This window comes from Acanthopagrus latus, chromosome 21 (assembly GCF_904848185.1).
Source record: "Acanthopagrus latus isolate v.2019 chromosome 21, fAcaLat1.1, whole genome shotgun sequence".
Taxonomy (NCBI): domain Eukaryota; kingdom Metazoa; phylum Chordata; class Actinopteri; order Spariformes; family Sparidae; genus Acanthopagrus; species Acanthopagrus latus.
Genome location: NC_051059.1, coordinates 16,612,463 through 16,722,099, shown reverse-complemented (window position 1 = coordinate 16,722,099; position 109,637 = coordinate 16,612,463). Strand labels below are relative to the sequence as shown.

Below are 109,637 nucleotides of genomic sequence, written 5' to 3'. Positions count from 1 at the left end.
CTGCACCAAAGATCTTTGGAGCATCAAATTCAGGGAAAAGGATGGTTGTAAAAAGTTTGTACTTTCCAGCAGTTAAAATATGATACAATAGATTTAAACTGTGACGAATTACTGAAAAGATTTGACTACAGTCAGTTTGACACATGCTGAAGTAGGTTTGCGCTTGAAAAGTTTACACCCCATTAAAGGAGGTTAAATCGGCGCCAAAACAGCATATCCTCCCCAGATGTCACATCTAAACAGAATGTTTGCCTGTGAGGAGCAACTGAAGCACAGAGCAGAAATTACATTCTGCTTCCTTTTCTCCCCGTAGAGAACTAAAACATTTCAACTGTAGCATCACTACAAGGAAATGACAATATCCACAAAAATCATAATGTTCATTATTTAGGTTCGGTGTTCAGTTTCTTCAACCCTGCACTTGTGACAAAACACGGAAATTCTGTGTTGTGATATATATAAATAAAAGTTTAAATATATAAAACAAAAAAGAAAACCACAGTTAATTCTCATTAAAGCAAAGTTTAATTCTTTCTTCTCTTACATTGTAATTTATAATTCTGTACAGGATAAGCGAAAAACAGTGTTATGAAATGTCCATTTCACTAAGATACTGTACAGTAGTGTGGTTTGTTGATCCAGTTGGTCCGCTTACACATTTACATACAGTTTACCATAAAACTAGTTTCTGAATTTACATTACCTGTTTAAAATAAATTATCTGTTCAGGCAAGACTTCCCTATGAATTTCATTACTCTTGGCAGTCTCACTGTAGAGCTACAGTAAACAACTTTTGGTGCGTGTTCATTTCTGCCCCTCAGCTCTTTGCCTGCGGATCAGATCAGAATAAAGTCCTCCTTTGCTCAGCAGCTCCAAGTGACTCCCAGCCTTAAGAGAAAAGAGGGGAGGTGTTAGATAACATCACAACTTTTATCACGCCTTCAGTACACTGAGATGGAAGCAACCAATATACCTGTGGGAACCTTTTGTCAGTACCTCTTTGAACTTGTAAGTCAAATCAAAGAAAACCGAGAGGAGATAAGAGTGCCTTCCATCTCTCCGAATACCTCACCTCCACAATGCGGCCGTTGCTCATGACACAAATGAGGTCGGCCCCTTGGATGGTGCTCAGCCGGTGGGCGATGATAAGCACAGTACGACCCCTCGTGGCCCTGTCCAGGGCCTCCTGCACAACGCGCTCTGATTCTGCATCCAGGGCGCTCGTGGCCTCGTCCAGCACCAGGATGCTGGGGTTCTTGATCAGGGCGCGGGCGATGGCGATGCGCTGTTTCTGGCCACCTGATAGCGTTGCACCTCGCTCACCTGGGTCGGAACTCTACAGCTTAGTACTTTAATGGAACACAAATTTTTAATGTCTTGTAAATACCTAAACAAGGACACATACCAACAATGGTGTTATAGCCGTCTGGGAAAGCTGTAATGAAGCGGTGAGCATTGGCTTGCTTGGCTGCGTTAATGACCTCAGCATCTGTGGCCCCAGGCTTCCCAAAGCGGATGTTCTCCATGACGGACGATCCAAACAAAACCGGCTCCTGCAGAGACACGGGGTTTGTGATACTGTGAGACTGTAAGTCTGGATGTGTCAAAATGCTTCTAAATAATATTTTCCTTAAATTGACAAATTATTCATGTCCTTGTTTTAAAAACTGAGATTAATTAATAATCAACATAAAACCCAACATATCTTCAACCATCACTTTGTGGACTACCACTTTGAAGTCCCAAGTTTTTGCATCATGGCTGTAGCCATCTTTGTCTCTCGGAGCCAGAAGAGACCATGTTTTAATGTGAGGATGGAGCTGGAGATGATATCCTGATTGGACATGATGGAGACCCCATGTGCAGGTAGCAACTTAATACCCTGTTTTATCCTCAGTTTTACTCTAAATGGGATCATAATTTACAAAATGAACATCATGCTGCATTGAAGAAGACTTGCAACGGGCGATGGAGAACTCGCCCCCTGCTGGCGAATAGAGATAAATGTAGGCTTAAAGCATCTCCGCATTGCTTTCGAATTTCAGATCCAAAATCTCTGTCAATACTTTATAGAGTTGACGTGATGAGCGGTCTTTACCTGATTGATAAATCCAATGACCTGCCCCCTCATCCAGGACAAATCAAGGGTTCGAATGTCAAGTCCGTCCAGCATGATAACGCCGCTGGTTGGGTCGTAGAAACGCTCGAGCAAGGACGCCACTGTGGACTTCCCTAAAATGTATCAAATGAATCATTACAGGCTCACGGTCATATTGTTTCCAAGCCACACGTTTGCAATCAGAATCATTACCTCCTCCAGATTCTCCAACAATTGCAACGGTTTTAGACGGTGGCAGTGTCAAGTTGAACCTCGACAGGATCTGATGGCCAGGTCTTGTTGGATAGCTACAAGTATATATATAAAAATTAAAATAATTTGATATTCATGTTTAGTAAGTGTCACTAGATGTATTGAAATTGACTTTTGTTTTGTATTCACCTGAATGAAATGTCCATGAAATCCACTCTTCCTGTCAGAGAATGGTACGGGATGCGTCCTCCTCCGGACAGTGGAATAGTCGGCTTCAGAGACAGGTATTCAAAAACCCGAGCACCAGAGCTTATTCCTCTCACCATCTGTAACAAATGGTAAGAGACTGATTTCTGCCTGAATAATATTTCAGATTTCTACAAATATGTGTCATTTCCGTAAGTCACACTCAACACATGTATATCATTTTTACTTACCTGTCCAAAAAGGATGGAGATACTGGCCAGTGACCTGAGCACAATGAGAATACAGGAGTTATAGCATAAACATCAGCTACATTTAACCGAATAACATTGACTGTAAATGTTCATGAGCAGTGATTGTCAAACAGGTTGTGTCTCGTACCTCTGAACAGTCTGGGAGGCAACCAGGAAAGACATGAGGTCTCCAGGGGACATTTCACTGCTCGCAATTAAAGTCCCTCCAGCAAAAATGGTTCCAAGGACAATGCCTGTATTAACGGCACACAACCCAAAATCATGACTATACAGAGTATCATGAGATGTATTTATCTGCTTTCATCATAAAATATACTCACAGTTCAGGGTGATGTTTGACAGTCCTTGGAAAACTGCTATTCCAGCACCAAGATTTTCATTCAAGTCACATGATTTGTCAACCTCATATGCATATAACCTGCAGGAAAAAGATTTTGGAAATTGAGTCCACACATACATTTTCAGAAACAAGGTTTGACTTCTGTCCTGATGAGTGTTTTAGCAGCGTTTCAGAAATAATCTCTGTCCATAATGACACCCATGAAAACGCATATCACGTGGCCATTCATGTACACTCGGCATGCCTGTGATGTTGTTAACAGGAAGCAGAGTCTATACTCTGATTAATGCTGTTGCTTAGTTCCAGAAACTTTCATTGACATCTGTAAATGTCAAAACAAAAATTCCCCAGTATCCCCCAGTATCATAACAACTGTCTGGACATAAAAACTGAAAATGGATTTGGACTGTTTCCAAGAGATCTTTTTTTCAATGACCTTAAGCATTCTTTAAGTGTTTGAAATAGCTTTGTTTTAAGAAATACCCATGTACAATTGGTCTATGAGTTCATCAAAACATGGTCTCACTCACTGGAGCTCCCGCTCCTCCATCGCAAAAGCTTTCACTGTCCGCACATTGCCAAGTGCCTCATCTGCCACTCCGGTTGCTTTTGCCACCTTAAGTTAAGCAAAGTTAAGTCAAGACATATCAAACCTTGTCTGTCCTAAAGATATACACGCTGTAAGTACAGACACTGAAGATGAATAGCTTGGTTTGTTGTGTAATAAAAAACAGCCAGAACTCTGAAGGCAGAGACTGCTGAAGGTTTACTACTTTTACTTATTTGGACTTACAATGATATGTCTCACAATACAAGCATTAACATAGACACATCTTTCTGTTTGTGTGTCAGCCCACACAAGGTAGGTGTCAAGAAGAAGTTGTAAATAAACTTTTTTATAGTTGAAGGCAGAAGTGAGAACAGCATACAATGACCACTTTCGTAAAGACATTTTTTTCTTGCTTATATCTCCGGCATTTTGAGTTACAGCTGTTCTGATTTTGCAGCCCCTCGTGAATACCAACATTTCTGAATGAAACGATAGTACTACATCACCTGTTCTTGAGCCAGACGCGACAGTTTGCGGAGGAATGAGCCAAAGAGTGCCCCTGCTCCCACAAGACAAGGGAGGACAACTACTGTCAAGCCTGTCAGTTGGGGGGAGATGAGATAAAGAGAAACGAAACATCCAACTGTCTGCGTGATACTCCGCAGGCCCTGCAGATATGCAAGAAACAAACCAAAACGTAGATATTAGGAGCTTAAAACAATATAGCACAGTACTTATTAGTTTACATCACAAATGCAACACTTCATACCTGAGAGATGACAAGTTTAAAGGATGACTTGAACTCCTGAATGTCAGCAGTCAAGCGATTCACCAGCTGTCCAGTTTTATTGGCATCATAGAAAGCCACATCTTGCCTGAGACAAAAAGAAATAAAACAATGACTGCAGACGTAGTCCATCCATGAGCTTAATAACGGACCATTAACATATAAATGACAGCATCCTCGCTGGCAACCAGTGCTTTTACTGTACCATGCATTCTTTTGCTCTAACACTGATGGATTTTTGTACCTCAGTAAAGATGCAAAAAGGGTTTTTCTCATGTCTGCTGCCACTCTCTCCCCCACCCTGGAAAGCAGGATGATGTAGCCACTTGTCAGCAGGCCCTGCACAAAGGAGGTGATTAATGACCAGTGCAGCTGAATATTTTTCCCCCCCAAAAAACAGCTGTGACATTTATAGGTTTTCTGGCAGAACAGAACGCGCAGACATGCAAGAGTAATAAGCATCACAGCCATAACATCCATCCGTAAGCTATTACTGAGCAGAATGACTGAAGGAAAATGTAATCATATGAAACAGCACACTAACTACAGCCTGGTGTCATAGAGATACACTTGTCTTCTTCATTAATGCTTCTCTGACATAGTTTCGGTAAAAAATATGGCGCAATTAAAAGCTTCATAAAGTGGTCGTTATTTCGGAGCTGTTATATTGTCCAGGTGTTATTTTTACGGCGTCCAACCCCTACATTTCTTCACAGGTAATTAACAGAGACATAAATGTCTAGTTATCATCCTCTATATCAGTACTGATTCCCAAACAGGGGTACTTGCGCCCCAGGGGGGAGACTTCTGCTGCTGCTAGGTTGGAAAGATGGAGAGATTGTAAAGGTAGCTCAACTACAATTTCAAAAATTTTAATTAACTTGATTAAAAAATACATCCATGTATCGAGTCAGCTATAAACTATTAATTTAGGTGGTGAACTCATTTGGCTGTGGGGGGATAGGTCGTACAGAAAGGTTGGGAACCACTGACCTATATTACAAGTACAAGCACAAGACGCTGTGTGCAAATAAATGACTGGGCAATGACAGTTATATTAGACATAGAAGGCGTAAGGTGTGAAATTCCTTGGCAGAATGACAATTTTATTTACTTACTTGGAGACCATACATTGCAAGTAATTTTAGCGCTGGACCTCTTATCTCCTGGACATAATTCCTTGTATGTTCTCTCAGGTAGCCTGCCACAACATTCACCAGGTCGCCAAGCATCAAGGGGATTTTTATATTCAAGATAGCTGCGCCAAAGGCAAGCTGGAACGAAGAGTACTAAAATGAGTTTCTTTAATCTGAAGACATTATTTATTTTATTTTATACACACTGAAAGTATGTTTGGGTGAATTGATTTTTAAGCTTACCACAACAGCACCAAGGAGAGCAAACAACTGAGGCTTTACAAACTCCCACAGGATATGCCATTTGAACTCAGGCACAGGGTTTTTGGCTACAACCTCCACAGGGATGTTGTTATTCTCATCTGCCTCGCAGTAAGCTACGTGGCAAAACAGTCGTGCGGAGACAGTGAGCGCCGCCGGTCCCAGGATGAATTTCAGAGCCACTCCTGGGGTCTTGGATGTTCGGGTGGTGGAGCAGCGGACAGCTCTCTGAGTGAGGCTCCAAAAACGGCTGACGGCATTTCCAGGCTGCTGAGAGGAGCTGTGAGCTTTCGATCCTGGAGATGTGTACCACCTGGATATAAGAAAGAATATTAAAGTGACATTATGTAACTTTTTCACCTTAAATGAAAATCATTTGGTACAGTGACTTGTTATAGGGTGAGTGGTGTCTCAGCCACTGTAGCAAGGCTGTAGGAATTCAGACAGATATATAAAAAAAGGAAGCAACTAGTATAAATCTGATGAATTTTTTTAAATGAATCATTAATCTTATCACAATCTCAGTTTTGTCAGTTTTACATTGTAGACCTGAGGACACTTTTTCTTTTCTAAAAAGTCAAATCAAATTAAGCACAAATATGTTGTTTATTAACTTTTTACTTGCCATTTAATTACCGTCTGTTTGGGATAACAGACTTATTTACTGTGGAGTCCAAAGTCTGAGAAGATGCTGAAATAAGTGGAAAGTTTGAGGACTCAAGGAAATAGTCTGAAGTCAAATTGTTATTCTGAGCAAAGTGGGACTAAAGCTTTCTTTCTTGTATCCAAAGCCCAATCAGGCAGACCCAAAGTGCCAACACACCATCATGTGATCAATACATCTAGCTTGGCTCACTGAGAGATGAAATCGCTGATACAGACTTTGTTCAATAAACAAGACAAGATGCCAAGCAACAAAAGTACTGTCAAAAGATGCTGTCTTGTAGTGGTCTCAAAGGCCAGGTAGTAGTTTCTAAATCAGTTCTCAGGAGGGGAGACGAAGCCAAACGCTTGAGGTGGTTTTAAAAAATACCAGATTTTCACAGTAGATGACCGGAAAAAATGTCTTATTTGCTGATGAATCCAAGTTAAAGGATTATGGCAGATACAAGAGGATTTATGCAAGGAGACAACAAGAGACACACAGTAAAACTTAATTTATTATTATATATTATACTATTAATATACTAATATATTAGGAAACAAATAGTATTACATTTCTTAAGGACATACTGCACCTAAGTACACCCCTCTCTATATCTTTCCATGAACACTAACCTCATATGTTACGATGTACTTTTCAGAAAAACAAAGTAGGCTAAGCTTATCAGTGTTGATTAACTAACACATGGCTCACATAGCAGCTACAGGTCGGCTGTCACAAGCTAAACTAGTTACCGGGTCACTTTACCCTACCGTGCAAGTCTCCATATCTCTGCTGTCTTACTGGTTCGCGGGTATAACGACAGTGACCGCACCGGAGCAGTAATGTTTGCTCTACAACAGAGTAGCTGGAACATAATTCACGCTTAATTTTCTATTTAAAAAACACTCATTAGATCAAATGAATCGTTAAGCCGTACAGTAATCCACAGGCAACCTGCAGGCTGCCATCTTGGCTCTGACCCAGAGTGCATTTCTGTAGCTCGCGACGAGGTCGTCTTTACTGTAAATGTCGGTTTGTGGCGGCAAAAGGCAGGTTTGGTCATAACAGGCAACGAATTGGCGAATATTAAACGATTTGTGCAACGTTGCTGAGAAGCGACAGGACAGAAATCTGACTTTCTTTGGGGAAAACCCGAAAAAACTACAACCCAGACCCGGAAGTGACGGCGGGTAAACTCGGACGTGACGCCAATGACGTTTTGTTGACATTTATTTGTGAAAGACAAAAACAGTGGACACACAGAGGATGGTGTATTTTTGGAAGCCAACCAGCGGACCTCGGGACAAAGTGAAGTGACTACCGTATGGTGATTTAAACGTAGCTACGGTCACTGATTGGACGCTCAAAAGCGAAGGCGAAAGCAGATCTGGATCAGCAGATGGACGGAGCAAGTCGGGAACAAAACAAACCGTGTCACCGTGACTACATGAGGGGCTGAATCATTCACAGGCTAACCAGACAGCAGACTCTTGAGTTAGGTTTTAACGTTACTTTATGACAGTTAACACCCAGTAGTCAATCTGTGGGGAATTCGAGCCCTTATATTTTATCTGCTACCAAGTGTATTACATGTTACCATGGCGGTGTAGACTTACACAAGCGTTGTCCGCTAGACTAGCAAGTTAGCACGCTAATGCTAGCCGTGGCTAACGTTCCCCTTATTTGAACTGCTTGCGCTGCTGAGAGGCTAGCTTACACAATGTACTGAGGGCTCCAAGACTGCATTCACCTCCATACAGCGTTTACTACGAGTAGCTCATCAGTCGGGAGCGACCAGAAGAATGTAAAGGCACAATGGCTAACTTTGAAGCTTACCAGGAGTATCAGAGAATTGAGGACTTCGAGGAGGACTCACCACCAGGGGAGGAGGATTTAATAGTGCATGTGCCAGAAGGCCTAAAAGGTAAACATGTCATGAGACTGAAGCATCTTTAGTATAACGGACTGACAGGCTGATGAGAATGTTTATTCTGTAGGGGTTTCTTTCTGTCTAATGCTTTTGTTTTTATTGCAGACTCATGGCACCATATCAAGAACCTGGATAACTTCTTCACAAGGATATCCTTTTAAATTACAGTGTAGATAAATAGCAGGTCTCCCAACACTTAAGTGGCATCATGCCATGCTGTCACACACACTTATTTAGATGTGTGTCAGCACTCATATATAGAATCTGTTGAATCCACAGTGTTTACTTCTTGACAGCCACTTACTTTTACAGTGCTTCTAGAGCAGGGGTCACTAGGAATGTTAATTTTCTTGTAAGCCTTGAGTTTTAAGATCTTTATTGTGCTTTTTCTTAACCGGCCTGTCCACATCTATCATTTCCATCAAAAGAATGGCTTTGCTTGTATGATGCTGTCCGAGTTCTTTGAACTTGTGTAAGTATCATGCTGATTCCTGGAAAACATCATCTGGTTTTTGACAGGAAACTGATTTTCTGTAAAAACCTGGGTCTTCCTTTTCATGTTGTTTATGACAGTTAAGCATGCCTCAGGCTTCAGCATGAACAAGTTCAGCCAGATGATTTCAACACCAGCTGTACTTGAGTCTCGTGTGAATCAGCCCTTTCTCACTAAACAGTAAAATTATGACTATTGCTTTATTTACTGTTTGCTCTATTACTAGTTATATAGCCTTGTAATATTACTGTTGTTACTTATTTACCAGGACCGGCCAGCACAAGTGGCTGGTTGATGAACCTCAGACACAAATACCCAAAAAACACTGTGATCTATTGTTTGGCTGGTAAAATTTTAACGCTTAGTCGTCAGTAGACAAAAAAGTTAATTTTGCACCCTGACTTATTCAGTATTTCAGTATTTAGTGTAATATGTCAGCTATAATCACGACATGTGTGATTGCAATGTATTGTTTAATCACGATCCTCCCATGTGAGATGATTGGGCCCTGGTCTGTTGTTTGTCTGAATCTCACTGTGGTTGTCTTATTAATGTGGGGCCCCTTTAACCATAATCTGAACCAAATGTGTCCTGAGCCCAAATGACCTCTGCCTGTCAACTGCAACGGCAACGATTAGTTGATCATAAGAAAATGAATCGGCTACTATTTTGATAATGAGTCAATCGTTTAGGCGAAAATGTCAGTGTGCTGGTTCCAGCTTTGTGTTTCTATGGATTTGTTGCTTTTCTTTAAAATGTATTATGGTAAATGAAGACTCTTTGGGTTTTGAACACATTTTTCACACAGAGACCGAACAAATAATTGTAAAACAAAAAATAATAAGAATCTGCAGATGAATCAATAATGAAATGTTGCTGCTCATCTCTGAACATATTAAATAAGCAGCACTCAATTGATCTGCACTGTTAAACATTAATCACTCCTCTGTATATGCTGAGTTCACTGTCTGTCGCTTCATGGTGAGAAATGAAATACATTCACTTATGGCAATACTATATGCCAGTATTAATCTCTTTTGTCATTGTTGTTATTTTCTTGTATGAAACCTAATCTCTTTTTTCTTCTTTTCATCTCTTCCTAACAGTCAGCTGTTGTTTGTTGTCATATTCACAACGTTCCTGGTCAACTGTGTGGAGTATGACGTCCTGTTTGCCAACCGAGCGGTTAACCACACCGGCCCAGGCCACAATCCGCTCGACAGGAACAAGGTCACTCTTCCAGATGCCATCCTACCCAGTGACCAGTGCACTCAGAGGTAATCATCTTTAACACACTATTGAGGAGGGCTTTAGTGTGTTTTCCTCAATGGGGCAAAATGAGTGTAAAGTCGGGGCGAATTAATCAAAAAGGGCCGTACACTTGCATAAAGTGATGTTCTCTCATTCCAGCCAGTTTGATTAGGTGCTTTGTTCTAAAGCAGACATGGTCTTGGATATTATTAGAGCCCCTTAGAGATGGGCCTTTAGAAGGATTTAATTTGTCTGGCTTAATACAGTTGCAATCAGACTTTCACACTTACTTTTTTATTGGGTTGTGCAGGATGGGGTTTCAGACCTCAAGAGTTGGTCGCATGAACTGTGAAGGAAAATGGAACAGTAGCCTATTGAGATCTACGCCGGGGGTTTCCTTATTTACCATGGAAAATCATGAGAATCTTCTTGTATTTATAATGTAGGACAACGACTCATCTGAACATCTGTGGCCTTTTTTATTTTGAACCTAAAAGGAACGACTTTAGCCCACGTTCCAAATATGTCAACTTGACACACATTTCACTTTATTTATTGTGTTATTGTTGTGAAGATATTTGCAAGATATCAGTAATTTATGTTAAAAGTGCCAGTGCTAATAGCAAATTACAAGCTAGCATTAAATGTTTGATTTGTTCAGATAACAGTTCTGCCCAAGAGAGTTTTTAGGATATATTTCTAAAGATCTTTACATTCATTGTACACTCACTGTAGCAGCCATTACTCGAAAATACAAACACATAAGAAATATGATTTGTAAGTGACAACTCTTTCCAGGAAATGTACTTCTTTCTCAGTTTTGTTGTTTATTTCAACCTGAGATTGGTAGCTTCGAATTGCAACATTCCTCATGGTGACTTGGAGGGAGGTATTTGTGTACTGTGGTCAGATTTGCTTCAGGGAACATGGCAATGCATGTAACTGATAGCTTTGACGAGGTAAAACTGTCCTGGCAAAATACTGACAAGTCAACTGGGCCAGCGGGCTGACAACCACATGACACCTCACTAGCTGGCAGCAAGGGACAGACCCTCCCACTCCACTCCACCACACTCTTTCCCCAGCCCCATGCTGTCAGATATTTTTTTCTTATTTCCAAGATCCAAGATGTAACATAGCCTCTACTTGTTTTTCTCCAGCTAGGCCTGTCATCAATTTGTTCCCATTTGGACAGTGGCTCAATAGTCATTTATATCAAAGTCAATGACGTTCAAACATTTGGAATTCTAATCTGGGAACAGCTTGTCCCACAGTTTGGATCCTCTCTGTCCTCTTCATACCCGGTTCTCTAATTTCCCATGTAAAGCCAGATCCATGTCCTGAAAACTAATATATTGTTTATTATGTCGCAAAGTGACCTAATTCATTAAACCTTTATATTGACCCAGATGTGTAGTTTGCTTCTGGGGTTTAAAGGAGCAGAAACATTTGTTCTGATATTGGCTAAGGCATGTTTACAGGTATTGTTAACTAATGCACACTGTGCTTTGACATGTTTACTTTAAAATGTTACAACATACGCTGAAAGCAACAGTTGCTCATTTTCTCATCTGTTTATTGTGTCATAAGTTAAATGCTATTTAAAGGGTCAATTTACATTGTCTTAAGAATAGGTGGGGTGTCATACCTATGCGTCCAATTGGATGTTGTTCAGCTGATGTAAGCTCTCCTGGTTACCTGTTTAGTAAATCCTCAGAATCTTTCCTTATGTCTTTCTCATAGCCAATTGGTTAAACTAGTGAACTGGCTGTGAGAAAGACCTCGCTTGAAATGTTGGACTAATTCTGAGTTAAACAGACTTAAATTAGAGTTATCCAAAGACTACTAACACTTCTAGTTTTATGTTTTGTTCTGATTGGCCCATACTGAGGGAAGCATATTTAGATTGTAATTCATGTACAACAACTTCCTTATTTAGTATGATTAAGCAGTTAGGAGGTTATTGAGGTAAAGCTCTTAGTTGATGGCTTTTTACTTATAGAATATGGTTACACAGGACAAGCCACTGATAAGTGTTTTAAATTGTTCATAAAGAGCCAGTGTGCTACTAATTTGCATGCTTATAGCAACTAATGGTTAATGGTTAATGTGTATTTCCTAAACTAAAGTGTTCCCATACTTCCATTCCATTCCAAATGTTGCATGAGCATTGTAATGGTGGAAGTTGATGTCTTTAAATGTTTGATTACAGCTGTAGTTAACATTTACATAGTTGCCTATGTCTGAATGGCAAAAAGCCATTTCTAACAAGGAAACATGAAGTAAGCCATGTCTAAAAAGAGTTTCTTTCTTTCCAGCATTCAAGAGAACAGCTGGATTATTTTCCTCCTCATCATGGCAGCCATCTTCTGGATCTATCGACTTGTCAAAGTCTTCTGCAATGTTCTGAGCTACTGGGAGATCAGGCAGTTCTACATCAAAGCGCTGAAGATCAGAATGGTAGGTGCTGCACCTGGAGACCTTATCATTGCATACAGGAAAATGTCAGTCAAATCAATGTTGTGACAAATGTCTTGGGCTTCTTTGAAGATGACATGAAGATAACGATACCTAAAATGATGTTTGTCATGCAGCATCAGTCTGTCAGTTTACTTTGTATTCCTTGCCTCCTCGTCCCAGGATGAACTATGCAACGTCACATGGCAGGAAGTCCAGGACCGGCTCATCAGCCTGCAACGAGAGCAGCAAATGTGCATACATAAGAAAGAGCTGACGGAGCTCGACATCTATCACCGCATACTGCGATTCAAGAACTACATGGTGGCGATGATAAACAAATCACTGCTGCCAGTGCAGCTGCAGCTCCCCCTGCTGGGCAACGTGGTGTTCCTCACCCAGGGCCTCAAGTACAACTTTGAGCTCATCCTCTTCTGGGGTCCTGGCTCCCTGTTTCAGAATAAGTGGAACCTGCACCCCAAGTATAAGCGGAGTGGAAACCGGCTAGAGCTCGCACAGCAGCTCAGTAGAGTCATCCTGCTGATGGGTTTGGCCAACCTACTGCTATGTCCCTTCATCCTGGTGTGGCAGGTGCTCTACGCGTTCTTCAGCTACACCGAAATAATCCGCAGAGAACCCGGAAGCCTGGGAGCACGACGCTGGTCCCTGTACGGCCGCTTGTACCTGCGGCACTTCAACGAGCTGAACCACGAGCTGCACGGACGCTTAGGCCGTGGCTACAAACCCACTTCCAAATACATGAACTCCTTTACATCACCACTGCTGACTGTGCTGGCGAAGAACGTTGCCTTCTTCTCAGGCTCAGTGTTGGCTGTGCTTATTGCGCTGACGGTCTATGATGAGGACGTTCTGACAGTGCAGCACATTCTGACCGCTATCACTGTGCTGGGGGTGGTTATCACCATCACCAGGTGAGCTTTCCAAGCCAGCTTTACTTGAAGCTTTTCCAGGATTGCGATCACTTTTTTAGATGTTAATGATTTGCAGAAAAGTATATTCTGTAATGGATTATGATTTGCAGTGTATTTATAATATTTATCAAATTTGTGTAATTAATTCATTTAGGTAGTATTTAATGGCATGCAGAAGCTTGTCTCAAATTAGGGGAGTACTTTAATTTTCTAAGATTTTCAGTCATAGAAATCTAACTTTGTCCAATTCATCCCACATGTACAGCAGTTCTGTTGAAAAATGTCCATATTTTGTACCTGTCCTACACCAGGTCCTTCATCCCAGATGAGCATATGGTGTGGTGCCCAGAACAGCTGCTGCAGTGCATGCTGGCACACATTCACTACATGCCAGACCACTGGAGGGGCAATGCTAACAAGAGCGAGACCCGTGACGAGGTGGCGCAGCTGTTCCAGTACAAAGCGGTAAGGGACGGGGAAACTCGGTGGATGGGAACACATTTGTCTCAGTCGGCATATATTTATGGATGATTTTTTTTTGTTGTTGTTGTGATTGATGAGATTGTTAATGTGGCTGCTGAGTCTGAGATGCAGTCTGGATTTATCAATGAATTCTTGCGAACATTGATCTGCATTTGACTATGTACATTTGAGGATGTATATTTGGTGCTTTTTTTTCTGTCCAAATCAGGTGTTCATCTTGGAGGAGCTTCTCAGTCCAATCGTCACACCCTTCATTCTCATCTTCCTCCTGAGAAATAAGTCTCTAGAGATCATCGACTTCTTCAGGAACTTCACTGTGGAGGTGGTTGGTGTCGGAGACATCTGCTCGTTTGCGCAGATGGACATCAGGCGTCACGGAAATCCAACAGTACGATCTGTTCCTTCCGTTACACCAAATCCAAAGCACTCAATTCTCAAGATTTATTTAATTAGACTGGAGAGAATGTGACTCTCAACAAGCAAAGGTCTTATAATATTTAATTGAATGTTATAATGTTGAATTGATATACATCTTTTTTTTTTTGCAGTGGATGTCAGAGGGCCAGACGGAGGCGTCCATATACCAACAGGCTGAAAACGGCAAGACAGAGCTGTCCCTCATGCATTTCACCATTAAGAACCCGCGCTGGCAGCCGCCTCAGGAGAGCTCAGTGTTTATCAGTCATCTGAAGGACAAGGTGCAGCACGATGCACAGAGCGGCCCCTCCACCCAGCTGCTGCTCTCTGAGGCTCCCCTCTGCACCTCGCTGCAGTCCAATGAGTCTGCCACTGGGGTAAGAAACCCAGAGGACACAAACAGCGTGCACCACATGTGAACGAAAGACAGTGGTTATGATCGAATTGCATTGTCTATCATTTTTTGACAGTCAGCTAATACATTTTAACAAGAACAAAAATAACTACAATTAATAGATATTACCACTGGATATTTTTTAACCAGGTATTTTCCATGAAGAATTTTAGTGTCAATGTTATTCTTTTCTATTCCACTGTAATTTTTTGTACTTATTGGCTCTGTATTTGATGTTTGCTGTTTCCAGCCCGATAATCTGTTGGCGAGTGTCCTGGCCCACCCCATTCTAACTGCGTCAGGACTACAAGGCCGAGACCATCGCTTCATCCCACCGAGCACTGCTGCTTCCGCTGCTGCCAGCGTCCTGGCCTCCCTGTCCTCCTCTCAGCTCGCACATCCCGGCCGCAGCCGCACACACAGCCTCCTGCCCACATCCGTCCACCCCGAGAGCACCATGTACCGCAGCGATCGCACCATCATTGACAGGTACTTAACGCACGTCACATATTTCTGCAACATTATTTATATACTGTAGCTTTTAGAATTAAGTAAACAGCTGTGTTTCTTTTTCAGCATGACTAACAGTGACTCTCGCATCCGGAGCAACACACTGCAGTCAGAGTTTGCCTCAGCAGAGATGAGTCTTCACGCCATCTACCTGCATGAGGTAATTTCCTGAGCTGCCGCCCCCAGGCACTGCAGTTCACATTCATTAATATATACATCCGTCTTGTCTCTTGAGTTTTAAAGTGATTCTCCCCAGACATATCCTGACATAGTGTTATACACGGCATACACTGCTTGAAAGTGCTTGAAACGTTGGTATCACTCAAAAGATAGATTTAGTTCAATGTGACACTTTTTCAGTATCTCTTGTACATTAGTACTCTGCTCTGTCGTACACTGACAACTGCTTATCTCCAGCTCCACCAGCAGAGCTCCCATCCACAGAGAACTTCAGGGCAGTGGCAGAGTCCAGTGCCAATGAGAGATCTGCACACAAACGCTGGTAAGTATTGGAAAAAAAAAGCTTGAAGCCTCAGTTAAGCTACGAAACAATGCATAAGTTACTTTCAGTGTTGGCTCTGTTTGTTAAGCTTTATTTTAAACTTTGACGTCTTTGAATTTCGGCGTTAATATTAAATGTAATGACTCTGCGTAATGGGAAAAAGATCGCTTGTAGTGCTGAATTCATGGCTATGACCTAAATCTGCTCCACTTAATTACACGCTCCAGTCAGATCAAAAACCACAAATTGAGCAGAGGCTTCAGATTAAATTAGAATAGATTTTAGAGGCAATTATGTCCACTTTGATATTTGTCTCACTTCCGTTTTACTACATGGTAGTGCACCGCGGAAACCAAACCTGCACTGACAACTTGGCACAGTAACATTACTGCAGATATGAAGCTCACTGGGGCGTATTACAAGTGTCAAGTCTCTGTTGAGCTGATTTTATAACTCAAGTGAAATGGCTGGCAGGAACGTGAAGAAACACAATATAAAAGCATTTAACATTGCAGCATACATTGAAAACATTTTAATATATGTTTATGATGTAAACAGGCTAAAATACATTTATACAATCATTATACAATACATTATATGATATATTATAAGCATTAACATAATACTAAAATAATCACACTGATCATAAAATCTTTAGTGCTTCACGACTACATTGAGAACTTTGGGGTCTTGATCACTCTGTTGGCATTTGGAGGTCTAATTAGGTCTGTCAGCCAACAGTGTAACTCCTTTATTATTACACATTAACTGTGTCTCATTGGCATCAAAAATCTTGGTAGTGGCCCGTTTGTGGAAAGAATGTAAATGACCGGTTTCTACAGTATGCACCCAGCATACCGTACTGCTGTCATGTTAGCTAGCTAGCGTTAGTGACGTTAGCATTAGCAACATTAGCGTTAACAAATTGGCATCCACTCAAGGGGGCAGAGGGTTCTAACAACAGCAGTGCTGCGATGTGAATGCAATGGTAAGGGTAAAATGGCCCACATTTAGTGGCTGAGTGTTATCAATAACATCTTTTTACTAGCAGCAGGTGGTTGTTTGGCTACTTTCTCTAGCGCACTGTAGTCTGTAGATTTTAAACCCCAAACTCTAATCCATTTTATATTCATATTTTACAAACTGTTTGGTCCACAAATTTAAGACACAATCCCGAAAACAAAAGCTCATAGTCTTATATTGACCTTTGACTCATACAGCAGGTGTAGCCTGCTAAAACATACATTCTGATGCACATTTGCTCCGCAGCGGTCCAAGTACATTAGGTGTTCAATGTACTGTGGCCACAGTGCAAGAAAGACTGACCGTATATCAATATTCTTCTCAGGTTTCCAGGCACAGAGTGGCCTTGGCACTAGCATTTCCATGCCCACCCCTGTCCACCTTGGACGCTGGCAGGAGGAGGAGGAGGAAGAGGAGGATGAAGACGATCAGGAGATAAACAGTGGATCTACTCCAAAGCAGGGCACTGGGAGTAGTTGTTAAAGTGCCTTATGTCATAAGGTACATGATCTCTTTTAAACACATATCTAAGATGTATGCTTTTTGGTTCTGTATCCTGTGACACTTGTTTGTTGAAACTAACAATAGGCCTTTTATCCTACAAGGGAGACATCGCCATGATAATTTCTCCTCTCTCTCTCTCTCTCTTTTTATAGAGTGTTTACATTTTATTTTCTTCTATGAACATTGTGGCCTTAGATGATCTTCATGGAGAATATAGCATGGACCTTTAAAAACTTCATTCAGCTTTTGTTGTAGGAGAGGCTCATTGAATAACCACTGTCTCCGCACCTCCACGCCTCATCCTGTCACATCAGGCAGACTATGGCATCAGGGAAACCATACGTCTTCCGTCCGTTTCGTCCCGATTTTGTCACTAACTTGTACGGACAAAGGGCGTGAAAAGTGACAGAGAGACAATATAGTGTATTCATTGGATCACTGTGTGATGGTGGGTGCGGCCAATTTTTATTGTGGAATACAAAAGGCTCATAGTGGCTTCTGCTGAGCCTGCGTGTGCACAATTCTTGTATTTGTGCATCACAAAGTTTTACAGCACGAGTCTAATTGAAGTTTCGCACAGAGTGGTGTCTTGATCTGTGTTACAAAGACTGCAAACTGTATTGTAGCTGCCTGAACAATTTTTGATCACCTGAAAAAAAAAAGAAAAGAAGTCAATAATTCACATTGTGCTGTTTGACCCTGGTGATGTGTAAATACACTTTTGCGTCTTACTTATCCTTTTAAAAGTCCTCATTTTTACTACCAGATCTAATCCTTGAAAATGATACCAAGTATTGACTGTACAGTAGCCGTACTTCTAAAACACCATGTGTACATGGCAGAGAGCCCTATTGGGTTTGACAGAACATGTCTATACACATGCTTTGATGCTGCTGTCTGTGTTTAGTGGTCCTAAATACAGATTTTATTCAGTATTAAGAGTTCTGAAGCTGATGTAACAAGACATTACTGTTCCTTTAAAAACACAACACAAATCATCGGGCCCAAATACACTTGGCGTCAAAATCTGATGCAGATATGAGATGTCTTTTTAAGTCTATTCAAGCTGAACCGTCAGCTTTATGCCTTAACACCGAAATAAGACATATGTATTTAAATCCTGTATGACCTCAGTGGTGAAGAAAAACTAATACTCCAACCAATACCTCTGCAGTGTATTTACTTTTATGTAAATATATATATATATATATATATATATATATATATATATATATATATATATATACACACACACACATTCACATGTATATATATGTATATACATACAGTACATAAAAGAGTATTTGTAGCGTACAGATGCATCTTTTAACTGCATTTTGATTTTAATGGCAGGTGTAAATGGAATCTGTTTATTTTCTGATCTTATTTCTTGCCCAGAAGATGTTTTGTGTAAAGCATCCATATCCCAGTTTTAAAGAACAAACAGGGTGGTATTGCTTTTACAAATCTTTTATTATGCACATGAACATGTAGTTTGTGTCCCTTTGTCCAAATTGCTCACATGAAAATGGAGCCTCGTCATAAAGGGCTGATTTTAGTTTAGACTTTCCACAGTGAGCATAAAATCTTAGCTGTAGGTTTATTTATTTGCTGTCCTCCCCCCAGATATTTAATTGATATATGAGTATAATTTATTTGAAAAGAAATTATTTAGATTCTTTTGCCAAATCATTTTCTACCACAAAAGAGTATAATCTTCTTAAAGGAGATATAGATATAGGAGATGTTGCATGTACGCCCCCACTGAAAGAAGGTTTTGATTTTGAAATTCTGAAAAAAAGGATTTATAAATGCAAAGAAAACAAGGCCAGCAGCATGATGTTGAATGTGATTTACACTTAATCTCGGACTAAATCTGCTTGTCGATGCAGTGTTCAAAATATCTTTCTACTCTTTTCTTTATTGCATTCTACATAGATCATAGTAATATAGATCTCATCCTCCAACACTTCAGAGGGTGCAAATGTGTTGTTCCACCTCGCGTGTGCTTCGAAACTATTACACTTTTTCGTTTGTGTGTGTGTGTGTCCGTGGAAGGAATGCGTTTTGACACCTGCGTAATTATGCTAACATGAACTCAGAATTTTTGCACTGACAGAAAATAAACATTTTTTTTAAGATGTGTGCATATATATACAGTACTTGCAAAAGTTGATTTTTTTTTTTAGAAAGGGCAGGTCTCAAAAAGGGACGCTGAGTCAGTCTCCATCCTCCTCTCGTTGTTTGTATATAAGCAAAGCATCAGCATGTGTTGTCACTGTCCACAGCAGACCACCTGGAACCACTGTGGCCAGATCACATAGGGTCGTTCTTCTTACCTCTGGTCAGTTAAAAAAAAAAAGAAAGAAAGTGTGTTTCTGTCACACCATTAAATATGCTTACATGCGTATTGTGGTCACTGTCCATTTGTGCAGTGAGTTTATCGTTGTAGAGACACTGGAGCTCAGCTTTGTGCGCAGAGTTGATTCCTTTTGACGGTCTCCACAGTCACACCTCACTGCTATGTTTGTCGTTTTGTTTTAAGCAGTGCCTTAGTGTTAAGGTTTAGTGTTTTGCTCTGAATAGAAGCCATTTCATGTAAACTATTGCATTTACTTTCACAGATTTAGCAGCACACATATGTACAGTATTTTATTTTGGAAAGTCATTGTGTATAGCATCAAGTATGTGGTGATGTGGCTCTTAGAATGAGTTCTCCTGTCAGTCTGTCTATGTGTCTGACAGCGCACGTCTTCTTATCATGGTGTTTAAAATTGCACTGTCCTCAATATCCTACAGCAGCAGGAGTTATGCCTTGTAATTGGCAGTGTCATCATGGCCAACCCCTCTCACCGTACTATGGTTTCATTATCCACTATAAACCAGTCGAAGAATCACAGTGACTGGAACAAGGTGCTAAGTTTTCATCCTGAAATGTTGAACATGTTTTAAGAGGTGTTTTTTTCTTTTTGTTACATAGGTTTGTCTGTTTGTTTTTATTCCGTAAATTAAGAGACACTAGCTGAAAAATGAAACATGCCAAAAGAACTTGTTTTCGGCACAGCTTTACAATACATGTGTTGTTTTTCTGTGAGTGAGTAGAGAGGCAAATAAATCTTATTTTGAGTGTATTTAATCATTTCATGTGTGGTTGATTATGTGATGTTCATTTGAAATAAAAAATCTATTTTAATTGTTTTATATTATTTTGGGTAGTTTTTGCCACATCTCGCGTCAAGCATTTTCTCTCACACTGATGTGGTACTGATGCCTGTGTCCTTCTGAACTGCACAGCCTTTTACATTAAGTGTATGTCTTGTGGCTCAGTGTCAGCCTGACATTTTGGTCTGTGGTGAAGTGTCTTGATAACTGCTGGAATAATTGAAAAGAGACTAACACCTACACTCTTACTCCATGCCCCAGAGGTCTAATGAAATGATAATGAATGAATAATGAATTTGAATTTCATGAACCATTAAACCTCTGTGGCACGGACTAAGTGTGCAGGCGTTACCCTCTTCTCATTCACACCATTTCCTGATAGCCTTGAAACTTCGCAATGTGTGAGATATAAGGACTTGCTTCCAGACCATTATCACTTGATCCAACATATTACACGCAAGAAACTTTTCTGATTTCTCGAGTGTAATTTTTTCATTGTGGAGCATTTTTTACCTGCCAATAAATGATGCTAATATAGGCCAGAAATCCAAGCTATTGTTAGCATACATTTGACCCCAGATATTATGATCCTATGTGTATCTGATCAAATATATACTGAGCATGAGATGTCCTAAAATAGCCAATGTAGTGTCCAAATAAATACTGGAGTACAACTGCATATGTGGAGAAAGTAGTATAAGGCCTTTTTTGTCTCCAGACTGTATTCAATCTGATAAATTACCTCCAGCGATGTCATTTTTTGGCAAAATTGCTTTGTGGGTAATGTAGGTGCCAGGATTTTAAAAAGCGCCCCCTGGTCTAGCATTGCACCTCTGTCAGTCTCATTGAGGATCATTATAAACAACCTAAATAAATGAATAAAATTCATACAAGCCTTTCTTATTCCATGCATTTTTCTGGGCAAATCACCCACAATGCAACTGGCAATTTATCAGATTACATGCAGCTTTCTGTGGAGCCACAATAGGCTTTGTACTACTCTTTTCACATATATTTAATGTGTAAAATTGGATACCCTTGTGGGGGATTTGAAATTGGCTGTTTGGTGACTCCTATGGTAGCATAAGATAAGTCACTTTGTTGGACAGCAGCATAAGGTTCACTGAGGGTTTTATGACTTCTGAACTCTTCAATAAGAGCTCACTTGATCACAATTTCAAAAAGGAAAGACTTTGTATGTTGTTGCACATGGGACACCATGTATTTTGTGTTGTAGACAGCATACACATACAAGGAATTGAATTGCCCCCCCCTTGCTCAATCACTCACTGACTCAGCTGACACCTCTCAGAGTTTAGATCCACCCCTCCTGTGCATGCCAGTTCAGCTCAGATGCAGTCAGAAGTCGGGAGGAGTTTAGTAGTCCACAAAACATTTCCTGAGCCTCACAGCAAAACGGCGTGGCAGCAGTCTCCACTTGTTGTCATAAAAAGACAGCCAAATGCATCTCAGCCCCAAGATCCCAGACTGATCTGAAAAAAAGCACCCTTTTAAGGCCAAATTCTTCACTGTAGCTGCTAAGATAAAAGTGATAGTATGCATCCAGTGGGTGTATGGGAGCAGCTGTTGCAAACCTTTCACTTTGCTGTGAAGCTCCAGAAATGTTTTGTGGACTACATGCATCAACTTCATATCCGCATGGTGGTGAGTAGATATTGACCAAATTCTCATTTTTATCCTTAAATAACCATTTACTGGTGGTGCAAGGGATCTCTATCCTGATGAACCTTCTGTTATACGCACAAGGTTTAAGACTCGTTCCACCCTGTTCCAGTATCAAGAAAACTATTGCTGTAGATTGTTGAGATGTTTTTGTTTGGTTTCACTTTGTTGATGTAGATATTTAGGGGGACTTTTGTTTATTGACTGTGATACTTGGTACTCTGTCGATACTGTAAATGCTTTCTTCATTGTAAATAAACACAACAATGGCTTTATTTTGCAACACACCTGTCTTCTTTTTTTTAAAAAAATATTGTTGTTGAACTCCCATAGCCACATTTCAGGAACAGAAACGCCCTCTGCTGTTCGCTCTTGGTCCTCTGTCCTTGGTGCGGCTCACTCTTGTCTCACTTGTCATCTGTTGTGTAGATGTTCTTTGGAGATAACACCAAGCATGTGTTTCGGTTGTGAACATGATACAACCTCGACCTTATTCTCGAAATGGCTAAGAGGTCAGGTGGAAGGCCGTGTACGTAGGTCAGGTATTGGTGAGTATATGTTGCGACTGTTTTTGTGTATATTGTCCAATCACAAATAAATGTCTTAGTTGTGATTTGATCCATCTCCATAAGTGTGAAAAACATATCCAGGTATGAGGTGCCTGCATGTCCACTGCCCCAGGCTGCATTGCGCACAAGGTGTCATGACAGGGTGACTGCTGGCCGAGACTGACTTTTGGATGATGACCAAAGGTTGTGGAAATACCATCCATGATGTGATTTGATGCTACTAACTGATTTGGCATCTTGAAATGCAGCAAAGGAGGGGGAGGCAAAACAATTGGAAGTATGTCAAAATCAAAATGTATACATGGAACATTATTTCATCCTCAGTAGTGATCTGAGCGATTTGGATAAATAGGACGGAAACAAATGAAAGAAGGATTTATCTGTCATTTTCTTGCGTTCACTTGGTCAGTAGACTTTCAGGAGTGTGGAAACCAAACACAGTAGCCAGAACAGGATGAAGCAGAGACAAGCAGCGACAGTGGATTACTGTCTGCTAGAGTTTCGGAGTGTTTAAATCAGGGCCCAGGCGACCTGCTGCTGTCAGTCATTGGCACTGGGGGGGGAAGCCCGTTCTGAAAGACCAAGAAAATACCATGCAAGCCAAAGAATAAGAGGGGAAGGGGTAAGATTTTCCCCTTGTTGCTACGTACCATAAACATTCTTTTTAAAAAAAATATTGTCATGTCTCCAAATCTGCAATAAAACAAAGCATCATAAAAAAATGGCACACAACTGCTCTGGCATCTAGGGATTGCTTTGTCACGCTGAATGATTGCTAAGTGTTTTCATCAGTGCAAAGATGTCATGGGAGATACATTTGGCGCATTACTGTATTTTAGGCTTTTAGCACAATGTGAAGTCATAACTTAATTATGGGTCTGACCAACTGGGTGCAGCAGCTGTCAACCATGGTGATTGTGGAATACAATGTGCCAGGGGGCAAGTTCAACCAATCTCTCAGCTTACCCCAATCACATCTACATTCAGTTTGAATAAAGAGCTTAGCACACACAGTATACATACATGTGGATAGCAACTCATTTAGGTGATACTTAGAAGGTGATACAGGCCGCAAGAAAAGGAATGTTACTCAATAGTAAGTACAATTATGGCAGAGCGTCTACTCATTCATGCTTTTAGGTGACGAAGAACAAAAAAACAAGGTCAAAGGTCACACTGATCAAAGCCGGTGTTTATTCTAATGAAGAAGTGAAAGAATGAGGTAATGGTTAAGATGTCATCAAAACTGTAGAGAATGCATCAAAATATGTTCGGATACAACAGTGCCAAACTGGTAACCTCGCGATAAGGACAGGTTAGGGACCACCTGCTGTTAATTAAGAACTCCAAAGCACAAATTAATTTGGCCTGTGCTCAAGCTCATTTCCCACACTACCCTGTGGTAAGATGAGCCAAAAGATCATTAGATGAAGATAGAGGTGACAGGAGATTTGTTTGTAGGTCACAAGGTTGCACATACAAGAAAGATGAAGTTGCTAATTTTGTTGGCTTCTTTGAGTTGACCTGTACCTGACATTCTTTTTTTTTTGCGGGGGGGGGGGGGGGGGGGCACTTCTGGCTGCCTGTTCAGGGACTCCAGTCGGCTCGGTTGACCGGGCTGAATTGAACGAGAAGTTGAAGAAGCCAAAAGCAGGGTCGTAAATAACACGTACACTTAAATTGTGTCCAAAAATTGTATTTCTTCTCTGAATTTAGTTATCTTAAAAAGCACCTGTGCAGAGATTATACATTTGAATAGAAACAAAGAAGTGGTGGTTTTCTGCAGTATAATTCTTATAATTTTAGACGGCATATTTGGTCACACATGGAGGTAATAAATGTTCTTTTTGTGTTTTTGACTTTTACTTCAGTCCAGCACCTAGTGCGGCTCCGTATATTTAACTTTGACTGCTTTTAGGCCAGAAAATAAATAGGTTGATGGTTGAGGACGAACTAGCTTTTGTTCCTTAAAGGTGCACTCTTTTGCTTACTTTTCTGTTAACAGTTGGTGGACCCTGCCACCTTTCTAGCTTCAAACAGTGTCCCGTAGACCATATTTTTCCTTTAAGAACTTACTGTTATTCAGTTTTGGTGAAAGATGCACATTTCTGAGTTTGTATACTTACCTAATTCATATTGTAAACATAAAAATTCAGATTTTTAATTTCTATTAATGTCATTGGAATAATCAAAATAGAACATTTTACGTACTCCAATCAAAATTAGTTCAGGAAGCTACTTACTTTACTGTTTCTATTAGCTGGATCCTGCCACCTTCCTAGCTTCACATTTTCTTCTGAGAACAGCTTTATTCAGTTATGGAAAATACAAATACACGCATATGAGTTTTTATTATAACCTCTGAGTTTTTAAAATCCGAGTTTAAAATTCATCTACAAAACTACATATGGTGTCTTTAATTGTTTGTTGGTGTTAGCTTGGACAAAAAAAGATGTGATATCTTTTTTTTTTCCTATTTATTTTCTATTTAACCCTATGCATATTTGTCTGATTCCTTTTCCTGTACTTGTTGCATTACAAAAGTACATTTTTAGATAGTGGGATGAATAAAGTCTATTTAATCTAATATATTATTGTATTATCTTTGTCTTCTTTATGTATTGACTTACTTCATTGTGTTGTATTTATTTATTTATTTATTTTTTGGAAAGTGTCCCTGTGTGACTTGAAAGGCGCTTTAAAATATAATATTATTATTATGATTATAACAATTATTATCATTATTATGAAAACAGAGGAGAAGCAACCACCAGACTGGGATCAACACAATGTGTAATTATTGTGCAATAATCAGTAAGCTCATTATTCCACTTATTTGCATTGCTCATTAAGAGTGCTGCCACTGACAGCTCCTCTCTGCAGGTGTGAATCAGTTTGGTAGTAAAACTCGGCATTATGATGAGTTGTTTACGACCTCAGCTGTAGTGTGCAGCCTGCGGCAGTGTGCAGGGGCCCCGGCCAGTCTGCTGCTCTCTTGGCCGGCCTCTCCACCACCACCACCAGCAGCAGCAGCAGCAGCAGCAGCAGCAGCAGCAGGCTATCTCCTATCTGCACAGCTAAATGACAAGTCTATTTTGGAAAAGGAGGCTGCGTCAAAATAGGCACGTCAGCTATTTGGCATCATGAGGTACCGGAGAAGAAAGAAAAAATAAGTCTAGTCAACCGCCCACCGCAGGAGACTGGGGGGGATGTTCCACCATCCTGGATTTACAACCATTTCACGGATATTTGAGCGCAAAGAAGACAATTTTTTTACATTTTTTTTGGGTGGGATTCCTAAAACACTGATATTGGAGTCCAACGGAAATCCTTTGACGGCCAACTGAAGCCACATGATTCAGTTTTACCTGAGTGGCTGAAGACTCAAGGTGAACAAGTTAATGTTTAGTCTAATGAATGATAACAGCTTTAAATGTCACATTAATGATTATAAGGAGCGTAGTTGACCGAAGTTGTAGCAGTTTTTTAAGTTAATTTCAAGTTACTAAACTTTCAACCCTGTAACTGCTAACAGTTTGCAAGCTACAATTATTTAAGCTAACCTTGCTGCCGTTACAGCTTCCAGTTGCCGTTAAGCTAACGTTATGTGATTTACAGTGTTTAGAAAACGAATGTGCTCCTGTTTTTAGCAGCTGTGCAAACGGATAATCAGTACTTGGATTCCGGCATTATTGTGTAGATATTATACAATACAAAATGGACACTGTGAGAGATGAAGTAACGTTATGTTTATGAAGTGGGAGCTTTATCAAGCAGCTCATGCTCCCTTTCGCTTCTACAAATGGCAATGGACAGAGACGGGGTCTGACAGCTGAGGTTATTTTTGGGACAGGCAGTTCAAGCGATGGAGGTGACAAAGCTCGCAAATGTCACTCTTTGAAAGGCGCATGTCTGCACAATTTGACCTTGTTACAGGGGAATTTGTTGGTTGTTGTGTCATTAATCTACCCTCCTATCGAATAGGCTGCATGGCGAGAAGTTAAGACTTAGTATTGGTGATATCTGCAGGGCCAGGATAGGGGTGTGTTGACTGTGTGTCTGAGGCTACTGTAACAGCCAGCCATAGATATGAACTGACGATTTATGTCTATTTTCATAGCATAGCATATTTATAGAGAACAGTTAATCAAACTGTCATATCTGACAATGGTTGTGCAGTTATATATATATATATATATATATATATATATATATATATATATATATATATATATATATACACACACACACACACACACACACACACACACACATGTGTCCATAAGACACACACACATACAACTGAGAACCTTTTTATGAACATACAAAATATGTAGTTTTGTTATATATATATATATATATATATACATGTGTCCATAAGACATTTTATTTGTGTTTCCCACACCTTCATTCAGTGCAGGTGGACTGCACTGAAACTGCATTTTTATCCATTTGGTACCTAATCGGAAAAACCCAATCTAGTACCTGCTGTTTTGCCAGCTATGACAATTATCAGAAGAAGAATGAATGAATTAAAATAAATGAATAAATTTAATTAATAATTTAGTCACTATCTACAAAGCTGCATGCGTATGGTAAGTCGAGTGAAGTTTCATTGGCCATGAAACATTGCTGGAGTTTCACAGCAAAACAGCATTGCAGCATTCATGTAGATGGGAAAACGAACAAATGAACTTAAAAATGGCTCTATACATTACACTGCCAGTGTAATCCAACGTCTCCTCGCCAAGATCCCAAATTGATTTTAAAAGACAATATTTACGCCCTTTTTAACATCCTTTTTTTTATGTAGCCCCAGTGCTGAAAGTGATAGTTTGCATCTCATCTAAAGTGGATGCACGAGCTTCAGTATAAGCTGAGGATGTAAATAAAATCTTTTCAAATCAACCCGGGATCTCATGGCTTATGAGGGAATGTATTATTCTGGATAAAGTGTATAGAGCAACTTAATGTTGTCTTTTAATTTTTTTTAAACGTTAATGTTGTGTATACTATAATACTTCATCCGATAAACCAACAGCATAGAGTGAGTAGATAATGACTGAATTTTATTTTTTGAATGAACTTCCACTCTAAACAAATGGGGCTTCCTCTATAATGCTGTATATTATTTCCCGCCTGGTACTGTTACATAATATTCACTTGTTTTCCGTTTTTAGGAGCAAACAATGGATCCAAACTTGTTTGGAGGAGTCCCCAGGTTTCTCAGCCGCCCAAAGGCATTCGCAGTGTGTGTAGGCAAGGATGCCACACTGAGCTGCACTGTTGTGGGCAGCCCGACCCCACTGATCACCTGGGAAAAGGAGAAGCTGAAGCTGACATCTGGGGGGCGCTTCAAGACCGTGGAGGATGGAGACGTGTACCGCCTGACCATCTATGACTTAACGCTGGAGGACAGTGGCCAGTACATGTGTCGCGCCAAAAACAGCGTTGGGGAAGCTTATGCTGCTGTTACCCTAAAAGTGGCCCTACCAGCTGAGATGGCTCAAAGGGCCCCTGTTTTCCTGCTTAAGCCGACCTCTACACGTGTAGGTTTGGGAGGTGATGTTGTTTTCCTCTGCCGTGTTGCAGCTCACCCTGAAGCCAACTTTGATTGGGAGAAAGATGGGCGCTATCTGGGGGAGTCTAACCGTATCAAGATTGTTAACGAAAGTGATGGCAGCACCTTAAAGATCCAAAGTGTACGTAACCTGGATAGCGGCACCTACACCTGCAGGGCCAAGAACACCGTCGGCCGTGCACAGGCTGCAGCCGCTCTTGTCGTAGATGCCCAGGATTCCCACCACTTGACTGCAGACAAGAACACCTCCCTCCTCTCTCACCTACAAAAGCGCAAAGAAGAAATGAATAAGGACATCTCCATCTATCGCACCGAAGAAAGCAGCACCTCTGTTTCTTCCTCCTCCACAGCCAGCATCAGAGACGGGTTGAGTCTGGAACATGAGCTGAGGGCATCTGCTTTGGCGAAATTGCCCAAAGGTGTGTTCACCCGTACCTGCACGGTGACTGAAGGCAAACACGCCAAACTCAGCTGTTTTGTGACGGGTCACCCAAAACCTCACATTATCTGGAGGAAGGATGGAACGAATATCAGCGAGGGCCGCAGGCACGTCATTTATGAGGACCAAGCTGAGAACTTCATCCTCAAGATCCTGTATTGCAAGCAGAGTGATAATGGTCTCTACACCTGCAATGCCACCAATATGGCTGGGCAGACCTACAGTGCTGTATTGGTAACGGTCAAAGGTAGGATGGTCATAAATTATATGCATGCTCTGCCAGCCGGTACAAAATCAATGATGTTGTCAATCTAGACTAATTTGTGTCCACAGAGATTTTAAGTTGCTGGCATGATTCATTTTATTCCTATTAACAAGTGCCATGAAAACTGGCAATATAGTAATCTGAATCTGAAAACTCTCCAACCTTTCTGCCATGTCTGTGGCACCTAGCCCCAAGACCCCAAGCCACTTGGTTCCCACTGAAGACATCAATCTTTCAAAATGGCTCACAAGTATACGGTACACTGGTGCTATGCCAATAAAGATTTAGTGGGGCCAGATTTTAAAACCAGGAAATGTAGATCACACAGATGTTTTAAGTAGCATCTTTAAAACCTTTTTTTTTTGTTGTTGTGTTTTTTAGTTTTAAACAGAAAAATGAGATCATAATGCAATCAAGCTCTGCATTTTAGCGTCCTTTTCTCCTGAAGGCTTGATGTTTCTTAATGTGCTGCCTCTAATGACCACATTGCACTCATGCAAATGAAACACATTAGTTTGACATTTGGAGATGGCTCCAAACACTAGCAGTGCTTTCCTGCTAGTGTGAATGTCAATAGCCAAAGGTTCTAAAAGGCTAGTACGCATGGTCAGAACTGCGTCACAGGAGTAAACAGTGATTTGTGAAAGATACCAGATCCATTGTCCTGCCTGATACCAACTGTGTATGTGCAACTCTCAAAAGAGATAAGAAAGAAGTAAGATGACCACTTGTTAGCTACTTCCATCATCAACTCTGGGAAAAACAGTGTTTGACAGTTAAACCTGTTGGCTCAGCTCCAGAGTATAGAAATGGCTACAGCTGGGGTGCAGAGGACAGTAAGGAAACTGAGAAGTGGGGGAAATGTACGTGATTTACTCCATTGAAGTAGTAGGTGTAGTAAGCACATTGGAGCCTTTGGTTCACATAAAAGTTAAATAAAGTTAAATAAATATAACTATTTTTTCAGCAATTCTTTGACATTATTTCAATGGGTACTGTACATGTATAACTCAGAAGAAATTAGAGGGAAGTAAGATGGCTCCCTCATAGCTTCCATCGTCAATTCTGGAAAAATTGCGTTTTTAATTCTGGCTATTATTGATTCAGACTTAAAAAACATTTAGCTTTCTCTGGATGCAGATGAGTTATATTGCATGAGTATATTGTGACTTATATGAACATCACATGTATAAGCAAATGTGTGTAAAACATACGTGGACATATACACTTTATACAGTATGTAGTCTACGTATTATGTCATATCAGATTTGTGTATGCTGTTTATGTAGGAATATTTTGAACTGCAAATTTAATTGACTTTTGTTGCACTTTTGAGTATTTAAAACACCAGGAGGGTGCATGTGTAATTTACTCAAAATAAACTACAGTGCATATGTTCATTGCAGTGAAGTTCCCAGTCCAGCAGTGTGGTCCATTTATGTGTTTGTGATAACTATAAACGTGTAGGTATATGACATCAAGGAATACATCATAAGTTTCTAGGATACAGTTTTTATCGGTAACTGCAGAACTGTAAGTGTTGTCCAGATCACTATTATACCAAAGCCTCATTTTAACTTCTCAAAGTGTGTGTGACTTTTCACAACAAGGTTGGATTCTGGCTCGTCCTCTGTGGGCGGGTGTTGTGTTGCATCTATTTTCTGCTGGTGATGAGTGGTTCACAGTTGCTAAGATGGTCACTCACTTGCTGGAGCTCATTGGCACCACTGATAGTGTGACTTCCCTCGGGAAGAAATTGTCCCAGGAGATGAAATTATAGAGGTGTTGATTTATGTCTACTGTTAATAACCATTCAGTCTGATAATGAAGGCTGAGCCTCTTCTTGCAACGTATTTATTATTGGTTCTGGAAAATGGACACTTTTGATGTTTCATTGGTGCTTTTTAGAGGAAAATATTAATTTTTGTGTTTGCATGATAATTTTCAATAGTAATTGATAATCTGACGCTTCTGTTAAACATGTACAGTAACAATAGAGAAAAGAGAAAAAGTACTTCGCTTAGAGATTAAATAAAGGGTCCCGGCAAAAGGGGAAGTCAATCACATTTCAGGAAAGATAACATATCAAGGCTATTTACAGGTTGTTAATGTTTAGTATACTGTGTGTACATAAATTGCAAGCAACTTAATTCCAAGCTAGGGTTGTCTTTAGGAATCAAACTGTAGCTTACCAACTTTGACTGGCTTTGCTAAGTGTATGAGCTGTGTTTATGTGCAACCTGATATTCTCAAAGTAAAAAACTTTCAACTGACTTCGGAAGGCACATTTCAGGAAACATTTTAATGTAAGCCCACTGAACCCGGTGGACCTGAGCCGTAACTCAGAGTGGAATTCCACATGTTTCAACACTTGATTCCTAAAGTTAAAACTGTTGGCTCCAGTCCAAAGTATGGATATGGATACAGTTGTGGAGCAGAGGGCAATAAGAAATCCGAGAAGTGGGGAAAACATAGAAGATCTGCTCTGCAGCCTTCATTGAATTAGTGGATGTAGTAAGCCCATTGAAACCCGTAGTTCGTGTACGTAAACAAAGTCAAACGAATATAAACACCTTTTTTAGTTTTATGATGGATTTTGATTGTTCTGACTTATTTAATCCTTTGTTCAGACAAGTAGTCTCATTGAGATCGGAGTCTGTTTTTCAAATGAGACCTGTGTACAAAATAGACTTATACAGTTTAAGCCAAGACAGACACACAAATAAATTCACAGACACATACACATGTTCACAACTAAGAAGAACATTTGTGTTTGTGAATACATAATTGCAAGCTTTTAAAAGCTCGTCTGAAATAATGGACTGTAACTTAAAATTTCTTTGGACTTAAATTTGGTATTTGGCTAACCTGAACTAAAACTACGAATGTGGGGAAATTACTGTAGAAAGTTATGAAAATGCCAGTATTGTAAAGTAATTACTGCAATTTATGATTAATAAATGGACTAAGTGTGGATCCACATTGTTGTTAAAGATTCTGTTGTTTTTCATTGTCTCAGAGCCTAAAGTGCCATTCAGGAGGAAGCTGCTGGATGTGGAGGTACAAGAGAAATTGTCAGCTACACTGATGTGTGAGGTGCCTCTCATTCAAACCCAGGCAAACTGGTTCATGGAGGAAACTCGGCTGGAGCAAAATACCAAATATCGCATCGAAGAGGAAGGCACCCTGCGTCGTCTCACCATACACAATGTCACCACAAATGACGATGGTGTTTATATCTGTGAGATGAAAGAAGGCAGCCGCACTGTGGCTGAGCTCACTGTCCTGGGTATGGTTAAGACTTTGTTTCCATCTTTAGTTCTTGTTCAACAAAATGTACAATGCTATTATCAAGATGTGTCAATGTGACCTGAAATTAAATTATGCAGACTGAATCCACTGCATACCTGATCCACTTCTTCTCATATCCCAGGCAACATTACTAAGAAGCTTCCCCGGAGGACAGTAGTTCCTGTCAGTGACACTGTCATCTTCTGTGTGGAGCTGGAGCATCCCTGCCCAGATGCTTACTGGACTCGCAATGGCGAGAAGCTGAAGGAAGACTCCCGTATATCCATTGCCTGCGTGCTCAGACAGTACACACTCACAATTAGAGATTGCCAAGCAGATGACTCAGGAGAAGTGGCGTTTGTGGCTGGAGACTGCAAAACCTCCACTCGATTCTCTGTCACTGGTGAGGATGATAAATTGAAATGTATTGTACTTATTGCTTGCACAGTATTCTATCTATCTGGCACATGTTGAGACTAGTTTTCAAAACAACTAGTGCTGCAAAGATTAATCAATTAATTGAAGATTTTAATTTTTTTTAAATGCATGTAAGATTTTGATAATCAGTTATTTCAGCCATTTTCAGAATTTTAACTTATCCTATATGGCTTTGGAGAAACTTGGATTTGTCCGCCCTTAAATTGCTTATAAAAATGAAAAATTAGTTAAAGTGTACAGCCACATCCAGCACAGTCTATGTGACTTTGAACTGCCGCAAAGTAAATGAGCTTGCAGACTAAATATTATCAAAACTGGCAAGAATAATCACCACTGATAAAAAAATAAATAGAATAATAAAAAAATAAAACCTTGTACAATAACTCAGTACTGATCTTATTATCACTCTCTCTCCTCTAGCTGCAAGGAAGCATCCTCCTGATCCCCCAGTCGATGCTGTGGTTCAGAACAAGACTGACTCATCCATCACCATTCAGTGGTCTCCTCCTGACAGTGACCGGCCTGTTCCAATTAAGGGATACAACGTGGAGAGGAGGAAGGTTGGCACTCAGACATGGCAGAGGTGCAATGCTGGTGAAACCCTTGTGTCTACAGAGATCACCATCTGCAACTTTACTGAAGAAGCCAGCTACCAGTTCCGCATCTCTGCTATGAACGACTTTGGCCAGAGCCCTTACCTGGATGTGCCTGGAAGTTTCTACCTAGGTAAGACTGATGTCTCTGTGCCCTTTGTTGCTTTATGCATTCAAATACTCTTTTCTCATACCTGGTTTGTCTATAGAACCCAAGGCTGAAATCAGGAAAGGCCTGATGAACAGCACTGCAGTCTCTGGTGAGGAGTTCTCTCTCTCCGTGGAGTTGTCTGCTGTTTGTTCTGGCTTCTGGTCTCTAAGTGGCCGCCTCCTGCGCAGCGGGGGTGACTACCTCATCACTAGGTCTAAGAACACACACACTTTGCTCATCCGTTTCGTGACCATAGAGATGAATGGAGCTGAAGTCAAGTTTGTGGGCGGAGGCTCACAAAGCACGTGTATCCTGTCTGTAAAAGGTATGCACTCAAATCCGGTTAGACTCTTGACAAAGAAAATTCTCTTGATTGCACTAGAATGTTCCAGTACATTCACTTTTATGCTTTAAAACTTTGTAGATTCTGTCTTTGTTTACAATTTTTTATTTTACTTTTATATATTTATTACATTTATTTGTAAGAAGCAAATCTGTAATTCTTTTTCTCTGTGTTTTTAGCTCCTGCTGTTAGGTTCACCAACAAGTCTAATGTGCTGGAGGTGGTGACCTGTAGCGCGCAAGACACTGCTCAGCTAACTGTCGAGGTGTCAGATTACGATGCACAGGTTTGTGATGGGAACACACGTCAATACCAGCTTTACTTTTAGCTTTCACCTATTCTTTTTATGCACCTGTAACTTAAAGTGAAACTCGCGCCAAAAAGCAACCTAGGCTTTATTTGCGAATGTATGTGAGTCAAACCTTCGTGTTCAAGCATAATTACGACGAAAGAGGCACTTTTAGGACTTACCGTAGTTTTGTTTTCGGGCAAGCTAATTTTCAATGGAGTGCTGGGCCACTCTTACGCTAGCATCAAAATCGCTGTTTTTAAAACACTAAGAAGGCTCGACACAACATGAAACTTTGCTCGTATTATCACCAGGGTCCCTAAACATGAACACAAGCATTGAGACCATTGTTTGTGCACACAGAGTTTACTAAAAAGAAGGTTTTACTCACGTTAGCAGCTGTATCGTCTGCACGCTGCCGTCATGGCAGACACAAAGTGTCAATCCCAGAGTGCAACCTAACAGGAAGGCTTGAGGAGCGTTCCACCATTACTCTCCTTCCTGTTAGGTTGCACTCGGGATTAACACAAGGTTTGACTCATATATATTCACAAATAAAGCCTAGGTTGCTTTTTGGTGAGAGTTTCACTTTAACAAGCATGTAAGGACTGAAAACATACACAAGTACTGCAATTTAGTGAGTACATTTTTAGTGTGCTATTTTTAGTCAACTATGAAGCCAACAATTCTTTTTTTAACAAAGCTCTGGAGTCAACTAACTTTGGTAACCGAGTGCAACACTTTTTTTTCACATTGCTTTAACACAAAAAAGCCAATATTGTATTTGAACACTTGTCAACACTTTGTGATAGTTGTCAGTACCCCTCCTTGGTAACACTAAAGTAACCTTGTTCCTCTTGGGTAGAATACACTCTTTAATTCTTTTTTAACTTCATCATTTGATTTATCTTTTATTATACAACAAATGATTGTATTACAAAATGATCTTTGCAGTATTTTAATGCAACTCAAAACATTTCTTGTGTCCGTTTTATAAATATTTTCTGTGTTTGTCTCCTCAGGTGGTTTGGATGAAGAATGGGCGGGAGCTGAAAATGGGAAAGAAATATGAATATGTGATCATCGACCGCAAAAGGATCTTGATAGTGCACAATGTTACAGAGGAAGATGTGGGCATCTATGAGTGTGCTTTAGGTGATGACAGAACGTCTGTTCAACTCTGTCTTAAAGGTATGCTCCAAAAAATGATCAATAATGTGATCCGCTTATACTAATTAGAATTTTCAGTTAAACTTCATCACAGAGCAGGCTCAGTAATATGTCTGCTATGGTCTGTAGAAAAATGATTTCCCACAGAATGCAGACAGTTTGTCCCAGACCACGTGATGTACTGAAATAAGTAACGCAATGAAGGTAGCTAACATATGCACATGAACCATCAAAAGGCGGAAAGTCTGTAATCATGTAGTCAACTCTCTTCGACTCCAACACATGCTTCTTATGCATGAGCTACTCTGATAACAGACTTTAAGATTCATATTTTCAAAGGGGTTTTTAATTTGTGTCTCTTTTCTCTAAGATGAGCCTGCCAAGTTTTTGAACAAAGCCAGAGGAACCGTGGGAATGTCATCATCCCTCAAAGGAGATCTTGAGCTGAGCTGTGAAGTATCATCTGCCAGTGCGGCCGTTGTGTGGAAAAGAGATCAAGTTGTGATCACTGAGGACCAAAGAACTAGCTTCATCTCCAAAGGGACTCAAAGGAAGCTCATCATCAAAGGTGCCAAGAAAAGTGACGAAGGACATTACTCCTGTGAGACAGGAACAGACAGAGTCACATTCCAGGTCAAGATAAAAGGTAAGACATGATGATGCCTTTGTACCACTATTCAACACTTGACTTCACATCATGATCTACATTTATTTACCTTATTTGTGTTTTTTCCCAGAAACTCTACCAATAACTGCCTTCTTGAACAAAGAGGCAGTCCAGAAGGAGGTGAGAGCTACTCTCTCCCAGAGAGCAACTCTCAGTTGCAGTGTTTCTGATAGCAAGACAGAGGTGAAATGGTACAAAGATGGCAAGCTGCTGATATCCAGTAGGACAATATACTCAGAAGTAAAAGAGAATACTCGTCAGCTGGTGATTGAAAAGGTGGAGAAGAGTGATGCTGGAGAGTATACGTGTGAAGCTGGAGGGGATAAGATGGTCTTCAAGATAACTGTGTCAGGTATGATCAAATTGATTAATAGAATTTTAAGAATAATTTCATCTTCATAAAGTTAATTTAATTTCTGTCTCTCTGATTGTGATCTACTGTATGGGTATAATGTAAGTTAACATATAACCACCTGTCACATCACATTTATTTGATGTAGTATTTAATGTATGAAATAGATGCCCTCAAGGAAGCACCAATCAGATGTCTCATGTTTCAGTCAGTGATCTTACACATCTCATAGCAACATTTAATTCTCGTTTATGTTATCCTCAGAGGCCCAGTCGGCCTTCTTCAACAAGGATTCAGTTCAAAAGGAGGTGAAAGCCACTGTCTCCCAGAAAGCCACTCTGAGCTGTGAGGTAGCTGATATTAAGACAGAGGTGAAATGGTTCAAGGATGGCAAGCTGCTGACTTCTGGCAAGACAATCCATACCGAGTTGAAGGGCAAGAGTCGGCAGCTGGTGATAGACAGCGTGGAGAAGAAGGATGCTGGGGAGTACATCTGTGAGGCTGGGAGTGAGAAGTTGTCTTTTAAGATGCACGTGGCAGGTAAGGAAGGGTAGACTTTTAAAATGATATGCCTTTGGGTCAGCCTTTAATATGCTCTGAATGAATAACATTTGATATTTTCTCTGCCACACGTCCTCCATCAGAGGCCCAGTCAGCCTTCTTCAACAAGGAGTCAGTTCAGAAGGAGGTGAAAGCCACTCTCTCCCAGAAAGCCACTTTGAGCTGTGAGGTAGCTGATACCAAGACAGAGGTGAAATGGTACAAGGATGGTAAGCTGCTGACTTCCAGCAAGACAGTCCATACTGAGTCGAGAGGCAAAAGTCGGCAGTTGGTGATCGACAGCGTGGAGAAGAAGGATGCTGGAGAGTACATCTGTGAGGCTGGGACTGAGAAGCTCTCTTTTAAGATGCATGTGGCAGGTAAGGGAGTGTAGATTTTCAAAATAATATTACATTTTGTGCGCTTATTAATATGATTTGAATGAATAACATCTGATATGTTCTGCTCCATCAGAAGCCCAGTCAGCCTTCTTCAACAAGGAATCAGTTCAGAAGGAGGTAAAAGCCACTCTCTCCCAGAAAGCCACTCTGAGCTGTGAGGTAGCTGATACCAAGACAGAGGTAAAATGGTTCAAAGATGGCAAGCTGTTGACTTCCAGCAAGACAATCCATACTGAATCAAAGGGCAAGAGTCGGCAGCTGGTGATTGACAGCGTGGAGAAGAAGGATGCTGGAGAGTACATCTGTGAGGCTGGGACTGAGAAGCTCTCTTTTAAGATGCATGTGGAAGGTAAGGAGAAAGCAGCAGGTTTAACTAATAACACATTAAAATGATCAGATCCTTCTGGTTGTTGTTGCTTGATGTATTTTGAGGGGCATTTACATAGTTATAAATGTGAAAATTAAGAAAAAACTAAAAAGAGAAAATCTTTAGATATATGTGTATAGGCTTGTCACTTTTAAACACTGAGCATTTAAAAAATTGAAAAGGAACAATCATTTTGCCCCCAAATCATGAAACCAAGACTTATGGCCGCTTTTAGCAGATTAAAAATGGCATTCATTGTGTGAAAACAGTGGATGTGGTGTGTTTTGTGTTTGTGTCTGTGGTCTCTTCTTAGTGTTGATTGTAAATGTCACATTTTGGCAGAATTGTTGGTTGCTTCAGTATTGAGATGTCTGACGTGCTTTGCCAGGGGCTGTCCAGAATACCATTTTTGGTATTCCCACTTTCTGCCGGAGATGACAATTGAAAAATGAGGATATTTTCTCGCTTGTATGCACTAGTGAGCTTCATGCCTTGATTTCTTGTAGCATTTGTTTGCAGAAGTGGCTCGGGTGGTGTTGTGGTTGTCTTGCTTGTCAGTTCCTGTTCATAGATTTGGTCTTTTTCTTTCTGAATTAGTTGTTTTTGATGGATGTATTGTGCCACTCTATGGCAGCTTGTATATGCTGACTGCAATCTGTTGCATCTCCCTGAATCTGACACACTTTATTGGAGCTGATTGCTCTGTGCACTGTGTCTGTATGTTTTGACTGTGCTTGTCCCATAAATCCAAAGCAGTGTCTGTGCTGGAAAGTCTCTCACTTTCTTTCTATGGGTAACTGCTCTGCCACAACACTCCTTCACAGTTACATCTACAGAAGTCCAGGCTAAATCCGCTTTCCTCAACAAAGAGTCTGTCCAGAGGGAAGTGATAACTACTCTCTCCCAGAAAGCCACTCTGAGCTGTGAAGTGGTTGATAACAAGACCGAGGTGAAATGGTACAAGGATGGCAAGCTGCTGACTTCCAGCAGAGCTGTTCACATGGAATCAAAGGGCAAGATTCGTCAACTGGTGATCGACAGGGTAGAGAAGAAAGATGCTGGAGAATACATCTGTGAAGTTGGAACAGAAAAATTGGCATTTAAAGTACAGGTGACAGGTACGCGGAATCAAAGGGAATAGTAGATGTGCAAATGTCTGCTTGTCTGAAAAGTTTGGGTGGAGGATTTTAACTTTTTGTTTAGGGGAACTGCTGTTTTGGTTTGAATTGTGAATGTCGTATGTTGCTAGTACAGACATACAAAATGCAGCATGCTGGTTTTCACATTTATCCACCGTATTTAATCCCTGTTGAAATTTGGTTGTTCCTACGCAAATTTCCTGGTTATATTTTTGCTTGTATCTTCTGTTGTGCAATATTTTTGAATGAGTTGTATTAAAATGAAGGGGGAGGTGACATGTCATTATGTTCTCTATAATTTCTTTTGCAGAGATCCAGTCAGTCAAGTCAGCCTTCTCCAACAAGGAGTCAATTCAAAAGGAAGTGAAAGCCATTCTATCCCAGAAAGCCACTCTGAGCTGTGAGGTAGCTGATATCAAGACAGAGGTGAAATGGTACAAGGATGGCAAGTTGCTGACTTCGAGTAAGACAATCCATGCAGAATCGAAGGGCAAGAGCCGGCAGCTGGTAATCGACAGCGTTGAGAAGAAGGATACTGGGGAGTACATCTGTGAGGCTGGAACTGAGAAGCTGTCTTTTAAGATACAGGTGGCAGGTAGGAGGAATGAGATGTTTTTAATATATCTGGGAATATGGAAATGTGAACTGAATTGTAGCATTGTGTGTTGTTCCCCTTGTTTGCGTTCATTATATGTGTTCAATATGGGCTGAAAGCTGTTGGTTGTGTCCATGCATTTTAGGTTGACAGATATGTTTTACATGTTTTTTTACTTGCTCTACAGAAGCCCCAGCTGGCTTCTCTAACAAGGAGTCAGTCAAAAAGGAGGTGAAAGCTACTCTGTCGCAGAAAGCCACCCTGAGCTGTGAGGTTTCTGATTCCAAGACAGAAGTGAAATGGTACAAGGATGGCAAGCTGCTGACTTCCAGCAAAGCAGTCCACATGGAGTCAAAGGCCAAGAATCGTGAGCTGGTGATAGAAAAAATGGAGAAAAAAGATGCTGGAGAATACACATGTGAGGCTGGAACAGAGAAGCTGGTATTCAAGTTGCAGATGACAGGTGAAATATTTTTTAAACATAATTTCCCTTTGCCACAGTATTGATAACTGTCTGAAGAAAGCACTAAAAATAAGCTTTTATTTCTCCTTAGATGCAGCTGTCAAGTTCCAGAAGAAGCTAGTCAACGATGCTTGTATTGTTCAAGCAAGTGAAAACATTGTTTTAACCACTGAGCTGAACTCAGAGAGTGGAAGTGTGAAGTGGTTTAGAGATGGTGTGGAGCTTAAGGAGAGCAGCAAGTATGAAATGAAAAAAGATGGCTTTTCTCGTACCCTCATTGTAAAATCCACTGAAACTAAAGACAGTGGATCATACTCTTGTCAAACTGCGGATGACAAACTGGAGTTCAAAGTTCAAGTTAAAGGCAAGTGGTAGAATTGTGGAAATTGCTGTACAGACTTCTTCAGATGTCAGATATTGTTTTGATATCGAACTCTTATGTTTTCCTTTCAGATGCAGCTTTGAAGTTTGTTGTCCCTTTGAAACCTGCTACAGTGGAGTTGGGCGGCACACTTAGCCTGGTTTGTGAGCTAAATCAAGCCACAGGGGATGTCATCTGGCAGCGTGATGGTCGTGAGATTAAACCTGGAGGCAGGCACTGTGTTAGGACAGATGGTGCTAAGCGGGTTCTCACTGTGACTGGCATGACTAAAGAAGATGAAGGAGAATACAGCTGTGAATGCAGAAATGATAAGACCTCTGCTAAAGTCTCCTCAAAGGGTAATTAATCATTTGTTTAAACTAAAAAACTTTTTCTTTCATACCAGTGTGCTTCATTTGATGTTGCTGCTTCCTTTTAGCACCCAGAGTAGTGCGGCTGACCACCAAACTGAACAATGTGGCAGCAATGGAGGGAAAAGATGCCATTTTCAAGTGTGCTGTTGCTCCAGCGGATGTGAACGTGAGATGGTTCCACAACAGTATTCCCATCGCTGTTGGGCCCAAGTACAAGGTTGAGCATGGTGGTAGCAGTCACTCACTCACCATCATCTCTGTCACACAAAAAGATGCTGGAGAGATCAGTGTTGACGCAGAAGGCAAAAGCTGCAAAGCTACCCTACAAGTGCAACGTAAGGATATGCATTTCTTGTTAAAATATCTGTGTATCAATAATTCATTCTCCTCATTAACTTTGACATTTCTTTGCATCCTAATCAGATGAGCCAGTGACATTTAAGAAAAAGCTAGAAAACATAACAGTGGAGGAGCAGAGTGAAGTGAAGCTGGAGGTGGAGCTCAGTAAGGCATCGGATGAAGTCAAATGGATGAAGAATAGTGTGGTGCTCCAGCCTGCAGGAAATATGGAGATTCGAGTGAATGGAGCTAAGCAGAGCCTGGTCTTCAAAAGTGTGACTCATGCTGACCGGGGCATCTACTCCTGTGAAACTCTGGATGACAAAACCCAGGCCAAACTCACTGTGGAAAGTAAGACTGATCCTCAATCACATTTTTAATCTACAATTTGAAGTCTTTAAGGCTGTATCTCCACCCTAGACCTGATAATCTTATTCTTCATTAATTAACACTCAAACGTTTCCTCCTCCTCCCTTCAGTGAAGAAGGTCCAGGTAATAAAGGGCCTAACAGAAACCAAGGCACATGAGACAGAGACAGTGACTCTTGAGGTAGAACTCAGCCAGGCAGACGTTGAAGGCTCCTGGACCAGGGATGGCGCCAAATTAAGGCCGGGAGCAAACTGCCGCATCACAGTTTTGGGAAAGAAGCATGCCTTAACATTCTCTAATCTCAAGAGGGAAGATGCAGGCACTGTTGCCTTCCAAGCAGAAGGAGTACATGTTTCTTGCAAACTGATTGTCACAGGTAAGGGCTGCTTCAGGTCACCAAGGTCCTGATGACCAAACTACTATTGTTGTGCAGCACTCATTCTGCCAGAGAATCATAATCTAGTCACTTTTTGACCAATACATATTGATTCTACAGAACCTCCTGCCATGATCTCTAAACCCATTCTGGATATCAGTGTTCCTGAGAAGGAGAAGGTCACTTTTGAATGCGAAGTGTCCAGAACAAATGCCGATGTTAAATGGTTCAAGGTGAAAAATTTCACTTGGAATCACTCAGTGCAGAGTGAAATGAGATTGAAAGTGTGAAGTACACATATCACATTCTGAAAAATGTTTTTATCTACAGGGTGATGTAGAACTGAAACCAGGAAAGAACTTTGGCATCCATTCTTTGGGCCGGAAGCGCTCTTTGGTCCTCAACAAATGCACCTACGAAGATGCAGGCACTTACATCTGTCGCACTGCTGATGATAACACCTCTGCCAAGCTCACCGTTCAGGGTAATTAATAGTCATGTCATGAAGCACACAAATCAGTGTACAGTGTAAAGAAACATGTTAAAAATATGTTTTCCATGCAGCCAGAGATATTAAAATTGTTAAGAAGCTGGAGGATGTGGAGGTGATGGAGAAGGAGAGTGCTGCATTTATTTGTGAAATCTCACATGATGAAGTGGAATGCCAGTGGTTCAAAGGAAGTGCCAAACTCAAAGTTGGTGACAATATCAAGATGAGACAAGAGGGTAAGGCCTAATAAAAAATCTGTATATTAATGTGATTCAACTACCTGTGTAATCATGCAACATTATAGGATTTACCTCAATTATGATTAACACTTATAATGAGATTGTATTACTACTTGCTGTTTGTTTCTTATTCCAGGCAGAACCTATGTACTGCTGTTCAAATCCGTCACCCCAGAAGACATGGGTGAGATTAAATTCACAGCTGACAAGGCATCTTCGACTGCAAAGCTCAAAGTGAAAGGTAAACAAGTCTGATGTATGTGCTACATTAACATAAATGTACATAGTGTTTATTGTTGCATGTATTAGCTAACCATTATGTCACAATGTTCAGGTGCAGTTGCAAATGGATTAATTCTATTCACTATTGTGAAAGCTGTTAGAAATTTGGCTATGTAGGAGCAGGTTTATATATATATATATATATATATATATATATATATATATATATATATATATATATATATATATATATATATATATATATATATATATATATATATATGGTAAATGGTCACACTAAAGTTAGATGAAATGTCATCTTACTGAAAGATTAAACACGGTCCAATATTCAGACAATACCAGTGAAATAGGAAATCCAGTTGCAACTTGCTTTTACATTGTTATACCTCATTGAGTCCTGATGGCAAAGGAACCAGAACTAGCTGAGGTTAGACCTGAGATTTTAGAGCTTTAGATTTTTGTGATGGTCTACAGAGAAAGCATCATGGTTCCAGTAAATGTGGACATATTGGAGACATTTGAAGACTGGAAATCTCCAGGAGAATGAGAAAGACTATTTATATTAGATAGCTTGCATCATCATGCACATGTTGTCTTGTTTCTATGTCAGTGTCTCACTGTTTGCAATCAAACAGACTGATATAAAAACAAAAATGAATGGCAAGTATTGTTACGAGAGGCTAGCTATCCGCTTTAGCTTTTGCAAAACATGTTGAAACTGATTATCCAGTACAAATAAGCCCTATTTGCTTTGGCTAGTACATGATTCAATTTTGAACATTGGCTGTCCCACAATGCTTAGGCAAGGGCTTTGGCAAGGCCTTGGCAGTAATAGCCTTTAATCTTTCTTTGAGGCATACATGAGAGTTTTCATTGATTCACTGTTATTGTAACTGTAGAGCTGCCTGTGAAGTTTGTGAAGAGACTCAGGGATAAGATAGCGATGTATAAGCATCGTGGTCACCTTGAATGCCAAGTTTCACGTGCCAGTGCAAAGGTGAAGTGGTACAAGAATAAGATGGAGATCAAACCCAGCAAGAAGTATGAGATCAAGAGTGAGGATGTGTACCGAAAACTCACCATCAACGACGTGGACGAGCGTGATGAAGACACGTACACCTGTGACGCCACTGACGACAAGACATCCTGTAAACTACTTGTAGAAGGTAACCTGATGGAAGATGAAGATGGTTTATTGGATTTTCAGTGTCAGGTTTTTGAAATGTAGGGCATTCATGAATATGACTTTGAAAATACATGTGCATACTCGTATTTACACAAAACAAGCCATCAGACTCTATGTCAATGAGGATTCTGTCTATCAATGTATATTTCTGTCTGTCTGTCTGTCATTTAGTCGTGCACTATAGGAACATTATGTTGATTTATTTGTAGGCCCTTTTGGAACAAGTCTGACCTACTGAATGAAATAGTATACTAATTGTATAGTATACTAAGTATACTAATTGATATTAAGTATTTGAGCAAGATAGAAATGAACAAAACTGCTCACTTAGACTTTGGTGCAAATTCATTAGGTTGTTTCAATAAGGTCCTTTGAATTGAATAATAGACCATTTTCACTGAAGACAATTTCGACATTTCACAGTAGAAAAAGTTTGGATGTAAATAATATATTTAATGATGGCCAAATTTGTTTAGTCCCTCTATTTCAGGTTCCTGGTTTTGTGTATGTTGGCTTACTTTCTCATTGTCATGTCTTACTGGGACACTTGAATAGAGAGGAGCTATTGTTGATTTTTTTTTTGGTAATACCTGTGTCTTTCCTTCTATGGGACCTTTTAGAACCTTGGAAATGTAGGACTTAAAAACAATGCTTAATGAGGATTAACAATAGCCATTGATTTGCACTGCATGTAATGTGTTTGTTATACTTTATGGATTTTTGTGTCATTTTTTGGTAATTCCAATTCAGTTGTGTTATTTTGATATTACTAATGGCAAATTATCATATTAGTTGCTGAAATATTGAAGAACCCTTTGATTTAGTTGTAGCTCTAAAATAAATCCCAAATTAACACAATTAATATTTTAACAATGACAATGAGAAGGAGCAGGAGGGTTTTATATACATGGAGGCAATTGTTAGAGGTCTATCTGACCAAGTAATGACAGGTGGACTTTTATTAAACGAATCGTACTTGTCAAATTAAATTGGTGTATATGTTGGAAGGGAGATAACAAAAAATTGCAGTATAAAAATAGCAAGCTAGGTTTGAAACCATTTTAAAACGGTGTCTCCATTACACCACCAGAGAGTGCTAACAAGTTTATCTCAGAATGTATCTTGGTCACAATTGATAAAATATGTTGTTTGTTTACATTAGTGTTCAAATAATTACTGCATGCTAATGTAGTATTATCAGATTCCCAAATATCAGTTCTGGCCTTAAAGGGGCACTATGTAATTTTGGAGGAGAATTTCAATAATTATACAAGTAATAATACAACCTAAAAATATACATTTTTTGCATAACTGAATAAACAAGCTGTTTAAGGAAGAAGACTACTTCACCAGAACACTGTTTGAAGCTAGAAAAGTGGAGTCCACTGAATATGAACAAAGTAAAACAGTATGAAATTAAACGTTTCTTTATTCAGTTCAATCAGTCATGAAAAAATCTTTCACTTCTTACAAAAATGTCTTCTCTAAAACTACATAGTGCACCTTTAACATTTGTATTATTAGCCTGAAAAATCCAATACTGGCTAGGTTATAGGTTTTAAGATGATTTTAACAGCACACAAAAAATTGGATTCCCATTAAAAACAAGTTCTGACCACTAACATTTGGCACTATGATAAAGTATATGGGATTTGTAATTTGATTTAGGTCTTCATAAAAGCTTAAATATTTCCTATGCTCCTATAGTATAACTCAACTATTTTTTATTCTAGTGACTTCTAACTTTTTCTTTTCATGACCCCTCCAGAGCAGTCCATCAGCATTGTGCGGGAACTTAGTTCAGTTGAAGTGACAGAACCCTTTGCAGCTGTTTTTGAAGTTGAAATCAGTATGGAATTGGTGAAACCTCCTACATGGACTCTGAATGGAGTTGCTGTTCAGGAGAGTACTGATGTTGAAATGGAGAAAGAAGGCACCATGCACCGTCTTACATTCAAAAAGACCAAAGCATCAATGACAGGACCTGTGCAGTTTACAGCAGGGAAGAGCAAATCTGTAGCCCAGCTCACAGTCAAAGGTAAATGTGGTAAATCTTGTTTATATTGCAGTTTGCCATGATAACGTATGTACTGTGATGCTGCTGAAGGTAAATTTATCTAATCACATTCTATTCCTCACATTTAGAGCGTCCGCTTGAGATTGCAGAGCCCATCAAGGATGTGAAGGCAAAGGAGAAAAGCTCAGCCATGCTTACCTGCAAATTCTCTGCCTCACCCAAAGATGTTAAGTGGTTCAAAGGTCAGGTAGCTCTGACAGCATCAGACAAGTATAACATAAAGCAAGATGCTACAAGGGCTCAACTTACCATTCAGAGGTTGACTGAGGAGGACAGTGGAGAGTACCGCTGTGAGTCTGGACCTGCTAAGTCCAAAGGCACACTTACTGTTGAAGGTACTGTTAGAACCTTTAAATACTACACAAAACACAGCAATTCTGCAACGTATTATTAGATTAAACATAGATAAACTATTAGAAGTATTCTTCAAACTAAAACAGTCTTGTATTTTTTGTACAGTGCGTGAAATTAAGGTCACCAAGCACTTGGCTGACACAGAGGTTGACGAAGACAGCGATGCAGTGTTCACAAGTGAGATTAACTATCCAGATGAAGAGGTACAGTGGCTTCTGAATGACAAGGTGCTCTTCACAAATGAAGTCAACACCATCACTCATGAAGGAAAGATTCACAAGCTCACACTGAAGAACCTGGCACCTCAGGATGGAGGTACTATCACCTTTCAAGTACGCAAGGTGAAAGAGTCTGTGACACTTAAGGTTAAAGGTAAGAACCATCATGTGTTATGTGTACTAGCACAAAAAAATAACTATCAATAAAAGGCAGGAAATCAAACAACGGGACTACAGGCATGGTCATACTATGCCTACAGTACCTTGAATCTGAACTCTGCATTTTCTTTATTCCTCTCCAGAGAAGCGTGCTGTCTTTCTCAAGTCTCTTGATGATGTCATTGGGGAGGAGAAAGGCATGATAACTCTGGCATGCGAGGCGTGCAAGCCCAGGGTTTCTCCCACATGGAGAAAAGAAGGTAAAGTCTTAAAGGCTGGACCAAAGTATGAGCTCCTTCACACGGGCAAGTCTTTGGGACTAATCATCAAGGACGTCACCAAAGAAGATGCCGGAGAGTATACTTGTGATCTTGGAACTGAGGTTTCTAAAGCAAAGGTCACTGTAAGAGGTTGGTATTGTTGTTTGAAATACACAGATTTACAGTGTTAGCCTTCATACATATGGTATTAATGGCAATATCACCAATGTATTCTGTCTGTCCCAAATCTAGAGATTGGCATTGGAATTACCAAATGGCTGAAATCAGCTGAGGTGAATGAAGGAGAGGAGTGTAGCTTTGAGTGCATTTTGTCTCGTGAGAGCACGGATGAGTGTTCCTGGACTGTTAATGGCCAAACTGTTACAAATGGAGGTCGCTTCAGAGTCACCAGTAAAGGTCGCAAGTACATGCTGACCATTAAAGATGTTACTCCTGCTGATGCTGGAGAGGTGGTCTTCAAGATTAAAGACCTGAGCTCTAAAACAACATTAACAGTCGAAGGTAAGCTACATAACTCATTTTAAAGAGGCCTAGACAAAGTAACAAAAATACTAAGGTAGCAAAATAAACACGTTATCATTCCATGTTGCAGGTAAAGCTTCATCTGTGTTGAAAGGACTGCAGAATGTTTGCGCTGTTAAAGGAGAAGATGCTGTATTTACCTGTGAGGTAACAAAGGCCAGTTTCACTGTAAATTGGGCCAAGGAAGGCAAAGCCATCAGAAAGAGCCAGAAGTATGACATTAGCCATGAGGACAGGATCATGAAGCTGATCGTCCATAATGTCTCGGCTCAAGACTCTGGAGAGTACAGCTGTGAAGTTGTTGGAGGCGCAACCACCAAAGCCAAGCTGGAGATCAAGGGTGAGACTGAAGATTATATATTTTACTACCACTGTCTCACTGAAATTTCTGTCTTTGACATTGTTAGAGACTTCCCTATGACAGGAGTTATTCGTAGATTGTGGTAAAAAGCTGATTGATATCCTTATTAGATAAAGAACTGGTATTTTCATATAGTAAACGTATAATGTTTACTGTGCCTTAAACTGTAAAACATTGTTTTCTTTCTCCAGAACCAATCCATAAATTCACTAAAGCGTTGAAGGATAGCCAGGCAGAGGAGAAGAGCTCCGTGACCTTGCAATGTGAGACCGCACTGACCCCTTCCACTGTGGTATGGCTTAAGGGTCACACAGAGCTCAAGGCTGGAGGTCGATATGAGATGTTCCAGAAGGAAGGGGTCTTAACCCTCACCATCAAACACCTGGAGGAGAAAGACACTGATATTTACACTTGTGACGTAGGCACTGCGAAGAGCATGGCAAAGGTGACAGTCAAAGGTAAGAACTTATGTTTGTATGTGTGTATACAAGTTTGGGGTAAGGATTTGTTATGCAGAGCTTATTATATTTTTGAATTCTGGGTGAAGAGTTACTTACTTCTTACCTTTGGAAGAAACACAATTGGTACAGTGTAAGGTGTTTGTTCATATCTTTATTCAAGAGCATGGTCTTTTTTTAATTTAAGAGCACGATTCCAAGATTTCAGGTTCAGATTTTGCAGTGCTTTCCCTCAAGACCTTGTCATTGTAGTCAAATGACCATGTGCTTTGGTTTGCTCTGCTTCTGCTCAAACTGTGTGCTTGCGCTCAGATATATGGTTGCTTGCACAGATTTCCCTGCTCCAGGTTCAGCCCATCTCATTGCACTCAGGCTGCTTCTGTGCTCGTGACATATCTGCTCTTAAAATTCTCTTCTGCTCTTAGTAACATCCCTGCCTTGTGGCGAACGTGTTTGCTTTACTTTTTAGCGCAAACCTTAAGAATGGCTGGTGGTTTGGGGTTCATCCACTTCCATCCTCATTCTCTTAGCTTGAAAGACCACACTATTGAATAAAGACAGGAATAAAGCCCCATAATAATTTGGATTTTAGTGATTGCTGATAAGTAATTATGACTTAGATACAAGCTATTTTATCCTGTTAAAAAAATAGTTTATATTTAACATAGCTGAGTGGACCCTCGATATCAGAACCTGAGACACTTCTACTGTTTTACTGCAATGTTGAATTTCCTCATAGTTTGGTTTGGTTTTGCTTTTAAAGGCCAGTTGGTGGTTATAGTGGAAAAACCACAGGATGTTACTTGTTTTGAAGGGTATTCTGCCACATTTGTTTGCTTTGTCAGTCCTACTGATCTTCCACACGTACAGTGGTGCTTAGATGATAGCCCCCTGCAGCCAAGTCCCCTCAATGATATTCATATTCTCGAGGGGGGGGGGTGCGGTGCCACTCTCTTACTGTAAGAGAACTAACACCAGTGACTCTGGCACCATCTCTGTGGTTGCTTGGGATCAGACAGTTTATGCGTCCCTTGTTATCAAAGGTAACAGACACCACCTGCAGTTAATTCTACTTACAATGTAGATTTGTCAATAGAACTATAGATGAGGTTGATTTTTAACAAAATCTTATGTCTCATGTCGTTTTTTTGGAATTTTGTTATCAGTATTTTGCATTGTGAGTGTATTATTAGAGGTTACGATTTGCTCTTTCTGTTGCACAATTCTGTCTTGGGGTCTGTATGATTGGGAGACTCTTTGCACATCTACAAACTGTGAACAACAGTCATCAGCATGTGCAAATGTTTCAAAGTGACCTGCTCCCAAATGGATTGTCTTGGACTGTTTACTTCATAAAGGAATAGTTCATTTTTTGGTAATCCTTTTTGCATTTCAGAAGGATTTAATTCTGTAGAGTTGTAATGAGAGTTTGATTCTGTTTTTGGATAGAAAAAAAACTTGCTTGTAGCAAAACCTTCATCAACAGGAAGATCAGTTCAACTGTTGGAATCCTTTTTGTCTCCAAAGGCTAACCTTGGGTGACGGGAGCACAACAACAACTCACACATCATCTTTGCCTCTAATCATTTTCCATCCTCCATCACAACCAAACAAAATACAACTCCATGAATTATATAATCGAGTCACTGTTCATTTTATTTTAGCCCGGCCTGCTAGTTTTAAAGAGGAACTCAAGAACCAGGAGAAAAACAAAGGAGAGACTGTGACACTTTGCTGCAAGTTATCGAAACCTGTGGCCGACATTCAGTGGAAGAAAGGCTCTGAAATTCTCAAAACTGGAGAGAAGTATGAGATGAAGCAGAAGGAGACTTTATGTGAGCTTCAGATCAAGAATTTGAAGACTGAAGATAGTGGAGAGTATTCTTGCGTGTGTGGGGACCAGAAGACATCTGCAACTGTGAAAGTCAACGGTATGGATCCATGAAGTCTTGTCTGTAGTTTTAAGTTTTGTGTGTTCATGTTGTATTTCCCAAAGGAGTTCCACTTTTGTTCCCTTCATGGTGTTTTGTTAGGACTTACATTCAACTACTTTACCTGATTTTTGAAAAGTAATGACAACTTGGTTGTACAGCATTGCCGCCAGCCTTCAGACAGAAGCTGGAGAGCCTGAAGGCTGAGGAGGGAACCAGCATTAGTCTGCGCTGTGAACTCTCTGAAACCGGAGTCCCTGTTGAGTGGAAAAAGGGAACGCAAGTCCTGAAGTCTGGAGAAAAGTATCAGATGATGCAAAAGGACTGTGTGAATGAACTCCTGATAAATAAAGTGGTGACAGAAGATAGTGGAGACTACAGCTGTGTTTGTGGAGACCAAAAGACCACAGCCAGCCTCAGCGTTAATGGTAGGAAGAGGAATTACAAACTGTTGGTCTGAGTAACAAATTAAAAAATTAGAACATGGAGCACTGTATGAAAAAATTGTACAAATGTTTTTTTCATGTTCATATTTAGACAAGGTTGTTTTGGAGTATGCATGTTATTGTGGGTTGCAAATGGTCAGTGTTTCTTGTCATTTTATATCATTTTTTATACTTTATGAAATGCATGCAAGTGGCTGCTAACCAATTAATAATTGCTTAGCCCAACCAGTGACCTTCAAACAGAAGCTGGAGAACCAGGAGGCTGAGGAGGGAACCAGCGTTTCTCTGCAATGTGTGATCACCAAACCTGGAATTCCTGTTGACTGGAAGAAGGGAACACAGCTCTTGAAGTCTGGAGAAAAGTACCAGATGAAGCAGAAGGACTCTGTGAATGAACTCCTGATCAACAAATTGGTCCCAGAAGACAGTGGAGACTACAGCTGTGTTTGTGGAGACCAGAAGACCACAGCCAGCCTCAACGTTAAGGGTAGGAAGAGGAATTCTGAAGATTTGATCTTTGGGGCAATTCATGAAAACTGTATGCAACTGGTTTTCTGTTTTTAACAGTCTGCATGTCATGATGGATAGCAAATTGTCAGTTCTTTTTTTTTTTTTTTTGCTTTTATACATGTTTGTATTTTATGCAAAACATGCAACGGGTTGCTAACCAATGAATAAATGCTCAGCCCAACCAGTGACCTTCAAAAAGATGCTGGAGAGCCAGGAGGCTGAAGAGGGAACCAGTGTTACTCTGCGATGTGAGATCTCCAAACCTGGAGTCTCTGTTGAGTGGAAGAAGGGAACACAAGTCCTGAAGTCTGGAGAAAAGTACCATATGAAGCAGAACGCCTCTGTGAATGAACTCCTGATCAACAAAGTGGTGCCAGAAGACAGTGGAGACTACAGCTGTGTTTGTGGAGACCAGAAGACAACAGCCAGCATCAATGTTAAGGGTAGGAAGAAGATTTTCAGTTGGTCTGAGTAAATAGCAAATTTAAAAAATGGTTTAATGGTCTGCATGTCATCATCTTTTGCAAATGTTCTGTGCTTGTCTTCATATATATATATATTTATAAAATTTATTATTTATGTAATTGCATGCCACTGACTGTTAACCTACTAATAAATGCACAGCCCAACCGGTGACCTTCAAAGAGAAGCTGGAGAGCCAGGAAGCTGAGGAGGGAACAAATCTTACCCTGCGCTGTGAGATCTCCAAACCTGGAGTCCAAGTGGAGTGGAAAAAAGGAACACAGGTGCTGAAGTCTGGAGAAAAGTATCAGATGAAGCAGAAGGACACTGTGAATGAACTCCTGATCAACAAGGTGGTGCCAGATGACAGTGGAGACTACAGCTGTGTTTGTGGAGACCAGAGGACCACAGCTAGTCTCAATGTCAAGGGTAGGAAGAGGATTTCTCAGGATGTGGTCTATGGAGCATTATTAAACATGTTTTTTTTTTAGAGTCTGCATGTCTTTGTGGATTGCAAATGGTCTTTCTTTGTCTTTTTTTGTTTTATGTACATTACTATAATTTATGTAATGGCATGCAACTGGCTGTTAACCAACCAATAAATTTCAGCCCAACCAGTGACCTTCAAAGAGAAGCTGGAGAACCAGGAGGCTGAGGAGGAAACCAGCGCTACTCTGCGATGTGAGATCTCCAAACCTGGGGTCCAAGTGGAGTGGAAGAAGGGAACACAGGTCCTGAAGTCTGGAGAAAAGTATCAGATGAAGCAGAAGGACTCTGTGATTGAACTCCTTATAAATAAAGTGGCGCCAGAAGACAGTGGAGATTACAGCTGTGTTTGTGGAGACCAGAAGACCACAGCCAGTCTCAATGTCAAGGGTAGGAAGAGGATTTCTCAGGATGTGGTCTTTGGAGCATTATAAGACATGTTTGTTTTAGAGTCTACATGTCTTTGTGGATTGCAAATGGTCTTTCGTTGTCTTTTTTGTTTTATGTACATTTCTATAATTTATGTAATGGCATGCAACTGGCTGTTAACCAACCACTAAATTTCAGCCCAACCAGTGACCTTCAAAGAGAAGCTGGAGAACCAGGAGGCTGAAGAGGGAACCAGTGTTACTCTGCGATGTGAGATCTCCAAACCTGGAGTCTCTGTTGAGTGGAAGAAGGGAACACAGGTCCTGAAGTCTGGAGAAAAGTACCTGATGAAGCAGAAGGCCTCTGTAAATGAACTCCTGATCAACAAAGTGGTGCCAGAAGACACTGGAGATTACAGCTGTGTGTGTGGAGACCAAAAGACCACAGCCAGCCTCAACGTTAAGGGTAGGAAGAGGAATTCTGAAGATTTGATCTTTGGAGCAATTTATGGAAACTGCATGCAACTGGTTTTCTGTGTCTTTAACAGTCTTCATGTTATGGTGGATTGCAAATTGTCACTGCTTTTTTTGCTTTTATACATGTTTGTATTTTGTGAAATGCATGCAACTGGCTACTAACCAATTAATACTTGCTTTGCCCAACCAGTGACCTTCAAAGAGAAGCTGGAGAACCAGGAGGCTGAGGAGGGAACCAACGTTTCTCTGCGATGTGTGATCACCAAACCTGGAGTCTCTGTTGAATGGAAGAAGGGAACACTGGTCCTGAAGACTGGAGAAAAGTACCAGATGAAGCAGAAGGACTCTGTAAATGAACTCCTGATAAATAAAGTGGTCCTAGAAGACAGTGGAGACTACAGCTGTGTTTGTGGAGACCAGAAGACCACAGCCAGCCTCAACATTAAGGGTAGGAAGAGGAATTCTCAAGATTTGATCTTTGGAGCAATTTATGAACACTGTATGCAACTGTTTTTTTCTGTATCTTTAAAGTCTGCATGTCATGGTGGCTTGCAAATTGTCAGTGCTTTTTTTTTTTTTGCTTTATATACATGTTGGTATATTATGTAATGCATGCAATGGGTCGCTAACCAACTAATAAATGCTCAGCCCAACCAGTGACCTTCAAAGACAAGCTGGAGAACCAAGAGGCTGAGGAGGGAACCAGCGTTACTCTGCGATGTGAGATCTCCAAACCTGGAGTTCCTGTTGAGTGGAAGAAGGGAACACAGGTCCTGAAGTCTGGAGAAAAGTACCAGTTGAAGCAGAAGGACTCTGTGAATGAACTCCTGATCAACAAAGTGGTGCCAGAAGACAGTGGAGACTACAGCTGTGTTTGTGGAGACCAGAAGACCACAGCCAACCTGAGTGTCAAGGGTAGGAGGATTTGTTTTAAACTTCTACAGTGTAATAAAATATGTTTTGCATGCATTACTTTACATTTTGTGGTGTACCATTTTTTTTTTTCGCTGCCGGAGATATATTGTTCATATTTAATCCTGAAGACTGCTTTCATTACATCACTGTCACCATCATCCCTTTTCTTTTGTTGTCTGTTTTCTGTCTGATGAAATGTCTGCATTCGTTGACAGTGTCTGACATCAGATTCATAAAATGTTTCTTTTACACTGTATAAGGTGGATCAGTAGGTTTGATGTCTTTGCTTGGGTCACTTTTCTGGAGTGTGCTCTGTGCTGGGATGTTTATTAATCTTTCTTTAGATTAGTCATGACTTTATTTTTTTTACTGTACATTTACTATACAAAACATTTGAAGTCAAGCCCTTTTCTTCATGTCATTTTAGCAGATCTTGCTTTCTGCTACTCTTTTGTGTCTCACGTTTTTGTTTCTATTAATGATAGTGTTGACCTATATACGTATATATATATATATATATATATATATATATATATATATATATATATATATATATATATAAATATATAGGTCCATAAACTGTTCTTGACTATTTAATCAGACAAGCCAATTGATATTTGTTCCGGTTGTATTTTAGTTGTACACTGTGTTGTGCGGTTCTTCCTGATATTTTAGTTTTACAAAATGTGAGTATAAAATGCTATATTGTCAAGTGGTATTTACTTTATACAAATCATAGTACAGTACTGTAGATGATAAAGAATAGCAGCATTCTGAATTTGAATTGTTTTCTCTCAGCTGTGAAGCTGTCAGCTCCTCCTTCAGCTGCTAAACTGGAATCTAAGAGGCAGGAGGCCAAAGAAACAGTAGCAGGTATGGAAAGAAAAAGGCAATGTGCTGACTTGACTTTCAGCTTAATGTGCTCTGTCCATCTTGATTATGGACTTTGTGTTGCCATGTGCAGTCTGCCTTAGATTGGGCCTCTACATGTTGGCCTCTCTAGAATGTGATGAGTGTATTGTTGTGGCAGTATTTCTTTAGTTTACCATATTTCTTGGGTTGCGCTTTTGTGAGTCTGCTGTGTCAACTGTTCCTTTTGTCTTATGGCAGGATTGTGTTTTGGAATTTTCTATGTTGGTCAGTGTTGTATTGCAGTCTCTGTAGCATAATACGCTGGTTTGGAAGAAGGAGTGAAAAACCTTGTATTTCTGCCATTTGTGGTATTGGCATATTGATGCTTTTTTCTTGAATGATACCTGTTGCCGGCTGGAGTTTACATGTACATAATCTACGCACTTGTATGTGGCATGATTTATTGTCTTTTACATGATTATTTGTGTTGTTTGAGAAGACTGAAGGCCTTTGAATTTGTGGCAGTTACAGCCTGTGCTTAGATAATCATATAAAATAATGCAGGTCTGACATTGTTACTGGTTGCTACCATTTATACTTTATACAGTATTTCTATTTTCATATCACATTTGCATTTCAGCCAAGATGCCTGAGGCTCTGTCTATAATAGACAAGCAGAAGAAGCAAGAGATAATTGAGACAGTGGAAGGTAATTATTTGAAGGTTCTGAGCTTTGCTTGGGTGTTCAGCCAATGTGCATTAGAAATGAATCGATCTGTATTGTGTTTAGTCATGAGTGAGGAGCACACATCAAGCTATTCGGTACTTAACACTGTCACTTCATGTCTTGGCTGCTGACTGGTGTCATTGGACAGAAATCTTTTGGGCCCTGAACCCTCTTAAACGGTGTGTTGTGGCTTCTATTTCATCTGCCTGCTGGAAAATACGGCTTTTTCATTCAACCATCACATGATCTGTGTCATTTTTGGAGCTGGTATTGATAATGTAGAAAATGAATCATCGTATTATTCTCAACATCTGTGCTCTTTGCGTAATGCTCTTGTATGGAGGCTGACTTATTGGTCTGGAGACACATTATATTCCCATCAGTTGTTGATACATGTCGTTTGTGCTGCGGAAATTTCGAATTGTGTTTTGCTCAATTTCATAGCTGTGACACTGCCATCTACTGGACAGACTCCTACACAGCAGCATCTCAAACAAGAGATTCTGAGAGATTCACAAGAGCTCAAAGTAGGAGGCGAAGGTAATGAGACACATGTTTGCATGGCTTTTGTCCAATAATTTGTCAGCTGTCAATACTGTTATCATTGTTGTCATTTGTTGTATTCCAGATGCAACTTCAAGCTTGTAGAATGTCACACTTACCAAGAAAAGAGTTGAGGGCGTAGGCAGCTGAGACTGGATTTACTGTTTGTGCAGTAGATTATGTTGTCTATAGAATGTGTAAAATATATAAAGAAGGTGGCTTTTTTTGCCCTTGTGTGCTGTTCTGTCAGTTCCATTTTATAGCACCGATACCATTCAGTACTGTAATTTGTTTTAATGGAAGTGCCTGTCAGTGGGGTTGAGGTTCAGGTTTTGCACAAACTTGTGGAATCCATGCCAGTTCAACTGAATACAGTCATTAAAGCAAAGGACCTACGAAATACCAGGATGTTTTGAAATTCATGAACATTTTCAAAGATTTAAAGTTTTACTCAAATTGTTAAGCTAATGTTATCATTTGGAATTTTAAGAAAAAGTGTTACATTAAAGCAAATGCAAAATAGAACTAATAAGACCAATAATGGACCTTTTGGCCCTGCTGATTGTATTTGCACCTCTGGCAGTTCTGTGTTGCATTGTTGCTGTATGTTAGATTATTGATAATGATCTACCAGAAAAGAGAGAGGCTTTATTGTTTCTTGCTTGTAGATTTATTGATTGATTGCACAGGGCCATTTCGGTATTCCAAGGTTTAAACAAGCAACAGTGAACTAGGTGCACTGGGTCATTTTGTGTGCATTACTGGTTCTGGTCATCTGCTGGTTTAAGGTTGTAGAGCTTATCACTGCATGATTATGAGGGTAATGTTGTGTTTTATCCCAGCTGAAAAGACTGTTGCTGGAATAGCTGCCAAACAAGATTCACAGAGACAGGGGACCAAAGAGGCAGCAGAAGGTATGCAACAATTTAAGATCTTTATTGACATTGTGCTTTCTCATTGTCTCTTCTCACACACCGTTCAGTGTTCATGTTGCCAAATGCTGGTGTTCTATCTCTACTGATGTTTCATACTTGTCTTTATGTTTGGCTGTAGCTGTATTGTGGCTGTTGGTTCTGTTCTTATGCTTTGGTCTATATTTTGCTGAGGTGTGTTGTTATTTCTTTTAAAGGCTTCATTTAGAGCTCAGTGATTTGAGTTAGTGATGAGGTCATTCAGTTAAATGTGAGAGAAGAAAGTTAATATGTAAGATGTTGCTGAGTATTAGTATGAGTAGAGTATGTGTGCTCAGTAAAAACTGACCAGATCCAAAAATTAGATTTGTGGCTGCTGGCTCTCTAGGTGCCATGTTTCAGGTATGATTAGGCTTCAGTGTGTTATCACAGCATTTAGACCTCCAAATGCTACAGTAGCTGTGACTTCCAAAAAAGTAGTGGAGGATCTGATCCTATAGTCTTGCATTACCTAACATTTTCTTTTCTGGACAAAGGCATAGTTCTGTGTGTAGGTTGTGTTTAAGACAGTGCTTTTACCATTGCACATTGCATAAATATGTGTATCAGCTGAAAAATTAAAGGCTTTTGTACTGTCAGCACCAGACAAATGGAATTCAAGTGTGGATGGCATTTTGTTGTCTTGGACATTGTAGCTCTAAAACTTGCGTGGCACATTGCTTCTGATCTGTTGTCTTGTTCGGTCTGTTGGAGAAAATTTCCACGATATTCAAGTTCCATTGAAACATACATTATATGTCTGCAACTAACTTCAGTTATAGCAGAGAAGTCACCAACTTCAGCAGTGACATCCAGAGTTGAACCTGAGAAGCAAGAAACAAAAAATACAGTTGAAAGTATGTGGTGGTATTATAAAGAAAGTACAAGAACACTGTGAATGCAAATGGGATTCTGTTTGTAATCCACAGGTTTGTTATATGCATGGGTTTTGGCAAAACACATGCTATAATGCAACAGTTCCAGACTGTTACGTACTTCCTTGTGTCTTGACAGATTTGTCAAATGATAAGCCCATTTGTTCTTGTTGGCTGGTTGGTTGGAAATTGTGCATTGGAGCATTTTGTTGGAATTAATCAGTCTTCTCTGTTGATTTGATTGTTAATTTATCTGTTTGGCAACAACCTTTGTGGGTTTATTCGTCAGAAGTCCCTTTACTATTCTTGCATTAATGCTGCTCTATGTTTATTATAGTAGATATTTAAGGTCTAATCAAATTTACTACACCTAGGGAGATTGAAAAGCCTGCTGTGTCTGATGATCATTTTGGTGCTCACTTTGTTTTGATGAATTTTCTTTAATCTGATCAACCCAGGTGAGAAGTATTTAATGAAGCTTGATCGAGGAGAACATAGCTCAACAGTAAATGCAGTAAGACAGTGTATAGCAATGCTTGTTCTGATGGACACTTCCCAATCTGTGACCCAATTTGGAATACACTGTGGAAATGTGCTTACCTACGTTGCATTGTAGTTGATGGGAGAATATTGGGGTTTGTTTCTCATGGAGCCTGGGCTTCCTTTATATATCATTTAGTGTAGGTTAAAGGATAGAGGGACAAGAATGTCCCTTTTGTAAGTGCCCTAGTGTCATAGTACCCCTTTTTAAAAAAGGTGTGTTTGACAAACTAAATATTTAGCTGGCCCTCTGTTTTGAATTGGATTAAGGATTATCTGATGTACGTCACTGTTGTTTTATGTGTGTGTGTGTGTGTGTGTGTGTGTGTGTGTATGCATCTTTTTTTCACATAGTATATAAATGACACGGCAACATATTAACAACGGAAATTACAAAAAAATATTGAACAATAAAGTAAGACACCTAAAGTTAAAGATATTCATTGCTAAAAGTAGGTAAAACAATGAAGATAGAAGAAAAATACAAGATTGCCTTCACAACCACAGAATGATCTTCTACGACATTAGTGGTGAAAATATCATCGTCCACTCAGTCACATGTTAAAAAATTAAAGATTTTTACAAAGCATACTGCAGTCTTCACCTGCTATGAACTGCCACTTTGAAAGCTTGACAATGACAATACACATCATCATCTTCCTATCTTATTGATTGAATCTCCAGTTCTTCCAGCCGTAGTCATTCGAGACATGGAGAGCCTGGAGGTTGAAGAGGGAGGCATTGTCACTCTGCATTGTGAGCTTTCCAAACCTGGACTGCCTGTTGAGTGGAAGAAGGAAACTCAAGTCCTGAGTTGTGGAGAAAAATACCAATCAAAACAAACAGGATGCATTTATGAGCTACAAATCTTTGGCTTGAGACCTGGAGACACAGGGAGCTACTCCTGCTGTTCCGAGGACACAACAAGCTCAGCCTCCCTTGTAGTAAATGGTATGATTGAGACCATGTCATCGTCTCATGTTGTCTTCTTCTGCCGCCAAGTCTTCCATTTCATTTTTCAATCCAGTCTTCATCTCACAGCATTTTTCATCGCCATTCTTGATCTTGTACTTCAGATAAATATCTGGTTATTTCTTTTCATTCATCAGCTGCCCCGGTTATTTTCACAAAAGAGCTTGAAAGCCAAACATCTGATGAAGGTGACAGTGTGAGCCTGCATTGTGAGCTTTCTAAACCTGGTGTTCTTTTGGAGTGGAGGAAAGGAGAACTTGGTCTTTGTCCTTGTGCCAAGTATGAAATTATACAAACAGGACACCTGGCTACACTAATTATCCACGATATAGACCCAGAGGATTCTGGGAGTTACACATGTGACACTGGTGACTGTCAGAGTACCGCACAACTAGCTGTGAAGGGTAGGCTGACTAAAACCTGATATATATAGTGAAAACTGTTGAGTTGCAAAATAAATTACTGAAGGCTTGTTTGACTACAATACAAAAAACAATGACTTAAGGACTAAGATGTAAGCACAAGAGTCTTTGACATGTTACTCACTTTGACCACTGCTACTTTTGTCTTTACACAGCAGTTTTGTGTGTGTAGCAGGACTATAGAGAATGCCAGCTTTCACCTGGTCATCCTAATATTTTTGTCTCTACATGTCCTCCATTTCTGCCCCTCCAGCCCAGCCTGTCCTTTTCAAAACTCAGCTGCAGAACCTTGAGAGACAGGCTGGGGACAGCGCTAGTCTTCGCTGCAAAACCACAAAACCTGGAGCCAGTGTGGTCTGGAGGTGTGGTGACAGGGTGCTTGCATCCAGCAGCAAGTATCACCTGAAACAGGAGGGAACTGTAGTTGAGCTTGTCATCTATAAACTGCATGCAGAAGATACAGGAGAATACTCCTGTGATACAGGCAGCCAGAGGACTTCAGCTGTCCTCACTGTGCAGGGTAGGAGCTGTTCTATTTCAGACTGTCCCTTTCATGCAGCCTCTGGAGTCACATCTTTTCTGCATGTCTTACGTCATTCCAACACTTGAGCATGACATGCATCAGTCTTTCATCTGGATATCTTGTTTGCTGCCTTCTTGACTACATTTAAATGTTCACATTATTTCTCCCCCCCACATGTTTTTGTTTTGCAGGTCATTTTTTTCAAAACACTTGTAGTTATTCACACAATCACTTTTCTGTTGCGCTTCATCACTTGTCTCTCACTGGTCTCTTTTCACAAACCAGTAACAAACAAACACACACACACTGTTTTTTTCACTTGGTACTCACAATAACAGCTCAGTAGAGATCTTTATATATTTAACACACTTTGATCACAATCTGCACGACTTGAACTTGATAGTTTTGTAACCACTTTACTGAAATGTATTTGTCAAACAGAGATTGAGGTTAACATACTGAAATTCCTGGAGAGCTGCGTTGTATATGAAGGTGAAGATGTCCACTTCGAATGCCTGGTTTCTCATGAGGAGGCACCCCTGGCCCAGTGGAAACTCCAGGATGTACCACTACAGAATAATCAAATGAACCTGATCAAGACTGAGGGTCGGGTGCACAGCCTCACGCTCAGAGGCGTCACTAAAGCTGACTCGGGAACAGTCACTTTCACAGTGGGAAACCACACTTCCACTGCTTCTCTGACAGTCAGAGGTAAGGGAAATTTTATGCATTTTATTTCTTGGGACGAGAATAAGTACTTGACTTCTTGCTTCTCTTGTATCATTTAGAATTCTTATATCATTTCTCTATATCTTCTTCCTTGTGGGACACATTTCCTCCATCTTTCCTTCTTTAGAAGCATCTCAAAACATGGATGCTTCTAATTTCTTCCGTTATTTGAACTCTTTCCACTGTATACTGACTTAAATCCATTCATCTCACTTTCGTATTTGTGTAAGCTCTGCACCTTACTACATATCTATCATTGCTCTACAATATTTGCATGTTTATTCTTCTTTCCATTGAACTAACATTTCCCCATTAATTTTGACTGTGTAATGTTCATATGACACACTGGTCACTTTGATCAGTTTGATTACTTGAAAAGATGTTGTTTGCACTGTACACCTAATTTTTTAAAAAATATAATGACACACAACATGCACTGCTGTGTTGGACCATGTCATGTTATTGAGCCATTGAAGTTCTGTTGTTTAAGTGGTGAAGACCACGCAGTTGCAACTTTCCAGATTAGAGCCCTCCTGAAAACTCTCTGCTGCATGTCATCCCCCATCCTCTATTTTCTGCCACCTCTATTTTCCTCCCTTTAATAATAAGGGGGAAAATCAACAAATTAACTTTTTTTATACTTCAGATTTTCAAAAGCGCATTTGTATTTTATTTTTTGCACTCTTTAATGCTCTGTGTTGCTTTATGTTGCTCACAGACACCATCATTTGTTCATGGCAATATTAATTAAATTGATTGCTGTTTTTTCTGATTCAGTCAGTGTTTTACCGCAGACTTTGAAATGGACCGAATGTAGATAAACTTTGCAAGGACCTAACAGTTGTTTTCATGCTCTGTTTTAAGCTTCTCAGTGGTATGGAAAATGTAGAATTGTGAGTATAAATAATGTTGCCTGTGATCCAATATGTTAAGTGATGAAGGGGTTTACCCAGGACAATTTTTAAATCAGTCATCCTAATTAATAATGGTCTTTCTGGCAGCCGCACCTGTACTATTCAAAAAGGAGCTGGAAAGTCAAGAGGCCACTGAAGGAGAAAAGGCCACCCTGTCCTGTGAGACATCAAGCGCGGACTGCAAGGTGACCTGGCTGAAGGGCTCAACTGCACTGACCCATGGGGAGAAGTATAGTATGGAGCAGAGAGCTACCATTCAAACCCTGGTCGTACACAAGCTGAATGTGAAGGATAGCGGAGAATACACCTGTGATACCGGGGACAAGAGAAGTGCTGCTACTCTGACTGTGAAAGGTAACAGAGCACATCTTCATCTCATCTATGTCTCTTGTCTCTTCTTGTCTTCAACCTTCCTGAAGTTCATTTTACATTCATCCATCTCATTATCAATTACTGGATCATATCTTCTACTCAGCATCTGTTTCTCTTGGAATTGACTGTCCTCGAGTTAGAAGTGTGATGTCTTAGCTGGTATGCAGTTTGACTTTTAATTATCCGCTGGCTACACTTCTTTAGTCTTATAACTTCTGCCTTAATATGTTTTGTGAGTCATCAGATTACATATGTGTATAGTGAATGGGTTTGGATTCAGGTTTGCTCGATTTGTAGTATTTTGTGTAGTTTAGTTTAGTGTTTTCTTTACAGTCTAGTACTACTGTAGATTGACTGTTAGTTGTCATTAGATTGGTACATGCTAACATCCATGAACCTGTGATCAAAGTTGTGGCATGAAGTATTGAGTAAGTATGCAACTGATTCCTGCTCATGGCTCCACCTTCTTACTGATGCAATATGGAAGCTCTGCCGAGGTCTTATCACTGACCTCCCATCATCCCATTTACCCTCAGAGCATGTGCGCATCATCCGGGAGCTCTGTGATACAACTGTGACCACTGGGCAGGATGCTGTCTTTGAGGTTGAATTGTCACATGCAGGCGTGACAAACGGGGAATGGTGGCTTGGAGACAACAACCTCCAAAATAACGATCTCAATCAGATGAGCAGCCAGGGCAGAGTGCACCGTTTGGTCCTGAAGATGGTGACCACAGATGAATCCGGGGACGTTGCCTTTGTAGTGGGGGAAGAGAAGAGTGTGGCCTGTCTTCTGGTGGAGGAGAAACCCAAAGGTAAAGGAGATGACATGGTCGCTGGAGATTTTTGCTCCCCATATCCATCTCCATCGACCAACGAACAGCTTTGTCTTGGCAAATGGAAACCAGCTGGCACCATCATCTTCAACATCCTAACTTTCAGACGTGTTTTCCCTTCTTTGCATTTAGTGTTTGCTTAAAAAAGAAATGCTATTAAAGTGCTAACACAAATATTGTAACAAAAGGAGATAAACTAGTCAACAATTTAAATTGGTGTTCTCAGAGATAAATATTCAATACTGAATTTGTCAAATTTTGCAGTTTTTAATTTGTAATTGCAGATCTTTATTCGCCAAGCTGTAAAAATTTGTGATAGCATATAACTGTCATTGTATGCATGCATGCGTTTTTTTTTAATAGCTTTGATAGTATTCATGCCAGGGCTGTAACGAAAGGGAAAAGAAAAAGATTGCATATCAATTCTGCAATTATTAAACCTAGTTTCGGGTTTCCCATATTTACAGTGCTAATTCTAGAGAAGCCACACAACACTGTTGCATTAGAGGGCGAAACGGTCACTCTGGCCTGCACCATCTCTGACCCCAAAGCCACAATCTCCTGGATCAGAAACAACGTGGCCATCCAAGCAGGTCTCAAGTATGACCTGAAGAACAATGGAGCATTCCACCAGCTTCGCATCCACAACCTGGCGCCTGAAGACTCAGGAACATATACCTGTGACACTGGAGATGCACAGTGTGACGTCACCTTGACTGTGGAAGGTAAAAAGTGATGCCACCTCTAAAAAAAAATGAAAACCCCCCCCAAAAATAAATTAAATTTCCTGATCAGATTCCAAAATGTGGCCCAAGATAGGATTGAAATGAACCACCGAAATATTCGTGAACTTCTCTCAACCACACATCCAGTCTGGCATCACTGCATCAACAAAATCTTTGTCTAGAGTCCCTAAGAGATGTTTGTCTTGTCATCTCAACTTTCTGATGCCAAACTTTCCAATTCAACATCTGATGCCTTTCACATTTTGAATTTTCACCAGGTGCCCCAGTGTACTTTTGCAAAGAGCTCAAGAACCAGGATACCATGGAGGGTTATGATATTACCCTGGACTGTGAGCTGTCTAAGCCAGGTGTGCGTGTTGAATGGAGGAAAGGAGGCATGGTACTCGAGTCCGGTAGGAAGTATGAGATGAGGCAGGAAGGGTGCGTTCAAGAGCTCTGTATACGGAACCTGGAGCCTGAAGACAGTGGCTACTACACCTGTGATGCAGGAGACCAGCTCACTACAGCTTCTTTGGTAGTGCAAGGTAGCCAATCTCAATACTTTTGCGTTTGTCCTGGAGTTTAAGGCTGATTAGTTACATTTTAATTTTATTCTACAATTTGTTCTTACACATATAATAGTAGGTTTGTTTGTAAAGACTTTATACACTTTAATGTTTGCATGGTATTTGTCTGTCTTGTATATGTGGCTGTGTTGTGTTGATATAATGCTTAAGCAAATTATACGCTCAGTGTATGCATATGTGTATTTTTCAACAGCGAAAGAAGTCTTCATTGTGTGTGATCTTAAGCCCACTGACGTCTTTGTTGGGGAATGGGCAACCTTCTCCTGCCAGCTGTCCGGTAGGGCACCGGGCAAGGTGCAGTGGTGGCTGGATGGCAACTTGCTGGAGAACAGCCCCTTTAGTGAGATAGGGCTGAGCCAGGGCCACATCCACACACTCACCTTAAAGAACTTGGCCACAGATGACTCTGGAACCGTCATGTTCAAAGCTGGCAGTTTAACATCAGCAGCCAAGCTCTTAGTCAAAGGTATCGCGTTATGAAGACAATGAGTGCAGACTGAGATAAGCAGTATCTCAGTCTTCTTTTTAGGCCCTGCAGAAATGTAATCTTACATTTTAGATCTGCAAAACACAATATTTGCATTTTAATGTCAAAGTTGTATTATTGTCACAACAATGTACAGTTCACCTGATGGCAATATTATCATTTAAATAAATCTGTGGCAATTCTCCTTGAAAAATAAGAGTGAATATACCTTGGATTATAATGTTTTCTGCAGGGTCCCTTAAAATGTTTGAAGTTCATGAATAGATTGATAGTGGATATTTTTATATTTCAGTGCTTCATCATGCATGAGCAGCATTGTTTCTCATTTCATCGACAATAACATTGGCAGTAGAGAGTTCCATGCTGTATGCTTTGATATAACCAAAACATACAACTGGGTGCAGCATCACAGCAAAGAATCATTAGAGTAGGGCAGAAAAACCTCCAGACGCATTTATCTTATTAGGCAAGTATTATTTAGGCTCATTTTATTCCTTCCCCTCTTTTGGAATTCTTCCTGAGTGCTGTATGTTGGGCTGCTGAAATGATGACTCAATGATAATCACGATTATGTTGGAAACTTTTGAGATCACTCATCGCAGAGACCCTTCATCCATCTTTGGGAAGATGGATTGATTGAATTTCCACTTTTTAAAGCTGCCTCTACTTTTGAATTGTAAAGCTTCCTCTAATTTTATAAATCTTATCATTAAAATAACGTGTGAGGTGTTATCAAGATATGTTTTTCTATATTTAGTTGGAAAATATCTACAGTGGTTGTCACCCTAAAGACATATTGTCTTCTATCTTGCATGCAGGTTAGAGAAACTGGTGACTCTAAATTGCCTGTACGTGTGAATGTGAGATTGAATAGTTGTGTGCCTTTGCAAGCTGGGAGTGGGTCCAGCTCTTGACGAAGTATAAATGACTTATGATGACAAGTGTATAAGTGATTAGTGTGTGTTAAGATATTGTTAAAGGTAAAATACGCAAGAATTTTACTTAAAAGCATTTGAAGAATTGACAAAGATTATCTGCAGAATGCATGCTAACCAGTAAGCCCCGGCAGTCCAAGGCTTTGTGCTAGCAGTGTAAACACGACCTCCCAGTCCAGGCATACTGGAGCAAAATAATGGGACCACTAGCTACAAGGCTGCAGTTACTCTGGCAATATGCTGCCCCCTTTTGAGATATATCAAACGGGTGGTTAATTCTTACATACTGCACCTTTAAAATACACATCAACTACTCGACATCCATGGCTAGACTTTCTGTGTGATTGGTAAGAATGTATTCCCTTTAACATCTGTGATTTTGGATCCCTTAAGTCATTGTTTGAGAATGTGCACTCATAGATTGCCAAGTAGAACCTGCTCAGGTTGAATTGTAGGAAGAAAAAGCATAATCGTGATTATTATCTGGTTAAAGGTACAGCCGTAAGTATACTTGTCTCTTGGTAATATAAATGATGAATAAGAGGTTGACGGATTGGATTCAGTGGAAAACAGAGTAGGCTTGGTTTTGATGATGTTAAGGTTTTATCCAAGTTTTATCGCATAGAGTTGTAAAATCTGCAAAAATCTTGTGTTTGGAAAGTGCTGCTCCACCCATCCATGTAGGCCGGTTGCTGTTTAATAACCTCCACTATCCCATCCCACTAAGCCATGCCCTAACCTCTGAGAACTAAAACCTCTAACACCAACACCTACTATATGAGTTTGGCATTTCTGTCCACTCATCAGCCCTCCTCTCTTATCAGCCTTTGAGTGTCACCATTACCCTGAACCTTGGCGGTTGGGCTTTTTGACCCCCTATCCATTTGGTGAACTCACAGTTCACCAAATGGATCTCACAGTGGACATTGGAATACACATTAAGATACTCTACCATTGCATATACAATTTGCACTTGACAATCCACATAAACATAATATTATAACTCACATATGAGCACCACAGCAACATGCTTTTGGGGGTTATAAAGCTCACATGTCATTCGGCATGTCTGGCTCTTATCCTTATATTTTATGGCCAAGCCCTGACCCTTTGACCCCTGACCCCAACCTCAGATCCCACAGTTGAAGTGGTGAGCGACATGGAGGACCTTCGGGTGGTCGAAAACCAACCGGCTGAGTTCATCTGCCAGTTCTCAAGGCCTGTCAAGGCTCAGTGGAAGAAAGATGGGCAGCCATTGCAGCCTGATGGCCGAAGGGTGGTAGTGGAGCAGGACTGGAATGTGGCTCGGTTGTACATTAGCCGTGTGTCCGCTGAAGACAGGGGCAGTTACTCCTGTGAAGCACAGGGTACCTGTGTGGTCGCTTCACTTCATGTGGAAGGTGAGCTTCCCTCCACATGGAAAGAGGACCAACCTTTCGGGAGTCTCCTCTGCACCCTTGAATCTTACAGTTCTGTGGCCAGATAATCTGATCAGTTGATGATTGTCACAAAGATTTGACTTTGATGTTGTGTTCTTCTTAAAATCTTGTTTGATTGTACTCTCTTTCTTTCTTCATCTTTCCATATGTTTTCTACAGCCAAACCCATTAACATTGTCCAGGGCCTGGAGAATGTAGAGACCTTTGATGGAGGTGAAGCTCTGTTTGAGTGCGCCCTCTCTCGTCCTGAGAGCAAAGATTGCCGTTGGCTACTTGACGGGAAGCCAGTGAAGGAATCCCCCAATGCTGAGATTGTGACATTTGAGAGTGGTCGTCGTCATTTGCTCCTACTGAAAGAGTTGCGTACTAAAGACAGTTGCACAGTAACCTTCAAAGCTGGCACAGCATCCACATCTGCCCAACTCTCTGTCAAAGGTGAGTCAGAATGAATGCACCAAGATTCAGAGCATTAACTTTACTGAATTATACATGGTAGTATAATACGTTTGAATGGGCACATTTTTACGTTTAATTCGTTCGATTTTCTCTCATAAGGCTGGCAACTAGACATTGTGAAGGGTCTGGAGGACAAGGTGGTTGCGGTGGGAGACAAGGTTGAGTTTTGTGTTGAGCTCACCGAGCCAGTCCCTTCGACAGAAATAGCCTGGTATGCTAATGGAGTTGAGATCAAGTCCAGTGACCTATGGGCTATGAGGGCTGATGGCTGCTCTTATCGCCTTGTCCTGAGACAGGCACCTCTTTTGCCACAGCAGGAAATTACATTTGCTGCTAGAGATGCCCTCTCTTTGGCCAAGCTCACTATCATCAGTAAGTGTTTGACAAAAAAGTCTTCTTAATCTTCGACTGATTTTTATCTACATTTTAAGGAATTCAGGTATTAGATTTCAAATGTTAAAAGTGCTATTTAGAGAAGATCAGTAAATGGACTTCATGTGCCATTGCAGTTTAATTGTTCATAAAAGCATTTAACTCCTGCCTCTTTCCATCCTAACAGCTGTGCCTGATCCTCCAGAGGACCCAGAGGTCCTCAGTAAGACTAAACAGTCTGTCAGCCTCTCTTGGTTCACTCCTCTACACGATGGAGGGAGTCCAATTTTGGGCTACAGGGTGGAGATGCGGCTGGTAGACAGTGCTCTCTGGCTCCCATGTCACTCTGAACCTGTGTGCAACACTGAGTTTGTGGTTGAAAAACTGACACCAGGGAGTTGCTACAGGTTTAGGGTGGCGGCCATCAACAGAGCTGGGACCGGAGAGCCTGTTGAGTTGCCTCAGACTGTGCAGCTTGGTGAGTAGATGTGTGATTTAGTCATGAATTTGTGAAATTTGGTGTACATGCTCGTTTGCATTTTACTCATTATGGCTTCATAGTACATTGTTGTTCCATTATTTGCATAAAACTAAAAGATTTTTAATGTATTTGTTGGGGTCATGTATAGACAGTAGGAACAGATGATTACACCTTTATCATTATATGTTCCCGTACCTTTAGTTAAACTTAGACTGGGTGGGACAAAATTGTGTTTAACATTAAATTGATTAATGATTGAATGTTAATTTAAGCATGAAATTGATATGTGTTTATCAGAAGTAGTTATGTATATGTATCATTTTTTGGAAAACTACTAACAAAACAACCTCAGTATTTGTGCATTTTTTATTCTTATAAACTTGAATAGAAAAACTTCAGTCAGCTATAGATTACTCAATCCTAATAGACAGCTCTACAAATGTGTTCCTAAATGTTCTGGTGTGATAATAGCATTTAGACTTTTAGTTGTTTTAAAACTGCCATGCGATATGTGCATTTGTTTTGTCATTACACAGAGGCAGCCACGAAGCCACTAGTTTCCCCAGGTAAGACATTGTTTGTTGGATTTATTTTTTTTTTGGAAACTATTTTTGAAGCCGTTAGGAATTTCCATCATGCTATGTTGAAATAAGTACAGTTTTAATTTTCAGAGTCTAGCACAATTTAATGGCTTTGTTTTTTAAGCTTTTTAAAGAACATAGTAACATTGAAAACTCCATTGACATTATAGGTCCTGATGCAAAACAGGTAGAGGCGGAAAAACTTCAGCCCAGTCTTCCTCCAGAAGCTGCTGAAGAAGGGGATATCCATGACCTATGGGAGGAATCAGCAAAGAAGCGGCGCATGAGTCGAGAGCCCACTCTTGACTCCATCACTGAGCAACCCGACGATGACAGTAAAGGTAGTCAAAAGAAAACAGGACAGAAGGAATCAGAGGAAGTGGAAGTTAAATCAGGACAGAAGGAGCAGGCTGTTGTGGCAAAGAAGCATACAGAGATTACCAGTTCCGAGGATGAGTCTGTTTCTGGTGGTCCATCTCTCGTATCCTACCTCAAGAAGAGCAGCAAGACTACTGTCACAGCCACCAACGAGGCAGGGACTATGTCCACTGATAGGTTCTTTAAGCTTTTCCAGATGACAGAGGAGAAGACAGTGCAACAGACTGATGTAAAAACAACCACAGTTCAACAGACAGCTGAAAAACAGGTGTCTACACAGGAGACTGAAACCATAGAGATCAACAAAGAAGATGAGCCTGAGCTCAGAGAAGCTGCCATTAAAATTCAAGCTGCCTTCAAGGGTTACAAAGCCCGCAGAGACATGCGTCCTGTCTTTAAAGAGACCTTCAAAGACCAGACCAAAGAACCTAATGGCACCATACATCTTGAATGTGTGGCAGAAGGAAAACCTGACAAGGTGAGATGGCTAAAGGATGGAGAACCACTGACAGATGGCAAGCACCACCATATTGATATCTACAATGATGGTACTTGCTCACTGGTCATCACTGCCATCACCACAAAGGATACTGGGGTTTACACTTGTGAAGTCACCAACAAGTTTGGAGTGTCATCTCACAGTGGTAAGGTCACAGTAGGAACGGAAAGAGAATCATCCGGACGACGACCATTGACAGTAGGTTACAGTGCTGACAGTGAGGCCGAGAGCTCCTCAGGAAGTGAGATGGATGAGTCACTAAGGCAGGCTAGCAGACGTCTCCGGCGCCTGCTGCGCACACGTCTCCCACCAGATGTTGAGGAAGAGCCATTTGTCAGTGCAGATGAAGGAGACCTGCGTCCCCCAGATCCCCACTCTTACCGTGAAGATGACACTTACATATACATTCGCTTCAACTCACGGGGAGAGGCTGAGGTGGCATCAAAGAGGTTCCAGGAGATGTTCACCATCCATGGGGTTCCTGTGGAGACCACCATACTGGACGCAGGGCACCTTAAAGTGGAGCTGCGAATTAGGAAAATGGGCTACACTCAAGATGGAACACAGACCCCCACACAAGAAAGACAGCCTCCTGCATTCATGGCTGGAGCTCAGGGTAAGAAGCAATGAGACTTTGACCATTTTGTATACATTTTAGTGTGACAGTATCATGTGCATTTACCTGATTCATGTTTCTGCTCTGTTGTATGCTTATTATTGTCCTTGTTACTTAAGTCAAACCAGTAAAACTTTTCAATTATCCGACTATTTGCTCTTGTTACCCAGCTGCTCCAGTCTTCCTGACAGAGCTACGAAGTCAGGATGTTCCAGACGGTTATCCAGTCAGCTTTGACTGTGTTGTCATTGGCAAGCCCCCTCCCACCGTTCGCTGGTATAAGGATGGCAAACTGCTGGAGGAGAATGACCATTACATGATCAATGAAGACCAGGAGGGCTGCCACCAACTCATCATTACCACTGTGCTGCCTACTGACATGGGTGTCTATCGTTGCACAGCTGAAAACAGCAGCGGCATCACAGCCACTAAGGCTGAACTCAGGGTCGATGGTGAGTAGTTATATGCTGTCTACACATTTTTTTACAAAGGTGTTTGAGTACCTTGGCTTGAGTAATTACTACGTTTTCAGTCCTATAAATGTAACATTTTTATCTATATTTAGCTGTTATTAAAACAATTTGAAAAAGACAAGACAAGACAAGTGGTCAAAAGGGTCCTCACATTGAGAGTGAAATACAAAAGCGACCTGGAAACACTGGTGTTTCAGATTGCTTTCAAAGCTCAAACTGGTTCTCACAAGGCTAACAAAACTATGCATTTAAACATTGACACACATTTTCCCCGATTTCACTATGTGATGCTGTACATCGATCTTTTGTTTCAGTGTCTTGCAGCTCAGATTACGACACTGCTGCTGATGCCACTGAGACATCTTCCTATGTCAGTGCCAAGGGCTACATGTCCAGGTGAATTTAATATAAACAGTGATGTTTACGAATATATATAATTAGTGAATATGTTTTAACATATTAATAATATTATGTTCTTCTCATGCAGGGAAACTGAGACATTTGAGTCCGTAGCTGAAGATGATCAACTACCACAAGTTGTGGAGGAGCTTCATGATGTTCATGTCTGTCCAGGTGCACCTCTTGCTAAGATGCAGCTTAAAGTGAAGGGTGAGTTTTTTTAACCAATATGAAAATGTAACTCATATGAGGCAGTCAGCAGCTGAGCAGTCTTATACACATGACTTGAAAATGTTCTTGAAATACTATTTGTCCTCCAGGATTCCCAAAACCCAGAGTATACTGGTTCAAAGACAGCCACCCTCTGCGACCCTCAGACAGGATTATGTTGGTAGCAGAGAGAGAGGTTCATGGTGTGAAGATCCTGGAGGTGAAGAGAGAGGATATGGGAGAGTACTCTGCCTACATCAGCAATGCGGCTGGTTCTGCTTACTCCTCTGCTCGGCTGATAGTTCTGAGTATGTATGCAATTGTCTGAATTACCTTCACGAAAAGCATGAGATCAAAATATATCAGAGCTAAGATGTTCTCAGATAAAGTAACAACTGCTTTTTTAAACAGGTCCAGGGGAGATTATGCCACAAGATAAAAGAGGTAATTTATCCTACAATTTAGTGCAGTTACAACTACTTTAGATTATATGATAGTACATTATAACTGTGCTTTTGTTTTTCATCTACACAGACCCCAAGGAGCACCTGGTGCCACCCCGCTTCCTTGAGAGGTTCAGCAACAGGAAGGTGAAACAAGGGGCCAGCATCACTCTGTCTGTCAAAGTAGAAGGTTTGTTTACTGTTTCATGTGATGATTTTAACATCTTTTAACACCTCCAGTAATCTGAGGACATCCAAAAACTCTCAATACTTCCCAATACTTTTTCAGGGTCCCCAACTCCTATGGTCTCCTGGCTAAAGGAGGAATCAATGGAGGATGTCCTGTGGATCAAGCCTGATACTAAGGGATACAAAATGGCAAGCTCAGGTCGCCAGCACAGCCTCATATTGATGGACGTGGGCACAGAATACACTGGCGCCTACACCTGCATTGCCACAAATAGTGCAGGGCAGTCAATCTGCACTGCACACCTCGAGGTTGATGAGAGTAAGGAAAGCAAAGACATCAAAGCACTTTATATTAAAATTATATACACAGATTATTTCTGGGTTTGATTGTAATTGTATATGTTTCTTCCCCATCCCCCCAGCACCGCAACCAAAGAAAGAGACCAAAGCATCAGAGTAAGTTTTTCTTTGCGATTTGAGTTTCAGAGTGGGTGATATATACAGTGCATTTTAAATGTATGCAAAGATATTTAAAAAATTTAACATTTTATCTTCCTCAGGGTTCTTGGGATTACAGTTAGTCCTCCAGAAGGGGAGGCCAGTAGAGGGCATGGTGAGGTTTTTTTTTATATGTATAAATATTGTCTATATTTACAGTGATACAAATGATTTGAAGAAATAATAATAATTCTGCAATAATTATGGTGTCCTTTCCTCTTGGTGTGCCTTAAGAGGGTAAAATCCCATACCTAGGTGAAGTAGGTACAGAGGAATTCCTCATGAAACTCACCTCCCAGATCACTGAAATGGTATCAGCCAAGTTTACTCAAGGTAAGTGTATGTCATGGACCATTTTGTCTGTGCAATTACATATTCAATCAATATGTTTGATTTTACTTTGAAAGACATTATAGTTAGAGTTTTCAGTAATTTCAACTCGAAATACTGACAAATGTAAGAATATGTCAGGGGGGCATAAAAAAAGAGAAGATATTTTTGGTGTTTAAATAAATGTAATCTTTTTTTTTTTTTTTTAGTCTGGTTTAAACCAAGATAAAGCATTGATTTGTTGTTCAGTAATTAGGTAAAACTGAATATGTGTTAACATTTGATACAGCAGTAATTTAGGTTGACTATGGACAAAAGGCACAGGAAGATTGGAAACTTCAGTACCACCTGTGGAAAGTTGACTGCAGTGTTGATTTTGAATGTAGCTTTTGTCACTTTTAGTTTGGACATCATCTGAATCTACTATAGAGCGTACGATATTTAGTCAACTAAAACTAGACAACCTAAAACAACTAAGATAACTATATGACAAAAACTAAATCGGCGTTTTCTGTCAGAATAAACACTGCTGCATGTACAACTAATATCCAACACTAGGTAATACTGGTGAATAGAATACACAGATTGTTTTATTCAGTGTGAAATTATTAATTATGTCGCCATCATACACGCAGCAAGCTAACTATGACCAAATAACATACTGTCTTTGAATAACATGTAGTGGACGCCTTCACCCAGAGAAAGTCCTTTTAAAATCGTTAATTTTCACCCGGTCACCTAGCGTTATCTGTTTTTGTTAATAAAAACCCTGCAAGTTGCCTGTCCATTGCTAAATCAGATTGAGTAATAGTTTTCTGATACTGCATTTGAAATACGAATGGCTTCACTAGTTGCTAATGCTGAAGATGCTAAAAGTATGCAAACTATCCACAGATTATGTTGGATACAGAGCTTCTGTTGTAAATGTTTTGTTACTTATTTGTCTGTTTTGGTTGACTTTTAGTGAATTCATTCAGATTATTCAAGAATTGTGAAAGTGTGGTTTAGTGAATGTTTAGGTACTTCAATTCTTGAATAAGAATTCACTTTGCAGTAGATGTGAGGTTTACACCAAACTTTACAAAGAGGTGCTTATTTCCTGCCTGTTTTCCAGCATGTTTTGCTGTATCCTTGAGCATTTCACTTAAAGGCTCTCATTGTTTCATACAGACATCATTTCTTTACCACTTTCACATCCATCAGTTTAGCAACCCAGCCGATTAAATGCTCATCCAATCATGAATTTGTTATTCAGACAGCTTACAGAATCACGAAGTGCTCCAGTGGATGAAATCTTGGCCCAAAACTACGAGTATGTATCCCAAGTGCTTCAGCTTCACAATTAATATACATATTTCCCTTTAGATATTTTTTTCATGTTGGATAACTTCGCAGTTGACTAGTAGGACATTTCTTTTTACATACTAGAAGAAATATGTATTATATATTAAGAAGCAGTCACAACAGTTTTCTCTTGGTTTTAAAACATTTCCCTCTTGTGCTGTCTGTGCCCCTTTATACGTACTTAAGTCTCACCAACCTATAGCTGGAATACATGCTGACAGACAGACATGTATGTGGAGAGCTCAGATAAAACCTGTTATCTGTACTGTAGCCTTTTCTTGCATGTTGTCACAAAACTAACACAGTCATGGCAAAGCATTTAGAGTTAAAACATTCTTTTGAATCAATGTTCTCTACATCTTGGAAAATATGTAATTATTTTAAAGTAGAATCTAAAATGATACCTAGACATGCTTTTAAAGATATTGCTAAGCCATAAAGCACCAGTAGATGCCAGCAGAGAGGCGATTATTGCTTGAAATGTGACTTGGTGCCGACTTGTCCTGCCCCATCCGAGCTTTGACCAACTGAGTGGAGTGTTACTAATAACTGCCACCAAATTGAAAAATAATACAAAAACTTTTTTTCATCTAAAACCAAGTGTGTTCAATTTAATGGTACATAACAGTGACAATGAAGTTTATATGTTTACATTACAAAGTGCTCTAGTTCTTTGCACTACTGAACAGAATCTTGACATGTCTTCCTCTGATTGCCTCCCTCCGTCCTTGCTGCCTCAGCTTCATTACGCGTACCAGGTGCAGACAGTGATGATGAGACCAAGACTCCTTCTGCATCACCTCATCACGGTCACTCTCGTCCTCCCTCCCTCATTGCTGACTCCTCGTCTGAGTCTGATGAGGGGGATGCCAGGGGAGAGGTGAGATAGACAAATTCTCAGTGTGATATGTGATGTCCTGATCTGCTTTACTAGAAAAGGTTGTTCAAGGTTTGTATTAAATTCTGCAATCTCAGATAGGCAGATTGAATAGTTATTGTCTTTTTAGAACAAAATTCCTTCTCATCGTACTATGCATCCGACACAATTCAGCACAGACGCACTGTTTGGAGAAACATAAAGAGGGAATTTCATACATCAGTTATAATGGACCAAAACATTTAATTTTAGAATTGTTAGTGTAGATTTTAGGGCCCACATAGCAGTTTCCTCTGGCAGAAAAGTGCTGGCTGTGTGCTCAGGAGCACAGAGATGAAGTGTTTGAAGTGATGAAGTGCACTGAGAAAAAAAAACGCTGCACATCCGTCTTATCTCTATGACAATATCTATACAACAGCCACTGTACGATCAACACTGCCTCTTTGCAGTTTAATATTGGTTTGTTTTTATTTGACATCGGGACATCAGAGCAGGGAGGATCTGGGTGCATGACATGATCTGTAGGAGACAAAAATGTGGTGAATATTATGACCACAGCCAGGGAAGAGAAAAAGAGTGACAGTAACGTCACCAGCGCCTGTCTGAAAAGTTAAGAGATTTTCAGCTTGAAGTGATCAGTGTCTGCACAAAAAAGGTTGAGCGCTGGGAAAAAAGATGCTGGGCGCTCTGCCTTTCTCTGGGCGGCTGCCTGCCGCAGATAGTCACTCCTCTTTGGGAACAGTTGATAAAAGCTGGCAATCAGAAAAAAAAATGTTTTGTGGACACAGGCCCTTAAAGTGTAGGCTTTTAAAGATATCCACTGTAAACACACAGAACAGAAATAAAACAAAGAGTGAGCATCTTCACAGCAGCTCTCTTGAAATCGGATGTGCCTCATATTTTTCTAGATGTTTGACATCTATGTGGCAACAGCTGACTACAACCCCACCATGGCAAGCAAAGAATCCATCTCACTCAAGGAGGGACAGTATGTTGAGGTTTTGGACTCAGCTCATCCCCTCAAATGGTTAGTCCGGACCAAACCCACCAAAACTACACCATCCCGCCAAGGCTGGGTCTCACCTGCCTACCTGGACAAGAAACTCAAAGTATGTCACAGAACTAAAGCCACTGATCCCCCAAAATCACATATAAATGTTTATCACAAGTGTAAATGTATTCCCTTAAGGCTGTTTAACAATTTAAAGGTAATAATAAAAATGCACATTTTTCCAGCTCTCTGCTGACACAGGTGACCTTCCGGAGACGAGTGGAGAGGAGGTGTCTGAGGCTGAGTACAAGAGGAAGTTATTGTAAGTAAAGCATATCAACGCTCACCAAACAATTACTAGAATTAAACCATGTCTCATAACAAGTTATTACGTCATATCCCTAGCCAACTGATCCACGACCTGATAAATGGGGAATCAGAATTTGTAAAAGAGGTAGACTTCTTTACCTCCCACCACCTGAAGCATGCAGATGTCCCAGATGCACCGCCTGAAGTCAGCAGCCAGAAGGACACTATATTCAGAAACATTGAAGATATCAAATCCTTCCATAGCAAGTGAGCTCACCTCTTCATGACTTTTCATTTTAGTCAGACATTTAAAAAAAGGCAGTAAAGAACAACAAGATTTTTAATGCATCAATTTCCCACAACTTTTGCTTTTAGGGCATTCCTCCCAAAGTTGAATGATTGTGAGACGGATGACGATGTAGCCATGTGCTTCCTGAAGAGCAAGGAGGGCTTTGAGAAGTACCTGCAGTATCTTGTTGGTCAGGGTTTAGCTGAATCTGCTATCAGTGACAAGACTGTCCACCGTTTCTTCAAGGTAACACCAGAAACTGTTATTCCTCATCTGTGAGCTTTGTTTGTTTTTCCAGCCTAGTTGAAGCTGTAATTTATTTGGTATTGTACCACTATATTATTTTACTTGCAGTACTTGCCACCATATAAATACCCTGTCAAAGGACCTATACACCAGTATAGTTATTTTAAATTAAGAATCTTCCTTTCACTACATTGTAGGAGTACACTGATAAAGTCCAAGCCAGTGCAGACCCTGCTGAACCCCCTGTACGCAGCATCAACGCCGGCCTCCAACAGCCACTGGATAGGATTCAGAAGTACAAGGCCATCCTCAAGGTGACAGCTGTGGCACACAATATGAATGAATTCTGGTGATGTTCAGTTCCCTCCATAACATATCGGAGCACATCACTTGCATATTTAAGTTATAAAAATCTCTTCTTCATCATCTTCAGGAGCTCATTCGAAACAAGGCAAGAAACGGCCAGAACTGCTGCCTCCTGGAAGAGGCGTACGCCATGGTGTCTGCACTCCCTCAGCGCTCTGACAATACACACCATGTGTCCATGATCGAGAACTATCCTGCCACACTGGAAGTATTAGGAGAGCCAATTAGACAGGTACATGTGGCATTCTACAGTGGTACAGTGGTTACTGACATAATTAAAATAGTTTGATTGTTCTTGTATTTAATTTTTTTCTTTTGAATCCAGGGACCCTTCCAAGTGTGGGAAGGGGCTCCAGGAATTAGGTCGTCCTCCAGAGGTCACCACCGCCATGTCTTCTTGTTTAAGAACTACTGTATTATCTGCAAACCCAAGAGAGACAGCAACACTGATACACAAGCATATGTCTTCAAGAACATGATGAAGGTAAGATTTTTAATATCACACCTCTTTTTCATTAGTATTTTCTTCCTTTCTTTTTCTTCAGCAGCCTTAATGGTGTTTGTGTCTGTATCTGTCATCCTGTTGCAGTTGAATAACATTGATGTGAATGAGACCGTGGAGGGCGACGATCGTGCCTTTGAGATCTGGCATGAACGTGAGGACTCTGTGAGGAAATACACCTTGCAGGCTCGAACTGTTACCATCAAGAACTCCTGGCTGAGGGACTTCAGAGAACTGCAGCAGCGATACAGCATGCCTGCATGGAGTGAGTTCACATTCACACACGCTCTAACTTTTGCCTGTAACAATTTCATCACTCACAATGTTTTTTTTAGTATTTTCAGACTTTCAAACATAACCTTTCATGATGAATATCTTTTCACAGGTCCTCCTGACTTTGACGAAATTCTGGCAAACTGCACCGCAGAGCTGGGACAGACTGTTAAACTGGCCTGTAAAGCCACTGGCATACCCAAACCTACGGTCACTTGGTACAAGGGTACGTCATTTATTTTTTGTTCTAGGGGGAGTAAAGGCACATGCTCTTAAAGCAATATCCAAACAGCATCTGAGCCCAAATGTGTTGGATTGTTTTACTTGTTGGATGTAGATGGACGTGCTGTGGAGGCTGATCCTCATCACATCATCATTGAGGACCCTGATGGTTCCTGCACACTGATCCTTGACAACATGACAGCAGATGATTCTGGACAATACATGTGCTTTGCCACAAGCTCAGCCGGCAACGCCAGCACTCTGGGCAAGATCACTGTTCAGGGTAAGTGACATTGTGTGATAGTGTCCTAAAATACCCCAATGCTTTGGTTTTAATTGTAATGGAACACTAAAAATGTCAGTAATGAGTCAACTGTACTTTAGTCATTTTTTAGAGAACAATCCAGCATATGTAGTAGTCTCATGACTAACCTCTAAAGTGTTTAAACATGAATTATATTTTAACATATTTCCTGTAGTGCCTCCTCGTTTTGTGAATAAAATGAGGAATGCTGTATTCGTGGCCGGTGAGGACGCTCAGTTCACCTGTGTCATACAGAGCGCCCCCAGCCCCAAGATCAGGTACGCACACATTTGTGAAATTGGTTTAACATTTTAATTAGATTCAGGAGGTCCTTTTAATCTTCTGTTGCCCTGTGTGTTAACCTCTTCCTCTCATTTCTGGCTGTGTGTACCTGTTTATGGTCAAGGTGGTTCAAGGATGGCAGGCTGCTGACTGACCAGGAGAAGTATCAGACGTACAGCGAGCTCCGCAGTGGGGTTCTCGTCTTAGTCATCAAAAACCTGACAGAGAGAGACCTGGGACACTACGAGTGTGAGGTTAGTCAACATAAAAAAAAAGTAAAACTAATATTTAAGCTAATGTATAAGGTGTGGGCTATCAAAATTCCCTCTCGTAACAAAATTCAGTGCAGTTCTCAGCCATTTTAATTTGGCTCTATAATTGTTTTTACACCCAAGAGTTGAAGTCAGTTGATATTAATTAGCAACAATCTTTAAGACTCTAAAAATATATTCTCTTTTTGTCAGCTGTCCAACCGTCTGGGCAGTGCCAAGTGTGCTGCTGATTTAATTCCACCCTCTGCTGTGGCTCGTACTGGTGAGCAGGCTATCACTATCGAAGGTAGGAAGACCAACTTAATCCTTAAAGAGACTCTAATGCTAATCATGCTTTTAATGCACCTCATATTCCATTTTATCAACTGTAGCTCTCAGATTAACCACCTCTATTTGTCTTTTAAATGTTGTTTATTCTGCTTCTCCCTATAGTTACAGAGCAGGAGACTAGAATACCAAAGAAAACCATCATCATGTAAGTATGAAAAGGCTAAAATGATCCTTGTGAGCATGTTTGTTACCTGGTCGGACCTTCTGCAAAGGTGGCAAAAGTACTGACATTCTTTCCTCAAGTAAAAGTACAGGCTCTGAAAAATGCGCAAAGAAGAAAAGTAGAAAGTATCCCCCTGAGGAACATTTCCACTGGCCATTTCTGTGCAAAGCTAACTGAACCTCACATGATATTAATAGAATTCAGAGACTATTCAACTTAAAGCCAGAATCAGTCAGATGATCGTGATTGTTGTGTCTCATTCCCAGGATGTCAAATACAGATATTATCAGATATTAACAGATATAACAGATACAAATACCAATCTCTGCTTTTGCTTTGAAAGTATTACTCGCTAAAAGTTAAAATGGACTAAAGGCAACTTGGTCCTCTTTCATGCGTGTGAGCTTCCCTTGGTGGCCTCATGTATGCATTGTTGTGTAGTATTTAAAGCCTGAGTGTAAAGGATTCCATCACTAGGGTGATGAGAGGATGGGCTGTCTTCACCACGGTGCTGTCTTCTTTAACCGGCAGCCTTATTACTGCAGCTCCTCAGACAGCATTTATATTTAACCACTTGATACCGCAGCTCTAATAATGCCTGTGTCGTCTCTTATTGTTCATGCCAGTGAGGAGACTATAACCACTGTGGTAAAGAACCCACGCATGAGGAGGCACAGATCCCCCGGAGCATCCCTTGTTGGAGCTCACCGCTCAGAGACCTCCACCCCAGAGCCCCCAACAGCCAGGGTGAGGAGGATGCCCGCCGCAAGAAAGACAACAATCCCGACCCTCTATGTCACTGAACCTGAGGGTGCTGAAGTCAGGGTCGTGGAGAGCAAGCCCAGGTGGGTTGAGGTAGAGGAGGTCATCGAGTACAAGGTCAACAAATCGCCCAGGCTGCTCAGGAGGAGAGGCATTTCCCCGGCAGGGTCTGATCGTGCAGCTACACCTTCCAGACCCAAGCGGTCTCCCCCGGAAAACCCAAACACCAACAATTCCAACAACAAGCTGGTGGTGCAGGCCCAGCTTCCGGAAGACGTCAGCAGCCAGCCGCTCTCCTGGGTGGAAGAGGAGGGTCATGTCACCTCTGGTTCTGTCACACTAATCCCCGGAGAGCCACATGAGCTCTCATCCATCCTCGCTGCAGATGGAGAGGACAGCAGCGACCTGGATGATCAACAAACTGTCATCTTTGAACCAGATGACGAAGATCATGATCACAAGTCATCGGCAAAACAGGAGCCTCAGATTCTGACACAAGGAGGCCGCGTCCTGACCCTCGAAGACTTGGAGGATTACGTCCCAGAAGAAGGAGAGACATATGGCGCCTCCAACGTCCACAGCGTCGCTGCAGAGACGCCCTGTGAGATCTCTGTGCTGCAGAGGGAGATTGGCGGGTCTGCTGTGGGGCAGCCGGTGGTCCTCAACGTGGGCCGTCCCATCACGGCGCCAAGGCAGAGGAGCGGATTCTTCAGCCGCTTCAGGGAGCATCTCCTCCCCAGCAGCCTTTTCTCATCTGCTGCCCCCCAAGCCAGCGGAGCCCGGTCCAGGACGGAGAGGCACGTCCCCATCCAAGTGAGCCACGCCAAACTGGAAGTGAAGCCATCATACTGCTCAGAGGTGCAGAGAGTCGAGGGTGGGCAGCAGAGCTTCAAAACCAAAGTGTCAACTCAGACCTACGGCTACACATCAGTGGGAAACCCGGTCACTCTTCAAATCAGTGATAACCTTTATCAGAACCAGTAGTAAGCAAACTATTTTGATTTAGTACCACAAACCCTCTTAGTCTTAAACGGGGACATTTCTACCTAGATGACGAATGAGACATATTCTAACCTGAAGTATATTTACTGCATTTGACAAACCATTCCATTTTAAAGCTGCCCATCCAAAAATAGGCTCCTCCTCTGAGTCTGTTTCTTTACAAATGGTTAGAGTCAGATGGTGTCTTTGGATGAGATGAGTTGGAAAATATAGCTATCACTAAGTCACTGTGTTTCAGTCCCTGCGCTGCTCTGTTAGAAATGCTTCAAGACACATACATTATGTGTTTTACAGTATCCACAGTGGACAGAAACCAAGAAATGAAGGCTATTACTGATGAACAATTTCATCATGTTGTAGACACCTTTACAAAATGATAACCTTTGACCCACCAATATTTACTGATTCAAGCATTATCATTAACGGAGACTGTTGCTATATACATAAACAAATAGTACACTATTTTTAGCTAGCTATATTTCTTGGTTTTACTTTTGTACCTTTAAAGAAATGTTGCCTTTTGCACTTTTGCGGTGCCTTTGGATTCCTGGAGCAGCGAATGTGGGAGTTAATGACTTTTAATGAGGTCATGTCTACATGTTACTAGTTCAGTATTGATGAGTTCATTCATGCAACACTGATTATGTTAAGTTAACAACAGAACTCTGGTTGTTGGTGATTTGGTGAAATCATAGTCAGTTTGTCAAAAAAAAAAAGATCAATCATGAGTTCTCTTCTACTTGGGTTGTTTGTGAAGGATTTGTTGTCGAGCAGTCAGAACGACAGCCTGGTTCACATCAGAACTCTATTTGACTGCATTTACGTTGTAATTTACGTTTTAATTGTGAACTGAATATTACACTCGGCTTTTGAAACATTTTTGTGTCTATGAATGCAGTGCAGTTACCTTTGAACTCACCGCATATCACAGGGATATTCATGTGTAAGCGACAGATATTTGATATTTGAGTGACTGCATGTATTTGCTTCCCCACAGCAGGTGGGTGTTTATCCAGCGTAACCGGATTTGTTATGTCACATTTGATTGTGAGTTAATGTTTATGTGAAGTACTTGAGCTCACAGAATTGACTACCTTTTCACTAGAATACAGAAGCTGTCCCCTGAAATATGTGTGGTGTTTGTGTTGTTTTTAGTCAGTGACAAGGATCATGTTATGTATTAATATTAAAGCACAACGGATTGTAATTGCTTGTACTGTACATGTGTAGTTTTTGGAAACATGTTTGAGTACTCTGTTAAATCTGAATGAAATAAAATGTATCGCAAATAATGTCCAGATTTTTTCAGAATTCTTATGTATAGCACACATTCACCAAATTCTGCCTCCAGTATCGTAACATATTTATTAAAGATTCAACAGATAACATTGTCTCACTGCTGGATGTTTAATAGATTTAATACATAATGATGTCCACAACAACAAGCACATTATTATAAGAGATGTTTAAGTGTAAAATAACACAGAGAACTACATGCATCTCAGTTGGTGTAACATTTAATTACTGTGTAAGTGGACACTTCAAAACTTAAAGAAATGGATTGTTAAGGGAAAAAAAACACCAAGTTACAGGAGGGTCATAAATATTTTCAGCTTTCAAGTAAAAGACGATTTGTGTGCTTGATTCTAAGCAATAGGAAAAAAAAGGTAAACACGCATTTTAATTCTCCCTCCAAGTTAAAAACGTCACCTTTAGTTAGGAATCAAAATAGTCCAGAGTGTCGTTTTGCTGTACAGGTGAGGCTGCAAAATGATACAGTTACACAATATAAAAGTTATACAAATTTACAACTGTAAAATAAACAGTTAGATTGTTCTGTCCGAAAAAATAATTATTAAAAGTGACAGTTTTAAGCGTCGTTTTCTATGTCTAACATGGAATTTTAAATCCTACTAGAGCACGACAGTATTTATGGATATCAAGCAAACCAAACTTAATGGAGTTAGCACACTCTGTTGCAATTTACAAAAAAATAAAAATAAAAAAACCTGTAAAAGAAAAGCATCAACCACCACCAGCGCTGGAATAGTTGTACACAGTCGCCTTTGCATGTACTCCGAGTCGCCGTGTTTTCCAGAAATTAGTTGTAGTGCTGAAGATTCAGACGAGGTTTCCCTCCTGAATGAAACGTTTGACAACAAACTCCCCCGAGTACATTTCACCTTCTTGTAAATCCATCTCACCGTGAACAGTAATGAGTAACGAAACTCGCTGCCAGAACATATCCAGAAATGCTTTTTTCCTTACACCCCCTGGAGGACCAGTTTCATCCACATGATGGTGTGAGTTGTATTTGTGTTACTCCAGCTCGGTGAGAGGACAGAACATCCTGCACCCCACGCCAGTCAGTCACATATCAAGTAAGCATTATTGGAGTATCCTTCCTTCATACAAATGAAAATAAAAATATGGAAAGCGTTTAGTTTACGTAAAAAAAATGTTCCACTTAACAGCATGTTATCATTTGGTAATAACTACCTCTAAATACCATGTAAAACCTAAGTATTTGTATATCCGCTAAGGGATGTCTGAGGTTCACAGACCACCGTCTGAGGGAATGTTCACGACGGGAATGGAGGTCTGTGGTTTTGGTGAGAAGTAGCTGGATGGGGAAAAAAAGGGTTGCCGGGATGCTGCTGTGTCCTACGAAGACATGTTGACCTTCTTGACCTTATTAATTTCCTAGGAAGGGACAAAACAAATTGATTTCATAAAGCTTCTAAAAACAGGCAGGTAATGTTGGTCAGGAAAAAGTAACAACAAATGAACATGAAATATTAAGCAAGAATGTGTAACTTTTTCTAAAGTGGTAATTACAGGACAATAGCATGTTGAATTTGCCTTTATTTCCCAAGGTCCTCTTGAGCCAGTGACTTTTTAAGACATCAAGTTTATCTGTGACTTCCCAAAATTCTGTGTAACTTGAGCTCAAGCTAGGAAGACAAACAGACCAGTTCATGAGTTCACTGAGTCAGCTCATCTCAGGTTTAGACCTTGGCTAATTTCAGTTGGAATAAAATAATATAAAATGTGCAGCGCATCTAAAATTTCCAAATGTTCTTGGATCGAATGGATCAATTTCTGTTTGTGAAACTAGTAAACTAGTGACAATAAAAATAATCAGGTAGTGCTTAAGCTATATGCATAATAATACATAGGAATTAATATTGAATGTCTGACATGTGAAGCTCACATTAGAGACAATTTTGCAAAGTTACATACTCTCGGTTTCACTGAATCGTGTTTATCTTAAAATGTTTTCATTTGATGTGTGCAGGGGTGAAAACGTGTTGATGCGTTTGATGATGTAATGGTCACTCACCTCGAGCAGAGCGTTTTTTAACTGCCCGTAAGCCTCCTCCAAGTTATCATTGACAATTATGGCATCAAACACGCCAGGTTCTTTACCTATAAGGAGATGGAGAGCAGTTCAGAGTCATGTTTCTAAAGTTTTACGTGGTTTCTTGATTTCCAACAGAAAAACAATGAATACTTACTAAACTGCATGTCCACCTTGGCTGCATTTAAGCGCTTCTGAAGGTTCTCCTCCGACTCAGTTTTTCTCTCTCTCAGGCGTTTTTCCTGAAGCAATAAAAGAATGAAAAAATGTCAGTCCCAGCCCTCGAGGCATTCAGAGACAATCAGAGCATCCAAAACCTGTATGACCGGTTACCTGTGGCACAAAGAGAACTAAAGTCCACACCCAGAAACTGATATCTGCCAGGGAAAATGATACAAATAGACGAGCCTGCTGTCAATTCAATGACACGCTTTTCCTCCTGCGCTTACCAGGACTTCCATGGACGGTGGCTGGATGGAGATGTAGATGGGATTGAGGTCTGTCGTTTTGATGTTCCTCACGCCCTGCATGTCGATGTCCAGTATACAGATGAGGTTCTTCGCCTGGACGTCTTGCACGGCAGCTTTACTCGTCCCGTACATGTTCCCGGAAAACACGGCGTTCTCGATGAACTCCCCGTTGTCGATCCCTGCCTGCATCGCCTCCCGCGTGACGTAATGGTAATCTGAAACACAGGAAGCGGAATATATAGATTACAGATCAAGAAAGCAAAAATACTGCTGACTCAAAACACGTGATGTAATGTCGCAGCGCTTGAGAAAAAAGAAGGAATGTGTCGTACCTTTGCCGTTCTCTTCTCCGGGTCGAGGATTTCTTGTTGTATCTGAGGGTTGAGAAGACATTCATGTCAGTCTACTATTTATCTGAGAAGTTGAAACAGTCGATGAACCCATTTGTTGATCTACAGATAAATCTGTCAGCAAGAATTTCCATGACCGACTGATAGCTTATGATCATCCTAATAACTGATTAGTTTGCCCTTTTAGTTTTATTAATCATCTGATCCACAGAAAAGTATTAACTAAAACTCAAAAGCTATGTTTTTGAATGGTGAATCATAAAAAGGAAGTTTAACTAGACTCATACAGTTAAAATAAAACTATGAAAAAAAAAATGAATATAATCATTATCATTTGCAGCATTAATTCAATAACACTGCGCGAGTAACACGTGCATGCATCCGCATCTCCAAACCAGGGCGGCCACAGTATCAGATTTTCACTACACGATTATCTTGGCCAAAGAAATCAAGACAATCAAATTCAACTTTAACTTTGTTCATTATGTGCTTAATCAATTTTTTGGCTAATTAATTACCCTCAACATACAAGTGTAGCGGGGTGGAGAGAGTCTGTGACGAGAACTGGGAAAGAAAGTGTACAAAACAACATTATCATCTCCTTAACTACTAGTGAAAAAGGCAACCAGGTGAACTAATGAACAAAAGAGGAGGGAGGGGCCATCTTTGTTCGGTTACCCAGACGTTATTACCATATGTGCATTACTGACAAGAATATGCACAATGTCACGGTTATTGTGAATATCACGACACCCCTACACCAAACACTGAATGACCTACATGTCAGACTGTTCTCATCAGTGACGAGCCTTGCAGCTGACAAGAACTCCAACCACAAAAACTCATGTAAAAGATGCTCGGGCGGACTTACGGGAGACGCTGAAGCCAAACACGCTGTCGTACTCCTTCATGAGCTTCTTCAGCAGCGTGCTCTTCCCTGCTCCCGACGGGCCGCTCAGCACCACAGGCCTTGGTCCAGCCATAGCTGCAGGAGAGGAGGAGAGAAGAGTTCAGCGTAAGCAAACAAATGGGCAAGGGCGGAGGGGCTGACACACAACCGCTGGAATCCTGTGGCATGAGTCATAAAAAGACCAAATCCAACTCTTCAGAACATCACAGTGGGGTTAGACGTGTTCAGACGGGCCTTTGCTCCAGTCTGCTGGGATAAGCGCGATAAAATGATAAGCCCGGATGATGATGAGGCTGGAACATCTCCCACAAGGCAAGCCGTGAGGTTACCATGGTGCTGTCGAGGAGCAATTACTCACTAATTGGAGAGTCCTACTCTGCTCGTGATTGCAGGAAAGAGCAGAAAAGGCTAAGAAACACAAGAGGCTGAGAGGAAAAACTGACTTTTAAATCACACATGGCCACGTATTCAAGTAAACAACCACTTAAAATGTACATTATGGAGCCATCCAGTTACAGACACGCATAGAAGCAAAGACATCAGCATCTTTCCATCTCTACACTGTGATATGTTCCACACAACCTTCTTTCATTACCATATTTTTAAGTGAACTACACAAATAAAGAATAAAATGTATCCTGTGGAGTTCCTGCTTACCTTTCGTCTATACACGCAGAGCTCGAGCAGAAGGGGAAGTGAACATAGAGGGTGTGATCGGGGGCTGGTGTGTACAAACGCAGGAGGGAGGAGTGAAAAGAAGAGGGAAGGGCCATGTTTACACTGGAGTATATTTAGCAGTCCAGGATGAATTTAAAAACTGTGAGAATATAACAGGAAAAGTCCTGTATGGCTTTTTTTTTTTTTTTTTTTGGTTATTATAATCCAAAGGCTGAGACTCAACACAATTCTTCTACGACATTATGAGTTTTCTGTGGGTGGAGAAGAACAATGCAGTATAACAGGAAGTCAGCTGGTTTTCAGTTACAGCTATGAGAATCTTCCAAAACAGAAAGTAGCGATGGGAAAGCAGCTACAGAGGACCACAGTGTGAAGCTTATGTAAATCATCATGGCTATCGGTTACAGGCCTCCTATTACTCACATCAGGTATCAGACAGGCTGGTAGTTAGTCCAGGAATAAGGTAGTCCACATGACATGATGACAAGCAACAGATAAAAACTATAAATGTGTATATGTGTATGAGCCTAATCCATCTTTGAACACAAAGTTAAATTATGCTTGATCAGTTTCTTTTATAGCCAAGAATAAAACTGCGAGCCTTCTTGTCTCCAGGCAAACCAGCGAGGTCGCCTCTGGACTCCGCAGGTGCAGATGACAAGAGGCATTCTCTGTCGCCTCTTGAACGCTGATTAAAGGAGCAGTTCTTTTTTTCCAGGGGCCAGTGAGGAAGATTCAACATATTCAGATTCCTGGCCTCGGACTGAAAACGCTTCGATGATTCTATCTGTGCAATTTAATCAAACAATTAAGGCAGCAGTAAATTATTATTTTCATTTATAGGTTACTCTCTTCTTATTCTATGTACTCTTATTTATCCATTTTTCTGTTCATTTGCTGTTGTAACACCCTAATTCCACTCTGGGTGCTCAAGAAAGGAATATATCATCTTACTGATTCCAAAACCTGTAATTCACAGAAAATCAGTCGGCAAGAACTTAATGTAATCAATTGAAGGCCGCAACTCACAATTATTATTATTGTTGATTAATCTGCAAAGGTATATTTACTTCCGTTATTAAAGAACTGCCTCCTAAACAGTGATGAATAAGTGCTGAAATAATTGATTATTCAACCTAATCTTCATATTCACTTTTCAAGTGTTGTCAGTTATAAAATAAAAAATTATATTTACAGTTTACAACCTGTCAGACTAAATCCTCTATACTTCTTTGAGCAGCAGATTGACATTTATCTTAATTTACAAATACACAACAAAATAACAAGGGTTTAAGTTGCAGCCCTGGAGTGAAATATTACCAATGCCAAAGCAAAAGTTAAGATTAGATTCAGTTTAAATGTACAAAGTTTTGTAAATTTGTAGTCAGGATTTTTTTTTAACTAATGTTTAGTAAGATCTCATTTGCATTTCTTTTGTGAAAAGCTTCTGGGACTATCAGCCAAATACAACCCAGCACCTACACAAGAATGAACCTTTTGACACGGAGCTGACAGGAAATGAGAGACATGTGGGTTTAAAAATCAGACGCTTATTGGAAGCTGCACCGAGCTTAACTTTAATCATGTGCACGGAACGCCACATGACTGATAGAGGCCTCAAGCATAACTCAAATCATGTGAAATCTGTCAGGTCTGTCGGTCACAGTCTGCTGGGTGGTCAGGGTGAAAGCAGCAACAATATATTGATTTATCAATTTGTCAACAAAAATGTACAAACTACACAAAACAATGAACATTTTATGGCTGATGCTCTCTCTGATGGCATATTAAATATGTCTGGGTTTTCAATTGCTTGTTGTTAAAATACTTGATTAAGTCAACTTGTGAGAATTTTGGTCAGAATTTTTTTACACTTTTATGGACAAACTGAGGTTTTAATTCATGGAAACACTGCTGACATACTAATGTAGTGTTGCAGCCCTACAAAGTACAACACACAGTATGTAATGTGAAAACATTGTTGACCCTGAAGTTCAGGTAGAGGTGATTAAGCCATTACATGAGCACATGTTCAACAACTACTCATTGATTCAGACTCATTCTATCTTTTTTCATATCGCACACAGAAACTAAAGATTAGGACTTTCCGTGTTGTACTGTATTATCATTAAGTGAGAGTCACAACTGCACAGGAATTATCTAACTGATAAAAACTCCTAACAAAGTGCACTTTGACTCACTGTTGGAAGCATTTAAAAGCACTACCAGGAGCAATAAAACACGCTGTGATTAAATGACGAGTTCATGTTTTTAAGGCTAGTAAAGACAAACTAGAGAAGCATTTCCAGGAGGAAATGTGTATGACTGTTTTGTGCATTTGTGAATCATTTGTTTTTTATAATAATACGCTAATAAATTACCATTTAAAAAAGCACTGCCTGAGTTCAATAACAGTTACCCCTGATGGATCCCATCTACAGGGAATAACAGATGGCGCAGGTTCACAAATCATTTTTGGCGGCATTAAAACTGATGTACAGCAATAGTAAGACGGTGTTCATATGTAGCACTAATCACACAGTTAAACTGGCTAAACCTGCTCAGTGATCACACAACAACCATCTTCTTCAACAACAACAAGCAATATAAACCATCTATGACACTGAAGAGAAATGAATGGCAGTGAAAGCAGCAGTGATGCGGCAGATGATTCAGAAAAAAACAACAGATTTTAAACAAATATCCTCCTTCCTACCTGACAATAGCCTGGAAAAATATCTCATGTACATCGGGAGTTACGTTAGTCCACGATCGCCGGGTCGTCTCCGGAGGATTTTCCCTCTCCTCCGCTCTGTGCGATTTCTGCGAGCAGAGCCATAAGGGGAAAACTGTGCTGCCTACGTCATCACTGCGGGCCAAAACATCAACACGTTACGTTCAAGAGCGTCGAGAATGCGCGCGACAATACACAGCAACGCGGAGTTGCTAGCAGCATTAGCTCAACGGAACAGATGCTACAGACGCTGCTATTTTAAATATACGTGTTCAGAGTTGTAGCTGCAGCCTCTTCTTTGACGGAGAGCAAAACACACGCATGACCAGGCTTTTTTTGTTCAACGACGGCGTTGTTTTCATGTCTCAGAGTAATGTTAGCAATATAGCATAGCATAGCTTGAGTTAAAGGCGCTTATAACCAACTATTCGTCTGTCGCTCTTTAGGTTTTTTTTCGATGAATGGTTGACGAATTAGCTTCCGGATTCGTTTCAGTGGTCTAAGTAAACACCACCAACAGGAAACACGTTTTTCCGATAGGCGAGGGGAAACTAAACTCACCGCAAAACTCCCCGGATGAGCGAACGCTGAAGGCCCGACCAATCGCGCTGCTCGTGTGCTAATGTGGCTAAAGTCAGCTGTTTGAGCTAACGACACGCTACTTTTCTCCAAGACTTTACCGCAACGAGCCAAAATGTTCGGTTCGTCAAGATCTGGGGGCGTCCGCGGAGGTCAGGACCAGTTCAACTGGGACGACGTGAAAGTGGATAAACACAGAGAAAATTATCTCGGTAAGTTTAGCCAAGCTAGCAGGCAAATTGCTAATGGCTGTGTGCGGACATGCGACCAACAGAGCAAGACTCCAAAAATCACAACTACACAACGAGGCGTCAGTACTCCGCATGTTTCCTTTTCCTTACCCTTTGTCGTAGAGTCCCTCATTACAAACACCCAGGGCTGGTGCAGTGGCTCGTTATTAGTCCAGTTTTTATCTCTTCACACTGCAGCAGCACTTTTTTATTGCTCCCTCTCTCCGTGCAGACCCACGTACCTCCTGCGAGAGCCCACACCGCTGTCAACATGTCAGCATTACTACGTAGCACCCACAGCTGTGACATAAAAGGATCATCTACAATAGGCGACCTCATCGTTACATTTGACAACATGAAGTCGATTAAACACACGGGTACCTTTTTAAAAACTCCAATATTTAAAGTCTAATATGATAAGAGGGTTGCTCTAGAAATACTATGCAACCAAAATGGGAACTTTTTCAAAGTTCAGTATTGTTGCCAAATTGATTCCTCCATCATGTGTTCAGAGAAAGAAGTTCACCCCCACACACCAACATCACTGCAACGATTAGTCAACTAGTAGAAGAAGAAATGGAGGCCAACAATCTTTTAATCACTTTTTAAGCAAGAATGAAATCCCTGCTTCTCAGATGTGAAATTTTGTTGTTTGTCTTTCGCTTGATGATATCTGTTTTAGGAATCTAGAATGGGTGCAGATTTTTTTTAAAAAATGTCTTATTAACAATAAAACAATAATGTCACTGAACACTGGAAAATATAACTGGTAGACGTGACTGAAATCATCCCGTGACATCCTTTGGAGTTGGTTCATTGGCCCTGACGATGGTGAGGTTTTGTGTGGGACACTGCTGCCAGGCGTCCCACTGGAATATAGCACTTACTTCATATCTGTTTACAAGAAAAAGTTACATCCCTAAATGCTGTTAACACCACTATGGGTGCTACTAGAGCAAAGTCTCTCTAGGGGTTGTCTCAGGGATGTTACCAGTACAGCGTCTCATCATCTGCTCTCAAATCCTCTGTCTTGTTTCCAGGGAACTCCTTGATGGCACCGGTAGGACGATGGCAAAAAGGCAAAGATCTGACGTGGTACGCAAGAGACAAAAAAGGCAGCAGACCTTTGTCCAAAGAAGAGGAGCTTGCTGCCGTCAAGGCTGCGGAGCACGAGGCACTGATGGCTGCCCTGTAAGTTTAATTTCCTGGAAGCGAAATGCGTGATAAACACAAGTGTGGGCCAATAGATATGAACTGGTTATCTCTTTTATTCTCATATCTAGTGGGCACAAGAATATTAAAAGGCAACCGACTGGCCTGACCAAAGAGGTATGTCATGTTGTTTGGTCTTACTTTTCTCAAAAGCTCAACATGAATTTATGAAAAACTTCATTAAAAAGGCTGAATGATTCAATTTTGTTATTTTTTTGTTTTTTCAAATTTTCTTACCAGGACCTTGCGGATGTCTGCAGGAGGGAAGAGGCTGACGGCGAGGAGAAAGATGTGGATCGTATCTCAGGCTTGGGGAGCTCCAGGTGACTTTATTATTAATTTCTTTTTTTTAAGCAGTCAACTTACATATAGGATATGACAACCTAGTATCAGTCGCAATGTTTTGTAAAACAAAACAACCTTAAAATACTTATAGTTGACATGTGACAGTATGCAGAAATCCACATGGAAAGTCTCCATCACGTATCACAACATGCTAACTTTGACGAGGGCCCAGAAAGTAGTCACCAACGTAATATCTGAAGTGTTTCCACACATTTGTTTATATGGTTTCAGTCAGAGTTTTAGTTGATCATGGTCCTACATTATTGTTAGCTATCATTAAAAAGGTGTTTATTTTTAGAGCAAGCAACAATAAGTGAATATATGTCCATGTGCCTCACAGTTTTATATTTGGTTCTGTTAAAAGTCATTGAAATGCTCCTCCTGTTGACATTGAGGTGCCAGCAAGAGAGCCACTTATCTTAATGCTCTGTGATTGTAAAGTGTTTCTAAATGAGTGTTTCCATCTGCAGTGCAGGGTCAAGGAAAATGGTGCTCTCCCAAAAGGAGAAAGAGGCAGCTAAAATAGGCTTGCCTGTTTTTACGGTAAGTTTTTTACTTCTGGTAGATGTCACTGAACATTTTCTGATGCTCACACTGTAAGATGCCGATGTTTAAAATGGAAGTCCGGTTTGACAGATGGACAAACGGGCCCGGTGATCTTTTTAGAAGCTGCGAAAAGATGAAGAGTTGGACGTTTATGTCATTTGACTGCACAAAAAGATTAATGAAATGCTTTCCTTACAGCATCACAAAACAGAAGCTCGTCCAGAAACCTCAACAACAAAGACTTCTCAGAGTGTAGAACGAGGCAACGAGGAACAACGGTGAGCACAGCTCACATTTGCCACCACCTAAGATAACTCACATAACACCTGCATAATATTTCACACAGGGAAAAACATCAAATACTTATTTCTACTGCTCAAAATGTGACTCTATGTCCAGTTTGCTGTGTTTAATTCAATGATATTCACATATCACTACTTCCTTTTTGTCTATAGGCACGAGAGTAAAAAGAAGAAGAAAGAAAAAAAGAGCAAAAAGGAGAAAAAGAAGAAGGAAAAAAAGAAGAAAAGGCAAAGAAGAGACTCGTCCTCATCAGACTCGGATGACAACAGAAAGAGGTTGGTTTATTTGCAGTGTTCTCCAGTTGCCTGAGATTTGACAATTTGACATTTCTAGATCACATTTATATTAGTCATCACAGACTTTTTCAAAGGTTGCATAATTTTCTGAAAATATATTAAAAGTGGTTCCACCCCCTGTATTCTGGACAATTTGGAGAATTTCTGACTGGCTATGAAACGCAATCTTTCCTCACTCACCACTAGAGGGCACTAAGGCACTGTCCTACACACAGCATCTTGAAGTATTACCTCTTAAATTTGGGGTGCACGTCTCTCAAGACCACAGAATTATCCTGAAAAGCAGGCGTATCGGAGAGTTGGGGACATACCAGATGAATAATGAAGCTCGCTAATTATGTTCTGGTGGTAAAGGATTTGTTATATAACTCAACATATGATTGTAGTGTACCAGATTCATGAGTGGTAAATGCACAGACTTGTGTCCACAAACTATCCAGTTATGTTCACTTTAAAGCTGTCATTGGGTGTTTTCCATGGATGTCACCATAAAGCTCATCAGTCAGCTTCTTGCTCCCCAGCCGGACCACATCTTACTCTGTCCACCACGACTCAATCATGAATTGTTTGTTTCCTTTTACTCTTCAGGCAGAGAAAGGACCACCATCATCATAATCCATCATACCATAGTCAGAGTGGAGCCAGACCCCATGACAGCCATTCAAGGGGGGGAGCAAAGGCCGAGCGACAGCCCTCCTACCCCCATCACCGACGGCAGCGACATGACTCAGACTCCTCGGACGGGGGGTCTCCGGTCCCCCGTCACCCTGCCGGCCACAAGACGGCCCCTGCTGGTGCCATACAAAGCCACAGGCGGCGCCATGACACAGACTCGGACGACTAATGTCCTCCCTGCCCTCCCCCAATTCAAAGACGCATAACACGGACAGAATGCTCCGCAGCAGCTCGATGGCCCCGAAGACCTCATTTACTCTCAACGGCCAATCTGAGTGTGGATGGAGACGGGTCGACGTGTCTGATTAACAGGCGTTGGCCTTGTGTTTTAGTTTCTTACCCCAATAAGTCAATATGGGGACTCTCATGTCTTTAGTGTTTCTGTTTAACACTTTTAATGTGATTAAATTGCTAAATATCATATTTTGTATTGTGATAGATTGTGATCTTGTTTTTTATCTAATTGGTTAAAATACTACACAAAGCAAAACAAAATGATCTTTTATCCCTGTGTCTGGCCCTGGTGGCTGTCACTGTTTGGAAAAATGTTGGAAAATTAAATCAGAACGGTAATGCCACAAGCAGAGATTTTCTGTTGTGCTGTGAGATTTCTTTTCCTGGAAACTGCTCAACCAACACGTGTTGACAGTAGCTCTAGTAAAAATACCAATACAGATTGAATTATCAGTCTTCATACAAACATTTTTTAAAGTGTCGTACAGCCTAAAGTCCAATAAAAGTTGGGTTGCTGTGTAAAGAAAGCAGAATGTGATCATTTTTTATTTTTCGCTAATCTTTTGTCACCTATACTCAGCTAAAAACACTACAAAAACAGTATACTTCAATTTTTTCCTTAGCAACCTCATGGATTTTTATAAACAGAAGCTTATTCTGAATTTGATGCCAGTTACACGTCTCAAACGAGTTGGGACAGAGGCAACGAAAAACAAATTAACCAGTTTACATTACATAGGTAAATAGCTTTTGGCAAGTTTTCGGCAGCACAGTAATGTTTGTGTCATGAAACGTCAGCATTAGTGAGAAAATATTTTAGACGTTGCTGTCTGCACATCTCCTCCATCCCACTGTGCCTCTTGCACGACTCAGCAGCCCCGCTCCTTTTTCTTTTCTCAGTCATGCCAGTGCTTCTTAATCCCTCACCGTTCTAGGTTCAAGCTCCCTGACTGGTGTGATACCATTGGAATGCTCTCCACTGGTCATAATAGAGTGTAGTGTTTGCATTTGCCTTGAATTGGTCTGAAAGAGGGTATTCTGCTGGCTGGCACCTGGGGGGTGCACTAAAAAAGAGCAAGGCATTCATAAAGAAGAGTGCAAAAAACCAGGCTGGTCCTTTTATATGACCGAGTACCGTTAGACCGCCACACACAAACCAAGCTGATGGAGCAGCAGGAGAGGAGGCCACACAAAGCAGCCCTACGAGGGACCCGAGACTCCAACTCCCTCCCCTTCCAACACCACCATCGTCTCTTGCCATGTTTTATAGGCTTGGCTGCATTAACCATAGCAGCCTAATCAACCTGCAAGAATGCTGTCTTAGATTGCCACCGCTGCACAATGTGAGGCAGGGTGTGCTCTCCACATTACTGCTGTAACCCCAGCATTGGGTGGTTTACACCACCTCAGGCCACCACATTTCTCTGTGGGTCAAAGGGTGACGGCCCTAACATCAGTTAAATTGTTTGGCCAATAAAATGTCAAATAATTGTGAAAGGGACATCCTCCAATTGCTTCATTTTCCCAACGGCATACCTTAACTATTATGCATTTTTTTGAAATCCCAAATGGATTTGGAAAAAAACATTGTTTACACCCTAAACATTAGATGAGGTACATCTGACTTGAAAAAAAAAAGCTTTTGATAACTTTTCAAATCAGTTTGACATCTCTGGGCATCTACAGGCTTGGATTACACTAGATGAGCAGTATGGAGCCATTCAATGCTGCATTTTTGTGTGTTTACTCCAGCTAAGACAATACTTTCATCTTTAGGTGAACTCATCCTTTAAAAGTTGTACAAAGTCACAAAATTATACCAAGAAGGGAGAAAAAGCTACATTTCAAACCTCAGCATTTGACATTTTTATTGCATAGATTGAAAGATTTTTTTTACCCAGTCACTTAAATTACATTGCCTTTTCCTCACAAAACAAAAGGTTTACATAAAAAAAATCTTAAGAGATTAAGATAAATTAAAGCAGTTATAAATCAAATAATCTTTATGCAGCCCTGAAACACGTTCAGAGTAGTAAAGCAAGACCCACACCTTTAAGAAAAGAAGCTTGGAAATAAGAGGCAACATGTGTCTTGGATACCTTGTCCTGTTTACCTCAGGGATGATGTGCTGCAAACAAAGAAATACTGGTTTCTTTTATCAAACATGTAGCTGAAAATGATTCTGTATTGCCATTAAAAATGCCATTTCCCACATTTGATGACAGAGTAAAGAAAAAGCATCACTTGCTGAAGCCTTTAGTGAAGACAGAAGGGCGGTGTGCAACTCCTTTCGTTCCAATTACCTGCCACAATACACATAACAAGTTATAGCATATGGCTGTTGAAATATGTACTAAGTTGGGTAAAAGCTCCTGTGCAGCTTAATGATGTAAACACCCAGTAAATATGCATGTCCTTTAAGACCAGCAGACCACACCATGCTGTATTTCTATTAAGTATTGCAGAGGCAGCACATGATAAACCTGAGACTCAGAAATACAAAAAAAAAAAATTAATGCTGACTCAACAGACTGCCTTTAAAACATCCATAAAGCAGACAGATGGGACATCATTGTAGCATTTCTAAAATCAAGCCATCACATGTATCACAAACGCTGGTTAGTGTTCACAGAGGAATGTCAGTACAGAGTACAAATAGTCAATGCCAGTGTTTTATAAATGGTAATCAGGGACATGTAGTCACTGGCTGAACAACTATAGTAGCTGCAGGTAGTGCATCCTGTTCCATCTGGTTTCTAGAAAACTAAAAGCCCCTCACGGACCACTCTTTACAGTACGTGTGACCAGATCATAACCAGTCATCAGATTGCGTTGAGGTCCTAGGGGCCATTCTTATTCCATCGCTTCCCTTTTTCTTATTGAATGCATCGATGGCTGTTCAACAACCAGAAAGAGAAATTACCATTTGTATGTGTGCAAGAAGCTGCTCCATTACCAAATACACTTACATTTACATAAAAAAAAACCAAAAAAACCCACAGCTTTAGAAGAATAAATCACCCGCGCATCTGGTCTATATGTTTGTGATAATAACATCTGAGGTGAAACTAGAAAAACCTGCATATTTTTTTTTTTCTTTTTTGGACAAGGTAACTCAGTTTGGCAACACCTTAAGAGTAGAGTAGATTGGGTGTAGAAGAATAGTTGTGAACAGCAGGTTAAGATCTGCTTTTCAGCTGATTAGACAACCAGTCCAGACCCTCATAAAGGCCGTCCCCGGAGGTGGCACAGGTTGCCTGAATGTACCATGTTCTACTGCGTAGGCTGTGAAGTCCCAACTTGTCTGTGACTTCTGCTGCATTCATGGCATTCGGAAGGTCCTATAAACAATAAACAGTGAAAAAATATTAGAAGCCAATCTTGTGAATACAACAGAAAAACTAGCAGCAAAATGTTTGGAATATACAACTGCATACAATAATCATTTTCGGTATGACTTACTTGTTTGTTGGCAAAGACTAATAGCACAGCATCACGCAGCTCATCCTCATTCAACATTCTAGAAAGCTCTTCACGAGCCTCCCCAGCTCGCTCTCTGTCGTTGCTGTCAACGACAAAGATGAGACCTGGAACAATAACAAATGGGGAAAAAATTAGTGCATCTGCGATGTGCATTATATCTTTGAAATACAACACAAAACTTTGTGAAACAAAGAAATAAAGGTTAATTAAAGCTAATCATCGCTCTAAGACTTGATATTACTGAACGTACCCTGTGTGTTCTGGAAGTAATGACGCCACAGCGGTCGAATTTTGTCTTGACCACCAACATCCCATACTGTGAAACTGATGTTCTTGTACTCTACTGTCTCTACATTGAAACCTAAAGGAAAAAGAAGGAGACGTTCTTGTTTAACAGTTATGAGGTCACACAGTCCACAAACTGGATTCTTAGAAAATGATTTTGTGATGTTGAGCAGCCATGTAATAGTCCCAGATTAAACATAGTTATTTTACCGATTGTTGGAATAGTAGTCACAATCTCTCCGAGCTTGAGCTTGTACAAAATTGTTGTCTTTCCGGCAGCATCCAGACCGACCATGAGGATCCTCATCTCCTTTTTCCCAAACAAACCCGCAAAGACCTTTGCAAACACTCCCCCCATCCTGACTTCCTGGTGAGTGGATCCTACTTAAACAAAAACAGAAACATGGAAAGGAAGTTAATCAGCATCAATTTTCACAACTGAGTGATTTTTAAAAGCAAAATGCCCAACATATGCTTGTTTTGAGGGGGTACCCTGATAACATCTTCAATGGTACTGTATGTTATTAAAAAGGTATTATTCCACCGTAGGGCTGCTCAGGCCTACAAATCCTGTTCTCCAGGTGTGAGGAAACAGGTTTGTTCGGTTCTGACCTCAACAAATGTCGCAGGATTTGAGCGCTTTCACAATTAATTTCGAACGCGGGATTCAAAATATATAATCCTCACTAATGTTGACTTACATCGCAATACTTATATAGGTAAAAAACAATCGCAATATCATTTTAATGCCAGCCCCAATTCACAGACATGTATCATTGCTCTGCTCCTCTTTGCTACGACATATGTCAGATTTATGGAGATAAGACATTTCAACATTGGTTTTTGAAAATGGTTAACGCCGGTTTAATTCTTGTGAATTAAACTAGACGTTCACACGCAAGGAGGCGGCTCGCTGGAGTACTATGACATTAGCTTGTCAAGTTGCAATGCTAAAAGTTACCGGACTAACCTGACGTATCCATACAACAAAGTTAGCTTGCTAAGATGAAATGCTAACACTCATCCGGCCAGCTCACATTTTCGGAAATTTATTGAAAAACTAATTTAAGGTACGCCAAGTTTGTTTTCCAGCCTTTCATGCCAATTAAATACAAGTCTGGACACGAGTGGTAAACACGGAAATACCAGGGTAACGTCTGCTTAGCTAGCTAGCTAATCGGTAAAGTTTGAACATCTCTGTTCTCTCGACGTCCTGACCGACATAATGGCGGCCACGCAGACGACATTTACACGTTAACGCACGGCTTTCTGCGAGTTACAGCCAGCAATGAGTTGGATAAATTCAGGTTTCTCGAACACACTTACACAGTTGGTGTGTTTCCTTCCTTCTTCAAGGCGTTTCCTTCCACAGAAAGATGGCTACAATTTGACACGTCAAAGGTTCCGGTCCCCCAAAACTTCCGTGGTCACCACGGCGGGAGACGTCGCCCCCTGTGGCTGAGAGGTTGATTGCACACGCCGTCTCCAACGTTTACCTGCCCATTTAACCTCTCTTAACTCACCATTAAGCATTAATAAGAAATTAATGAGCACTCAATAATTTCTTTATAAAGCACACACAATGGTATGTATACACAGAGGGAAGTTTTCGGTGCTAATTAATGTATTTTTCAACTTTTTACCATAAGTAACTCAGTGATAACATATCATCATTTTGCTGTAATCATATTTAATGAGATACAATTACAAATAAAACATGTCTTGCAGTGTGCAATAGTTTATTGTGTGTACACATGTAGCTCACAACCATGGGTGCAGGAGCTAGATGTGCTGGTGCTCCTAAACAAAGCTATAGCATATACCGAATTTACAAGAAGGCCCAAATAATTAAGAATTTGTCAGTAACAGCACTTTGCAAAGTTTACAAAGTTTCTCCTGCCTGGACAACTCACAAATTGATTGATTTTTATAAGGGAATCTGGGGAATTTCTCACCCTCTCCTTGTGGTTGTTGACTGATGTGGCTGCTTTTGACCTATAACATGTTGCAGGCCATTCAGTGAGCACATAAAAACATGAATCGTGAGAACCGTTTGCTATGACGTCATTATATAGACTGACTCTTCTACAGCCCCAACTGTGAGTGACTTTGCGTGTCCCTGCCTTAAAGCAGAATTTGAAGTGCAGGACTTTTAACAGTTGTGACGTATTTTAATTAGAGTTGCCCCTGTGACGGGACAGGAAGGAAACCAGCAGCTTTAATGGCAGGTTGTTCTAAAACTATCAAAAGAATGAAAGAAGAAGTAATAACAGTTTTGACATTATGCCGTCCGTGTATTGCCTTGCGGAGATATCTACTTAAGTTAGTATTCTAACCAGCTAGCCCCGGCCCGCCCAGGTCCAAAGCTCCTGTGCTTGCAGGGTAAACACCCACACTTCCCCAGTGCTCTAAATTCCCTGTCTGGACCACTAACTGCACGACTAAAGGCCTGTGTCCACATTGCATTTTTTTTTTTTTTTAAACCACCCGTCGGAAAAAGGCGCATTGCCCAGCGTGTTTTTCCGAGTACTCTGCCTTTTTTGTGCAGCTGCTCCGAGCACTTGTGCTAACTAGCTAATGGCAGGTACAGTTACTACTGTGGTGATAAACTGCCCCCCCCCCCATTTGTTTTTAACGATGAATGTGACAGGTGGCCGATTCTTACGTATTGCACCTTTAAACAAAAAAAAGGTTGCTGCAAGTCAAGTCATTAATTTTTATAGCACATTTAAAACAATAGGAGTTAACCAAAGTGTAAAGTCAACAAAACAGACAATAACACACCAGCAGACACCCAGAGTTAAAGATGAAAACTCTGAAAAAAGGGAGGATATCACACTAATGGACAGGATGAGCAAGGATAGGTGAGATGAACTAAAACAGGAGAAAAAAAATCTAACAAAAAAAATGCTTGGCACCATTGATAGTTCATGTGAACAACACTGGTCATCTCTTCACGATGCAATGTTCAATCATTTAATATGTCAATCAATCATGGTGAGAGATCAGAACCGGATTCAATAGTGGGCAGCCATCTGCGCCTTGTTCGGTTGGGTTGAGAGAGAGGGAGAGAAAAGGGAGAGAGAGGGAGAGAGAGACTTGACTCTTGTTTTGATCATCATGCCAAAAAATCAAGTATTACTGATTACGATTATGTTATCTAAACTGTGTGTGAAACAGCAGCCCACCAGTATTTGGAATCCTCACAGTGCTCCTGTAGTCTGTGTCAGTACTGATACTGAGTCATTTACAATTCTGAATATGCATAAGTCATTGTATTTGTTGTTGTTATGTTTTGAGATGTTTAAAGAGTAAAACAATATTTGTGGATTTTTAATTTATATTCAGTAGCTCACCACATTTCAAAGAAATCTGATTCAACCCTGTGTACCAGCTGCTTGAAGGATTGACACAAAAATGTAAAAAAATCAAACAACAACAATATTTACATCAGGAACTGTTCTGTGCACCTATTCCATGCATCTGGGATCTAATGTAGATCAATTTCCGGAATCCTTATTTAAAACAACACAAAAGCTCCTCAAATAGTATGACATAGTTAATTATGTCCTGTCGTATCACTGTCTAAAGTTTAGCCGATGCTCATAAAATATAAATCGTTCACTGCCTAACGAGCATCCCACTGATGTCTTGCAGTCTGTCATGTTCGGTTTAAATTCACTTAAACCTACTGAGGTATTTGTTTTCAGAGTCTGCAACTTCCACTTTCTTAAGATCCATGACCAGGTCATTAAGAAACAAACGGACTACGCTTTTGTTTGGCCAGTTGAATTTTAACCAGGGTCAACTATGCCTGCTACCCCCAGCAGAGGGGGCAGCAGGAGGGGAGAAGGGCAGGAGAGAGCAGCAGGAGGGGAGAAAGGTCTGTAGCTGGTGATGGACCACACAGTGAAGGCTCATAATGCTGTCTCACTCTGCAACCATAATTTGTGGTTTTGCCATGCCAAATGCCTGAGAGATCACTTCAAGCATATTTTCACAGCAACTGCTGTCTTTTTTTAATGTGTGTGTGGAAGGTGTTTACTGAGTGGCAGTTGTTTAGATTCTTGTTGATTCACATATTTAACTCTCACACAAGAGGAAACTGTACCATAGTTTACAATCAAACACAGGGTAACAAAGGTGTCAGCACCTGTAATATATGTTTTTTTTATCCTCTCTGTGTTTTCCAAGATATTATCCAAACCCCCAAAACTTTGTTCAGTCAATAAGGGATGTAGGTCCAACAGCACAATGTGTAAACAGACACTACACTTTGTTTCTATTTCAGAAGACATGCAGCTGATTTAACAGTCTTGACAAAAACGAAAAGCAAGGGTGTCTTCAGGTGATATTAGACTATATCTTCTTGGATTTGGGATATTATCATATCATGATATGTGATAAGTTGTCTTTTCCTGGTTGTAAAGGTTGCATTGCAGTAAAATGATCCCACCCCCGCAAACTTATCCCACTTATCATATCCTCCTTACTGATGATTTAAAAAACCAATAGTCATCACTACAATATTTAGCAATATTGACATGAGGGTTTTTGGTCAAAAAACCTGTGATAATTTATTATCACATCGATGAAGTGCTTTTGAGGAGATTTTGAACAATATGTAAATCAAGTAAGTCCCTAGTAATTTTTGGGGGGGCAAGTCAAGTCACCTTGTCAGCCTGTTCACAGAATATCTCATCTATGAACAGATTCAGGCTCTTAAGTTGCACATGTCTGCAGATTTCTCACTCCTGCTAACAATCAAGATAACCATCCATGGAAATAAATCAGTTTGTCAAACCTAAAATGAATGAAGGTTTTTTGATCTATCATGCCTAAAGTCGAGTCAGGTCACTCTCAAATCCAAGCCGAGACTCGATTCATTCATTTTTAAGTAAAGTTGCAATTCACAATGTTACTTTAAGGCCATATCGCCCAGCTCCACTATGGTCTCATCTAAACTTCTCAAAATCATTTCAAGAGAATAAAAATCAGATGGCAGTAAATTGTAGACTAGACAGTTTCTCAGTTGTTGAGAAGGTTGCATTTTAGAGAAAACAGTGATATCTGTAGCACAGAGTTGTTGAATGTCTTTCTGATCATCAATGAAGACCAGCAGATAGAGTCTGTCTCTATCTTGTGTTTCAGTAAATGAGACGTTCACCAAAGTTTGTGCAGTACTGACAAGTTTGGAAAGTCACATCTGCATACCACAGCATTTCACTCTGCCAATTGAACAGTTCTTTTGATTATCTGGAAAAAAAACAAACAATTTCTGCAATTGTTATATTTAATGCCGTGCCAAGATTAAAAACATGGTTATGAGATATAAAACCTGTCAACACTGGAACTGCCGAGCATCAAGTGACTGGTTTTCCTTGAAGGTTTTAATGGCATCAGCTGGACCAATATGAGCCACAGCACAACTTAGATTACATCAGATAAACAGAAACAATAGAGAACCAGGGCTCAAACTCTGCACTGTTCTGGTATCTATCAGTACATAATAAACTACAGCTTTAAAAAAAATCAATTGATTAAAGAAAAAGAAAGCTTAACAAGACAAGAAGTGAACTGCAGCTATAAACTGTTCGGTGATCCTCCATACAGCTGGGAAAAAAAAACAAAGAAAGCCCCCCGCCCCCAGCCCCCTCTTTGCACAGTGAGAGCACAGGTGCAGGTGCGGCGGTGTGACCGCAGAGATCAGGGCAAATGTGTGAAATGAAACCTGTCAGCGTCATATTTTATGTAGCCAGTTCACGCATTGGGAAGATTATACCTGCAGGCTGAAAACCTCTGTAGGCCAATTGTTAGCACAAATAATGCTCAGTGATGTCCAGTTGTTTTTGACCCTTCTTTTGATTGCATGATCATTACATTTTCTTTAAAAAAAGCAGGTTTTGTTCGGTTGATATCGTCGTCATATACATTTAAAACGTACCATGTGGTGAGCCGTCGATACACTTAAGATCCAAGAGGATTTGCGGAATCCACCGTCCCGTACTCCGCAGGTAAACATGGTGGTAATATCCATTCGAAGCACTGTCCTTTTTCCTCCTTCCTCCTTCCTCCTTGCGGCTTCATATCTCACCAGATACTGTCAGTTGTGATGTCTGGACAGGGGGCTAGAAATAGGACAGTAGGGGGTGTATATATCACGCACACCCCCCTCGAACACACGCCCAAACCCACAAACAAATTGTGTACACGCTTAACTACTTTCTCCAACACATGCACAAACATGCGCACAAAGAGACACATGCCTGCACTCTCTCTCTCTCTCTCTCTTTTTTTTTTTTTTGTTAAATCCTTTCTTTATTTGTATCAGATGTGTCCCCATGAACACCTAAACCCACCTAAGGGCCACGACCCCTGAGGGGGGCAGCCGCAGCGGGACTCTGGAGTGCTCTGTCCTGCAGGAAAAATATGCTTCTGGACAATGTATATGGACTATATCATCACCTGAGAGATGTTATGCAGGTCGCCGAGTCAGTCATACCCAAATCAAAGTAAATTTATGGCAGTTCGTGAATGGAAGGGGGCTGCCAAGGAGCCAAACAGACTTCGCAGTAGGAAGTGGGTAAGGATCTCAGTAGGGGCCTTACTCCCCTCTGAGACGAGGCCTAGCAAGGATAAAAACGCTCAGTAAGGGGCTTGGGAACGCTGATCTGGTGTATGTGTGTGTGTGTGTGTGTGTGAGACCGAGACAGAGAATGTGTGTGTGTGTGTGTGTGTACGCGTTAGTGTGTATGCATTAGAGAGAAGTGTTGCAGTTTTGTGAGCCTTCACATTAAGAACTTATTTTGGATTTGGGGTTTGTGTATGTTTCAGTAATCATAATAATCATGATAATAGACTTGCATTATGAAATGGCCCGAGGGCAACCAATAGACTGCTGTGGGAATCGTACAAAGGAGCTGGTTTGGGCTAAGCAGTGCTGGAACTCGGATGGACAAGCATGGGATACCTCCCTCTGCGTCTCATGTACTGGATTATAGGTCGGGCAAAATCCCAAAGGAGGTGTGAAGCAGGAAACAAACCGAACATTATTACATCGAGCAGCATCGTTGCCATGAGAGGATCCATGCTGGCTTCATCCATTGGCAACAAGTGCCACTGGGCACCCTACCCCACGCCTCTCACAGTAGGGGGCGCTACAGAGAGAGACACGCTGGGGCAAAAGGATAAATGTGCACCAGTGTCGGCTGCCAATCACCTTTGTATGGTGATTGTCGGCAGCCTGAAAAGGTCGTTAAGGGGATTTACATAACATTTTGCACTCCACCCCGGGTACATGCGGAAATGTTTGATTCCATATTGAGTCATTACTGCGTGGCGATGGTTCTCATGTTATTTGACATTTGGCAGTTTATGGTAACAAGGGAAGTGAGGCGACCGGGATGAATAGAATGAAAAATACGTTTGGGCAACAAGAAAATGATAGATGAAGTTCATAAGCCACATGTCTTTTGCATTGATCAGATTTTTCTGGAAACCTACTTGTGCAAGTCTAATATCCTCATTGCCGATGCAACAAATTATATCTAACTGTGAGAGATTGTGCCACTTTAGATACTAGTGACCTTTACACTCCTCCAGTGAGTACTACTCTCGAATTTGGGGGCGCCATTGGCGTCAATGGGATATCCGTGACAGATGGTTGAGACAAGCTCTTCAAGGACACACTTCCTTCGAAAGGACATGGGGTTCTCTAGCGTGGGAGGGGGAGGTTTATTAAGAATGGGAATCGCTGGCTTGGAGGATGTGGATAATACTGGCAAGGTGTAAGGGCACACATAGAACACCACGTCCATGCCAGGGAACTGGATTCCCTTGTAAAGGATGACTTGGTTCAAAGTGAGGGTACCAAGCTCCAGTTCTTCAAGTTCTCAGGGCCCTTTGAATGATTTAGGGCATTTCATCACCTTCTGTGCACCCAAAACACCTTTTTTTTTTTTTTTTTTACTCGTGTAATATTTGAGGCTGCGTTGGCTCTTTGAAACTTGCTCCGAGCATCCACATGGGCTATGACGAGCCAATGCAAGATGAAACAATAGTGAGGATAAAGGTATTTCTTTGAAAGACTTTTTTGTTTCCCTCAGTGGGTTGGTTTGAAGTTGATTCATGTTTGCTATGTATACAGGTTTTTAAGGGTTGTCCCACCCTTGTTCCCTTTTTTAAATCCAGCTATATCCCATTGGAAGAGGCATCAAAGATTAAAGTGTGAACCTGTTGCACCTTGGGGTAGATAATTGGTTGGAATGCACAGCATGTCGAAGCAGGGCCTTGAGGACAACCAGCACCAACCAAAACCCATGGCATCAAAACCAGGTAGGTGTCCAGATTTGGCATTCGGGATTTTTAACCTGTCATGTTGATGCCAAATGCTTTGTAACATGGTCTCATCGTATTCCTCCAACAATCAGGCATCAGTGACATTGACAAGTTGATTTTGAGTGGCCCTGTGGGCCCTTTAGAGAGGCCTCGTGGTGACAGGCCTCACATGCTCCCAAGGTGGTCCAGGTAGGGTGTTTTCTATTGCTACTGACAACTGATCTCTTGGTTATATAAGCCACTCAAAGATAATCTGTCAGTGATTTGAATAATGAATTTTAAAGCATTTAAAGAATCCAAGTGTGTTCACCACAGGCCAAAAAACATGATGAGAATTGATTATCCCCCTTTAATATCATTGTGTTCTGCACACTCCAGAAATATTGATAAATATTTTCAACATGTAAGCTGTGTCATCTACCCTCCATTTTGTTGGACACTGTTTTGATAGGGAGGGCTTCTTCGTGTGTGTCTGTGTGTTTGGTGTGTGTGTGCTGCTCGACTGCGCACCTGTCTGCCTCGAGGCTGGAAAGACTACAGCCTCTCATTTCTGACTGGAACTCATGGGGTAATGCATTAGAGGGCTTGTCATTGTACTTCATTGAAGGCCTCTGACAAGCTATTTGACACCCTGACAGGGTCAGAGGTGTCAACCTGCTCAGACTGACAGGGAGATGGACACATAAAAGTGCAGGCGAATTAGGTTGCCACCCGAGTCAACTGCAGGTTGTAGCCCTAGGGCTGCTCCGCCAATAAAGCCCGGATGTAGTCACGTTTGAATGATAGACAGAAAACACGAGACATGTAGATCACTTTTCATAATTTAAACCATATTTAGCTTTCTGCATTTTTGCATTCTGCATTCTTCTTTATCATATTTTCCTTGTGATGTCCTCATGTTTGGTTTAGGCAGAAAAAAACTCTATTGTGAATAAAACTGTTTTGTCTTTGGGGGAATCAATACCTAAAAAGGCTGCAAGACGAATGGACAATGTAAGTTGTGTGTGATATTTTCACATGAACGGTATAAAAGAAGTGGTTGGAGTCAATGTGACGTTAACAGTACGTTTGTGGCTACATGTGCCAGACACACAAAACAAATGTTGTCATCTTCGCATTAGTTAAATTTTTCCTTTTATCAAATTTAAACTAAATAGCTTCCAATAATGCCTGGATCAACTGCCCCACTGTCTATGGCTAACAGAGGGGCCAGGCAACATTAGCATAGCAAACACTAAGTCATCAGATAACGATAGTGTTAGCTAGATATCCTGATTCACACAACGCAGCAGGACATTAATAGAGAACTGGCTAAAACCCCCAAACTTTTCTTTTCCTCATAAGCTTACATAATCTCTGACTTCTTTTTGCAACCAGTGGAGTTGCCCCCTAGTGGCGAACAGAAATACTTGTTCTGCACTTTATCAGAAACAGAGGCTACACCAGCTTCCTTATATATGTGATTTATCCACCTCACAAATGCATTTTATGCTCATCCAGACCAAATACGGTGGCATGCATGTGGGAAACAAACTGGAAATGGTCTTAAATCCAAATAAAGGGATAATTAGCACATTAGGTCACAATTATTTTGAATATTGTGCACACACTTGCATGTAAAGATGTGAAGGACTATGGGCTTGTAAGGGCCACAAAACGGCAAACAATTTAGCTGAGACTGCACAGGATGGAAATAATGGAACAATGAATTCTAAAGTCTCAAATCCTTGTTAAGACCCTCCATCTTTCAAACTAAACTAGATCACACCAAGAATCTCCTATCCCTTTATCCTGTTTAGATCCTCTAATCCCTCAGCCATTTTCCATTCTTTCTCTTTTTCCCCATTTCAAATGGCAACTGTTTGGTTGTCCGGCATTGGAACGTTGAGAATTTGTCCTCTTGGTGAAAGGAAAGTAACTATATTGAAGAAAGGAAGAACAGCTTGATGGAGCCAAGAATGCTACAGATCTCTTTAAGTCCCATAATGAGATGTTTTCTCTGCTCGGAGCTTGTATTGACATGGAGACTAATGATTTCCACAAAGTAATAGATTGAGAAGGTAATGCGCAGGGGTGGGAAAGACAACATGAAGTGATTTAAGTCGTAGAGTAGCCAAGATGCTCAGTGCCTCTCTTTGTATGGCATGTAAAGAGCCTTAATGATATCACTTCTCGGGAGCAGAAGCATGCAGGAGCATTACTGCAGAGTTTGCATGTATCTCCATAATGGCTGTGGTTTCTCGATCACTGCAAAACAGAAACATAGTTATGGACTCATATGAAAGTTTCCTGGGGTCCAAGACCTTTCAATTAGGTACTAATGTTATCTATATTAACCCTTCGCCCCTTCCCTGACTTAGCTTTATTGAGGGAAGGGCAAGGGGGTTGGGGTTGCCTCAATAAAAACAGCACTAAAAAGCAATTACAGTGCTGTGAAGAATGGGACTTGTCAGTAATTTGCTGTCTAAAACCGAGGAGATTGCAGGTCTGGGGCCGATTGGAATTCTGAGCCTGCAGTGCAGTGTGGGAAAAGCAGTGGGAAGGCAAGCACCACCCTTTGTGAGGTAATTACTGGAACTACCAGAGGCCAGCGCCAGTCCCTGCTAATGATAACCCCGCTCCTCTCCCCTGCTAGCCACCTTGTAATTGATATACCCAAATCTCACTCACTCAGGACATGTCCACAATAATGCGGATGAATTTGTGGACGTGCACCTCTTTTTTCCCCTTCACTTTGGCTTTTGAGTTGCCGTTTTCAATCACGTACAAAACACAATACTGAAAAAAAAAAAAAGTTTGTGAATGCACATGTTAAGGTAAGACTCAGGCGTTTAC

General features: G+C 40.7%; 6 protein-coding genes across 17 annotated transcripts; 3 read left to right on the top strand and 3 right to left on the bottom strand.

The window, feature by feature from the left end:
* Positions 1–506: 506 nt before the first annotated feature.
* abcb8 (ATP-binding cassette, sub-family B (MDR/TAP), member 8) lies at positions 507–7,488 on the bottom strand. Its single transcript, XM_037083513.1, has 16 exons — positions 7,261–7,488; positions 5,827–6,157; positions 5,566–5,721; positions 4,692–4,786; positions 4,430–4,535; positions 4,167–4,328; positions 3,641–3,726; positions 3,091–3,188; positions 2,898–3,003; positions 2,750–2,783; positions 2,502–2,638; positions 2,313–2,407; positions 2,100–2,233; positions 1,407–1,554; positions 1,074–1,324; positions 507–889 (listed from the first exon to the last, which is right to left on the bottom strand). The coding sequence occupies exons 1-16, from the start codon at positions 7,362–7,364 to the stop codon at positions 806–808; spliced, it is 2,127 nt and encodes a 708-aa protein (XP_036939408.1). The 5' UTR covers positions 7,365–7,488; the 3' UTR covers positions 507–805.
* Positions 7,489–7,714: 226 nt separating this feature from the next.
* Positions 7,715–20,579, top strand: atg9b (autophagy related 9B). Its single transcript, XM_037083512.1, has 14 exons — positions 7,715–8,414; positions 8,526–8,569; positions 8,828–8,892; positions 10,020–10,190; positions 12,483–12,624; positions 12,805–13,553; positions 13,865–14,018; positions 14,245–14,424; positions 14,585–14,830; positions 15,098–15,336; positions 15,424–15,517; positions 15,775–15,859; positions 17,208–17,383; positions 17,539–20,579. The coding sequence occupies exons 1-13, from the start codon at positions 8,306–8,308 to the stop codon at positions 17,363–17,365; spliced, it is 2,436 nt and encodes an 811-aa protein (XP_036939407.1). The 5' UTR covers positions 7,715–8,305; the 3' UTR covers positions 17,366–17,383; positions 17,539–20,579.
* A 5,150-nt stretch (positions 20,580–25,729) lies between these two features.
* On the top strand, positions 25,730–83,782 carry LOC119011284 (obscurin-like). 10 transcript variants are annotated; one of them, XM_037084257.1, is made up of 88 exons: positions 25,730–26,189; positions 27,981–29,067; positions 32,105–32,374; positions 32,519–32,779; positions 33,235–33,540; positions 33,617–33,883; positions 34,081–34,187; positions 35,213–35,381; positions 35,731–36,006; positions 36,098–36,379; positions 36,644–36,919; positions 37,024–37,299; positions 37,394–37,669; positions 38,512–38,805; positions 39,137–39,421; positions 39,609–39,884; positions 39,976–40,248; positions 40,338–40,604; positions 40,685–40,954; positions 41,043–41,309; positions 41,438–41,704; positions 41,825–41,937; positions 42,035–42,188; positions 42,269–42,430; positions 42,570–42,674; positions 43,576–43,842; positions 45,631–45,900; positions 46,008–46,274; positions 46,399–46,665; positions 46,814–47,080; positions 47,183–47,452; positions 47,544–47,813; positions 48,026–48,292; positions 49,957–50,223; positions 50,385–50,651; positions 50,890–51,156; positions 51,356–51,622; positions 51,804–52,070; positions 52,251–52,517; positions 52,695–52,961; positions 53,163–53,420; positions 53,621–53,887; positions 54,686–54,760; positions 55,380–55,448; positions 55,911–56,006; positions 56,852–56,923; positions 59,059–59,325; positions 59,484–59,750; positions 60,022–60,288; positions 60,733–61,002; positions 62,022–62,288; positions 62,843–63,121; positions 63,610–63,867; positions 64,146–64,412; positions 64,648–64,920; positions 67,010–67,276; positions 67,475–67,750; positions 67,871–68,143; positions 68,331–68,621; positions 69,161–69,190; positions 69,376–70,698; positions 70,869–71,150; positions 71,486–71,567; positions 71,659–71,780; positions 71,891–72,088; positions 72,192–72,224; positions 72,315–72,413; positions 72,513–72,731; positions 72,835–72,868; positions 72,973–73,025; positions 73,145–73,243; positions 74,496–74,552; positions 75,325–75,464; positions 76,370–76,570; positions 76,698–76,774; positions 76,858–77,028; positions 77,137–77,296; positions 77,494–77,610; positions 77,730–77,894; positions 77,988–78,146; positions 78,252–78,429; positions 78,550–78,663; positions 78,775–78,942; positions 79,139–79,241; positions 79,370–79,499; positions 79,710–79,803; positions 79,950–79,992; positions 80,637–83,782. In XM_037084257.1, exons 2-88 carry the CDS (start codon positions 27,990–27,992, stop codon positions 81,754–81,756), a joined length of 20,721 nt encoding a protein of 6,906 aa, XP_036940152.1. In that variant the 5' UTR covers positions 25,730–26,189; positions 27,981–27,989; the 3' UTR covers positions 81,757–83,782. The 10 variants fall into 10 exon arrangements, with proteins under 10 accessions (XP_036940152.1, XP_036940153.1, XP_036940155.1 ...); XM_037084258.1 differs by lacking the exon at positions 55,380–55,448; XM_037084260.1 differs by lacking the exon at positions 67,010–67,276.
* guk1a (guanylate kinase 1a) lies at positions 83,168–90,447 on the bottom strand. The gene is made up of 7 exons (XM_037084270.1): positions 90,260–90,447; positions 86,827–86,940; positions 85,938–85,979; positions 85,585–85,820; positions 85,293–85,377; positions 85,118–85,203; positions 83,168–84,477 (listed from the first exon to the last, which is right to left on the bottom strand). Exons 1-7 carry the CDS (start codon positions 90,291–90,293, stop codon positions 84,439–84,441), a joined length of 636 nt encoding a protein of 211 aa, XP_036940165.1. The 5' UTR covers positions 90,294–90,447; the 3' UTR covers positions 83,168–84,438.
* Positions 90,448–90,537: 90 nt separating this feature from the next.
* Positions 90,538–95,051, top strand: c21h1orf35 (chromosome 21 C1orf35 homolog). Its single transcript, XM_037084269.1, has 8 exons — positions 90,538–91,068; positions 92,127–92,277; positions 92,370–92,415; positions 92,539–92,621; positions 93,114–93,186; positions 93,388–93,467; positions 93,645–93,767; positions 94,377–95,051. The coding sequence occupies exons 1-8, from the start codon at positions 90,972–90,974 to the stop codon at positions 94,630–94,632; spliced, it is 909 nt and encodes a 302-aa protein (XP_036940164.1). The 5' UTR covers positions 90,538–90,971; the 3' UTR covers positions 94,633–95,051.
* Positions 95,052–96,539: 1,488 nt separating this feature from the next.
* On the bottom strand, positions 96,540–99,945 carry arf1 (ADP-ribosylation factor 1). Of its 3 annotated transcripts, none has more exons than XM_037084272.1 (5): positions 99,792–99,945; positions 98,676–98,846; positions 98,431–98,541; positions 98,160–98,284; positions 96,540–98,038 (listed from the first exon to the last, which is right to left on the bottom strand). In XM_037084272.1, the coding sequence occupies exons 2-5, from the start codon at positions 98,821–98,823 to the stop codon at positions 97,877–97,879; spliced, it is 546 nt and encodes a 181-aa protein (XP_036940167.1). In that variant the 5' UTR covers positions 98,824–98,846; positions 99,792–99,945; the 3' UTR covers positions 96,540–97,876. The 3 variants fall into 3 exon arrangements, with proteins under 3 accessions (XP_036940167.1, XP_036940168.1, XP_036940166.1); XM_037084273.1 differs by having other exon boundaries at positions 98,676–98,849; positions 99,792–99,940; XM_037084271.1 differs by lacking the exon at positions 99,792–99,945 and adding an exon at positions 99,436–99,723.
* Between the last annotated feature and the right edge of the window lie 9,692 nt (positions 99,946–109,637).

Coding starts and splice junctions, on each gene's coding strand:
- abcb8 (XM_037083513.1), bottom strand. CDS start 7,364: ATGTTCCAGCTACTCTGTTGTAGAGCAAACATTACTGCTCCGGTGCGG. Junction 5,722..5,826: donor CTCTCCTTGGTGCTGTTGTG/GTAAGCTTAAAA, acceptor TCTTCGTTCCAG/CTTGCCTTTGGCGCAGCTAT. Junction 2,784..2,897: donor GCCTCCCAGACTGTTCAGAG/GTACGAGACACA, acceptor CATTGTGCTCAG/GTCACTGGCCAGTATCTCCA.
- atg9b (XM_037083512.1), top strand. CDS start 8,306: ATGGCTAACTTTGAAGCTTACCAGGAGTATCAGAGAATTGAGGACTTC. Junction 14,425..14,584: donor GGCGTCACGGAAATCCAACA/GTACGATCTGTT, acceptor TTTTTTTTGCAG/TGGATGTCAGAGGGCCAGAC. Junction 15,518..15,774: donor ACGCCATCTACCTGCATGAG/GTAATTTCCTGA, acceptor GCTTATCTCCAG/CTCCACCAGCAGAGCTCCCA.
- LOC119011284 (XM_037084257.1), top strand. CDS start 27,990: ATGGATCCAAACTTGTTTGGAGGAGTCCCCAGGTTTCTCAGCCGCCCA. Junction 50,652..50,889: donor AGCCAGCCTCAGCGTTAATG/GTAGGAAGAGGA, acceptor ATAATTGCTTAG/CCCAACCAGTGACCTTCAAA. Junction 51,623..51,803: donor AGCCAGCATCAATGTTAAGG/GTAGGAAGAAGA, acceptor ATAAATGCACAG/CCCAACCGGTGACCTTCAAA.
- guk1a (XM_037084270.1), bottom strand. CDS start 90,293: ATGTACATGAGATATTTTTCCAGGCTATTGTCAG. Junction 85,980..86,826: donor GTTTGGCTTCAGCGTCTCCC/GTAAGTCCGCCC, acceptor CTCAACCCTCAG/ATACAACAAGAAATCCTCGA. Junction 84,478..85,117: donor TAAAAAACGCTCTGCTCGAG/GTGAGTGACCAT, acceptor GTCCCTTCCTAG/GAAATTAATAAGGTCAAGAA.
- c21h1orf35 (XM_037084269.1), top strand. CDS start 90,972: ATGTTCGGTTCGTCAAGATCTGGGGGCGTCCGCGGAGGTCAGGACCAG. Junction 92,622..93,113: donor TCAGGCTTGGGGAGCTCCAG/GTGACTTTATTA, acceptor TTCCATCTGCAG/TGCAGGGTCAAGGAAAATGG. Junction 93,768..94,376: donor TCGGATGACAACAGAAAGAG/GTTGGTTTATTT, acceptor TTTACTCTTCAG/GCAGAGAAAGGACCACCATC.
- arf1 (XM_037084271.1), bottom strand. Junction 98,542..98,675: donor GACTACTATTCCAACAATCG/GTAAAATAACTA, acceptor TTTTTCCTTTAG/GTTTCAATGTAGAGACAGTA. Junction 98,039..98,159: donor TAGTCTTTGCCAACAAACAA/GTAAGTCATACC, acceptor TATTGTTTATAG/GACCTTCCGAATGCCATGAA.